The following is a 144,179-nucleotide window of genomic DNA, read 5'->3' on the forward strand; positions in this document are numbered from 1 at the left end:
ATGGCTACTAGGTACATCCTTTGTTAATATGCTAATTCTCCTTTGTTAGATACCGTACATTTGATTGTTCTGGATAAAGGATATGACCGGAACCATGACTACTCCGTTCCTTCATTATTAAGGGATTAGAGAGCGCAAAGCCGCTTGTTATGCTAATTATCTTCATTGTTTGTTACGGAAGAGGTTACTCACCTTAGGTAAAGGTTTAAACTCAGTCGCTACGTTATCGCGACGATTGATTGACTTTTATTGAATAAAACCGCTGTTCCAAAGGCGACTGGGTGTAAACCTTTACCTAAAGTGTCTAACTTGCGGGTAAAACAATGAAGAGAATTAGCATAACATTGAGCGGGCTTGCGCAGTTGAGCAGTCTCTCTAATCCCTTACGCAAACTAACCATGGTGTGGCGGGGGAGGAGGTGGATGGGGGGGGGGGCAGTGGCGTCGGCAGGCATTTTTAGGGGGTACAAGGGTGGGGAGGGGCGAAGTGAATTTCAGGGTGGTGAATCAACCCATTTTGCGCAAAATTGGAGCAAACGGTCTTTTTTATCTCAATTTCTGGTTCTTTATTGTGGGTTTATGTGAGTTGATTTATAACTTGGCTTCTTTAAACAAGATTTGTACATCAATTTATCTTTTAAATACAATTAAGCATGCTGCCAAATACCGATAGATATACTATGTAGGGTTAGTTATCTTTTAAGTGGTCAAACGCTCATCATAATACATGTAATATTATAATCACTATTTTAACTCAATTTCTGTTTGTGTATTGTACCAAACGAAAACCGAAGAGATTATGTGAGTTGATTTATAACTTGGCTTCTTTAACAAAGATTTGCTCATTAATTTATCTTTTTTAAATAGAATTCAGCAGAGGGCTTATTATACTGTCATTGGAAGTGGTCAGGCGCCCCCTCTCTCATAATAATAATAATTACTATCACTATTTGAACCAACTCGATATTATTAGTTCAGTTAATAAAACTTCAAGGGTCTTTTGGTGAAAGTGGTGCCGCTATCAATTTTTCCTTCCCTCTTCGCCTGTCCCTCATCTCCCGGTCCCTTTCTCACCCCACCCTCCCTTTCTTCTCTCTCCACACACAACTCCATGAAACACACACATACACCCTCTTTTCCTCTAGGCTGAGGGGGAGGCTGACCATAACTTGACTGAAGTTACCAACTACAATGGCAGAGTCCGCAGAGGGGCAAAGTGAATTTCAGGAGGGGGATCAACCCATTTGGCGGGGGGGCTGACCAAACCACCGTCAGTCCGAATTTTTATGGTCCGGGTTAGAGTTAGGTTTAGGGTTAGGTTTAGCGTTAGTGTTAGGGTTAGGGTTAGAAACCCTAAAAATTCGGACTGACAGTGGTTTGGACTGACGGTGTGTAGGCTTACCCAAAAACTTAAGCTTTGAGGAACATTTGAGAAAAATGCGGACATCTGTGGAGATGAGAGGAGAGGAGAGGAAAGGCGAAAAAAAAAGAAATCGAGGACAGGATAGGAGCAGGGCGATTATTTTTCGTACATCATAATTAGGCCTATATATTTGTAACGCATGTGGTAAAATCAGTTGATTTGTCAGAGTTTTGCTTTATTCCGTGTTTGATTATCAAAAACGGAAATAATTTTCAAATATGATGTACGAAAAAAATAATCGCGAGCGGGGGAGGGAAAGCCCCGGCCGGAGATGAGAGAAGGGGGAAAAGGGTGGAATTAGATTTAGATGACCAATTTCATCAAAAGACCCTATTTTATATTTTTTTAAAAACTTGCCCCGATTCCATCAATAAAATAATTATTATGAGCAATGAGGACGCTTGACCAATTCAAACACCATGAGTGTCTATCAAACCTTGAAACCTGACAGATATAGTGGACAGCACCCACCCAGCTCTATAATAGAGGCCTAGCATGTGACGTATCATCCCGTAAATATGGCGGACTACTCAAATGCATTCAACAAAAGCATGATTGCAATCTACCGTGACAGTTCACTCACACACATAACCCTGCACTACCATGACTACGATCAAATAGGTTGATGACAACATTTGATTGAATGGATTGCACTCCGCCATAACTACGGTGAAGGACACCGGCTCAAATCCTTTGTTTGGAGCCAATCGATAATTTCATGCAGGGCCTCTATTGATGTATGAGGCACAACTTTCAGGGTCACATTTATAAAGACTTAACGGTGGGATTTATTGATTGATATCAGCCTGTATTCGTGGTGCGTCACGCACGTGAATCTACTTCAAATTTTACAGCTGATTGACTTTTAACCGTAAGTCTATTCATCAATATCTACGGTACATATGCATACGGGAGCCGCAACAACGCTAATAGAGGCCTTGCATGTGACGTATCATCCCGTAAATATGGCGGACTATTCAAATGCATTCAACAAAAGCATGATTGCAATCTACCGTGACAGTTCGTCTCACACACATAACCCTGCACTACGATCAAATAGGTTGATGACAACATTTGATTGAATGGACTGCACTCCGCCATAACTACGGTGAAGGACACCGGCTCAAATCCTTTGTTTGGAGCCAATCGATAATTTCATGCAGGGCCTCTATAAGGTAATCACAGTTTACAGAATGGTCGACTGCAAATCCGTCGGATAACGCCTTTTCAATGGGAAATGAACTTTGCTGCTTAGATGATCACGATGAGGTTAGCATTTATTCCTCTTACCTTGACAGTTGCGAGCGAGGGTCGTTTAGAACGTTCCAATGAGTGCAATAGGGCCCCAACTTTATGCTAAAGTGAACATGATAATGCGATTGATTTTCTTACACATAACAATTCGGCCAATTCAGAAAGAAATCTTGTTTATCGTGTAGGGTCTACCAAGGAGGTTAGATATAGAAAGGAGAGAAAATAGATTAGGGAACAACCCAAAAGTTCGATGAAGCCCTATTTAAAATAAACGAAAGTCCTTTCGTTAGAAGGCTAACCCTCCCTCCCTCTAACGTAAGTGTCAAATATCGAAAATTCCAACCCGTATTCATTGGGCACAGGGTCGTCGCTATGGTCGATAGGGTTGTGGAGGGGTGCGACATTGCTATAGGATAGACCTATTGATCACGTTTAAGGGTAGACGAGGTATTGTTGGTCGAAGCAACCTAAAAATCGATTTTCATTACCTAGATCAATATATTATTGAAAAATAACACCTTCATGTTTTGCAAAAGTTCATTCTACAAATCGTATTCGCTACTTGCACGGTTCCGCCATTATGCACTATGTGCGGGGAGAGCCTCGAACTGGCAGCATACATGAAAGGAAGAATTATGTAACCTTACACAGAACGTTATGACTAGTTCAATTCCCATTCATGTATGTTGCCAGTTCGAGGCTCTCCCCGCACATAGTGCATAATGGCGGAACCGTGCAAGTAGCGAATACTTTGCAAACTTGCTTAATTTATTGTTGTTAATGAGTTATGTACGTTTTACAAAAGTGTTGTTGTTTCAGCCCTCTTTACAATGTAACTCAAGAACCGCAGCACATATAAAAATATATCTGTGATGTTTTAATTCTTCTACACGCTCGCTATGAATTGAGCAATGCAGTTTTTGCCAAAGCTCACTACCATTCGTAAGATGCTGTGAACTACCAAATCACAACAGTTTAAAATAATTAATAACCTTAAGAAACAATAATTCTATTTTATTTTGAAATATTTTTCTTCATAAAAAATAAGACTTGCTGGATTTTCAAATAAAAAAGAATCAAATTGCGGTAGGCCTACAGCTGCTTTAAAAATGAACTTACAAGTTGCCGGTTGCGATTAGTGCACTCTATATTTATTTGAAATCATTTTGAAGCAACCACTGTAAAATGTCAATACCGTACTTCAGAAAACATGGAAAATACTAAAATTTTACAATTATATAATTATTAAATCCTTAAAAAAGATCAACTTTGACCGATGTTTTAACTGCTTCTTTACAAACGTAATCGGACTTTTTTGACCCATCTCTCCTTAACGAAAGGACTCATTTATAGGACTTCATCTAACTTTTGATTTGTTCCCTTAAGTAATGCTTTCTTCTTTTGATGCCGATTTGAGTTTTCGCCAAGCTATTCATCGAGAGGTGCCTTTTGTTCGGGACAAAGGGCTTCCGCCATTAAATCGGTTAGGCCTACTGACCTGACAGCGCATTAACGCTATAATAGGCAGGCTACTGTCAATAAGTGATCAAATGAAAGTCACGTGAAAGCGCCTACACGAACGAGAGGTACCATTTGTTCTAATACCACCCAAGGGTGTGCTTGAGTTGTCGCATACACACAAAAGCACACTTTACCGTCGATGTAGAATTATTTACCACCCATCTTAATTTAGGCGCCTCATTAAAATAAATTCAATAGAGTTGCTATTCGATTACCCGTAACAACGTGTCATTGCTGCCAGGTATATAGGTCTATCTGTGTCACGTTCTATAATTAACTACTTGCTACTCTTAAAACTTTCTAAGCCTTATTTATAGGCGCGTTATTCGCGCTATTTTGAATTCTCCAAGTACACTTGCAGGAGTGAAACGGATCTAGTGGTATTGTGCTATTCTTAAAATGGTTTAGGGCTTAGCGCGTTATTAAGACATTTTCCATGCATTTATAATATGTGATAGATGCAGAGGTAAACATTAGTTAATGTTTGCATAATTATTGAGTTTAACAAACTGTAATTTTTTCGCAATTTTTTTTCCATTATTTTTTTTTTCAAATTAACTGTGAATGATCCTAGCACTTCAGAATAAGTACAGTGGTTCTCCAAAGTCGCCGAAAACTTTTTTAATTAAATGTTTATTTATTGTTTTAGACGTCATTTTCTGCGACCTCAAATATTTTCTGGGCCGTTCCCGCGGTTTTTGGAGAATCACGAAGTTATTGATGGAGTTAAATAACTTGATGTGATATAACGCTATTTTTGTAGTGCAGAAATTTAAACAAAAAGTTCAATAAAGGTCGACTCAGGCCCGTACGCAGGATTTTTTTTGGGGGGGGGGGGTTGCGGATTTTGAAAAAGTTGACTTTTTTTTCCAGGGGGCGATTTTGTGAAAAGTGGACTTTTTCCCCAAAATTTGGACCCTTTTTGACCAAAAAAGCGTTAAAAACCTGATTTTTTTGTAACTTTGGGGACTTTTTGTATACTATTGCCAATTTGGGTGGAGGTGCGTCCGCACCCCCCTGCGTACGGGCTTGTCTTAAAACTTTCTAAGCCTTATTTATAGCGGGTTATTAGCGCTATTTTGAATTAATAAATTGCGTTTTCATCAAATAACTTTTATGTTGTAGCTTAGATTTTTGAATACGTAAGAGAAAGTGGTTTTTCGTGGTATATTACCATGTTTATTAAAAAAAAAACACGAAAACAAAATTATTGATGTTATTCTTTTGTTTTTCATGTGAAATGAAGATGCACTGCTGATCTGTGCGTGCATAGAAAACGTTCAACACGTTCAACGGTTTTAGTGACGTCACATGGTGTTTTTGTTCGCAGATGTAAACAGACTAGAATCGCACCTGACGGGAGCATTTACACGTTGAAGATAATAGACCGTCTTACTGATGAAAATGTACTAGGGCACCGTATCGCCCTGCACAAAAACATTATCTACTTCATTGAATCAAAAGAAAATATGGATACACGACCCTCCCGACCACAGAAAGTGATTTATTGCTTTAGCGTTCCATTTACCTCAATTTACCCTATTATTTGAGGCAATAATATGAAAAACTGGACCATCCCACGAACCACTTACCCCACTCTAGTTTGCCACATATTTGTCTAAAGAGCTTTTTTCGTTTAAATGTATATTCAAGAAAGAGATTTCATAGAAAACTTTTCATAGTATTAGATAGGCCCACATATTATAGACCCTCGCCGTAAGTTGAGAGTGCCGCCATGTTTGATTTTGCAGTTGCAGATTCGAATCAGTGCATTTACGCGGGTAAGTCGCCAGCGTACGGATACATTGTCCTTCTTCCTTGTGTGTATACACCACACCGCGCGATTCGAATCTGCCACTGAGAAATCCAACATGGTGTTATATTACTTTCAACTTAAAGGAGTATATTTTCGTGATCCTAGCATCCTCTTTTTATGACATTTTTCAGTACATATCCATTTGTGGGGCTCCCCAAGTCCATACAGTCAGACCAAGGATCAAACTTTACTTCTGTAGTATTTCAGCAGGTCATGTATCAATTAGGTATAGAGCAGTATACCTCAAGTGCTTCATACTGCAGTTACTGTCCGTTTTCCTATACACAATACACAGTGCTCTCACCATTGACGCGTGACCCCTACAAATGATGTATGTTGGGAGAATGGACACTTGCCTAGTTAACATCACTGTGTGAAAAATAACCAGCCAATATTTTATTTATTCTCCAAAACTTCTAGCAAATATATTTCTCTAACATGACCTAAAATTACAGCTAGGTTAGATGTTCAGAAATGGTCGTACTTTTGTAAAATATGAGTGAGGGCAAGGCATAGCTAGCCAACTCCCCGTGCATGTTATTTGAATGGAGATTTGACCGAAAATATTGGTATCGGACCGCTCACTTCTGAAGGATGCCACAAAAAAACCGGTAAAAGCTACATTTAAATTATTCTAAATAGGTTCTAGAAAATAAAGTTTTGTAACATGTCCTAAATTTTTAGCTAATTAGAGGGTCGTACTTTTGTGTTTTAGGAAGGACATGTAAACGACAGATAACACCAAAAATATGAAGAAATTATTTCTAAACCGTGTTAAGTCAAAAATCATTATGTTGCTCATTTTCAAGAATGCTGGTTTACAAAAAGCACGACATTGTCTGATTTCGTGAACAAAGCCACACATAACATTGTTTCCTTTCGTTTCCTTTATAATCGGTTACCCAACTGAAGCTATGAATACCAGCTTTATTGCGATATCGCACATGAAAACAGTCACTTGTGCACAACCAGAGAAGATCCGATTTAATCAGTTGAGCTGTTTCAATGAGTGTTATCTTGGTTTAATAGCTTTTAATGGGGTTAAGTCCTGCAAAGGTCGAGATGAATTCTACTGTAGACATGACTGCATCATGTACCATCCAGAATCACAAGGTGCACTAGAAAGGTTCCACCAAACATTGAAAAACATGATCAGGACATACTGTTTGGAATTTCAGAGGGACTGGGATGAGGGAGTACACTTGTTGTTGTTTGCTGCTAGGGAAGCTGTTCAGGAAACTTTAGGATTTAGTCCTTTTGAGTTAGTGTTTGGACACACAGTGCGCGGGCGCCGGGCCCTTAAAGTTGTTGAAAGAAAACTGGCTCAATGAGAAATCAGATATCAATTTATTGGATTATGTTTCTAATTTTAAGCATAGGCTTAACAGAGTAACTGATATCGCCAAAGAAAACTTGAAACAGGGCCAGGCCAAAATGAAACAATGGTATGATAAACATGCCAAAGAGAGAGAGTGTTCAAACCAGGTGACAAAGTTCTATATAGTACTGTTTCCAATTCCAGGACACCCATTACAAGCCAGATATCATGGCCCATGTGAGGTAGAGTCAAAAGTGGGTGAAGTAGATTATATTATCAAGATTCCTGGTAGACGCAAGAGCAGGCAGTTATGCCACATAAATATGCTCAAAGAGTATGTTGAAAGAAGTGACAGTGGCAGGGGTGTCTATTCTTCCAGAAAATTGAAATTATTCCCTCACCCTACCGCGCTGTGTCACATACGTCCCCAGATTCTTCCCCAACTGAGATCCCACAAAATGGACCCAAAAGGGAAAATTTTAGGCTAGTTGCTATCTACATGTACTTTTCCTTATTTTCTTGTACCCTCCCTCCCTTGTCTGAGTGTTGTCAGACCCAGAAACTTCATTATACAACTGTTAAATTAATGGTTCAGAGGGAAGACAGGCTGGCAAACACCTCTAGGCTCTTTATTATTTTCAGAGCTAACTGTGATTTATTATTCATACATACTCACGATATAACGACGTTTCTGATTGGATTTGCGCTCTTTTTTGCTGGTCATAAATACCGTTTATGACCAGTACGCAGGGCATAAACAAGCTGCGTCACGCAGCGTTGGAACCTATGGTTGGAACCCAATTAACACGATCCACGATTTGCTAGTGTTGCGTATACGCGCATGTCACCGCGCCCATCTCACGCGGGCGCAAAAGATGACGCGTATCACGCGTTGACTCTCGGCCGTTGACCTCAAGAGCCGAGCTGCTCCTGCAAGTAGGCCTACTCATTTTCTTCCAATTTATGAAGGAAAACGGTATGGAAATGTTATTTAAACTTGTAAACCCTTATTATTTTCATCTGTATTGAATTGCTAAGAATGTTGGGTATGTATGAACAGGGTTCATTCATAGATTTCAGGCATGATCGCTGTTTATGCCCTCGGCTCACGCCTCGGGCATAAACAGCGATCATGCCCTCAATCCTATGAATGAACCCCTAATTTACAGGGTGGGAGAGTTCAGCTTTTTTTGTTTTGATTTTCAGCTTTTTTGTACCAGTAGGCCTACACATGCTCTGTACAAAAGTATAGGATCTTCCCAAATTGTAGCTTTTTGCTAGGTCACATACATGTTTTTAGCTTTTTGCCAACTGTTTTCAGCGTTTTCAGCTCTTTTATATATATGTAGTGACTCACATGCCCCTGATTATATTATAAAGCCTTAGAATTAAAATTCTTCTGTAGCAGAGTTCGGAGATTGCCACTGAACTATTGCATCTAGGCCTAGGGAAAGGATAATCAACTTGGACAATAGAGCTGTTAACTAATTGATGGTTCTGTCTTCCCTTAGAATCCCAAATGCTTCCCTAGATAGGCAGATGTCCAAACTAAAAAGAAAATGGATTTTGTATGTTATATGCAAATTACCTGTAGTATGACCACTAGTCACTATTGCCAATGCCCAGGCAGGGAAGAATTGCTGACCCAACTTTTCCCTGTTTATAATTATTTTTGGGATGGGAATGGGTAAAAGCCAAGGGACCACTACATGTATGGTAATGCTACATGTATATGTACCCATCATAACTCTTCCCTAAATACACTTGATGAATTCACCTACCCTGTAGAGCAGTCACTGCCAGCCAGTGACCATCTATTTCATTCCAAAAATAGCCATAAAACATAATAATACATGTTCCAGTTATACATTTTCCCCCAAATTTGTTAATTTTATTTTTAATCTTCCTTGAATCTTGTTGACTTTCTTCTGTTTTTCCCCTCTATTTTTTTTTCTTTTTCAAAATGCAAAATTCTTCCCCCAAAGGGGTAAAATTATTCCCTCCCCTTTGGGGGCGATTAACGGAAGAATAGACGCCCCTGGACAGTGGCATTCCAAAACCTGTGTGTACAGTAAAACATGCTGATAATGTAGACAAACATGCCGATGTAGACAAAATCGCCAATGTAGACAAGAGTAGGCTAAAGATGACAATTCTGATGTGCTCACTAATTTGGACTCAAAGTTAGGTCATCTTTCTCTGCACATGTGGTGGAACATCTCAAAAATGAGATCAATTACATGCTAGACAATGATATCATAGAACCAAGTAGTAGTGAGTGGAGTTCACCATGCATTCTTGTTCCCAAGCCTGATGGTTCATACCGATTAGTGGCAGATATGAGAGCTGCAAATGTTCATTCAAAGACAGACTCGTACCCAATTCCAAGAATTGATGATTGCATAGACAAAATTGGGAATGCAAAATTTGTTAGCAAATTTGATCTTTTGAAAGGGTACTGGCAGGTTCCACTCACAGACCGTGACAAAGAGATTTCTGCTTTTGGTACACCATTTGGTCTTTACCAATACAAAGTCATGCCATTCGATTTGAAAAATGCACCAGCAACATTTCAGAGAATGGTAATTGTGGCAGACATAGAGGGATGTGAAGCGTATGGATGATTTGATTGTTTACAGTCAAACTTGGGAACAACACATGGAACAACTCCATCAATTGTTTAAGAAGCTGTCTGAAGTAATTGACAGTCAATCTGGTAAAAAGTGAGTTTTGCCATGCCACAGTCACATACTTGGGATATGTTATAGGTCAAGGTCAGGTGAAACCTATCAAAGCCAAAGTTGAAGCAATTGAGCAATACCCCACACCTGTAAACAAGAAAGCACTGATTTGTTGAAGAAAGATGCAAAATTCATTTGGTCAGAACAGTGTGAAAATGCTTTTCACAAAGTCAAATCAATACTCATGAGTTCACCAGTACTTACTGCACCTGATTTTCAGAAGCAGTTCAAGTTGACTGTTGATGCCAGTGACATAGGCTGTGGAGGTGTTGTGATGCAAGAGGGTGAAGATCAAATTGACCACCCCATTTGTAACTTTTCAAGGAAATTCAACAAGCACCAGAGAAATTTCTCCACAATTGAGGAGTGTCTAGCTTTGCTATTAGCACTGCTACATTTTGATGTGTATTTGGGTACCACAGTATACCCTGTGCTTGTTTTCACAGATCACAATTCCCTCACCTTCATCAACAGGATGAAGAACAAAAACCAAAGACTGGTGAGGTGGAGTTTGACCTTGCAAGAGTACAATCTGGACATCAAACATATTAAGGAAAAGACAATGTAATGGCTGATGCCTTGTCCAGAATTGCATAAAAAACTGACAAACAAAAATTCCTTTAAAAGGGGGAACTTGTGTGACAAGTAGTCACTGTGTGTGTTGAGTTAAGCACTCAAAGTTAATATTATGTTGAAAAGAAAAAAAACATTTAAGAAAGTTTTCATTACATTCAAATCTTTTAAGGGGGAGGATGTGATGTGCCCTGAGTAATTTAATTTGATGATTTATCTTTGTTTAAAAAGTTACATGAGTGATGACATTTTGGGGGAATTCCCCCCTCAAATTGAGCAAAACAAGTTGAATCATATCTAATTTGGAATATTTGGAAACTCCCCTGAGGTTGTAAAGTGATGTAACGGGGTTTCCCCTCAGGAAGTGATGTAATGGGATTTCCCCTCAGGAAGTGATGTAATGAGAAAGGTTAATGCCCGGGGGGGCCACTGTAGTGGTGAAGGGGGGTATCAGGCGCGTCCGTAAATTCACGTAAAAAGGGTATTTTTTCAGACTGGGGCACGTTACGTGCGTAACGTGAATAGGGTATCAAATTCATGTAAAATTCGTGTAAAAGGGTATGTTTTTGGAGCTCTTACGTACTTAGGGTAGTTTTGCCATGTTTGGAATTTTGTGCTTTCTCCTGCATTCTTGAAAAGTGAAAGAAAAATCTGCGGTCTTTTCTCCCTACTTCAATGCTACACCCCAAAAGCCAGCCTTCAGCTCTCCGCGATGACAGATCCCTACTGGCTCAGCTAGCATACTAAACACGAGGTCCCCGGACAAGGTCACAACCTGGCCAGAACATACAACCAATCAGCATGCGTTATGCCTTTTTCTTAACTGTGGAGTCAATATGAGGAAAAATATAAGAGACTTTCCAATTGGCTGAACCACTTTTAAACTCATCAATATTCATGATAGTCTTGATAAGCTTCCTGCCCAATGCAACCACGAACTTTGTAAACAAGCTGTGTGAACGAACTTTTGACATGCGTTACATTTTACCGGGGTATTTACAAACACGCCGATTGAATAATTTGGAACTATTTGCTGGCTTTCCTTTAATATAAATCAATGAGTTTCAGGATTGGTTGGATTTACCACTAAATCCAGCATGATAATTAATGCTCCAGGATGTTTTAAATGGAGACGAAATTAGGAAATAGACCAAGCGAGACTGGCCATGTTTGTCTTCCAACTTCATAATGTATGGTTTGCAATCGCCATGGTCGTCATTCATTGCATTTGGGTTGGACTTGCAGTTCAAAATTCTTGGAAATGTGGAGAATTGGGTACATCCCAATCCCAAAAAATAAATTCTAATATTTCAATCCAAAGGGTTGGACCTGTGATCCAAAAATGGGAAATTATTGGCACAAAATCTTGAGAATATTGGACATACTGCATGACCTGTGAGGTAAGCTTTAACATGTTTCTTGACTTGAACCAGACTCTGGCATGCAGAGCCGCCGGCACATCGACAAAAAGCTCCTGAAGGCAGCAACTTCTTATTTAGGATTAAAAGTACCTGTTTCTGTGTGTTTACTTGTTTAGGGGTAATAATTGCATAAATTACTTGTTTAGGGTTGGGTGAAAGACAACTACTTGTTTAGGGTAGCAAATCGTGCTACTTATACTTGTTTAGGGGTGAAAATTTCAGTCTCAGAAATACTTGTTTAGGGTGCTTTATGAGAGTCCATGGACGCGCCTGATACCCCCCTTCACCACTACAGTGGCCCCCCCGGGGGTTAATGTTATAATTAAGGCTTGGGAATTCCCACAATCACATTTGGCTATTAATATTTGGGGATTTCCAACTGCTTGGTATATAATAAGAAAATGTAAACACAATTGTCACAGTTTATAGTGTTGATCTGGGCTAGCTAGCTAATATGCTTACAGTCCAATTCCTTCAAAGAAAGGAAATTGCAAACCAGAACTATTTTATGTAGTCAAAGTACTACTATTTGCCAGTGTTGTCGGAGAAGATCTAGAATACGTCAAAGAACGTACTTCTTCCAGGAAAGTAAAATATATTCTTCTGTCGACTTGCTGAAGTCTGGTGTTTTGATTCAACGCAACTGTCAATATAAGTGGGGACAACTGCATCGCAGTCCTGCTTCCTGAAGATATTGTGTGAAAGGTGGAAATGATGGAAAAGTTTAGATGGCAGCGCAAGGAGATAGCGCAAGGAGAAAGCAACGCCATATTTGTGTGAGGATTTTAAGCGCAAGGATATTTATCAATGCAAGTGTACAAAGGACTTCGCTGTTTTTCGCAGGGCAAGAGAATAAGGATATACATCAGCCGTCCAGAACATTATAAGAACTCTTTATGATCACCAAGAAGAAGAATGCTGGCTAAGTACTAAATAGTTAAAGAGTGATTATATTTGATTATTGTATATGTGCATTTGTTGTCATATATTATACCAAACAAAACTTGCTTTCAATTAAAGACTTAGATTTTGTTAGCTTAAACAAACAGTGTATTTGTGTTGTGCATTCGTGTGAGTTCGGGTAAGGTGATTTTGGCCTTGAGTCAAGTACGACTCGTAACAATTAAAACAAGACGGAAACAGTATTGTGAGAACCTATATACTCGTTACTATGATAACGATCCAGATATCCTGATGAGTCAGTGAGGTTGAAGAAGTCATAAAGAAACTCGGGAATGGCAAATCACCTGGAACTAATAATATACAGGCAGAATTGCTCAAGTAGAGTGGTGTGGAAGGAGTTACCACCATTCACAGACTGTGTAATAAGATCTGGAGAAGCAAGCAATGGCCAGAATATTGGAAAACGGCCATGTTTCTTCCTTTTCCTAAGAAAGGTGAAACGAGAGAATGTGCCAACAGTCGTACAATATCTGTCATCTCCTACACCAGCAAGGTATTGCTTCATATCATTGCTAAACGAATTCGTAACCATCTAGAAAGAGAGATACCACCAGAGCAGGAAGGTTTCAGGAAAGGAAGAGGAACACGAAATCAAATCGGCAACCTGAGGATCCTGGAGAAAACATGGAGTTCCAACAAGCTCTGTTTCTCTGCTTCATAGAATACTTCAAGGCCGTTGATTGCGTCCAGCATGGAAAGTTATGGTGCATCATGAAGGAAATGGGATTCTCTGCACATGTGGTGGACTTGATAAAATCTTTGTACCAAGGTCAGAGTGACAGCCACAGCAAGAACTGTGTGTGGAGATTCAGACTGGTTTACAATTGGCCAATGCGCACGTCAGGGATGTATTTTATCACCCGATCTTTTTAACATCTATGCAGAGTATATTATGAGATTTGCACTTGATGGACACTACGGAATGGTATCAATCGGGAGGTAGAGGAATACAGAACCTTAGGTACGCTGATGACACCACCCTCATTGCAGAACAGCAACTGAAGTTCAAGACAGGGTAAAGGAAGTTAGTGCGGAGTATGGACTGTGTTACGAGTCGTTAATCTGACTCAAGGCCAAAACACCTTTTCCCAAAGTCACTTCAGAATGCACAACAAAACACACTGATTAATTAAGTTAACAATGTATAAGTCTTGTAATCAAAAGAAAAGTATGGTTTAACAATAGTTAAGTGAGTCAACATAAAATACATATAATCTATCATACAGATACACTCATTTAGCAAAGTTACTTATCCGGTAGCCTTCGTCTTGAGTTGATTGTAAAGTTCTTGTTTTCAATGTTTTTGATGTGTATCCTGATTCACTTGTCCTGCGAAGATCACTGATCAGCGAAGTCCACTGAAGACTTGTATTTATAAAGCAATGCGTAAAATCCTTTGCGTATAAAATCCTCGCCCAGAAATGGTGCTGCTTTCTCCACACTTAACTCATTGCGCCGTTCTCTGTCTCCAAAATGGTGCTCTTTCCACCTTTCACACAATTCCTTCAGGAAGCAGGTCTGCGTTGCGGTTGTCTCCCGGATTCCACTTATATTGACAGATGTGTGGTTTCATAAATCAGACTTCAGCAAGTCGACAGAAGAATGTTGTTATGTGCCCCCAAAACATTCCATAATATTCATTAAAAATTATGTATTTTGTCATCAAACATTAATTTTCACTTGTTTTGAGTGATCAAGAAATTCATATCTAGCAATGTGTAGAAGTTTCTGGATCATAATGGAATTGAATAGAATATGATTACCACAGTAGTAAGTGCTGCTGGCGTTATGCCAAGAATCATGATTGGTTTGTGTTGAGGTAATGCTCTATATGATGTGTACTGATTAATGATTATGATTGGCTTGTGGTGATCCAATGTGATATTTTTAGAAATGCTGTAATTTACCAGAAATGGTTCGGATTTTTCTGGAATGCTAGAAAATTATATATAAGGCCTGGAGAGTAATTGATTAGGAGAAGCTGGAGGAAGTTTGGCCAGTATTGGTACAAAGTTACCATAATTGAAGTCTTCAAACTTCAGTTCGCGGTTCTTGTGTTGGAGAGAATTAAATACGCCAAAGGCGGTAGTAGAGCCAATAGTGCTTGATTGTGCTGTCGACTCAAAGAAGCGGAAGACTGAAATATCTCCTTCATCGAACTGTGGTATTTTGCTGGACTAACATAGTATGTCAAGTGTAGCAGAAAGCTTGCTCAAGAGATCTCCCAGAGAGGAATATACGGTCAACATAGAAGACCATTTGGACTGAGATTCTGGTAAACCAGTGGTTTACTTTGGATAGACCGGATCTTGGATCAAGAACTGAGACCATCCACGGAATCTCATCAAAAAGTCAGCCAATCAAGATCTCCAGGCTTGGTTAGGGAACAAACCAAAATATCGATGACCTCCTGGGCGAAAATACTCAATTACGTTTTTGTAAAATAAGCATCGGTCTGATGAAGAATATGTCAATATATATTTGTTTGTTTTTCTGCATCAAAATGTTGATTTAAAAAAAAACCCAAAAAAACACATTGTAAACCGTTATATACTAATAAAAACATTGCAATAATCAAGATTTTGACATGATTTGTATCAGTTTATTAACATTTATATTATGCAAACATTTTAAAAGCGTGTCATCATTCATGGTGTACCCGCGGGTACCGAAATTTCGCAAACTGGACCCAACTAACTCGGATAAAAAATAGCAAGTAATTGTTGTAATATTGTTTAAGGATTTGATTGATAGCCATACTGCACTAATTAATAAATAATCATAAGTGTTCTATGTAATAAACAGTGTGTTTACGTGTTTGGTGTTGCGTGAACTCGAAGCAGCTGATTTTGGCCTGGGTCATTTTAGTGAACATAACAATGTAATTTCCTTTCTTGGAAGAGGTACGCACTTTGACGTAAACTAGATCTTCTCCGACAACACTGACAGGTAGTAGTACATTGACTACATAAAATATTTCTGGTTTGAAATTTCCTTTCTTTGAAGGAAATGGACTGTAAGCACATTAGCTAGCCCAGAACAACACTATAAACTGTACTGAATTGTCTTTACATTTGCTTATATACCAAGCACGGGGAAATCCCATTATTTTAATAGCCAGTTGCTATTTCATAACACATGATGCAATCTTGGAAATTCCCAAGCCTTAATTATAACATTAACCTTTCTCATTACATCACTTCCTAGGGGTTTCCCCCAACATGATGTCACTTTCACTTTACAGTCTCAGGGGATTTGCCAACTATCCAAAGTTAGAAATTAGTCAATTTGTTGTTGATCAAGTTGGTGCCGAGGGGGAATTCCCAGACATGTCATCACTCATGAGTGACAACTTATAATTGTTCAGGGTCAAGTCGAAGGATTTCCCTTGGTGGAGCCATTGAATTACCGTTTAACCGGTAACTCCGCACGTGAAGCCACGTAGTTACCGGTTAAACTCTCCCCTGGTGAAGCCATTGAGTTACCGCTTAACAGTGGGGGCTACCGGTTAAAGCCCGGGGGTTAAAGGGCAGTGAAGGATAACTTAAGGTAGAGGTAGAGCCATGAGAATATTAAATGAGATGTCTCAACTTGCAGATAAATCTGCATGACTTTCCAGTTCTTACCAATAAATAAATAATTATATACATCGCATAAATGTTATTAATTTAAACCGAAAAATGGTGGTCATATTTGTCAAATGTTTGTAGTCTTCAGCCAGAAAAAACACAGACAAAATCATCGATGCTGATGCTTGCGTGGAATGTTGATTGTTGACAGTTTGGTCCAATGTACGTGTGTTTTATATGGTGTGTACTCTTGACGTACAAGGCTTCTTTATTTCGATGTCATCATTTTGACAAACTCTGCAAGAAACAAAGTACATTAAAATGAAATCAATGACAGAAAGAATTCAATAAACAAAAAGCAATGCTGACAATCAATTAGTCATTCAATTGGAGTTTAATATTAGACATGAGATGACACAGTTCCAGGTGAGCGAAAAATAGTATAGTGTTGAAATTAAACCTCTTCTATTATTTATCTACCACTACGTATGAATATCCACTAGCTCGTATATCATACATACATTAGTTATTATAGTAGGCCCGGATTTATCCCTTTCTGGCACTTTGAAAGCACGGCTTGTGCTGGTAAAAGCTGCCATCGTCTTAATATTGTGTAATAATTTGGGAAAGGTTTAGTTGGGAGGACATTTTTGGCAGGCAAACAAAAAGCAATATTTGGTAGGTCTAGTGAAAAGGCACACACCACCATTTTGGGGTACATGAAGCAAAATTGAAAGGACTTTTTGGCACATCTTAAACTGGAGGAGTGATTTTTGTGGCATACCGCAGGAGGCATAAAACATACTAACCTTCGTAGTTAACCTGACCGTCTCCATCAATATCAGCTTCTCTGATCATTTCATCGACCTCTTCATCCGTCAGTTTCTCACCCAAATTTGTCATCACGTGTCTCAGTTCGGCAGCACTGAAATCAACAATTATAGTTTATAATAATAAGCCATAAATAGCTTATTTATTGGTCGAGCTGTGAGTTTTGCTCATTTTAAAACCAATGTATTTTGTATTTGGGTAAGAAATCCATCTAATTTTGTCATTCTGTTCTAAATTGAAATTTGTTTGCAAGAAATCATTATAATAAAGCTGCAGCAAGCTGAAGTGTTGTCTGAAAATTTGACTTCATTCATATATACGTGAGGTTCATAAGTGCAGATTGTCCATTGAAATGTGTGTGATATTGACCATATAAAATAGAGGTTGCGATTTCACACTTGGACACCAACGGCGTATTTCCTCCCCATAGGGATTTTCATTCAAGATGTTTTAAAATGCAGTTAGCCTGGACCCTCAGCTATCATAATCTGCCTGCTGATTGCCATTAATCTGGTGGTGGGTACGTTCGTATCTAGGGGTTAATTAAAGGTCATCACAAAGGTCAAATTTCAAACTTGCTCAAATTTCTCTCACCTCAGGGTCGTTTGTTTTGGCCACACAGGGGTTAGAACTAATCTTGCTCCAAATAAAGAATAGTTTGCACTACCATTGGCCCTTTTGACCATGACCTATTTCGCGATGTTTGCATCCAACCCAAGATCATCAGATCACGCAGGGGTTACAACACACAGTTCAATGAAATAACAGCTAAACATTTACATTCGGTCATTTTTGCCAAGAACAGTGAAGAAGTAGAATAAATTGTCGCAGGAAGTTATTAGCGCCCCAAACACAACCAATCTAGAAGCAAAATTCAGTGCCACTTATCCAGGGCCTCTTCGTCAGACTTCCCTGCGGAGTATTCGAGAGGATAACCACCAAATAAGTAGAAGTTTCCTAGTAGCATCACATCCTAGATGGTGAGAACCATTCTTTATTTGATTTGTTCTTATATGACGAACAATTTGAGACCACTTTTCTTTTTAAGGTTAGCAACAACTTTACACTTAACAATTGTTGCGATTTGGTAGTTCACAGCATCTTGCGAATGGTAGTGAGCTTTGGCAAAAATTGCATTGCTCAATTCATAGCGAGCATGTAGAAGAATCTAAATATCACAGATATACTTTTGTAGGTCCTGTGGTTCTTGAGTCATGTTGTAAAAAGGGCTGAAACAACAACACTTTTGTAAAACGTAGATAACTCATTAGCAGTAATAAATTAAGCAAGTTTTCAAAGTATACGATTTGTAGAATGAACTTTTGCAAAAGATCAAAGTGTTATTTTTCAATAATATATTGATTTAGATAATGAAAATCGAATTTTCGGTTGCTTCGACCAACAATACCTTATCTACCCTTAATTGAAGCACTTTTAGTTTCATACGGTTTTACCCCTGTGTTGTCAACAAAAAATGCCCCCCCCCCCGACTTTGATGTGAAAGGCAATTCCCTAGACTTTAGGGGTAATTATAGGGACGGTTTATAGTAAACTTGTATACGTCAGTATGCTGAAATCACGACAAAACTGATGTTTGGTTTTTATCTCATAACATTTCGTATAGGTGGGTGTCTTACCTGATGAAACCATTGCCATCTTTGTCGAACACTCTGAAAGCTTCACGAATCTCTTCTTCTGTATCAGTGTCTTTCATTTTTCTTGCCATCATTGTGAGGAATTCTGGAAAGTCTATTTCACCATTTCCTGCGTATATCAAGAAAACAAAAACAAAAAAAAACCTTGATTCGTTCGCTATACTATATGCGCATGACATGTCCTGCACAAGTCATGGTATGCAGCTTAAACTCTTGAAATTACGTTAATAGCTTAATGACACCGAGTTGAAAAAGAAGCATGTCTTTAGATTTGCGGCTTAAACTCTTGAAATTACGGTAAAAGCTTGATTTCTCTCTACCCCATGATACTGAGTTGTAAAAGAAGCAATATTTTAGACTTACCATCAGCGTCTACTTCATTAATCATATCTTGCAATTCAGCCTCTGTTGGATTCTGTCCCAATGATCTCATGACTGTACCCAATTACTTTTGTTGTGATTGTACCATCCCCATCTTTGTCGAATAATGAGAAAGCTTCTTTGAATTCTGGATAACAATGAAATGATAATAAAGAACAACATATATTTAACATTTTTGTTGTTAGGGCCGGATTTACCATAGGGCCAGATGGGCCCGGGTCCAGTGCCCCCAAATTTTTGGGGCCCCAAAAATTGCCATGTGCAGTGTGCATCTTCCATTTTAGCCGAAAATTGAATTTTTTTCAAATGCTTCGCGCGCAATTGTCCTACTAAAATCTAAAAATTTTGCCACTTGAGTGCACATGCCTTCCTCGCGGTGCGTTTGGGGTCTCCAAAATTTGACCTGGCCCAGGGCTCCCTAAATGGTAAATCTGGTCCTGTGTACAGTACCGGTAGCGTGTGGATAAGGGAAGATCATGGGCGTACTAGGGCCACCGAGCAGGGGGAGGGGGACACAATCTTCAAATGGTCCAAATGTTTCCTTAGGCAACAAAATGTTGTAGATCGTGCATGCTATTCTTTTTCCTTGATTGCTATTAGAAGACGAAGAATGTGAGACTATTTCCATCAAAATCGGAGAAAATTTTCGACTTGTTTGCTCATAACTTAGAAACAATAAGTCGAATATATGTCAAACTATATATTTTCTGAAGGATAACTCCGGGGGGCACTCAACTTTAGAAGTGCGGTGCCTACCGGCGTCGTGAAGAAGGGGCATATCGGGTACAAAGCGTTATTTTAAAAAAGGGGGTCATTGTGTACAAACAAAATAAAAAAGGGGGTGATTGGGTATAATATTTTGAAAAAAGGGGGTCATTAGATATAAGATTTCAAAAGAAGGGTCATCGGGTAGAAAATTTTGAAAAAAATGAGCAAAATTTAGAAAATTTTGGCATAATTTTGAAAAAATTAAGCACAATTTGAAAGTTTCGGCATTATTTTTTGGCATTTTGATGATGCTATTCTAGAAAATCTAGAAAAAATGGGGTCATTGGGTAGCCGCAACCAAAAAAAAAGGGGTCACTGGGTAGCCACAACTAAAAAAGGGGGTCATCGGGTATGACTTTTAAAAAGGGGGGTCATCGGGTATAGTCGACTTCAAAAGAGGGGGCTTATTGACAGGCACATACCGTCACTTCCTAAGTTGAGTGCCCCCCCCCCCGGGGATGAGATAACTCCACAGGTAGAGGAATAATTTGGAATTCGAGCAAGTTTAAAATTATTGGATTCTAATGGCTAAGCTAAACGTTGGCTAACGCACGTTATCCACGAAGAGAGTATAGATGCCATTATTATGACGTGTATTACCTTGGGCTCAATTGTGACGACTGCAAAATGGATTTGGCAAATACTGCAACATATTAAATCACAGATTCTGTGTTGAGAATCTCTGATTAAATAATGAAATTAAAAAACAAACACACATTTGTACAGTACAATTAGGGGCTGTGCAATAATGTGTACCTCGTGGTGGTGAATTCGCAAAGTGGTATGCCAAATATCGCTTGCCCCCCCCCCCCCCCTGACCGTGCCAAAAAATCGTTGCCCCTCCCCTTTTGACGTGCCAACCCCCCTCCCCTTTACTGACGTGACAAAAAATCTTTGCCCCTCCTCTTTACACACTAAGATTTTTGGGAACCCGAATTTAAAACCTTAAATTGTCTTATCATATAATGCGAGCGCAGCGAACAGGAAATTTTGCATATTTGAATGTGTTCCTAATGATTTCCTACACCTTTTTAGGGCGTAATATAGAAACGGTGCCCAAAATATATGTGCCAACAATCGCTTGCCCCCTCCCTTTCGACCTGCCAAAAAATGTTCCCCCCCCCTTTGGCCTGCCAAAAATGTTCCCCCCCCTCCTTTATAATTCACCACCCCGGGGTACACATAATTCGTCGCTGTTTTGGCATATTTTTGCAGTATGCAGTTTTGAGAAAATCGCATTTATAGTTTTTCAAATTTTTGAAGACCCACTGGAGACCACCAAAGTAACAAATGTTTATTATTATCAAAGAATATAATCAATAATATAGTTGTCTTTGTTCTCAAGATAATACAAACTTTTTATTCATTCACTAATTAGAAGTAATTAATCTACAAACATATGCACAATTGACAACCTATGTATTAATATATGATACGCCATGTGATACGACAGTATGCCAAAACAGCAGGCAACTGTAGTTACACGGTGGTCTACGGCGACGTATCATGATACGACTATGATACGACCATGGTACGACTGTGTGCCAAAACACAGAATAAAAAACATGTCGTATCATACTAATTAGTGCCATATCTCATTAACTAATTACATTTAGGTCTCAAAACTTTGTGAATTATAGAGTTTCATTCATAGATTTTGAAACTTTATATAACTCATTTTGCCCAAAAATCGTCATACGACAGTATGCCAAAACAGCGACGAATTATTGCACCACCCCTTATATTCTCATTTATCTCACCTGCAATTTGTTCTTCTGTCAATTGATCAGCCTGTGTTTAACAAACAAACACAAATATATACATCATTGATAACATGCTCAAACATTGATCGGATAAGGGATCGGATAGCAACGTTTGCACAGTATATTTTGCATTAAGCATTTTGTGAAATTAAATAATTTAATATCAGTGTCAGCGGCAGTTTATTAAATTTATAACTGTGATACCACCTTTTATTTCAAAATGGCTGCCATATTGTATGCTATGAAATACCGGTAGTTTACACCGTTCATATTCCTAAAAATGTGTACCCATCACTAGATTTGGATAAAATGATTCCCACTACCATACTCATATTTGTAATATAGTAATTTATTGTTTATATCATTGTGACATGAACAATAAAGGCAACTGCTGATTTGTAAATGACAGTAATTTTCAATATTTTTAGAAAGCTTGAGTTTGAAACACCTTGAAAAACATTACTAAACTTGGCTTAATAATAGGCCTATACTTCATAATTAAAATTTTAGGAATATGAATGGTTTAAACTATTTCATAGCATACTTCTGATACAGTATATGAAGGAATAACAATATGGCAGCCATATTTGAAATAAATGGTGGATGCTACTTGTGCATGCCCGCAAATTTCAGGAAAAACTAAGTTTGAGAAAGTGCAAAAAAATGCCTTAAAAATGGCCGCCGCTACCATGGCAACCGGTGATGACGCGACCTTGAAAATAGTTCGAAACAATTTCTTTTGTTGATATATAAAAGTTGACCAATCGCATCTTTTCCAAAATTTATTTTTTATTTATTTATCTTTACTTTAGAATATCACTTTTGAGTATTGTCTTCCCCGGGTTGTCTTCCCCTTATGGGTTTTACAATCACTCCCCATACATGCCCTTCATGTACTAGGTAAATCATTATGGATGGATACCTCACAGAATATCAGTGTAGGGTGTGCCGTCGGGCATGTGCATCTGATAGACCTATATAATTTCTTGTTAAAAACACTTACCATGATGTTTGAGTGATTAGATCCCGATCCGAACTTGCCCGAAAATGTGATGTACACCTACATGTACTGCATGTGATGTGAATAACCCAAAAGTATTTTGCACTCTGCAATGTTTACACCCCAAGCGAACCTCTTCCGAGCTATGAAATGGCGATAATGCAGTACGCTACACGGGTCATAAACCAGAGTCCACTTTAAAAGTTCCGGTATGATAGACGTAAATAATGATCTTTTTATGTTCATCATACATCATATCGACCTGAGGTATCTATCTATAAATATACGTCTAGCCCTCTTCTTTTGTTCCATTATCTATTGTATTTCTTTTGTTCAAAGTCTGGTCAACTGTCGATTATATCAAGTAATGTGGACAGGTCAAGATAATGTGGACAGGTCAAGATAATGTGGACAGGTCAAGATAATGTGGACAGGTCAAGATAATGTGGACAGGTCAAGATAATGTGGACAGGTCAAGATAATCTGGACAGGTCAAGATAATCTTGGCCAGGTTAATAAATTTTGAACAAGAGAAGTACATGTTCATATTTAGAAACACTGGCCACATTATTTGTTTTTTTTGGACATTTCAACAAACTTAAAATGCATCAAATTACATTATGAAGTGATCAAACTAGAGAGGGCTCTAATTTTGACTTTTACATATTTTACACGATCAGCATAAATTATTATGCAAGTTTACGCATATTATATTTAAATGAAGATGGTTTTAACCATACTTGTGTGTATTGAATGACACCAAGAACACCTCTATTGAATAATGCAAATTAGTTTGTATTATGTCTCTTAAAGCCTGTATAATTAGGTCGGGGATATGTCAATCTATCTTTGTCCCGGGCCTTTGCCCCCCCCTTTCCCAACTAACGCAAAGTCCGACAAAGTAGGTAAAAAAACAGAGCCATGAGGTCTTACAAATTAAGTTTTTTAAGGATATTTTGCACCTAAAATGTAGTACATTACAGGCCACAAAGACTAGATGTAGAAAAACTAGGAAGTAACTGCAACAATCAGTTTTTTTATGGAGATTGTCAACAATAGCTACAATATGATGCTTGCTAAACGTTCGGCTTCAGTTTTTAACCGTTTCCGACGTACCAAATCTGTATTCGCTATTGGACTTATTGCTTTCATCCCTCGGATCCTGGGAACCTTGGAGCTAGCAGCCGTTTCACCATGGAAGTCCATATGCCTCTGTTTGTGACCATACTCCTTGCATTGTAGATTGATGTAATCCCAAGTTCTTGGCAGCTGCTTTTTATGTTGTCAAGCCAGCGCTTTGGGGGTCTACCTCTAGGCCTGTGTCCAGGTATTCTACCTTCAAGGGCATGTTTAGGGTATCTGTCCTTTGGCATCCGTACGATGTGTCCAAAGTACTCAGTGATGTTTGGCTTTGATTTTGTCTAGTATTGTGACCTGGCTGCTTGTTGCCTCTCTTATTGATGTGTTCCATAGCCTGTCTCATCTGACGACTCCCATTATCCATCTTGAACAAGACATCTCGAACACCAACAATCTCTTCTCGTCTCTTTTCTTGAGCGTCCAAGCTTCTGCCCCATATGTTGCTATTGACAAGATTAGCACCTGGTAGAGTTCCATTTTTGTGTCAATACTAATTTCTTTTGACTTCCATATTGTGGTTAACTTCCGCATGCTTCCCATTGTCAGTCCAATCCTCCGTTTGATGTCTTCCGTACTGATTGAATTATCTGTGATAACTCCTTCCAGGTAGGTGAAGGTTTGGACTTGCTTCAGTTTGTCACTTTCTAAGAAGATGGTTATTGGGTGGCTGAGTTTGTTGATGATCTGTAACCATTCGCTATAACCAAGCTAAATTATCTAAACAACCAATAAATTGCATTTTCATCAAATAACTTTTATGTTGTAGCTTAGATTTTTGAATATGTAAGAGAAAGTGTTTTTTTTTCGTGGTATATTACCATGTTTATAAAAAAACCATGAAAACAAAATTATTGATGTTATTCTTTTGTTTTTCATGTGAAATGAAGATGCTGCTGCTCGGTGCGTGCATAGAAAACGTTCAACATGTTCAACGGTTTTAGTGACGTCACATGGTGTTTTTGTTCGCAGATGTAAACAGACTAGAATCGCACCTGACGGGAGCATTTACACGTTGAAGATAATAGACCGTTTTACTGACGAAAATGTACTAGGGCACCGTAGCGCCCTGCACAAAAACATATTATCTACTTCATTGAATCAAAAGAAAATCATATATGGATACCAGACCCTCCCGACCACAGAAAGTGAATTATTGCTTAAGCGTTCCATTTACCCCAATTTACCCTATTATTTGAGGCAATAATATGAAAAACTGGACCATCCCACGAACCATTTACCCCACTCTAGTTTGCCACATATTTGTCTAGAGCTTTTTTCGTTTAAATGTATATTCAAGAAAGAGATTTCATAGAAAACTTTTCATAGTATTAGATAGGCCCACATATTATAGGCCTTATGGTGTCTCGCCTCAAGTTGAGAGTGCCCCCATGTTGGATTTTGCAGTGGCAGATTCGAATCAGTGCATTTACGCGGTTACGTCGCCAGCGTAGGGACACATTGTCCTTCTTCCTTGTGTGTATATATACGCCACACGGGATTAGTTAAAGGGGCATTTCGTGATCCACAGCCTCATATCCCCCCACTTTTTTCAAAAAAAGTTGAGATTTTTAATATCACTGGAAACCTCTGGCTACATAATGTTTATGTACAAAATATTTCTTGCAGATTAATTTGTTTTGCAAAGATATCGTGAATTTGAATTTCGTTCTGGTGCACCAGAACGAAATTACAACGTATTCGCTACTTGCACGGTTCCGCCATTATGCACTATGTGCGGGGAGAGCCTCGAACTGGCAGCATACATGAAAGGAAGAATTATGTAACCTTACACAGAACGTTATGACTAGTTCAATTCCCATTCATGTATGCTGCCAGTTCGAGGCTCTCCCCGCACATAGTGCATAATGGCGGAACCGTGCAAGTAGCGAATGGAGCAGTGTAATACACATAATCATGCATAACTCGCAAATGCAAAATCGGAATCAACTGAAATTTTGGGAATAAGCTTTTTTCGTGGATATGTACTGACAAATGTCATAAAAAGAGGATGCTAGGATCACGAAATCCTCCTTTAATGCGCGCGATTCGAATCTGCCACTGAGGAATCCAACATGGTGTTACTTTCAACTTTCAAGACGAGACCGACTATAATAGCGTATCTTGTAAACCGTAAATGATTCAAGCATTACGTTATACGCAAAAACATGGATTATTCTGTCACTCTTGATCTGCAACACCAGCCACTGTAATAAACACTTAACATTAAAAAACGGCTTTTATTGACTGTTATCATGCACTTTTATATTACTACAATGAAATAAATAAACACAATTATTCTGCCAAGAATAATTTCCCATCATATAGTAAATTCTAAAATGATTCACCCCGAAATCTGTATGCACCCATTAGTTCTTAACGAGTATTACACATTATATTTGAAATCACGTGGTTCTAATCAAATTCAAACGAGATCACGATATCCGCATAAGCTCGACCGGATTTCATTTTACGTAAGTTAAAAACATTCTTTAATTTAAAGATCCGGTTTTAAACGAGTCAAGTGAACTTCAAAGGTGAGAATCTTTGAAAGCATTATAGATAACCATTCGACGTTAAAGCCAATAATTTAATAATAATTACCAGAGCTTTTGTGATTTTGTAAGCAAATTATATTACTTGCAATCTTTTGAGGCATGAAGTTCTACTCTTTTAATGTTTCTCTCAGGTTTTCTCCTCTCATTAATACTAAATATCCGTTTTGGCTTCAATTACTGTTGTCGAACACTAAGAATATAATGAAAAAATAACGTTTAATCCCTAGAAATACAAAAATGAAAAACGCTAGATGGAACTCCGCACATGAAGCCATGGATTCAACACTAACACGGTAATCTGCACGTGAAGCCACGGAGTTACCAATTAAACGGTAACCACACTGGTGGAGCCATTGAATTACCGTTTAACATGTAACTCCGCACTTTAGGCCACGGAGTTACCAGTTAACCGGTAACCACACTGGTGGAGCCATTGAATTACCGTTTAACATGTAACTCCGCACGTGAGGCCACGGAGTTACCAATTAAACGGTAACCACACTGGTGGAGTCATTGAATTACCGTTTAACGTGTAACTCCGCACGTGAGGCCACGGAGTTACCGGTTAAACTCCCCACTGGTGAAGCCATTATTTTGAGTTTTCTCTCAACAGTGGGGGTTACCGGTTAAAGGGCAGTGACAGATATCTCCAAACGTAGAGCCACGAGTTACCGATAGTTTCATGGTAGGATATTAAATGGGATGTCTCAACTTGTAGATATCCACATGACTTTCCAGTTCTTACCAATAAATAAATAATTACATCGCATAAATGTTTATTCAAACCGAAAATGGTGGTCTCAAATTTTTCAAATGTTTGTGGTCATATTTGTCAAATGTTTGTAGTCTTCAGCCAGAAAAAACACAGGCAAAATCATCGATGCTGATGTTTGCATGGAATGTTGATTGTTGACAGTTTGGTCCAATGTACGTGTGTTTTATATGGTGTGTACTCTTGACGTACAAGGCTTCTTTATTTCGATGTCATCATTTTGACAAACTCTGCAAGAAACAAAGTACATTAAAATGAATCAGTGACGGAAAGAAGTGAATAAACTTAAACGAATTACATAGGCTTAGGAAACGGGGGGGCTTGGGGGCTCAGCCCCTCAATAATTTTGGTGCAGGGGTTGGAATACATTTCAGCCCCCCCTCAATAATCAAAGGTGAAGTTAAATTGGTGTGTGTGACCTATATTTTGCAAAATTTTCTTACTCTCCTCCAGGATGGCCCACCAAATTTTTTTCAAGTTTCAGCCCCCCAATGTTGAAAAGGAGGGGGGGGGGGGAATTTTTGGAAGGTCTAGGGAAAAGGCCATTTTGGGGCAGTTTTAAATACTAATATACCCATTCAACAGACGGAAAAGTGTTAAAACAAACAAAAGGGAAAGGACTTTTTGGCACACATCGAAAGGCGAAGGAAGGATGTGTGGTTGTCATACCGCAGGAGGCATAAAACATACTAACCTTCGTAGTTAACCTGGCCGTCTCCATCAATATCAGCTTCTCTGATCATTTCATCGACCTCTTCATCCGTCAGTTTCTCACCCAAATTGGTCATCACGTGTCTCAGTTCAGCAGCACTGAAATCAACAATTGTAGTTTATAATAATAAGCCATAAATAGCTTACTTACATTTGTATTGGTCGAGCTATGAGTTTTAAAATCCAATATTTTTAAGACATTTTAAATGCATTTTGTATTTGGGTAAAAAATCTCTAATTTTATCATTATTATGGTATATATTGACATTTGTTTGCAAGAAATCATTATAAGAAAGCTGTAGCGATGTCTGAAAATTTGACTTCATTCGTATACGTGAGGTTCATACGACATCATTCAAGAACTCACCCCGATTTGACTGACACGAGCGTGAAAAAAATATTTGAGGGTGAAAATAACAATAAAACATAATGCTTATAGGTCATTTCTGGGGTAAAATTGTCTGTAGTTTCTAATTTTACCACTTAAAACCTTGTATCTAGTATAGTTTTTGAGAAAAATATTGATTTTGGGTCATTTTTGTCCGAAAAACACCGTGGCAAAATTTTGGAGCCTTCATTTAGAATCACTGATTATACCCATTTAACCTTTAATGATGATCCATTTATCACTTTTATTCATTAATTTGGGGTAGTAATTTTCAGTCAAAACCATTATTTTTCATATTTATCATTTATTTTTCTTGTAATGAATAAATTTGATCAGAAGGTACTACAAAGAAGATTTACCCCTCATTCTATTCAGCATTTAATAAGCTAAATGCTGATAATAATTTTGTATTTATTATTGTTTATAAATATTCAGAAAAATCACAAAATGTAACCCCTACCCCTTAATTTTCAAAGGCGTGAAAAAAATACATGCGTTCGTTAAAAAAATCCAAGCTTTTTTAATAATCAACCTATGGACTTGATGTGCCTAAGATACTTGGCTATAACAAGTTTGAGTTATTGGTGCTCACTTCTATATCAAAAAAGCCTGGATTTTTTTAACAATCTGATATGCCCATTTTAGAGCCCTGGACACACTTTTTCGTATAGGAAATTGCCATAGGAATTTTGGATTTTGAAAACGAAAGCACTGTAGGTATTTTTGACTTCAGATTCAGATTCTGCACAAAATTTCACTATAGAAAAAGTGTATTTTATTGTTTTAGCAATAACTTTACTTTTTGGCAAATTTGTCAGTCAAACCGGGGCGCGGGGTGACATTTCGAACCTTGTCATACGTGCAGATTGTCCAATGAAATGTGTGTGATATTGGTCGTTTAAAAAAAAGAGGTTGCGATTTCTCATTTTGGACACGAACGGCGTATATAAAACGCGCAGTGGACGTTGAAATTGAGAAATTGTACGGCGGTCACGCGGTTTATTCGACGTGACTACCCCCCCCCCCCCACACACACACACAAAACATGTTTTGGCCGCACGGGGGTTAGAAACTCAACTTGCCCCAAATAAAGAATAGTTTGCACTATCATTGCCCCTATTGGCCATGACCTATTTTGCGATGTTCCTAGGTTGCACAACACCCTAGATGGTGAAAACTATTCTTTATTTGAATTGCTATTATATGACGAACAATTTGTTTTTAAATTGGACACTTATCGTTTCAGACCACTGTGTGGTCAACAAATAATCGACACCACCCCCACTGACATGAAAGGCACTTCCCTTGAGGGATTAATATAGGTAATAGGTTCCAGAGAGAAGAGCAGGGAAGCCCCAGCAAAGAAAGTTACAAAACCAAGACAGAAAAAGAGCGAAAGAAAAGAAATAGTGGGAACAAGCAAAAACAGAGCAAGCAAGTAAGAAAGATACCCTGGGAAAGATAAAAATAATATAGTTCGAAGAAAGAAGCAAAGAACACAGAATAAAGAAAACCGAAAGTAAGAAAGAAAAGACATATGAGGAAGTGAAAAAAGGAAGAATAAAGAAATTTTAAATTTCCAATGAATGAAAGACAAGGAATGGAAAAATAAAAGAGGTATGAAAACCAAGTGAAATGAAGCGAAAGTTGCTTTGTGCAAAATGGTATCGTATACTATTTTGTCCATTCAAAGAAAGATGTACATCAAAGCTGTCCACTTTCTGCACTATTGTTTATATTATCTATTGAAGTTTTGGCCTGTAAAATAAGATATTAAGAAATGGTATAAAACTTCCGGGGATTCTCTGGCAAGAACAGTCTTGTGTTTTAACTATTAGTTATTTTATTATTTTACTTATTAGTTATTTTGACAGAGTAATATAACATAATAACATCAGAAATTCAAACTTGCAATTTAATTACGTTTAACAAATATTTTCAAATAAAAATTCCCGAATTGTTTTTGTCGGCCGAAGGGGGGGGGGGGGCACAGGGGAAGCAATTTTTGGCACACCTTTACGGGTCACCTTTTGAATAACACGCTCTAAAACGGCTTAGAAAAATACTACAGAAAATTTCATGCTCAGGAAGCTCGCATCTAGACAATTTAAAAGTTTACACAAATTTGGCATGTGTAAAGAGGGAACGTGCAATTTTTTTTTTCAGGCCGAGAGGGGGGAAGCAATTTTTGGCATGCCGAGAGAGAGGAAGCAATTTTTGGCACGCCGTTTGGGAATTTATCCACCCCGGCTCATAATTATTGTACAGCTCCAAAATGATGGCGAATCAAGAACTTCATAATTGTAGTGCAATATGGTCTGTTTTGTAATGTTTGTAATATAGGTAATCAAGTTTGGGAATTTTTGAGGAAATCAGAAAGCGTACTTGTGTCACAAGTTGTCTTGATATGCCGGCTTTATTTATTCATCCACAACGACAGTAGGGCAATATGCTATGTCCAGTTTAATATACCTCGTTTTGTGTAATTAGGCATACCTTTAAATATACAACCCAAAATTTTCAACATTTCAGGATTACGTTTCTGGCAGGGAGGGAGAAGGTCAGCCGTGAAACGAAATTAGTTACGTCACATGACGTCATCGATCTTTTGGTTTGTTCCCTTACCTGATGAAACCATTACCATCTTTGTCGAACACTCTGAAAGCTTCACGAATCTCTTCTTCTGAATCAGTTTCTTTCATTTTTCTTGCCATCATTGTGAGGAATTCTGGAAAGTCTATTGTACCATTTCCTGTGTATATAAAAAAAAAATCGACATTTGATTCGTTTGCTATATAATATGCGCATGAAAATTCCTGCCACGCGGCTTAAACTCTTTAACTTACGGTAATAGCTTAATGAGAGCGAGTTAAAAAAAAAAGAAGCCTTTAGACTTGCGGCTTAAACTCTTGTAATTACAGTAAAAGATTGAGGATACTGAAGTGAAAAAAATTTAAGCAAGCCTTTAGACTTACCGTCGGCGTCTACTTCATTAATCATATCTTGCAATTCAGCCTCTGTTGGATTCTGTCCCAATGATCTCATGACTGTACCCAATTCTTTTGTTGTGATTTGCACCATCCCCATCTTTGTCGAATAGTGAGAAAGCTTCTTTGAATTCTGTAAAACAATGAAAATTATATATTAAAAAAATGTGATTATTTAATAATTGGTGTGTGTGGTTGGGCTAGATCATGGACGTAGTAAGGCCACCGAGCAGGTGGATGGGACAAAATTTCCAAATCGCCCTGCTACTCAAATGTCTTTACCAGGATATAAACACCTCAAAAGAAATAAGTCCCCCTCTGAACATGTCGTCATAACATCGTAAGGTTGAATTTTGTACCAACAAAACTAACTTTGAAATAATTATATGACTGTTTACTAAGTGCTGTGTAAAAATTAGAGATTTCCATGACTTCAGGGCTGAATGAGCCTAAATTGAAGGCAAAATGGAAATCTCTCTTTTCAAACAGCACTTAGTAAACAGTCATATAATTATTTCAAAGTTAGTTTTGTTGGTACAAAACGAAACCTTACGATGTTATGACGACATGTTCAGAGGGGGACTTATTTCTTTTGAGGTGTTTATATTATATGCGCGTAGCCTAATGAAAATGCACATTACAACTTATGATCAATTTTGTCCTGGTATTTCGAGCTGGAGGAAAACTGAAGTAGTCCTATACTGTATATACAGATTAGCCGAAATGAATGGGGGAACTTGCCAGCTACAAAGCAAACAATAACGGATCAACCTGGGTAAACAAACAAACAAACAAACACACAAACAAACAATAAAGTTCAAATTTTGATAACATGGTGAACGATGCCGGATTTGGTTAAATAATGAGATTAAAAAAACCAGACATTTGTAGGCACTACAGTACAAATAATATTCTAATAATATTCTATCTCACCTGCAACTTGTTCTTCTGTTAGTTGATCAGCCTGTGTTTGACAAAAAAATACAACATTTCAATTATTGGTTTTTACCATCTTGAAATATAGGCCTATATATAGGTTAAGATATTTTTAAAGAAAAACTGAAAATGTGATACGTGCACACTGCACATGGGCATTTAAACGCCGGGGTTAAATTTTAACATGCAGCAATATCTTCTATGCAAATAAGCGTAGTTTTAAATCTTAAATGGCAATATTTGCCGACATGTTTGGTATACATGGACCCATCCCATTTTGAAATGCCTCGACATGTAGTCGGGGATGTACTATTGAAGAGGTGACCCACCGTTGGATCAACTTTATATGAAGAGCTCAACCGTGTAAAATAATAATAACAAGAAATGTCCTTAAAAAAGACAACGCAGTGATTAAATGAAAAGCTATGAAACATGCTGGATTTGCCTCGGTTCTGGAGTCCACTACGGATTTTAGGTTGGATCAACTTTATGTGAATAGCTCAACTGTGTAAAAACTACCCACAACAGTTTGCAGTGTGTATGTGCTCATCCTATATTGCATTCCACGATTGGGTTTATTATCAAAAGTCAACAGAAAATTTTAAGTAGGGTACCTGCAGGTAATATGGGACCATTAAGGACGTTTAGCTTATGTGCATAAAAACTATAGAAGATATGCCCAAAAGAGATTGTTATGATGAACAACCTGTCCTTTAAGATTAATAAAACAGGCAATGTTATCTTGTTTTTATGTTTGTTTGGACGCTATGACGTCAAAATGACGTCATCGTCAAGTGTCCCATATTACCTGCATGTGCAGGTAATATGGGACACTGTGTTATCTCTATGGTGAAAATCAAAAAGTTCAGAAAATCACTCTTTTGTTCTAAAAACATTTTTGTTACATGATTTTGAATGTTAAATGCAAATTTCTACAAGAAAATTCAATTTTCTAAATAGTTTTGCTTTTCGCATTGACAATGCACACAATTTCCTATGTGTCCCATATTACCTGCACCCATTCAGTTGAAAATCAGAGAAAATAATCATTTATAAAAGGAAAGTGCCACTTGTCAGTGGAATTTTACCTGCTGATAAGCTTAACCCATCACCTAAAGATCCTAAAAAATGACAAATGCCACCTCAGTACCAGAGTTTTTGGATACACAATCATAAAATGTGACGTCATTGATTTTATATCAGGCCAAAAAAAACGACATAATTTTTTGGGCAATTTCACTCTTTTTGGCATTGATTTCCAAGAGTTTGATACACAGACTCCAAAACTGCATTTCTAGAAGCACAATTGATGTCTCTAAACACTTAACAAATCAACTTAAAGTGTTTACCTTCTCTAAGCTAGTTTTTGTTAAAATGAAAACAGGTGTCCCATATTACCTGCTGTCCCATATTACCTGCACCTACCCTACTAGTAATTTGGCGACCTTTGTTTCAATATGAAATAGTTGCAGGTGATAATGTGATCGAAGGTCGTGTACAATGACGTTGAATGCGCTTAATTCTTCCCGCAATTAAATTATTTTGTTATTCTACCAAACAAGTATCCCAATATAGACTTGCTATAAGTCCTCAGGCTTTGACTAAAATCGATCCATTTTTCTATCACTTTGAACATCTTTATCTCAATGTTCGATGGTGGGAAATTAGACTTGAGAAAGAAAATTAACCTAGCTTTTGAATTGGATGAATTTGAATTTTTTCCACGCTTCGCGCGTTTTTGTTCAATATTAACTATTTTAGGTCGAGCTGGTTATGTATTTGTTCGCATTTGTTCGTGAAAAGATGCGATTCACCCTAAGCACTGCATAGGCACATCTCCGATAAAGTGTTCAAACTGCCAAATCTGTCCAGGAAATGTCTCAAGTCATAATCATATTCAGACTTGTTTCGTCAGAAAAAAAATGACTTTTATTAATTTAACTTAGGATTTAACATGCCTAGAAAGTATAAAACAATAAAGCTAACCGGGTTTTTTTTGTTTGTTTTATTTTTTTAATTTTGACCATCTTCTCCAAAGATATTTGAAATTTGGGCGAAAGTCAGGCTTTTTTATGATTTTATTAAAAATTGAGCATTTTTTGACCATTTTTGGTGCAAATTTCTCACAGTTGGTCAAAATTCCAAAAAACAACAACAAAAAACCGGATGCATATTTTATCTAGTTTTTAAAAATTAATAAAAAAAAAACATTTGGCACAATAATTTTTTGTTACGTTGAACGAAAAGAAGTGGGCCAAAAAGCCGTTATGAGCATTTTGGCCCAAATTTGACCTCACAGATCAAGTCTTTGCCATTCTAAATATGCATTTCAGGCAGGCCTATACTTTTATTATACATTAGACCAACAATTTAGCAGTTATAAGGCCAACAATTTAGCAGTTAACTTATAAGGCCCAAAAGATTCCATAATTCCAGGGTTAAGGGACCGTTCACAAACGTTTGTTAGGGGGGCCTGATGCAAAAAAAAATCATCGCATACATTTTCGGGGCCCCCTTTTAAGATCTCAAAAATTTCAGGGCCCCTCTTTTTGATATGAAAATTATGGGTCAACCCCATAGAAAGGCATATAAACTCAATTTTCCCCAGGAAAATTTTTGGGCATTTTTTCAGCCCCCCAGGAGGGTCAAAAATTTTAAGGCCCTCCCCTTTTGCATCAGGCCCCCCCTAACAAGTGTTTGTGAACGGTACCTAAGACCAACCTTAAGCGTTTTCGTACTGTTTTCCTAAGCCAGAGCGTTTTATTTAAAATGTGCCCCATGTGAGCAAAAAGCAAAAAATTGCTCCCCCCCTCTTGGCAGGGGTAGTAGCGCGAGCACAAAAAATCAAGGGGTCCAATTTAATTTTTCTGGACCCTGCAAAACCAACATTTATGGGGTCCAATGAGAATTTAAGTCCTGAGTCAATCGGTCCAAAATTCTTAACTTTGGTACTTGTCACCACAGATATTGGATCACATATTCAAATATTCCAGTGAAATATTAGTGTCGTTGGCCTGTGGCAATTCGGAAGATTCGCCGATCTTTTTAATTTTTTAAATTTTTAATCGACGATTCTTGTACTGATTTACGCCTCCGTGCATCATAAAATTAAGGAGTCCATACAGTTTCTATCGGACCCTTTGGTCACTCTTAACTTGTGATTTAAGAAGTCAAAAATGGTCAATATCAAAAAAATAAGGAGTCCCTGGACGCGCAGATTCCTTATATATGCGACCCCGGCTTGTCAAAAATTGCCACCCCCCCCTTTTGGCTCAGGCCAAAAATGTCTTGCTCCCCTCCCCATTTTACCCTTCCACCAGGGCTCATAATTATTGCACAGCCTCTAGTATTAAAACGGTAATTGCCCTGACTTCAAGTTCGATGTCGTTATGAAATTGAAATCCTGTACTGGTAGCTACTGATATCCTGGATATACTTTGTTTGTTGACATGGTAACCAATGAAGGTCAATCACATTTCCTGTATCATTTAACATTGGCCACCCTGAACATAGCATCAAACTGAAAAATATGTGCAGGGTGTCCCTGAAAGAACTGTATTGTCGGAAACTTAATCGTTTGGGTATTTAAACGCCACAACTATTAAAACATGACTAAATAATTGGTGTGGTTCAGGAATAAATCAGGTATCAAATACTAATTGACCACACCGTTCGTGAAATATAAGAATTTTACGAAACTTCCTCATTTTCAAACCTTCAATATCATTACCAATCGATGATCTTGATCTGTATTCGGAGCGCTAATCAATGCGCATGAGGCGTCTTTGTCATTGGTAGATTTGACTCCGTGGAACGTGCTGAAAATGAGCTAGTTAAAATTCTTTTATTTCACGGGGCGTTCAATTGGCAAAATTAAAAAAGTATATGATAGCTGATCTATATTCCTCAAACACATCGGTTAAAGTTATGTTTAGTTTATGCGTTAAAATACATGACAATTCAGTTCCCGACGATACAGTTCAGGGACACCTGTAAATAGCCCGGATAAATAGACAGAATATCGGACCTACTTTTAATACAATTAGGCCTACGTTTGTTTTATGCTAAATGATTTGTTTGAGTAGGCCTTTTACCGAAAGAAATTAAACGGGGAATTTAATCGCGATCGAATACCAAGTATTCCAATATCTGTGATTTCAGTCTTTCCGAAGTTGAGCTTTGGCCCTGTCACAAGGCCGTTTATATTTCATCTGCAGGCTTTTTCTCATAGCTTTTTCTTTTCTATTTATCTTTTTTTTCCTTGTCACTCAAGAAAACATAATACGCCTACAGTATGCAGTACAGGATGTTTCAACATGGTGTCACTGAAATTTGGGTAGTGTTTTTATTGAGGCACCCTGTATTATAATATGTCACTGTTAACCCTTTCAGTCTACCATCATTTGTCATTAAATGTTTTTTATTTCTTTCTGAAGTCAAACATGTGTCAAGTAGCATTTTTATGTGAAAATCCAGGCCTACTGGATACATCTCAAAATGTTACAATTATTTATTTTAAAAAATCGACAAGAAGAAAATGGATATCACCACAATGCGACATTTTGGTCGTTACCGTATCTTCGACAAGAAAGAGAAAGAGATCTGTTTATTTTAAATATTTTTGTTTGGATTGTAATATTTTTTGATGACCCCACACAAAATAACGCAAAAAAACAACGCAAAAAACATTAACAGACTGAACAAAAACACACCGAAATAAACCAAAAAATAAAATTAAATTAAATAAACAGCGTACATATTTAGGGCCGAAATCTAGTAAATTTTGCATATTAAAATATAATGTGATTCAAACAATGGGTGATTACAATCACCATTCATACCATATTGTATTTTAATACAATAAAAAACAATAAAGTTAAAAAAATCTTTATAAATACAAAGACAGTAATGTGTATGACCTTGTCTATTGCAGATACATGTTAGTGTTACGTAACTCTACGGTCATAAAATCACGATGGGTGACTGTACAAAAAATCAGTGTAGGTCTATACATAGGCCTAGATTTAAAATCTATGGTCTATATTATAAGGCCTATAAATGTACGCTCGCGCTCGGGCATGTCATGATCTGAGTGATAGGCCTATATAATTTTCTTGTTAAAAACACTTACCATGATGTTTGAGTGATTAGATCCCGATCCGAACTTGCCCGAAAATGTGATGTACGCCCCGGGTGTACGCCTACTTCATGTGATGTGAATAACCCAAAAGTATTCTGCACTCTGCAATATGTTTACACCCCAAGCGAACCTCTGCCGAGCTATGAAATGGCGATAAAAATGTTTGTTGTGTGAACTATTTGCAGCTTGGAGCAGTACACAATACTTATCAACACACAGGATACATTTAATAATAAGAATCTTTGAGCTTGCTGCATAAAGGAGGAGTCACAGGTCATCCGTAAAAGTTTCAGTCAATCATCAACAGGTTGTTGAAACAATCTCAACTCTATGGCTAAGTTCTTTGACTAGACTGTTTCATTACAGCGCAGTTTGGACAGAGTTTCTTTGTTGGACTACGATAAAATCACAGGTCCAATCTCAATGGTCCCTCCCACAAAGGAAGTCAATACATAATACATTGTAGGCTATACATATTCCATTTTTCCCCTTTATAAATTTCATTGTAGGGGCCTACTAGTAGGGGACCGGGAGCAAGCGAAAATCCGTAGATTTTCGATGATTAGAAGATGCCACCTATCTAGATATGTTCTACACATGTCTAAGAACAGGAAAATCTTTGTTGCCAATTTTGGAGATGCTGCAGAGGGCGGCCATCTTGGATTTCAAAATGGCCGCCATTTTCACTATATTTTGCCTTATATCTCAGCTATTGAGCAACATACAAGGTTCAAAATGGTGGCAATACCCATGTTTGTGATACCAAGGATTCCATAAAAGCCATTAACTTAGTTGTAAGTAGTTTAGTTTGGCGGCCATCTTGAATTTCAAAATGGCCGACATGTTAAACATACTTTCACCTATATCTCGGCTTGTGAGTAACATAGAAGGCTAAAAATGGTGGCAATACCCATGTTTGTGATACCAAGGATTCCATAAAAGCCATTAACTTAGATGTAAGTAGTTTAGTTTGGCGACGGCCATCTTGAGTTTCAAAATGGCCGAAATGTTAAACATATATTCACCTAAATCTCGGTTTGTGAGCAACATAGAAGGCTAAAATGGTGGCAATACCCATGTTTATGATATTGGGGGGTTCAAAATCACCATCCCATAAGCTGTAACAATGGTCCTTTCGCTGCCACCGTGAATTTTAAAATGTAGCCCGGGTGAGAGTCATTTCAAATACCAGTTCAATGTCCTACACATCTATGAATAACATAAGAGTCGTAATTTAATTGATGGCATCTAGATTATATGGATTTACATAGAGTTGTTGCAAGTTGCTACCTCTGCTAGGCTTGTTACATCATCACCACTGTCCTCCTCATTGTCACAGTCACTTAATGTATGAGAATGAGCATTGTCACAATGTCACATAGTTATTTCTCTTCACAGCATGTGCAGTCTGTGCAAAACAGTCCATTCATTTGACACTTGCATAGGTCACTGGTACACCTGGAATTGACGGCATCTGGAGCTGGAAGCAAATGTTTCATCACTGGTTGCTTCAGAAACAGTATATGTCACACAAAGACAATGCAATAATGATGTCGTGGTTGGCATCCAAAGTATCTAAGACCTTACTGCCTTTGTCGGCAAACATCCCAGTAATGTCGGCTCTAGACAATTAAGGCAAGCAACACAGGAAGACTTTCTGCATTTGATGGCCCGAAGCATTGTATCTTGGTCCTAGTTTTATGTTTCTATGGCTCACCCCCGTGTCTGTTGCAAGGTTTGGATAGCGCCTTACAGCCAGAACCAAGACGTCTGTGTCTGGAAAGAAGATCTTCAATGAGGTAGCACCATTGTTGGTGGCCTCAATGCCATGCAGCATGCCCGGGGCAGCATGAGCTTGGTGTCTGCCTTCCCCTGTAAACTACTTAGGTTAACTATCCTGTGTGAGTGTTCTTCTTTATTGTGCCACATAACTACATCATGCTTTCTGTTAATAGCAGCATGCTGCAGAATCTTCTCTGCTAAACTCTGTCAACTCATATTTCGTCTTAACATGTGCAAGTACCTTTGGCATACCTTCGGTTAATTGCAATTGATGTTGATCTGTTATGTGATAAGCCACAGCTTTGTTTCCAGCTAGCGGCCATTCACATGTTGAAAGTTTAAGGGAAATGTCACCAAAGTCATAGCGATCAAAGACCATACTAGGTACGTGCACCGTGTACGTATTAAAGTATTGTACTTCTCTCAGAAACGTTCAATAAAGTGACAGGTCAATATTCTGAACATGTTTCACCCACTCTGGTTTGTCCAGTGCCTGTAGATCAGCCATACCAATTACCATCGACTAGTGTTACATGTTGGCAACTGTCAGGTATAACAGCTGCAGGACTGGTATTCCTAACTTCATCCAAGTTATTTACATGAACAGTAGAAGATGTGTCATTACTGGGTCCCCAGGCAAGGAAGGAACAGGCAAAGTATTAGATGATCTATCCATAGCCTCCATCCTAGATAGAGGTGTCTGAAGGTAGTGATTCAAGGAGGGGCATCAAGTCAATCTTGGAGAAAGTGATGAAAAGTGATCCATCTGGTGCAAAGAGAGCTCTGGGTACTACATATAACTCATCTCTCGAGCTTTGGATATCACTAAAAGCTGTGCAAATAATGCGCTGTCTTCTCTCAGCTCTATCAATTTACTTCCATCCTTGCCTTTCACTGCAATAGTACTTGATGACCACGTGTGGAGTTGCACTATCATCATGGGTATTCGCAAATTAAATTTGTTGCTTGCTATCGTTTCAGACACAAATGTAGCGAACTTTGTTCTTGTCCTTTTTCGTTTCTGGGAAAACTATAACACTTACAATGAAGTGCACCTAGTCTTTGATCGCTATATGACTCCAGACATCTTGATCCAGACACAGACGTCTTATAACTGGCTGTAAGACGTTATCCAAATCTTGTGCAGCTGACACAAGTGTGATAACTCTGAGTGAGCCATAGAAACATAAAATTAGGACCAATATGTTTTAGGGCTATCAAAAGCAGCAGATCTTCCTGGGTTTGTCTGGAGCCGAAATTACTAGGAAGTTTACCGTCAAAGGCAATAAAACATGCTGGAAGGTCTTAGATAATTTGGATGCCAACCATGAGATCATTATAGCGTTTTCCCAACTTGGTGTGACAGACACTATTTCTGAAGCCACCAGTGACACCACATTTACCTCTAACTCCAGATGCCGTCAAATGCAGGTATGGTCAGACTCGGTGTACCAGTGAACTATGCAAGTGTAAAATAAATGGTCTGTTTTGCACAGTTTCTGTACATGCCGTAAGTAGAAATAACTATGCTCCTTCTCATACAGAAAGTGGTCGTGACGATGAAGAGGACAGAGATGATGATGTTTAACAAGCCTAGCAGGACTTGCAACAACTTTATGTAAATCCATATAATCTAGATTCCACCAGTTTAAAATTACTACTCTGTATGTTATTCATAGATGTGTATGACACTGGTGTTTAAAATGGCTCTCACCAGCACGGTCATTTTAAAATTCATGGTGGCAGCGAATGAACCATCGTTACATATTATGGGATGGTGATTTTGCAACCGCCATTATCATTATCATAAACATGGGTATTGCCACCATTTTTAGCCTTCTATATTGCTCACAAGCCGAGATATAGGTGAAAGTATGTTTAACATGTCGGCCATTTTGAAATTCAAGATGGCCGCTGCCAAACTAAACTACTTACAGCTAAGTTAATGGCTTTTATGGAATCCTTGGTATCATAAACATGGGTATTGCCACCATTTTTAGCCTTCTATGTTGCTCACAAGCTGATATATAGGTGAATATATGTTTAACATTTCGGCCATTTTGAAACTCAAGATGGCCGCCGCCAAACTAAACTACTTATATCTAAGTTAATGGCTTTTATGGAATCCTTGGTTTTGGGTTTTGCCACCATTTTTAGCCTTCTATGTTACTCACACGCCGAGATATAGGTGAAAGTATGTTTAACATGTCAGCCATTTTGAAATTCAAGATGGCCGCCAAACTAAACCACTTACAACTAAGTTAATGGCTTTTATGGAATCCTTGGTATCACAAACATGGGTATTGCCACCATTTTTAACCTTGTATGTTGCTCACAAGCTGAGATATAGGACAAAATATAGTGAAAATGGCCGCCATTTTGAAATCCAAGATGGCCGCCCTCTGCAGCATTTCCAAAATTGGCAACAAACATTTTCCTGTTCCTAGACATGTGTAGAACATATCCAGATAGGTGGCATCTTCTAATCATCGAAAATCTACGGACTCCTAGTTCAGGACCTTTGCCACCGGACTATACATTTCATTTCATTTGCGCATTGCGACTGACTATCGTTCCTTGAAAACTTTTTTTTTTGTTGGAAAAAATAGGAAAACGTTTATATAATGCACACAAAAAAGCAAAGATTTTTGGGACGTCGGCGAAATGTGGGGGGGGGGGAGAGGCAAAGATTCTTTGGGCCGCGCCAACGTGGCGCGGGGTCATGACGGCCGAAGGGAATACATTTTTGCGGATTTTTGTAGTCCATTTTGAGAATTCACCTCCCAACCTACCTAATTATTGCACAGGTAGGCCCCCCTAGCCCCTAAATTTAAACAGGTCTAAGATATACCACACCAGAGAAATTGATCTGTAGGCCTTCAACTTTAAATAAAAATACCGAAGTCTACCATGTTATTTTTAGCAAGGATGCTACTTGTTGAGTCATTCGTTGGAACACGAAATGCTTGCTGGGATATCCTTGCAGTTCTAAAGGCTGCATTGCAGTATAAAATGAACCTATCAGAATTCATTGAGATTTCCGAGACACGGGTCATAAACCAGAGTCCACTTTAAAAGTGCCGGCATACAGACGAAAAGATGATCTTTTTAATATGATTATTTATTTATTTATTTATTTATTTATTTATTTATTTATTTATTTATTTATTTATTTATTTATTTATTTATTTATTTAATTAATTAATTATTTGGTTATTCTTTATTTGGTTTGATTGATTAATTGTTTGATTGCTGATTTGATTGAACTGATTGAATGTGTTGATTGATTGATTCATCCATTGATTTATTTGATTGATTTATCGATTAATTTACCTATTTATTTATTTATTTATTTATTTATTTATTTATTTATTTATTTATTTATTTATTTATTTATTTATTTATTTATTTATTTATTTATTTATTTATTTATTTATTTATTTATTTATTTATGTTAATTAATTAATTTATTTATTTATTTAAGGGAACGAAAAAACAATTCAACCGCCCTTCGGCTCGGCGGCGAAAAATCCGCCTGACCCAAACTCCCATAACCCCCTTGGGAATCAAATGGTGCGTCCCTAATCCTATTTTGAGAGTGTCACTTTTTTATCGAGTTTCGAGTTTCAAGTTTCGAGTTTCAAGTAGGAGTTTAAAGTATCGAGTCTATAGTTTCAAATATCGAGTTTCAAGTATCAAGTTTCGAGTTCGAGTTTCGCTAAGTTTCTTTCTCTCTTTGGTGATTCTTTCTTTCTTTCTTTCCTCCTTCCTTTCTTCCTTTAATAATTGATGATTCTCTTTTCTTCATTTAATCCTTTTACTCTTTCTTTCTTTCTTTCTTTCTATATCTTTCTTTTCTTCTTTCTTTCTTTCTTTCTTTCTTTCTTTATTTCGTTCTTTTTCATTATTTCTTTCTTTCTTTTTCTTTCGTTCTTTCACAATGTTAAACTTGAAATTTGAACATCGAGTAAAAACTCGAAATTTGATATCGAGTTTAAACTCGGAATTTGAATATCGAGTAAAAACTCGAAATTTGAATATCGAGTTTAAACTCGGAATTTGAATATCGAGGTTAACTCGAAATTTGAACATCGAGTTTAAACTCAAAATTTAAATATCGAGTTGAGCTGATGTTATTTGAGTTTCAATGTGCTCAGCTCGCATGTTATATTCTTTCTTACTTCTTTAGCCTAATACATACCTTTCTTTCTTTTTTCTTTCTTTCTTTCCTTATTTACATTCTTTCATTTAATTCTTTCTTTTTTCCCTCTCAGAAATGCATCAGCATCCGTGCCGACGCCTTAGATCAATGTCAAATATAAATATTACGATCTAACTTGCTAAGGCTGCAACACCACTTGCTTAAAACCAGGTGGTATGCGCCGTGCATTCTCTAAATTCAGTAAATTTCGATCGTCAACCGTGTAATTGAATGGGATTTATTTTTGAAATTTTAAAACGCTTGAAATATCACAAACAAATAGGCCTATGTTAATAAATAATATAAATACAAGCTAAAACCGTTGGGGTTCGATAATGAACCCCACAAAACTAACCGAGTATAATGTAAAAGGCCGAGCGGTTTTGCCGGCTCTCTCCGACCGATGCCACTCGCCGCCTGCTTAAAACAAGAAAATGTTTAAGAAAATGTTTAACTAGTAACAAACGCACGGCGCATGCGCGAGCCGGGAAATTCAGTTTTGGTTTTGAAACGTAAACAAAGCCGAATATCAAAACAACTCCATGCAGAAAATCACTTCTTTTTGTAAAACTAAGCAAAATTACAACAATTACTTCAGGGAATATAAACACCGAAGTCATATCTACCACATATGTCAAAAAGAAGTTGAAAATTCATTAGATAAGCGAAAAAGGGTCGAATTTTCGGTCAAAAAAAATTTAGAAAAAAATCATATTTTTTGGCCTAAAACTTGCCATAACAAAATTCCTGTACACCACCAATTTCACGATTTTTGTCCTCAAAATTAACTGAGTAATCCTCATAGTGTTTTCAAGTCAATTCCCCGGGAGACGGAGAAACGGACATATAGAAAAAAAGATATTTAATTTTATTTAATTAAATCCACAACTTGACACCTGAGTCGGCGGGCGTTGCAAACGTGTCATATACGGTGAGTATGTGTGTACATAATGTAGGGACCGAACCTACAGCAAGCTTGAACTTCCCGGCTCGCGCATGCGCCCTGCGTTTGTTACTAGTTAAGAAAATGTTAGTCATACGCCCCCAACTTTACACGAACGGGAGAAGAATAAAAGGTATCTTCTCGACTGTATATTGGATATTGATAAAAACAATAAGATACAAAACAAGAATTCCTGAAAAAAATTGGTGTCAGTTCCAATTTACAATGTAACTATTATTTTAATGTAATGTTAAAGAGAAGTTTTGCACTGCAGAACAGAATATTTAGTGGTAGTTCATTTTCTCATTAAATAGGCCTATATTTTATACACTTACATAGGCCTGCGTGTTTAGACGCAACGTCAGCCTTCTATTCTTCAATTTTTTTCACAGGAGGAAGATGGCTAATTTCATCATTCGATATCAGCAAAGTATCAGGCCCTTGCAACTCCTATACCAGCGCAATACAAAAAGATTTTTGTTTAACTAACACTGGATGTTTTTATAAAAATATTGTATGTGATGAAGAAGGGGGCTGTGGTTTATTTGTGTAAAAGTCAAAATAGGATTCGGAGTGGGTCAGGACTCTGTTTTGTCATCTTCCTTCTGTGGGTCTTTGAACCTGCTCATTGTCTGGTGTTTTTTGTTTTTTTGTTTTGGGTTTTATTTTATTTTTATTTTTTTTATTTTTTTGTAATTTTGATTTTGAAATGGAGCCTTCATCTTTGGTTCGAGTTGTATTTTTTCCTGAATGTATTTTAATGCTTTCTCTCCCCACCAGCTCAAGTACTGATAAAATACAAAAAACTGAAAAAGAAAAAAAAAAAAAAGATGTGGACACCGTCGGTTCCCCCCGTGTATTATCCGCCGGTGCCATTATCACGTGACTGTAGAAAAATGCTGCTGCCACCAGATATAGGCTAAGTAAAACAGCGTATTACTATCAAGACTTATGTTTGATAGCTGTCCTTAGATCGATGCGTCAAATTTCCAGTCCATTATGTCGATATTATCAAGACAGAGATTGTGTCTGACGTCATCTGTCAAAGTCGTTGATGATGACTTGCTAAACCCGGCGGTAAATTATTTTAAGCTTATTGTTAATTTTGCACCTTCTAACATACAAACCATCTCAAAAGTTAGGTCTTTATAGTAGGAAACTTTCTTGGGCGAAGGCACCATGTCAACAATGCCTAGAAAAGTTGCTTTTTGCCTTGTAAAAGTACGTAATTTTTCGCCACTTCCTGCCAGCAGCATGGAAGCAGGTCGATTCGGCCAATACAATTCGTCCACAGTTGACTTGGCCATATGCCAATTCATGCATTTGGCCCCAAGCTTAGTCAGCCACAAACCAATTCGATATTAACCAAAAGGGATAAACGATTTAATATGTTAATGAATATATGTGACCGTCCATCAGGAAACAGCTGTAAATATATCATAAGCTTTAAAAAGAAAATCAACATTTCATATAGACATTCCACAGTTCACACAAGAAATGAATGGAGATGGGGGGATGGGTGAGGTCATTAACATTTTAATAATGCCTAAATATTAGATGTAATTTTTTATTAGACTTTTCTTTATTTGTAACTTAAACTGGTTTACTGATTTTGCCATCTATATATATTTATCAGTAATATTCCATTTCCTAGGAGACTTCAAGGGGGGTGGAGGTGGAGGAAGTTTGGGTCGGGGCAAGTTTTTTTTTTTCGCCGCCAAAGGCAGCAAGTTTTTTTTTTTAATTTTCGTGCATAATTTGTACAGTTAGGTGGGGAAAGTTTTTTTTTTTTGCTCATGTAGTGGGGGAAGTTTTTTTTTTCAAAAACTTCCTTCCCCCTCCCTTGAAGTCTAATGGTGCGTCCCTATATATACAGATTTAGTGTAAAAACAACGGTTATGGAGAAAATCAGGAAATAGTTAAATTTGGCCAACTTTTTTGTACATCAATATACAGGGTTCGAATTGGCATGTGGGCGATTTGGTTTGGGGCTGAATTGACGAATAGTTTCGATATCGATATTGATATTTTTACAGAGCACGTGATATTTCGATATGATGATTCGAATTGTCACGTGATCGTCAAACCTGTACTAAAGGTGTCAGTTCTGCAGGAACTGACACAAAAAATTAAAAATTGATGTATTATGAAGACCGAATCAATGTCGATTCGCTTCAAACAAAATGTAAATTGATCAGTATTATGCCTACTTTGCCCTGCTCATTAATCTGTTTTTAAACCTTTTTCCTTCTTTAATAGTGTGTTTAGATTTGAGGTGAAAATGTGTTTTTTGTGATTGTTCTCAAAAATATGTATCAGGCTATATCTGTGTATGTAATATTGAATTTGTGATGAATTTCCATTCAAAAAATGTCATTTCGGTAAATTCTTTGGGCAAAAGTGCCTAAAGTACCCACTTTAGGGAAAATTGGGCAGTTTTAACGAAATATTGGTATACACAACATTAACAATAGGTACTTGAGGGGTGTAGAGAAGCGGTGTGGCACATCCCGGTACAAAAGTTTTCGAAGACCCCCCCCTGTTCTATAGTCAAAACAAAATGCAGGGAATAATATGTGACGTCAAGCCCAGACCACCACATATCACCCATACAACCCAATACAATATGTATCCATGGAGATATAATCAGTGGTACCCCATAGGTTGAATTTTGTATAGGCCTACATAGAAAACGGCTAATCGTACATGTATAGCCTACAACGTTATTTCAAATAAAAATTCCTTTAAAAAAGGAATGGGGCGCCCAAATTATGTGAGCTTGGACGTGATATGGTGAATTCCATGGCATGGTGTTTAGATTTGGTCCCGGGGATTTGGTATCATAATGATTTTTTCTAGGGAAGAGTAGAAGATGATCAAATGCAAGACAAATGTGTTTGATTGGGGAAGGTGTATCACAGGACCGTTTTGGATGAAATAAATTGAATTGGAATGAAGCTGTCGTGTCAATTTGCGATTATGTGGGGTGGGGGAGTTAAATTTTGGGGCATATTGTAGTGATGATATTGCTTTGGATATTGAATATTGTTGAATTTCGTTATGCAGGGGGTATATGATGGATAGTATAGAAGAGGATCTACCCTATGTTGACCAAAAGAAAAGTTTTTATGAATGTATAACGTCTGTGATACATATACATCATAACGTCTGTGATACATATACATCATCTACTTGCTAATACACTGAAAATCTAATAGAGATGAAGGATAAAAGACAATTACAGAACATTCATTCTTCAAAAGTAGCTATATGGGTATACAATGTTTACAAGATAAGAACGTTAATGTTTTGTACATGAACGTAACATCTTTGATACATAGTTGTTAACACACTGAAAATCTGACTAGAGATTTACAATTTGATGATATCCAAAAGAATACTTACTAACTTAGCATTGAAGAATTAAAATAATTACAGAACTTTCATTTGTTAACATACACGTAGCAATGATTAACAATGTTGAAAATACAAACGTAACGTTTTGTTCATAAACATAACATCCTCGACACATCTAGGATCCGCATAATTTGTTGATTAATGTCATAAACAGTCACAAAAGATTTATGGTCTGATCATTTTATCATTTTAAGGGGGACCCGATATTGCATTGGGAAGAACCAGGCTTTTCAATTACTATCAAAACTGCTGGGTACCAAACTTTTTGATACAGCTTGTATAGTAATTTGTTCTAATTTCCATGCAAAAGGAGCCAGTTGTTTCATCCTTAAAACAAATAGGCTACACCATAATTTCCAATTACCCCATGCAGATAGATAAGACCTTGGTAAGATAAGCGTGTTAATTGTTATGTCACTATCACTATCTTGATCTTGATAAGATGCCTGACTTTGAAACTTTGGGTACAAAAACTCATACTCTGCAAGTTAGGTCAAATTTTGCACTATGATTGTTTATTTGCGCTTATTGGACTATGCCATTCAGATTAGGCTATTGTAATCCAAAGTGTTGGTCACCGTCTATCGGGTTCTAAGAGGCGGTAAACTGGTTACAAAGGTCAAAGTGGTTACAAAGGTCTCGATTTATTTGGTGTTTTTACAAATCCATTAATTTTGTCTTTTAAACAAAGAATATACGCACACCATTTTATCCTGTGCATAACAGAAAACAATAATAAAATAAAATCCAAGCATATTGTGGATTTATTTCTGAGCAAGGGCATAATTTTAGCAAAATAGCACAACAATTGCGGAGTAAATCTAGTAAGACTGAAATTAGAAGCTACTCACAAGTACATGCCAATATTGTGGGACGCCTCCGTAGAGGGCGCCCCAATAAACAGTCCACTGATGCCAATGCTGTGATTTAGTCACTCAATTGGGCTATACTATTGACGATATATAGCTCACCACAGCTTCTGTGGGTTTCGTTCTGGCTGAAGCACCAAATTTGGGCACATTTCGGGTGCTTTTCGGAAAAAAAAATTATATACTGATTGGTTACAAAAAGAAAAAAAAAGTATGTATATAGAGAAATTCAGCATCCGAAAGTCTAACAGTCACATCTGAGTACAAAAGTTTTCGAAGGAACCCCCGGGATCAGGCCGACAGTGTTTTTGCATCATTTTGGGCAATTCCGCGATCCGGGGCAACGTCGTTGCTATGTGGTATAGCAATGTGTAAATTTAGTAAATCCAAAATTGAGATGTATTCCAAAATCGAAACTATTCATACATTAAACATAAATTTTCAGTAACATACCGGTATTCGTTTTCAATGAGCCATTTAAAGTGATGAATTTAGGTATTTTTTTTCAATATAGACCACTGTTATCGAATTAATATTTACAGTGATATGACCTTTCAGTTTTCATTATTATTTTCTCGATATTTTTTAGAAAATATTTTATGTGTATGTATGACTGCTGTTAGCCAGGCTATCGCGGAAGTCGACTGACTAATTAGTTTTACGCCAATTGATCAAGCAGTTTTTTAATGCACCCAATTTTAAAAGAAGAGTGGGCATATGAATTTTAGGTTACTGAGCTCTTGCCGCGTTGCCACGGCTTGGCCCTTTAAATTTTAAGGCAACACTGTACTACGCACCGAAATTAGCTCGATGGACATAAAAAAACAAATGTCTAAAATGTGCTAAATGGGCAAACATTGGAGCGCCGGAATCTTCAATCATATATTATTATGGTAAGTTGGTTGATTTCAATATTAATTATTCGCTATGAACATGCATGAAAACCTAAAAATTGATCTAAAAGTGCTTTCCTTTTTTCTTTTAAACAATATCATTGATCTATTTTATGTTCTGTTGTTGCATTACAGGCAACCAGCAACCTTACGGAAGAACAAGTTACGGGTATGTTGTCTGGGGAAAGTGATGGCACCAAGCTTTTGTTGAAAGAGTTGAAATAAGACCATGTTCATCCTAAATAAGTTGAATTAAGATAATCTTAAATAAGTTGAATTAAGATCATCATAAATAAGTTGAATTAAGAATTTAAGATCATCCTAAATAAGTTGAATTAAGATCATCCTAAATAAGATGAAAATAAGATTAAGATCATCCTAAATAAGATGATATCCAATATAAAATTCATTTTGGTTTTGGTCAAGATGTTTCAGTAACAAATACATGTATCTGATTATATATATAAATGTTCTCAAAACATTTTTAAATGTTTTATATGAAATCAAAACCACTACAAAAACATTCAAAAAATGTTGTCAAAATATTATTTCAAAATATTTGTTGGCAAACAACATAATTTGTTAACGCTTTTATTAGCAACATTATATTAAAATGTTTTGCATCACGCTTTCAAAAAAAAAATTCTGAATGCTATTAAAACGTTTTACACCATTTATATTATAGGGCCTAAACGTAGACAACGTTAGAAAACGTTATAAAATTATGTTCGCTGGGTAACTGACGACCGGCGTCAGCAATGATGTTTCTTTGTCAGATATTGCTTTATCACTGTTTATGGCAACGTTACTGAGTGTTGTAGATTGTAGATGTAACTTAGCATTACTATATATAAAAGCTTATAAACTACTTCAGACAGTTCGTGCCTTTGAAAAGGCACTTAATGACTTGTCGACTTAGGCATACATAAATGTTCCCCGTATTGTTTGTGATTCAGTTTTGTCAACATACACTTTTACATTTTGTAAATATCTCTCTGGTCCTTACCCCGGGTCCTTACGGGGATGGTGCGTATTTTGTTTATTTATTTATTATGCGTAATGTAATTTCAGTATTCTTTCTGTAGAATAATTTAGGTAAAACCATGGAAACGTCGCCAATGGTCAACAAAGGGGCAAGTCCATCACAACATCATAGGACTTCTTCTGATGAAGATGTGTGTGTCAAATATCGAAAATTCAATCAACTGGGCCCTTTTTGAGCTCGCGCTATCCTTGGCTGTATTCCTTACCCGGATCCTATATTTGGCTCATAAATGACGCTCATAAATTGCCTGCTAACAACTTATATTTTCACCTTCTCAGAATTCAAAGAAGCCTTTTGTCTTTTTGATAAAAATGGAGACGGACTTATCACAGCAAACGACATAGGACTAGTGATGAGATCTCTGGGACAGAATCCCACTGAAGCAGAATTACAGGACATGTTTATTGGAGTCGATTCAGCGGCTCTCAATGGTAAGCTAAGGGGCTATCATTTTCTTCGGAGGGGCAGGGGGGAATAATACTGGGGTCATACATTTGGGAAAGAAAAAATAGGAGGGGCCATGAAATTGTTGATGACCAAAATGTAGTGAGTCACAAGGTGACCAAAGATAGTGTGTTTATTTTATTCAAATTTCATTTCAAATACAATTTTAGCATTTTTACTAAGGTGTATCGGTGGTGGTGGTGGTGATGGTGGAAGGGCGGGGTCATAAAATTTTTGTTGCCGAAATAGGGGGCGAGATAGGCGAGGTCTGCTTGTTTTATGTAGACAAGGGGCAGTCTTCAGTGAACAGCTCTTTTAAGAGCCACCAAACCTTTAAATTTAGCAGATAGGCGAGGTCTGCTTGTTTTCTGTAGACAAGGGACAGTCTTCAGTGAACAGCTCTTTTCAGAGCCACCAAACCTTTAAAATTCCCAGATATGCGAGGTCTGCGTGTTTCTGTAGACAAGGGGCAGTCTTCAGTGAACGGCTCTTTTCAGAGCCCCAACCTTTGAAATTAGCAGATATGCGAGATCTGCTTGTTCTCTGTTGACAAGGGGCAGTCTTCAGTGAACGGCTCTTTTCAGACCCCCAACCTTTGAAATTAGCAGATAGGCGAGATCTGCTTGTTCTCTGTTGACAAGGGGCAGTCTTCAGTGAACGGCTCTTTTCAGAGCCATCAGTAAGCAAGGGGCGGTCTACATGTCTCATTCTTAGGTACTTTATCCTGAAGAAGTCCGAGCTACTCCTGACGAAAGCTTGACAGTTCTAAACTTGTCCGACGGCGTAACCCGCTAAAAACACACACTAAGTAATAGTGTGTCAAACGCTCACAAAATATAAACATAAATAATTATCCAATTAATTATATGTAAATATTAACTTAAATTGTTTTTCTAAATAAGAGTGTAGTCTAATTTGAACCAAATTAAACTCTAAATTATAATGTAACTATATTGATAACGGTCAAACTGTTATTTGTCTCAGCAATATTATTATCTAAACGCTCTTATTTTTCCAAGGCAAAGGAATCAACTTTGACGAGTTTCTGTTAATGATGTCACGCAAGATGCAAACGTCCGATACAGAAGAGGAATTAAAAGAAGCATTCCGAGTATTTGATAAAGACGGTGACGGTTTCATTAGGTATGCATACATTAATACAGTATTGTAATCCACAAGTTGTATTGATATAGCAGTGTAGAAATTAGTGGAAATATTAAAGAAAATAAATGTAGGAATTGAATCCATTAGTCTCCGGCAATCACAGCATCATGCCTTTATGTTAGAAAAAATAATTATCAAGCACGAATTATATGGTTTTATTTAAAACTAACCATTAAAAACCTAATAAAAACAGCCGTTTCTCATATTCAAAATTCCCGAGCTCCGACCAATGCCGGTGCAATGGGCTATTCCAGATAATAAAAGACCCCCCCCCCCCCTTATAGAGGGCAAATGATTTTTTTGAAAAAAAATCTGGAATTCCAAACTTGTTTTGGAAAAAATATCTGGAATTCCTGACCAAATCTCCGCAAAAAGTATGGAATTCCCAGCACATTCCACCAAAACCCTATAGAGGGCAAACTATTTTTTTGAAAAAAAGTCTGGAATTCCAAATTCATTTTGGAAAAAATATCTGGAATTTCAGACCCAATCTCCACAAAAAGTATGGAATTCCAGGCACATTCCATCAGAACCCTATAGAGGGCAAACTATTTTTTTGAAAAAAAGTCTGGAATTCCAAATTCATTTTGGAAGAAATATCTGGAATTTCAGACCCAATCTCCGCAAAAAAGTATGGAATTCAGGCATATTCCACCAGAACCCTATAGAGGGCAAACTTTTTTGGGGAAAAAGTCTGGAATTCCAAAGTAATTTTTAAAGTAATTTATTTTAATTTTAATTTTAATATGTTTATTGCACATAAGAAACAAATAAACAAACAGCAACAAGATGTGTTGTGCAAAAAAGGCATTAAGGCCCACGGTTGGACTTTTTAATACACATCAGGGAAGTATAGGCCTACAATTTTCATGCGAGACCAACACATTTGCAAATAAGAAATAGGTTATGTTCAAATTGACAAATTTCCTAAACCAGAAATTTACTATTCATGCATCAAACATACCGTACTATATATTTGAAATTGTGTCCTATCAACTTATATAAAACGAGCAGGATTTTTCACTGTTTTACTAGTAAACGATTAGGGACCGTTCATTATTTCTACCGGAGGGGGGGCCGGGAGCAGAGAGAAAGTCACTGCCGAAAACTATATGACCCCCCCTTCTCCGATAATAAAAACCATATGACCCCCCCCCCCCCTCCGAGCTACATGAAAATCATATGACCCCCCCCCACCAACCAAAATAGAAAGTATTGGATCAGCTGCCTCAACGCATCACATCACTGCCACATCAGGCTGAAAAATAATGCCTTTAGTGTGTTTGCCACCCGGTACCAATTTTTCATAAAAAGCACCTAAATTTTATACCCTAATTGCAGTATTGGTCAAATATTGGTCAAAAACCAAATATTGGTCTTTACTGAATAGCCACCCATCAATATACCAAAATCGCTGAAAAGGACCCCAAAATCGTGGCACATCCTCATATACCTTCAACTTGGTAGAACCCCACAGGGTATTTTAACTTGTTTTATTTATTTTTCTAAAATATTGTTTATTTCACATGCATGTACACAGTTTTTGGTTCAAACTGCCACCCTGTGCTCCAGCTAGTACATGTACTTCAATACCACAGGTCCCTGAACAAACCACAGTGATATTATCCAGTACAGTTTTTTTGCACCAAGAACAATCTTTCAAGTGGCAGGTTTGGAAACTTGGGGTCAAAATTATTATAATTCATTAGTTTTAGGTAATTAGGCTAAAATGGCTGTAAAACGAATTTATTTCATTTTTTAAGTTGTAATTTAATTCAATCATACAGAATATAAAACAATCCAGCTGATTTATTAATTTTCAATCTCTTAAATTGTAAGTATGCATCAACTTCTCATACATGTTAAACTGATGAAATATGGTGCGAAAGTGGAATAAATGTGCGCGAAGCGCGCAGAAATTTGCACTTTTGGGGTTAAAATGGGCAAATATGTGGTCAGAAACCTATATTCAGGGGTCAACATTGGGGGGTTGTATGGAGCATCCCCCCTGGCAAAATATTGGGGGGGATCTACGCCTATGGTGATGTATCGATCGGACTCAAGTCCACTTTTTGCCGGACTCGGACACAAACAGACTCGGTTCGGCTCAAACTTGGACACAGAAAGTCCAATTAGATCCATGTAAAATGTGAAATGATTATCTAAAAATGTCAAAATAGATCTCAAATTTGATTCAAAATTTGTTGTCATAATATCCAACATATCCACAAAATTATTTAGATTTATCTGTCAATTCCCAGAATCATTACTGTTATCGTTAATGAAATAATTGATAATTATACATATTTTAATTAATATTTTGACTATATAAAAATATCTAAAATTTCTTTCATGGAACTCTCTAATTCATTAAACTCTTGAAAGAGAGAAAACATGCACACAGACATGTACACCCCATCCATAGGGCTAGGGTGGCTGTGGTTTGTGTGTGTTCACTACTCAGTGGCAGTCACTGCACATTTGTCCGGAACATTTGTCCATCACACAACCATAATATAATTTCTAAAAGGGTGAATTTCTATTAGTATTATTATGATGACGACGACGACGACGACGATGATGTTACTTTTCTATAATGTATTTGAATACATTGCCCAAGTTTACTGTCATGGTAAGTCTTTTAACTAGGGTATGGAAATGACACCTGTGTGGGGTGGGGTTTGATAGTGGAGCGGTTTGGGGTAGTGAAGTTGTCTCTTTTCATTGTAAATGTTTAACCCAATGACCCATTTTTTCAAAATGTTATAATAAATTACTTACTTTTGGTGCAAATATATGTCAATTCACACTGGCAGGTGAAAAACAGGTGAGGCCTGACTTAAGTCAGGACTAGGACCAAAGTGTCGGCCGACATGCAAAGCGCAAATCTAATGGTCAGGGTCCAGGGGCAATGTACCAGATGGGGGTCCAGGGGGCGAAGCCCCCGGAAGCTCCAGGATTTTTGAGATGCAAAACCATCTGACCCCCCCTTTCAATAACTAAAAAACCATCTGACCCCTCCTTTTTGCCTGACAAAACCCATCTGACCCCCCATGTATTCTCCCGGCCCCCCCCCTCCGGTGGAAATAATGAACGGTCCCTTAAAGCGAATGATTGATTTTGCCACTTGTTGCATTTATTTTAATAGTATTAAAGACTACTCTAGTATTTTAATCATGTAAATAATTCAAATACATTGTACATACAGAAGGCATATGTTTAAGACTCATATTATTCACTGTTATCTTATCAAAAACACTATAGAATGTGTTTAATATACTCCAACCAGGCCAGTGAGCCTTTGTTAATGGCAGTACATACAAGAATGCCTGAATGCTGCAAACGCCATTAGCCTCTTGCCCCTAGCTCGCCCTATTTGACCTTTGTAATATTAAGAGGTAGGTTTGAATTCACTGTGGTAATAGCTCTATACTTGCCATATTTGCTCTGGTATTACAGTATAACCAAAATACGTACATATGTATTTACTGAATGGAATATTTTAAATAAACTTGAACATGAATAAAAGTGTCATAACAAATACTCATATTTTATAAATGAAATAATTAGGCCTTACGTATTTGATAAGTAAAATATAAATATACAAATCTACAAAGAACATAGTGATATAATACTATAAATATTACTACATGGTACATTCAGTGAATTAGAAATACATGCATGTACTTCTATATATTCTATACTTCTAAAATATTAGACCCAAGTCTAAGAAAGTAGTTACGTACGTCGTTATAAAATATTTGTGTACATTATATAACACTTTTCAATTAATATTTAGCAAATTAGCACATGAAAGTATGAGTAATGAGTTGCTTTTTAATGAAAATTGTTTATGTTAATTTAATACTTTATAGTGTTGTTGTTGTGTTGTGACTGACTTCCTGCAAAGTGTCATTTGCTGTTTAGTTTTCGTTGTTTTGGTAATCTTGGTAGGCCTATTATGAGTGTAGGCCTAAAGGTGGCCTATAAACTTTCTTATTTGCAGACATATTCAAATTAGGATATAAATGCATTTCAGACTCAAATTTTACGGCCGACAATTTAGGCCTACATGTTTAATATTTATCTCAATAGAATTTTTTAGTATAACAGAATGTGGTTCTTACATTATGCAGACTGGCAGACTGTGGCAGATTGGCAGACTGGATTGTTGCATTATATGCAGGAAGGATCACTTTATTTGGGCAGTTTTTGACCATCTCTTCAAAAGTAACAAGGTTAACATACCGGCATGAGCTGTCATGATAGTATTAAAAAGACAAAGATGCAATCAGATTTTGGAAAATCATGTGCATAGTTTTTGTTTGAAAAAATAATTTTTAGAGCTTTTGGACCTTCTAAATGGCCTGAATAGCCCCTGAAAATTTGGTTCATTTTCCAACAAACAAACTAAAATTACCATAATATTGTGTAATTGAACTGGAAGTTGAGCTTGAGCCTGTAAAAGTTAATGAAGGCCAGGGCCATACATACACAGATTTATTGGGGGGGTGCAAGAATTCCAAAAAGAATTATCCCACTTTTGGACCTTTTTATTGGAAAAATAGCAAAAACCGGACCCTTTTGGGGTGGTGCTGCCGCTCCCCTATACGGACTTGACGAAGGCCAAAGATATAATTTAAAACTTAATGTGTGATTTGCACCACAGCGACGCCTTCAATCAGGGGCGCAGCCCTTTACTGTGGAGGGGCAAATCTAAATTTTGTCCCCATTTGTCCATTTTTATCCCATTTTTAGTCATTTTAATGACACTTTACTCTTTGCCGTCCCCATTTTTTCTGTTGCCACCATACCCCCGGCCCCGGCTCTATTTGCATTGACGATAATTATAAGCGCTGGAATGAAATAGCAATTTTCTCTGTAAAAAGTGCTTTACCTCATTTGTTAATTTTTGGCTTGAAATTAAATGGGGACATAATGTGATCAGTGAAAACTAACATTTTGTGGAAAACAAATAAGAATCTATTCTTTGTTGAAATCGCACATTATTGCTTTAAAAATGTAGTTTATTTTTAACACTGTATGTATCCCAGAAAGTGAAAATATGACCATAACTTTTGAATACATTATCCTGTTTTGCCAAATAAATCATAGCCCAATCCCCTACCAATTCTAAGAATTGCATTTATTTTGTATAAAAATTCCGTATATATGGGTTCCTTACTAGTTCCATTTTTTTCATTGATAATATCACCATTCTTTTCCAAAGTGATTCCAGATACATTGGCATGATTGGTGTAACAAAAATTGTTTTCTGTAACCCATTCATTCATAAACTGTTCTTTTTGTTTCAAAATATAAAATTTGATATAGCTTGTTTGAAACAAGCAAAATGAAATTAATAACAATTAATGAGTAATGTGTAGGTCTAAATTTATAATATACATTAGCCATTTTCCCCCATAAATTACAATATCAATCAAAATTAACCAGGCCTCAGAGTGCTGTATAAACATAATATTTTGTATTTTTAAACATTACCTATTTTATAAACACCAGTTTTATTTTTTAAATAAATATAATAAATAAATAAATAAATAAATAAATAAATAAATAAATAAATAAATAAATAAATAAATAAATAAATAATCGTGCCCATTGTACTAAATAAAATGGATGCATGGGAAAATTATAAAATCAACAAAAAATGGTACCCGACAATCTACAGCTTTATAGAAAATATAGCGGTATTAAAGCGATCTAATTTTTTTAAGAATTTAGTGTTTTTCACCGGTTTCTGCCTGCAAGTGGAAATTGAAAACTTGTTGAGTCTAACAATATTAGAAGTGTTTAATTTTAAATCCTGATTTTTCATTTATATTGTCGCATTGTCAAATATTGAATAAAAGTTAATTTAAGACATAATAACCCTTTAACTGGATTTAACTGGCAATAAAAGTCCAATTTTAATATTTGCCAATATTTTTATAAGGGCCAAAAACAGTCCTTTCTGAAAGGTGAAAACAGACGGAGTTGGGACTGGGGGTTGAAAAATAGATCTTGCGATTTTACACACATTTTACTAAAAACTCAAATAAATATTAGAATGGCTAAAAATTTAAAAGCAAGCCGAGTACAAACTTCCAATTTGTTTCAGAGATTACGTCGACGTCACATGCATTTAAAAAATAATATCCATGAAAAAATATTGCATGTTATGCATATCTTGATGTATAATTTGGTGTAAAATGCATTATTTTTGTGATTTTGTTCAATTCAGAAAAGTCCATCAGCTGAACGTGGTACCTATAGCATTTTGATTTTGTACATAAATATAGTCATTTCTTTTTATATATGGTCAATTCCAGCGAAAGAGGGACAAAATTCTCTCTATGTTAACTTTCCACTTTAATAAACATGATAAAGGAAATTACGTTATTGATGGAGCATATCATGTCACGTCCAATGTGCTCTCTTTGAGCATATAGGCCTTTACTAGCAAGTCATACCACGGAAATGATGAATTGGCGTTACCCACGAATTCAAAGATAAAGCACCATATCACCATATGTAAAACGATTGAGTTCCACCAAAGTTTGTGAACTCTAGAGGCCATTAAGTCAATTTGGCTAATAATTTTGTTACCCGCGTATCAAAAATAAAATGATAGTTCTGAAAAATGTTAAGTGAATATGCCATAAATGACTATATCATGAAACGTAGTTTCGTACTATAATTCTGAGGTAAAAGTGATTATTTTATACAAATACATGTTACCCATAAAATTCCACAAAATCATATTTGATGTTACCCACGTATCAAATGTTATCCACGAGTCCAGCAAATACCGTATTGCCATAACTTAATTTAACATTTAATGACCTTGGACACTGAATTTAGTTTGACAAGCGCTTAAAATTGTAAATCGTATAAATACGTTCACCGCTTTAAAAAAATCTACGACGGTTTCAACTTTTGATACCCACGAATCCCGAATAGATGCTAACCTTGAAAAACAAGGAGAATATTTATTTAAAATCTAAATCAGCACATATTCAAGCCATGGGTATGCTATAATTTTTACAGTACTTGTAGTTTATGCACCTAAGAAACGCAAACCCCAAACGGTATAATAGCACTTATAGCTTTACCCACGAATTCGGCTTTACCCACGAATCCAAGGATTTACTCGTAAATGAGATGTTTCTTATTCATCTTAACATTTTGAAAACATGCGAAATAGGTTCCAAAACAGTTCTATTTATTAAGTAGCATCCTCTTGAAGGTATACTGAAGCTGTATCGTGAGGTTTTGATTGAGTATCCTAAATTACCATTGTTTGGGTGTAGGCCTATGCAATTGGTTAGAGAAACGGGAATCATTGAAACACAATGGAGGAATAACCACATGATGATTTCCAACCATCTGTAAAATTTTCTATTTTGCCGCTTACCAATACATACCTTCAAATTTGTGTTACCCACGAACATTTTGGCTACCCACGAATCCCTACTTAAATTATAGTTAATAATGTCTTGATAATGTTTTAGTTCTGAGGAACCATCAAACACGATTTAATAGAATATTGCTGCATGAAAATATGGAATGATTTTACTTAAAATAATAATATAAAACTGTTTGCATTGTCTATTTGAATTTCGCAACTTCATTATTCTCAAAATTTGTATACCCAAAATGCCATAATGATCAATTCTAAATATTCCATGTAGTTTGTATTTTGATTAAAATATATTTTAGTGCCATTGTAGCCTGAATTATTGACATATATGGAAAAGTAATTTTTATTTTTATTAAAAAATTAATAGGAATTTGCTAATTTTCAGACGCTGTTACCCCACGAATCCATCCGAGATCCTCATCCTGCGATGAGATACAAAATCTAACTTTATATTTCTATAAAGCATTTATTTTAATCTTTCGAAATAATGCAGTAATGTTAAATGACAGCCACTTTGGAAAGAGCTCGAAGAATTGACACAATCTTACCTGTACACCTGGTTCTTTCTTAAAATTGGTAATAACCAAAATATTTCTTTGTAGATATATGTAATAAAATTCTAGTTTACGTTCAAAGTCTTCACCGATTTCTAGTGTATATGGGTCACACGTAAAATATTGAAAGATATTAAAGAAAGTGAAATTTTATGGCGTACAACAGGTGAAAAAGGCTTAAATTCGTGGGTAAAATGCACATGCGCATTTAATACTTTATTTGGTCTAGCAAGAAAAGTTAATTTTCAATCCGATGGCACTTCCACCTGATGATTCACTAGATATGATCTTCTCATTTGATAAGTCTAGAATTGAAATGGAAAACATTTTTAAAATGGCCCCAGAGAGAATTCTGTCCCGCTTTAGCTGGAATTGACCATATATATCAAAAGCATCATGTACATTGTATTCTACAAAGAAAGGTTTAATATTAAGGGTAGGCCCCTACCTAATGTTTTTGCGTAGAGTGAGTGTAGAGGGCCGTGAGGATTCACTTCATACATAATAAAAATAAGTATTTAAAGAAATCGAAGACGTTTTGGAGTAAACATTTTAGTCTTCTTCTTAGCGTGTCCACATTTTAGTGTAATATGAATGACTGATGTAATTTTAAACAAACAACAAACCTTCTATGAATTGTAAATTTAACCTAAGTACATCCAAAATGGTTCAAAAACATGTACCATGCATCTTTTTTAAATGTGGTCCCCCTAAAAACCCCATGACTGTTTTCTCCTTTTTGTATTTTGCTACTAACCTATAAGGTCGCCATTTATCAGAACCAGTACCGATTAAATTTTTAGAAATCCATTTAGAGGGGAACATTTGGCATGTTTGGCATGACAAAAAACTGTTTTGTTATCACGTCCTTCTAGTTTCAGCTGTAGTTTTTATATAAAGAGAGTAGTTATATCCAATTCCATTATTGATCAAATTTTGCTCATTGGAATCGCTTACCAAGAAGACGCAGCATCTATACATTACTGAGTTTGGCGAATTGGTAAGGCTAAAAACCTTTACGGTTTACATTATTTTTAAGATTTTTTTTACGTTAAGGGAAGGGTATGAACGTTTGGACAGTATTTATTGTGGGACATTAGAACACATCAGACATATCGAATTGCATTTTGAATACGAAGAATGGCCTTCTGATATCAAATAATTTTGATTTTTTGAAATTCGCAATCTAATACACATTTTATGGCAAATCATTAAAATTGATATTTTTGATATTTAACAGTACTCGAAGTAAACTTTATAAATCTGATGATTTCTACCTAAAGTGTATGTAGGTGGGATGAAAAGCCGACGATCAATTGAAAATTTTGACCTTTCGTATTGAAGATATGGATTTTTTTCCCCAAAACACCCAAAAAAATAGGTCTTTTGGGAAAAATCCATATCTTCAATATGAAAGGTCAAAATTTTCAATTGATCGTCGGCTTTTCCTCCCAGTTACATACACTTTAAGACTACTAGTATATCATTAAATTTATAAAATTTACTTCGTGGACTGTTATATCTCCAAATGTGAAAAATATCAAATTTTAATAATTTGTCATAAAATTTGTATTATATCGTGAATTTCATAAAATGAAAATTATTTGATATCAGAAAGACATTCTTCGTATTCAGAATGCAATTCGATAGGTCTGATGTGCTCTCATGTCCCACAATAAATGCTGTTGAAACGCTCATTCCAGTTCCCTTAAGGGGGTCAAATTAAGTTAACTAGGCGGTTACCCTACCCGTATTTCGCGGTTTTCGGCTATCATGGTTATAGGCTTTTGCAGATCTCAAAATCAGGGTGTGTCCTTTGGCTGGGATCACTTTCCTCGCAGCTGCATGAGCAATTGCAGCTTTTTGCAAAAATTTGACCTGACTTTCGCCCTCAATTTGAAATTTGACTTGACCTTTGACCACGGATGACCTAACAAACACAAACCTGAGCTTCCTTGGCCAAAGTTACACCCATCCACAAAGTTTGAGCTCCATTATAATGAGCAATTTGAAATTTCTACCTTTTTTGACCTATGACCTCTTAACCGTAGGTCTGACAAAAAGGTCACCGTGGAACGGCAACAAATTGTGTAATACAAATTTGCACAAAATGCTACTTAGAGCAAGTAGGCTACAAATATAATTAAATACTTCTGGAAAGGGGGCTATAGCTAGGCCTATGCCATATTTGAGACTAATTCAGCAGTTTTTGATGATTTCTTCGGAAATATACAGATTTGTAACGCCAAATTTCAATATGTTTATGAGAAAAATATGATCTTTCATCTGATACCAAAATCAGCATTTTGATGAGGTAAAGGGGGGCCGATGATGAGATTGTCAATCAGGTTAGCCACCTTTAAGATGGACAGCGTCAGAAACCCTTCCTAGCAGGTATACTAGTACTAATTTCGGCGTTTTCGGTAATTTGAATAACAAAATTGACAGAAATCGTACATTATGGCTGAATGTTCAATAAAATTCTTGAATTTGATTTCTTTCTAGTATTTCTCAAAATTACAAAGTGGAATGTGTAAGGCAAAGTAAAAATAAAAATATGTTTCTAGTCCGGGTTTTTAAAAATTAGGAGGATGAGGGGCTTTTTATTTTCTATTTTTTATTGGAAAACGACGCTAACCTGTATTTGGCACCATATTTTGGGTATTCGACACACAGATTGATATCTGAGAAAAAGGAGGAGGCATTTTTTATTTTATTGTTTTGAGAGGTAGACACCTCTAGTGATCATAAAACTCTTCTTAAATGATGTATTATGCATTTACAAAGCCGTAAAATAAGTTTCAACTTCTGAAACATCTTTTTCAACAAGTTATAACTGAAAGTTTACCAAATAAAAAGATATTTGAAAAATCTTCAAAAAAGGAGGAGGGCGCGGACGAGAAACATGTATTTGTTTTACTCGGCCTAAAAGAGTTTTAAAACTCTCATATTAAACTTAAAGTGTCCAACACGTAGAGGGCACGGTGGCTCAGTGGTTACGGCCTTGGACTCATAATCTGAGAGCTTGCTTGACGTGCGTGGGTTCGAGTCCCCGTCCCGCCACTGTGTTGCGCCCTTGGGCAAGGCGCTTTGTCACGCTTGCCTCACCCCACCCAGGTGCAATGGGAAGCTGTTAGGGGTAGTCACAGTCGTTGTACTGATGAACCCTGTGCCATTTGTAGGCAGCAAACGTGGTTCCGACATATTCTAATAACGGCGGAATAAATGTAAAGCGCTTTGAGGCTGTTTACGGCATAAAGCACTATATAAATATCTACATTTATTTTTATTTTTTTATGATGATAAAACACCCATGTACGAAATAAATGGGTATATTTGGGTATTGCAGTACTAAATTATGAGCCTTGGGCGAGGGTATTAAATAAAAAAAGGGGGGCGCAGGATTTTGTTTTTACCAGCTGAAAGGGGGGGGGGCAATCAATTATTGGCTAGCTAGGGGCAATTTTGGCACACATAGGCCATCTTTTAAATAAAACGCTCTAAAAACGCAGTACGGAAACGCTTAAATTGGCAAATTTTCCTACTCCCTGCGCTCTTGACCATTTACGGTTTTGTAAATTGGGATTCCAAAGGTTTCTTGGCAGGCCGGGGAAAGGGTTGGCAGTCCAACGCCCTCTATAGATTTAGAGTATGACTTTGAAGGCGTTTCATGGGGGAAGACAGTCTGGAAGTCCAGTTATTAAGAGTGCGATATTGGGGGGGTGTCTGGAATTCCAACGCGTCGTTCGGGGAAAAGGTCTGGAATTCCGATGCCCTCTATAGTTTGGAGTACATGGCTTTGGAGTTTTGGGGGAAAATCTTGAATTCCATAAATTAAGAATAAAAAAGTCTGGAATTCCGACGCGTTGGGAAAAAAAGGAGTAAAAAAAGTCTGGAATTCTGATGCCGCTGGGGGAATAAAAGTCTGGAATTCCGACGCGTTGGGGGGAAAGCCTGGAATTCCGACGCCCTCTATAGGTTTGGATTATATGATGTGAAGAAATTTGGGTGAAAAAAGTCTGGAATTCCAGACCAGAATACATACAAAAAGAGTATGGAATTCCAGTGCCCTCTATAGGGGGGGATTGATTATTATCTGGAACAGCCCAATGACATCATAGTTATTTGTGCTCAATTGATCGCCAGCCTTCATATACTGGGACGTCATTGCACTTTCGGCGCCCGGGGATTTTGAATATCGCGTGACGGTGTTGAGAGACGGATTAGATGTTTTTATTCGTTTTTATGGTCAATATGATTTTCAGATTCTTGTTTCATTTATTCTGTGCTAAATAATCAGCTGTCACTTTTCTCCATGATTTCATCAAAAAACTTCGAAGCAAGGGCATTGAATTTCCCTGGAACAAGTTCCCGCAATATTTAAGTCTCTTTTGAGAGGTTATTTACCCCGGTTATTCACATAACGTGTTTGTTCATTTTTGTTATCGTTCTTTGCTGAAGTTCAAAAGAACTTCGCCACGTCCTAGCCAACCTTGGGGAAAATTTGTCAGAAGGAGAATGTTTGGAGATAATACATGAAATAGATGAAGACGGTGATGGCCAGGTCAGCTTCCCAGGTACGTACCGGATCGTATTATTATTCAAAGATAACGCTTTAGAGATTCGAATATGATAATTATCAACAATACATGACACCCTTTTCATGCCTTTGTCTATATTTAATGTTGACAGAATTCGTGAAGATGGTAACCAAGTCTTAAGTCATCCGAAGTCAATTTGAGCAAGAAACCCAATCGATATTCTGAAGTTGCTGTTCCAGTTGAAGTACATAAACTTCATTTTTTTCCAGAATCTGTGATTTCGCAAACAGCAGCAAACTCTCTAGTTACGATGAAAATACGCTTGAAAATCAACTTTTCCCCAGTCTCTGCGCTCAGTCTTACTATGACCTACTCGATGCTCCAATAAAATGAAGTCACCCGGGCGTTATAAAATAATAGGCCTACAGTCCATAAACATTACAAAATTCAATATTGATTTTTAAAGACCAAAGCAAAGTGCCATCCTTGCATGTTTGGTATACTTTAAAAGGGTATGTAATAAGGATTTCAAATTTGGAATATCTCGGAAAGTCGTTTTGTCAACTTGATGCTTTATGAGAGCATAAACCAGAGAAGATGAGAAAAGATTAGGCTATAGTTCGCCCTCCATTACCTTTGTATCAGAAATTTACTCTGGTCTAAATGATGGCGCACATCCAGATTTATAACCACTACAACCCCGGGACCACAGCAGGGCTAAATAAAATAAACAGAATCGTGAGTCATTGTGAGAACCACCCTCTGCTGATCAATGTACGAAGTATTTTTGTACGGTTCATCGATCAATCTGAAAAAAGCAACCTTTGCTTTTTGCACAGAGTATATGCTACAAGGTCAAAATTTATTTTTGCCGTGCAAAGTTTACTAAAATACTGTACAAATAATATGCTTGAATAAACGCAACTATCCACACACGATTATACACGTAGTGTACTAACAATATTCTAACAGGCGACAAGAAATTGACTCTCACTTTAAGCTACTTTATACAGACAAGAACAGGTTTTGAGAGAAATTGCATTTTAATTATTAACATCTTCTAACATACCAAAATGGTAAGTCATGTGATAAGTTACAATAAATTATTATTTGCAACTCATATGCCGAGAATTTATTTTTATAACGTCGAACATGCAGAACAGGTCAAGTGCATGGGTTTGTTTAAAGTAAGGCCTATACCAGTAGCCACATTATGGGTACATAGACTGACTCTAATTTTAACAATCGATGCAAATGGGCTAATGATTTATTTCAAAGTAGAGTATTCAAAGGTTTTAACTTTGAAGAATATATAAATTGACTTCATATGATTCAAATCATAATTCATTTGACTAATAAGCGTTTTCGGATAGCGACGTTTTCACTCACTGGGACTTGAGAGCATTATCAGACATATCGAATTGCATTTTGAATACGAGGAATGTTCTTCTGATATGAAATAATTTTGAATTATTTTTGAAACTCGCGATAAATACATAAATGGCAAATGATTAAAAATTTATATTTTTTAAATTTAACAGTTCTTGAAGTAAATTGTATAAATCTAATGATATGTATTTAAAGTGTATGGCTGATTTGAAAAGCCTTCCATCATATGGAAATTTGACCATCGTATTGAAGATACAGTGTGTCCCAGAATGATCTATACCGTGTTTGAAACAAAAATATTAAAAACGTGTAGTCAACAGCGTATCTTATTTTGATAAGTGGAAATTATACAATACTTATTTTGTGACTTTCATGGAAATAGCGTGATTCGTTTTGGCGTGACATTGATATTACTGAAAATGGACGAAACATTGAATTGTGTAATTATGCACCATAAACACATGATGCTTTTTAATATCACTATAACATTTTAATAATTTGCCATAAAATTGTATTAGGCCTATATCGCGAATTAAAAAAAGTGGTTATTTGAAATCAGGAGTACACTCTTCGTATTCAGAATGCAATTCGATGTGTCTGATGTGCTCTCTCAAAATATACTGTGCAAACGTTGTTATATCCGATTCCTATCTTTCATCTGCATTGGGTTTGTAATGTTACGATTACCATAGTAGATCGTAGTAGTTAACAACTTTGGCCATTGATTTTAAAATGGGTACACCCTATATAGTTTAATTTGAAATCTAAATCTATTGGATTTGGATTTATAATACAATATAAGTATATTATCCAAGCCAAATTACAAATCTCCCACCACTAATTGCAACAGAATCCATTTCACATGCGTCCATCTCCCGGTCCATCTCCATGAAGCTCACACAAAAACATGTCAAAAGTACCGGAAAATTCAAGTATAGTGGAACAGTACCTAATTTGCATAAATCCAACGTGGCCGCTTGTACATGTACCATGTGAACGGGGATGAAATTTCTCCGATGTACATTTCTTTGAGTTATAGGGTAAAAGGTCAAATGTAAAATCTTAATTCCACAAAGGACAAAAATTGAAAAATTTTCTGATTTGATAACAAAAATGATCTCATATTGCTGCGTTTGCAAAAACATTTAAAAAAAGAATAGTCTCGGGCACAGGGTTTGTTACCTTGGTAACATGCCAAAGAAGATAAAATTCCGACCATTAAGCGCTGTTGACCTTGTGTCCTTGACCTATTTTGTGATGTTACCTATCATCCAGAACAATGCAACTTTTCTCATTTTTATTCATTTTGCCAAAGGAGCAATTTGAGATCAATTGGATTAAAATTGGAGCATATTTCAATTGTGAACCCCAAAATTTGACCTTTGACATTTTTTACTAAAACTCAAGAACTGTATATCGGAGACTGGTCAAACTATACTTTTTCTGAATCCTTATGATAAGAGCAATACATTGGTTCAAAGAAAAAAAAACATTTGTATGTTAACAAGATTTCAATAACTTTGAAATTTCTCCCCTGCATATTAAGCGGCCATTTTGGATTTATGCAAATTAGGCACTGTTCCACTTCGGGGATTTTCGTGGACTTTTGATGTGTTATTTAATATGCCTTTTTGCAATTAGCGGTGAGTTAACTCCTTATTTTTCTTAATTTGACTGGGCCAGGAATAAAGTGCAATATGCGGTCTACCAATCGTTCAGCTGGCCCGACATGGTTTTCCTATCAGTTCACCTGTTTAAGTTTACATCAGACTGAGATTCGTAAAATAATCCCATGGTCACAAGATGAAATAAGCCTCCCCCTAGACTCTAAAGTCTCAGAGTCTATGGTCCCCCACGACCTTATAGTTAAAATAGTAGGCTACTTGATCCCATTTTAAAATTCTGAACACAGAGGCCTATGCATTTATATGAATGACGAAGTGGATTTTTCACTGTTTTATGCCCCAAAACCACTTATATTTATATATAGAAAAACATTTAAAGCGATGCTCCTGATTTGAGTTTCACACATACAAAATACATGTTTATGGTTTGATGAGGAATATAGCCACTTCTTGAAGTTTCTTGCATAAACAATAGCTTAAATTGCACTTAGTAGGCGTTTTGTATGCATTAACATGCACGTGTTTGAGACGTTTTCATTCTTATTTAAAGGCACATTCAGTGATTCCAGCATAAAGTGTAACAAACTCAAAATTGCTTATTTACTGTCTAAAAGTGGAGGACAAGTCATTCAAATTGTCATTAGCCATTAAGCAAATTGGCTTTATTTCTGAGTATGTGGATATTTTTGAATGAGTGATCTATCAAAAAAATTGTTAGATCATCCCCGTCAACCCTTTTTAATGAGTGCCTACGCGGACCCAGTAGCCCGTCCTTTAACGGTAAAACGCATGATATTTCCATTCTTGTGCTCATTAACTATGGAGAAAAAAAAAAATTTAGCCCACACTAACACTTTACCATGACATTTGGTGTTATTGATGTTTCCTAATGATATCTGTATTTCAGTCTAAGAAGGCAAGAAAGTCAGGAGGAGGACAAATCTCAGAGGACCAAATGTCAGGTTTGTCTATTTAATCATTATGCATGTTGTATTCTAGAATAATAAACACAGCCAAATTAAAAAGTCTCCAGTAGTTCCGCCCCAATTTAATCAGAGTCTGATGAGTTTTTGTATAATAATTTTCTATACACTTTCCTTCGAAGGTTGATACCAAATTTGATATCAAAAGTTTATTCATTGTGAGCACAGGAGCCGTTGTTTGGAAATTCGTGCAATTTCAAAAATGACAAACTACGAATTGACCACGCAAAAGCCAATGCATTGTATCAGCTTATTATGTGGCCTGAAGCAACCCGTATATACAGGAATCATTCGCCACTTGCACGGTTCCGCCATTATGCACTATGTGCGGGGAGAGCCTCGAACTGGCAGCATACATGAATGGGAATTGAACCAGTCATATAACATTCTGTGTAAGGTTACGTAATTCTTCCTTTCATGTATGCTGCCAGTTCGAGGCTCTCCCGCATATAGTGCATAATGGCGGAACTGTGCAAGTGGCGAATTGTACACTTGCCTGCGCACAATTGAAAGAGCGGGGTATTTGATTTGTCTTTTGACATGCATGGGTAAACCTTTAACCTGCCGGCCTATTCAGGCGACGTAATTCTTGGCACTCACGCTAGTTTTTTAAATTGCACGAATTTCCAAACAAAGGTTCCTCTGCTCACGATGATTAAACTTTTGATATCAAATTTGGTATCAACCTTCGAAGGAAAGTGTATAGAAAATTGTTATAAAAATGATTTTGCCATAAAATCATCAGACTCTGAGTAAATGGGGATGGAGCTACTGGAGACTTTTTAATTTGGCTGTGTTTATATCCGCTTACAGTAAACACCACTTTATCGTTCTGATTTAATGCAGACTTTCCTGACGTTGGACTTCCGCGCATATATAATATCATACTGTTAGAACACGGGATACAATTTTTAACTAACACGGATTACCAGTTGGATTGTTTAAATTATAATCAACAAGTTTAAAATTGTTAACCCACGTTATCAGAAGATTAAACTGGTTGGTTATACACATTTAACCAACAATGATTGCGTGGTTTAACCTTGTAATCCGTGTTAGTTACAATTTTTGACATTGTGTTCTAACAGTGTAACCGGTTAAATGCCACCTGTATAATTATTTCAATTATTCAACATTTTGAATGTGTCAGGCAGGAAGTATTTATTTATTTAAATAAATTATTTTATTTGTACAACCATTGAGATGTGAGTGTTAACATTTTATAGTTTATAGTTGTAGTTGTAGTTTATAGTTGTAGTTATAGTTGTAGTTGTAGTTATAGTTGGAATTATAGTTGAGTTTATAGTTGTAGTTGGAATTATAGTTGAGTTTATAGTTGTAGTTGTAATTATAGTTGAGTTTATAGTTGTAGTTGGAATTATAGGTGAGTTTATAGTTGTAGTTGGAATTATAGTTGAGTTTTATAGTTGGCTAGATAACTAAAGACATTCTCTGTACCATTGTTAAAATTATGCCATAGCTTCCCATAATGCATTGTTGAAACTATATGCTATACCTATACTCTGTAGCGGAATGTCTTCCCATAATGCATTGCTGTAGATTGTATTGGAATGCTTTCCCATAATGCATTGTTGGAATTCTTGCCCATAATGCATTTTTAAAACCATGTTATTGTCATGTTAAATAGGCCTAGGCCTACATGCATCAACTGTACCTTATATTCCCATACAAAGTATTGATGAAATACCATAGCTTCCCATAATGCATTGTTAATACTATGCTATACCTGTAGTCAAATGCCTTCCGTAATGCATTCCATACCCTGTACTGGAATGTTTTCCCATAATGCATTGTTGAAACTATATGCTACATGTATACCTATACTCATAATGCATTGCTGTAGATTGTATTTGAATGCTTTCCCATAATGCATTGTTGGAACTCTTGCCCATAATGCATTGTTGGAACTCTTGCCCATAATGCATTTTTAAAACCATGTTATTGTCATGTTAAATACATGTACACTATGTATTCTTCCCAGAATGCATCAGCTGTACCTTATATTCCCATACAAAATATTGATGAAATTATGCCATAGCTTCCCATAATGCATTGTTGATACTATGCTATACCTGTAGTCAAATGCCATAGCTTCCCATAATGCCATAGCTTCCCATAAAATTATGAAATTATTTCATTCCCATGAAATTATGCCATAGCTTCCCATAATGCATTGTTGATACTATGCTATACCTGTAGTCAAATGCCTTCCATATTGCATTCCGTACCCTGTACTGGAATGCTTTCCCATAATGCATCGTTGAAACTATGATAGGCCTATAGTTTCCCAAAATGCATTGTTGAAACTATATGCTATACCCATACTCTGTAGCGGAATGTCTTCCCAATAAATGCATTGCTGTTGATTGTATTGGAATGCTTTCCCATAATGCATTGTTGGAACTCTTGCCCATAATGCATTTTTTAAACCATGTTATTGTCATGTTAAATAGGCCTACATGTACACTATGTATTCTTCCCAGAATGCATCACCTGTACCTTATATTCCCATACAAAGGATTGATGAAATTATGCCATAGCTTCCCATAATGCATTGTTGATACTATGCTATACCGGTAGTCAAATGCCTTCCATAAATGCATTCCGTACTCTGTACTGGAATGCCTTCCCATAATGCCTTTTTGTCAAGGTAAACAAAGATACTAAACTGGGGTCCTGGGAGTTCTTCATGCTTGGAGTTGAGACACACAGTGAGGGGTCAATGTGTTGATGGTTAAGCAGGAAATTAAAGCCTCTGGATGGTCAAATCATGGCCAAGCTCATATCACTTCATGACTTAATTAATTTTTATAGCATGATCCTTCATCAATTCAAAGACCCAGAAGAACAGAGGCATACCAGCATCAGCAGTAATGGGGAGTGGAGAGGCTGGTCCCGGGGGGCACTCAACACAAATGACCATACGGGTATGCTCCCCGGAGAGACCCCCCTTTTTGGATTTCGCAGCTCCGAAAGACCCCTATATTTGACCAAAATAGAACTCCGAAAGACCCTTGATTTTGATAATTTCAGCTCTGAAAGGTTTTTTTCTGGCGATTTTCAACCAGAAAGCCAAGGTAGACCCTTGATTTGGACTGTTCGCAGCTCCAAAGGTCCCTGTTTTACTTGTTCGCAGCTCCAAAAGACCCCCTTTTATCGGTACGAAGTCAGCTCCCAAAGACCCACCGCCTAAAAATTTCGGGGGAGCATACCCACCAAAATTTTTGATGCCCCCCGGGGCTGGTCGATATTACCTCGGCTCAAAATACTGGGACAAAATTGACCAAAAGTATTCTCAGTGAATATCAACAATATTTTAGTAGAGGGACAGCAGGAAAATTTGGAAATTTTTCACCTCTTGGCCCCTTCTTAATTCTCACACTCCTGTAGAAGAGTTTATACCCTGTCTTTTGAAGGTGGCTCAATCAGCCCTCATATACCCCTAATCATGAGCTGTAGGGATTTGGCACTTTAAAAGAGGGGGCAGTACAGAAATGTGTGCAAAATGTCATGCTTGCTATGCTCGCAAAACTATTTATGGACCGTTCACAAACACTTGTAATGGGGGGGCTGATGCAAAAAAAATGGGCACCATTATGTACATGTATCATTGGCCCCTGGGTTAACCCCTGAACTACACCACTGAACACTAATTAAACTAATAGAGTGCAATTTGCACTAATTATGCATGCGCGTATTTTGGGGGGGCTTTGGGGCGCCAGCCCCGGGGTCAAAGTAGGGGCGGCAAAAACGAAGGGGCGGCGGAAGAGGAAGCGGCCGCAAAAACGTAGGGGGCGGCAAAATGAATTAGCAAAGAAAAAAGGGCGCCAAAAATTAAAAATTGAAAAAGCAAAAAAAAATTTGAAAAAGGTCCCTTTTGGGACGCTAGCGCCTAAAATCGTTTTTTTTTTTTTTTTGCTCTTCACTTTTCAAACGACCGTGAAAAAATTGGGTCAACCTTTTCGGGCTGTTAAGGAAGGGGCGGCAAAATTGTTTCTTCTTCAGCCCCCCGGGGTTGGGGCGGCCAAGGTACGCCACTGTTATGTTATGCTAAATGATACTAAATGGTACAATTATTGTTTTTAAGTACCGCATTGTTACACCACCAATATCTGTGGTTACACCCACCCCACTATCATGACTATTTTTACAGTATAGGCATGGTAGGTGATCAGATCTATACCAAGTCACATCACAGATCCTGGAATTTATTTCCAGGGTCTGTTTTCACAACTACTAATCATGCGAATAGTCTCCCACAGTGAAAACATTTAATATATGGCCATAAGGGACGCACCATTTGATACTCAGGGGGGGGGTAGGAAGTTAGGGTCGGTGGAAGAAAAAAATTTTCGCCGCCGAAGGCGGCGCTGTTTGTTTTTTCGCCGCCAAAGGCGGCAAGTTTTTTTTTTTAATTTCATGCATTACTTTTTGTTTGGTGGGGGAAGGTTTTTTTGTTTTTTTTTAGTGTTGGTGGGGAAAGTTTTTTTTTTTTGCTCATGTAGTGGGTGAAGTTTTTTTTTTGAAAAACTTCCTACCCCCACCCTGAGAATCTAATGGTGCGTCCCTAAAACTAATTCCCCTTTGTTGTGCCCTCAAGTAATTTACCCAGGTCTTCCAGAAAAAAAAGAGTATCTGATGTTGGAGTATAGTCTAAGAAGATTTGAATCTATAGACCTATATTTTGAATTGGGTAGTTGTAAATTTAGTAACGTATCGAAACGTATGGAAATGGATGGAAAAGGATGGAAATGGATGGAAACGGATGAGAAAAGGATAGGAACGGATCGAAAAGGATGAAAATGGATCGTAATGAATCAAAATATGACTCGAACATCTCGAAATGAGTACAATAAGAGCTAAAATTCATGAAAATGTGATTTCTTATCCTGTGTCTTCATTTGTTTTCTTGTCTTTCCTATTTTTGCATTTCTTTCTTTCTTGCTTTTTCTTTTCATGCAAATAAAATTCAAATACTAGTAATGGAAGGAAGAAAGAACAATTAGGCCTCGATTTTCTTTTAATTAATTAATCAATTAACGCAAGAAGGAAATTAATTAATTAATCAAGAAGGAAATTAAATAATCAATTAACGCAAGAAGGAAAGAAAGAAAGTACAATTCTTCTTTAATTCTAAAATTTGATATCATATCTATATAGACCAATTTGGTGAATGAATTGTGGAAAAATACACAATTTTTATCAAGAAAATTTTCACCAAAATTTTTTTATGATGCAGTCCAGGATTGTTATTTTCTATAGTACCAGTAGTACTTAGCTGATGTACTACTTCAAAAAAGAATTTTAAAAGATTTATATTTAAATAAAGACAATAATTATCTTGAAAAGTTTGCAACTGGTGTATGCATGGACATTTATTTACACAAATTATGTTGAAAATTTGTTTTATGTAGTAATATTACATTATGGCCTTGACCTATTGAGATCTGCCAATGTTTCATCACAAATATCTGTGGTTTCATGCTGCTGTGGCGGCTTTGTATATTAAACTGGCCACATTGTCCTATGATTTGAGCATTTTGATCGACGGTGAAACCCATTTTGACGCTTTTAGCTCTTATTGTACTCCGGGGGGGGTCTTCGAAAAATTGTGTACGGGGTGTGCCACGCAGACTTTCGGATGCTGACTTTCTCTATAAACAGGGATTATTCTCGACATGGACTTTAAAAAATCCACTTTTTTTCTTAAATTAAAAAAAGGGGAGAAAATGGAGAAAAAAATACATCTGCAAATTGCAACAGATTTTGATGATTTGGCTACTATAGGTCTAGAGTTCTGGCTATAAGACATAAGGTTCGGGTTTGAAATTATGATTTAGGGTTAGGGTTTAGATTTAGGGTTATGTCATAGAGTTAGAGTGTAGGGTTATGATTTAGGTTAGGGTTTAGATTTAGGGCTCAATGCTCTAGAGTTAGGATTACACCCCCCCCCCTGTATAAAACATTGTTCCATGCATCTCACAGGTACATGTATGCATGCATGGCTGCATATTGCCTGGCTATTATAGGGCTATATAAACAATGACATGTATCTGTGTGTTGACACTGCACGAAAAGGTGTGAAGTGGCTAGAGTTCATGTTGGCTATTACATAACAAAGCTAATACTGATATAATGGGAAAGTCAATGACTTTGAAATTTTGTGGCAAATTTGCACTCATTTTTAAATAATTGTCACTCTGACTGTGTGTGGTTTTTGTGGTAAATCCACAGGCCTTTTGCCAATGACTGGTACGTCAATGTTTTCCGAGTCGTAACATTATGCGGCATGTTGAACCGTAAAATTGTGCGTATTTTCTACAGAATGACGAAGCACCTTTAAACGAGTCGTAACATTACGCGGCATGTTGAACCGTAAAATTGTTCATATTTTCTACAGAATGACGCAGCACCTTTAAACGAGTCGTAACATTACGCGGCGTGTTGGGCCGTAAAATTGCGCGTATTTTCTACAGAATGACGCAGCACCTTTAAAAGAGTCGTAACATTACGCGGCATGTTGAACCGTAAAATTGTGCGTATTTTCTACAGAATGACGCAGCACCTTTGAACGAGTCGCAACATTACGCGGCATGTTGAGCCGTAAAATTGTGCGTGTTTTCTACAGAATGACGCAGCACCTTTTTTGAGTCGCAAACATTACGCGCGGCATGGGTAAATTTAGGGGGGAACACGAAATTTTTTTGTGATCTTGATGGGGGAACCTGAAATTTTTAGTTGAACCAGGAGGAGGGATTGTTAAATTTTAAATGGAGAAAATTGGGAAAACAAGGGGGAACGCGAAAATTTTGAGCGGACGCGAGGGGGGAACGCGAAATTTTTTGTCGATATTTTTGCTGAAACACCCATTCCCCCCCCTGCCGTAAATAACGATCGGTCCCTAAATAGCATTTATAAGGGGGGGGGGGGTCAGAAACCTATAAGCTTACCAAATATTTGTGTTCAGCCCTGTCATACCCCTACACGATCCTAGTTTATAATACTCACATGCCTATAGCAGACTTCCAAATGTCCGTAAATCCATCATGAACATGGAATTTAACAGGCTTTTATAATGGTTATCCTATCTGATATCACGTCCATGTTCATACACTTTGTCATGGAGCTGAATTCGGCAGCCGCGACCTCCACAACCGTATCAAAATAAATTTTAATTTTCCAACTGAAAAATATTATGTCAGTCTGATTGCAAATAATTATAATCATGCATTATATTTGAAAGCAAAACAAAATCACCAAAATGCAGATTGTGCTTCAATTCAATGAGTTTAAATTCTGCACTATACGAGTTGCACAATTTTGCATTTCCGGTGTGGAAGCTTGCCCATTTCACCCCCCTTCACTTGCTTTTAATACGCTACGCACACCATTAAATTCTTTAGAGTACGGTAATTGCAAAGATTTGTGCCAAGTCTACATATTTTACAATAAGCAATGAACTTTTTAGACTGCGACAAGCCTGTTTTAGGCTGATTACATATCTGTCCTTTAAAAATATAAACTTTTTTTTCATTTTTATATGATCAAAATAAATTGCAATTTTTAGGTAATTTTTTTGTTTTGATTTCAAATCTGGACATTTTTGAGTCCGTGTTGAAAATAAATTCTGTTTATAGGCCTACCTACTTTTTGCTGTTTTTGCTACCCATCAGTATACCAATTTTCAAGAAAAAGCACCCAAAAAGCACCCAAATTTGCCATAATTGGGCGCTTTAATGGCATTTTGGGCGCATTGGTATCCACTGAAAACCCACCCATCGATATACCAAAATCGCTGAAAAGGTACCCCAAAACCGCACATCCCCGTATACCTTCAACCAGGAAGAACCCCCCGGGATTGTACTCATTTCGAGATGTTTGAGTCATATTCTGATTAATTACGACCCATTTTCATCCTTTTTCACCCGTTCATATCCTTTTCCCATCCATTTCCATCCATTTCCATCCATTTCCACCCTTTTCCATCCATTTCCATACGTTTCGATACGTTACTAAATTTACAACTACCCATTTTGAATTCAGGTTTAATACCTGATCATCATGAAAGATTTCTTACTTCTGTGATCTTATGTAGCATAAGTGAAATATTCAACCCTAACTCTAACCCTACAACTACTATAAAGTAACTATAAACTCAACTATAACTCTAGACTCAACTATAACTCTCTAATTATAACTCTCAATCCAGCTACAATTCTAACTACAACTATAAATGCAACTATAATCCAACTACAATTATAAATGATTATAAAAATGTGATTACAACTATAACTACAATGTCAATGATAAAAATACATTTACTCTTGAGATGTTTGATGAAATCTGAACTGGTTGGGATGAACTCAACCCAGACAAAAAACAAGGAAGCATTTTAATAATGTTTTTCTTTCAAAGCACTGCAGATAAATAATGCATTTTATTTCCACATTTATTTTGATCTCATGTTTTACTCATATCGAATGTAGTACCCCTGCTTGTAATTAATAGAAAGAGTACTCCCCATTCCAGAAAAATACAGCACTAATTTTTTGGGATTAAAAAATATTATCAAGTTCTGCCAAATGAAACATAACTCAATCCTAATCCTATAGTTAGTCCTAACTGGCAATAAAAGAAAAAAATCACTATTTTACTAACTTCTTGAAAAAAGAGACAAAAGCACGCATTTTCGGCATATTTTCTGACAATCGAGTCACTAAAATCAAAGACTTGGAACAAGTCTAAGCATTCAAAATCTTGAGTATATGCTGAAATTTTGCTATAATTTTCACTTTTTTGTGTTTCTTTAATTAAATTATCGGTTATCAGAATGAAACACATCTTTTCCAAAAATTAACTGCATAAACTGAAATTAGTCTTGGTACAAGTCCTTGGGCTTGATTGTCACAGCATACGGAAAACACCCTAAAAACGCATGTTTTTGGCCCTTATTTGACCAAATTTTAAAATTTGACTTTTCTTGCCAGTTAGGACTAACTAAAGGATTAGGAATTAGCTATGTTTCATTTGGCAAAACAGGATAATATTTTTTTAATCCAAAAAATTAGTGCTATATTTTTCTGGAATGGGGAGTAGATACTGCGTCTTTACTTGCATCATGAGCATGGGAGGACTTTACTTATTTATATTGTTTTCGGACACTTTCAATTAATCTTAGAATGTAAGGAAGCGTTTGCCCTTTATGACACTGATGGAGATGGTAACCTCATGGTTGATGAAGTTGGTGTGGTATTGAGATCACTGGGCAAAACACCCACAGAAGCTGAACTCAGAGATATGACGAGAGGAAGAGGTAATACATATTTTCATTTGATTTTCTTAAATTACAACCGTCCCGCACGCCATATGTACTAGTACGTACTGTGTTATGAACATCGTGCATACATTCGACTGATATTTCCATCGTAATGATTAAACGATGTTTCCTGCGCTTTATTCAAAATCTCGGATTTTGACAAAACTACAGTATGTTTACCTAAAATTATTGATATTGTGATGTGCCCTGAGTAATTTGATTTAATTTAATTATTTAACTTTGTTTACAAGCTGAAAGTATGTGATGAGATGGGAAAGCCCCTTGTACGTGCAAGATAATGGTGTGGAAAGTCATTTTTGGAATTCCCCCAAATTATTGTAAACAAAGTCAGAGCTATGTTTGGAACTTGGAAAGCCCCAGTTCATTATTGCACCATCAGGAAAACCCCCCAGGAAGTGATGTAATGTGAAAGGTGAATGTGTATAATTAATCTTGGGAAATCCCAAGATTGCAGCAATGTTGTGAAAATGTGATTGAAGTAATGGTTTTATTTATAGATGATGGGTTTTTTGCATGAGTACTGATATAAAAAGCTTGAGGCTTTTGTTAGGACAGAATATCGTGGGAGTTTGTAAACTCCACATGTGTGTGATGGTCTTCGTGCTTCAAAAAAGAAGTACATTTTAACCAGTTTATATAGCCAATAATTGAGCTAATTTTAATACAGCAACGAAGAAGACAGCGAGCACACAAAAGTGCTCTTCCTCATCAAAGGATTAAAAGTTCTTCTGTCAAATTGCTGGAGTTTGCTGGGTTTGTGAAGGCCACGCATCTGTCAAAAAACAGCGGAGCTGTGTTAAAGAAACCTGTTCCCTGGAAAAGAGTGGTTGGTGAAAGAAACACCATTTTTGGAGAAAGCAGCGCAAGGAGATATATTTGTGGAGATAGCAGCGCAAAGGAGATTGGAGGAAGCATCATCATTTTCGTATGAGGATTTTATGTGCAAGGATTTATAAATGCAAGTGTACGATGGAATTCGCTGATTTTCGCAGAACAAGTGAATAAGGATATATTACATCAGTCGTCCAGAACATTGCAAGAACTCTAGGATCACCAACAAGAAGACAGCTGGTTAAGTACTGATATAGTAAAACTGTCATTGTGTGATTTTATTGTATATGCGATATTGTTATTATATGTACCAATCATACTCTGTTTTCAATAAATTAAAGACTTAAGTTTTGTTAGCTTAAATAAACAGTGTATTTGTGTTGTGCATTCGTGTGAGTTCGGGTAAAAGGTGATTTTGGCCTTGAGTCAAGTGCGACTCGTAACAAAAATTGGGGGCTCGTCCGGGGAAATACACTGTAAAAAAAGTTAACATTAATTTACTGAGTCTTAAAAGTGAAAGTACAGTATGGCAGAGTTCAAAGCAGAAGAGTTTCTTGAAACTATAAATTGGGAGAAGTTTGATGAGTTGAAGAAGCCTGATTTATTAGCATTTGCTAAACATTATGACTTGAAAGTAAAGCAAGCTACAAGAAAGCAAATAATCAAAAATGCCTTGATTGATGTTTTGGTCGGGGAAGATATTTTTGATGAATCCTATTTGGAAGAGAAACGTGCAGTAGAAACTGAAATTGGAGGGGATTCGGCATTTAAATTGAAAGAGCTGGAAATTCAATTAGAAATGAAGAAAATGGAAATGGACCAAAAGAAAATAGAAATGGAAAAAAAGAAAAACTGGAAATGATCAAGTTAGAGAATGAAAATAAAGAAAAACAACAGAAACTAGAAATGGAAGAAAAAGCACGCCAAGAAAAGATGGCGCTTGAGCACCACAAATTAGAAACAGAAGAAAAGGAAAAAGTAGCAAAATTAGAACTTGAAAAACAAAAATTGGATATGGAAGAAAAGGAAAAACTAGCTAAGATTCAAATGGAAGCACATTTGAAAGAAAAAGAAATTGAGTTTGAACAAGAGAAGTTAGCAAAACTAGGTGACAAATACTCATCAAGTTTCTCCTCAAAGTCAAAGTCAGGGTTTGATGTTACAAAGTATGTAAAGCTTGTGCCTAAATTCAAAGAGAAAGAAGTTGACGAGTACTTTCAACATTTTGAAAAGGTAGCTACAAATTTGAAATGGCCTCCAGAGCATTGGACCCTACTGTTACAAAAGTAGTTTTGTGGGGAAGGCCAGGAAACTTACTCAGCTCTACCAATAGAGAAGTGTAATAATTATGAAGAAGTCAAACAGGCAGTTCTTAAGGCCTATGAGCTGGTGCCTGAAGCATACAGACAAAAGTTCAGAGATTCAAGAAAGCAAGCAGATCAAACCCATGTAGAATTTGCTAGAGTAAAAGAACAAATGTTTGACAGATGGCTTGGGTCAAAAGAAGTCAAAGATGATTTCGGCCAACTTAAGCAATTAGTTCTTATAGAAGAGTTCAAGAAATGTGTCCACGTTGACATAAAAACTCATTTGGATGAAAGCGCTAGCAAAATTAAGACGCTAAATGAAGCGGCGACAATGGCGGACGACTATGGCTTAACTCACAAATTGAATGGGAGTAAATTTAGTCATAACAGAAGTTATTCAAACAGGTTCAGCCATAACCAACCTAGAGCAAATCAGGGTGATACACAAGAAGGGAGACCTCAGTCTAATTCACAGCATAGTGCTGGTGGTAGAGGGACCCCAGGGAGTTCAGGTAACAGAGCAAAATTTGGGACTGAATTTAAAGCCAAAGTAACTTGTACTCATTGTAAGAGACCAGGGCATACAATGACCCAGTGTTATTTCTTAAAAGGCAGACAAGACGCACAAAAACAGCAGCAAACTGCTAGTAATTCTGTGGGATGTGCAGTGTCACTTGAGTCAAAGAAACAAGTCAGTCAAATCAAGAAACAAGAATGCCCACAAAAGGGAAGTGAGACAGACAAGGTGTGTGAAGAATTTGAACCATTTGTGTTAGAGGGAGTGGTATCACTTGGTGATAATGGTAGTCCAAAGCCCATTAAGATTGTGCGAGATACATGTTGTGCACGGTCTATGATTCTGGAAGGAACTTTGCCCTTTAATGAGGATAGTTCAGCTGGTAATGCTTTGATCCAGGGTATTGGGATGGAAATACTTAATGTACCTCTCCACAAAGTTAACTTGACATCTGACTTGGTTTCTGGTCCTGTAACCATAGGAGTTAGACATGAATTACCAGTCAAGGGAGTGTCCATGTTGCTAGGAAATGACTTGGCAGGGGGGAAGGTTTTTCCTGACCCAATAGTCACAGAATAAGCCCTGTATACAGGATGATAATAGTGAGGAAGAGGAGATATTTCCTGCATGTGCAGTGACACGGGCAATGAGTAAAAGAGCCTCATTAGAAACAATTGAGGACAACCAAATTGATGACTTAGGCTACAATTTGGAAGACACATTTGTGTCAAAGTTGAATGAGAAAGAAGATAAACTTCCTTCTCATGGGGATAAAAATACCCCTAAAAATGACACAGCCTCTGAGCATGAACAAATTGGGGAAACCATGAAAGACCCATTAAGTCATGACAAGCTGATTCTGGAGCAACAAAATGACCCAGAACTCAAAGAGATCAATCAAAGGGCATTGACCCTAGAAGAAGCAGAACAAAATTCTGTCTGTTTTTACAAACAAGATGGTGTGCTAATGAGAAAATGGCGCCCTCTTGATGTTCCTGCCGATGAAGAGTGGAAGGTAGTGCACCAAATTGTGGTACCAAAAGTATACCACACTGAAGTAATTAACATAGCACATGATAGTCCCATGGCAGGGCATTTGGGTGTTAAGAAAACTCATGAAAGAATTCTGAGACATTTCTGGTGGCCCACTCTCAGAAAAGATGTTTCTGAATATTGCAAAACATGTCACATATGCCAAGTAGTAGGGAAGCCAAATCAGAAAATACCTCCTGCTCCATTAAAGCCAATTCCAGCCTTTGATGAACCATTTAGTAGGGTTATTATTGATTGTGTAGGCCCCTACCAAAGACTAAGTCAGGTAATCAATACCTTCTGACAATTATGTGCGCGTCAACACGCTTTCCTGAAGCCATACCCTTGAGAAATATTAAAGCAGTGACTATAGTGAAAGCTTTAACCAAGTTCTTCACATTTGTGGGGCTCCCCAAGTCCATACAGTCAGATCAAGGATCAAACTTTACATCTGGAGTATTTCAGCAGGTCATGTATCAATTAGGTATAGAACAGTATACCTCAAGTGCTTACCATCCAGAATCACAAGGTGCACTAGAAAGGTTCCACCAAACTTTGAAAAACATGATCAGAACATACTGTTTGGAATTTCAGAGGGACTGGGATGAGGGAGTACACTTGTTGTTGTTTGCTGCTAGGGAAGCTGTTCAGGAAACTTTAGGATTTAGTCCTTTTGAGTTAGTGTTTGGACACACAGTGCGCGGGCCCTTAAAGTTGTTGAAAGAAAAGTGGCTCAATGAGAAATCAGATATCAATTTGTTGGATTATGTCTCCAATTTTAAGCATAGGCTTAACAGAGTAACTGATATCGCCAAAGAAAACTTGAGACAGGGTCAGGCCAAAATGAAGCAATGGTATGATAAACATGCCAAAGAGAGAGTGTTCAAACCAGGTGACAAAGTTCTAGTACTGTTTCCAATTCCAGGACACCCATACAAGCCAGATATCATGGCCCATGTGAAGTAGAGTCAAAAGTGGGTGAAGTAGATTATATTATCAAGACTCCTGGTAGACGCAAGAGCAGGCAGTTATGCCACATAAATATGCTAAAAGAGTATGTTGAAAGAAGTGACAGTGGCATTTCAAAACCTGTGTGTACAGTAAAACATGCTGATAATGTAGACAAACATGCCGATGTAGACAGAATCGCCAATGTAGACAAGAGTAAAGATGACAATTCTGATGTCACATTTGACCAGGATAAAGAGCTAGAGCACAAGGAGTATAATGTAAAATTGAACAATTCTGATGTGCTCACTAATTTGGACTCAAAGTTAGGTCATCTTTCTCAAGATCAACAAAGTCAAATTGCAAATTTGATTCACAAATTTGACAATATATTTCCTGATACGCCAAGTAGAACAAATGCTGCATTTCATGATGTAGATGTTGGTGATACAAAACCAATCAAGCAGCATCCTTACAGAGTCAATCCATTGAAAATGGAACATCTCAAAAATGAGATTAATTATATGCTAGACAATGATATCATAGAACCAAGTAGTAGTGAGTGGAGTTCACCATGCATTCTTGTTCCCAAGCCTGATGGTTCATACCGATTAGTGGCAGATATGAGAGCTGCAAATGTTCATTCAAAGACAGACTCGTATCCAATTCCAAGAATTGATGATTGCATAGACAAAATTGGAAATGCAAAATTTGTTAGCAAATTTGATCTTTTGAAAGGGTACTGGCAGGTTCCACTCACAGACCGTGCCAAAGAGATTTCTGCTTTTTGTACACCGTTTGGTCTTTACCAATACAAAGTCATGCCATTTGGGTTGAAAAATGCACCCGCAACCTTTCAGAGAATGGTAAATCAAATTGTGGCAGACATAGAGGGATGTGAAGCGTATGTAGATGATTTGATTGTTTACAGTCAAACTTGGGAACAACACATGGAACAACTCCATCAATTGTTTAAGAAGCTGTCTGAAGTACAGTTGACAGTCAATCTGGTAAAAGTGAGTTTTGCCATGCCACAGTCACATACTTGGGATATGTTGTAGGTCAAGGTCAGGTGAAACCTATCAAAGCCAAAGTTGAAGCAATTGAGCAATACCCCACACCTGTAAACAAGAAGGCACTCATGAGATTTCTAGGAATGGTTGGCTATTATAGAAAGTTTTGCCCAAACTTTTCAGAGATAGCAAGTCCTTTGACTGATTTGTTGAAGAAAGATGCAAAATTCATTTGGTCAGAACAGTGTGAAAATGCTTTTCACAAAGTCAAATCGATACTCATGAGTTCACCAGTGCTTACTGCACCTGATTTTCAGAAGCAGTTCAAGTTGACTGTTGATGCCAGTGACATAGGCTGTGGAGGTGTTGTGATGCAAGAGGGTGAAGATCAAATAGATCACCCCATTTGTTACTTTTCAAGGAAGTTCAACAAGCACCAGAGAAATTACTCCACAATTGAGAAGGAGTGTCTAGCATTGCTATTAGCATTGCTACATTTTGATGTGTATTTGGGTACCACAGTATACCCTGTGCTTGTTTTCACAGATCACAATACCCTCACCTTCATCAACAGGATGAAGAACAAAAACCAAAGACTGGTGAGGTGGAGTTTGACCTTGCAAGAGTACAATCTGGATATGAAGTATATTAAGGAAAAAGACAATGTAATGGCTGATGCCCTGTCCAGAATTGCATAAAAACTGACAAACAAACATTTCCTTTTAAAGGGAAGTTGTGTGTGACAAGTAGTCACTGTGTATGATGAGTTAAATACTCAAAGTTGATAATATGTTGAAGTTGATGTAAAAGAAGAAAACATTTAAGAAAGTTTTCATTACATTCGAACTTTCTTCTTTTAAGGGGGGGGTGTGATGTGCCCTGAGTAATTTGATTTAATTTAATTATTTAACTTTGTTTACAAGCTGAAAGTATGTGATGAGATGGGAAAGCCCTTGTACGTGCAAGATAATGGTGTGGAAAGTCATTTTGGAATTCCCCCAAATATTGTAAACAAAGTCAGAGCTATGTTTGGAACTTGGAAAGCCCCAGTTCATTATTGCACCATCAGGAAAACCCCCCAGGAAGTGATGTAATGTGAAAGGTGAATGTGTATAATTAATCTTGGGAAATCCCAAGATTGCAGCAATGTTGTGAAAATGTGATTGAAGTAATGGTTTTATTTATAGATGATGGGTTTTTTGCATGAGTACTGATATAAAAAGCTTGAGGCTTTTGTTAGGACAGAATATCGTGGGAGTTTGTAAACTCCACATGTGTGTGATGGTCTTCGTGCTTCAAAAAAGGAGTACATTTTAACCAGTTTATATAGCCAATAATTGAGCTAATTTTAATACAGCAACGAAGAAGACAGCGAGCACACAAAAGTGCTCTTCCTCATCAAAGGATTAAAAGTTCTTCTGTCAAATTGCTGGAGTTTGCTGGGTTTGTGAAGGCCACGCATCTGTCAAAAACAGCGGAGCTGTGTTAAAGAAACCTGTTCCCTGGAAAAAGAGTGGTTGGTGAAAGAAACACCATTTTTGGAGAAAGCAGCGCAAGGAGATATATTTGTGGAGATAGCAGCGCAAAGGAGATTGGAGGAAGCATCATCATTTTCGTATGAGGATTTTATGTGCAAGGATTTATAAATGCAAGTGTACGATGGAATTCGCTGATTTTCGCAGAACAAGTGAATAAGGATATATTACATCAGTCGTCCAGAACATTGCAAGAACTCTAGGATCACCAACAAGAAGACAGCTGGTTAAGTACTGATATAGTAAAACTGTCATTGTGTGATTTTATTGTATATGCGATATTGTTATTATATGTACCAATCATACTCTGTTTTCAATAAATTAAAGACTTAAGTTTTGTTAGCTTAAATAAACAGTGTATTTGTGTTGTGCATTCGTGTGAGTTCGGGTAAAAGGTGATTTTGGCCTTGAGTCAAGTGCGACTCGTAACAATATTTACAGGGTATATTAGTTTAATAAAGTACATTACAACCGTATAAAAAACAGGATTAAAAAATATTGAGGGTGTCCTCCTCAGCAAATGTTACAATTAAATTATGGCTTTAAAAATGAATTGGAATTCGTGAGCATAACAGCGATACATGTTAGCTGTAGCAGAGCCTGTGGATTGTGCAGTTATTATAGACTGTAGAAATCAAACTGTTTTTGTGCTTTATGTTGCAGTTTGCGTCATATACTTCAGACCAGAGACTTCAGACGAAGTAATATGTTTTTTGAGGTATTGGTTGTCAAACTATCTATTTGAAAAAAGATGACAAAGTATTGTATATTTACATGTGAAATAGAATCGGTCACATCCTGTCTTATCTATTTTGCAGGTAAAATTGATTTCTCAGAATTCTGTAATTTGTTTGCAAACTCGGTTGCTGACACGGAATCTGAAGAGGAGATACGAGATGCATTCCGTGTGTTTGACAAGGACGGCAATGGATTGATCAGGTAGCTTGTTTTTCTATTTCATCTTAAAAGGTTTCTCCCTAGCCATGTTCTCTCTGCCGCAAATTGCATACCTCGTATAAACGTGTTAAACAAACGTGGTTGCAGTTGATCCGCGGTGGATCTCTTAAAAACCTTTTAACCATTCATACCCCCTGCAAATCAAAATTCATTCGTGCATGAATGGCCGGGGAATACGTACAAACCTGGGTGGCGTAGAAGCCTTAATTGCTCTTAAGAAATGTAAGAGTTACAACAGCTTCAGGATGATTGCCCTGCTTTCAACATGTTCAAAAAGCTTCAACAGATAAAACCACTTTAAACTTTATTGACTCTGGTTGCTTAAAATACTCACCCTTCTAACATAAGTTTAAAAGCTTTAAACTTGGCCAGTTGATTTTAAACACCTTAAAACCCTCAACCAAAAAAAAAACAACAAAACGCAATATAAAGAACACATTATACTGAAGCTTGAAGAGGTTCATTAGGTTTGAGAAACTCATAATATACATTTCATCTTGTCAAAACCAAAAGTTATTTACTGACCTGACAGTTTCGACCATCTTGGACATGATCATCGTGATGTTTTTCTCTCCACCAGCGCCCAGAAGTGGGTCGTATCTTTTTTACATTTGAGTAAAATATAAAGCAAATATGAGGGGGTCAGGTGGGAGCCCTCCTTGATTTGGTATGGATTGACCCTGCAGGCCTTGCGGGAATTTTAAATTGTGTTCCATCACCCGTGTGACAAAAGGATGATGACAGTTTTAATGCAATACAATATAAGATTGATTATGAAACAGCACTTTCCATCCAATTGGGCAGTTACAACACCAGTTTGGTGCGAGAATGGCCCCAGTAATAGCGGAATGAATTCTGACCATCACTTGACTCGTCTGATTAGTGTATACTTTTATTGTTTAAAAAATAATAGTTAAGTTAGTTTAAACGGTTAATCCATTATATGGTTTAAATACAGTAAGCCAAAAAATTAAGGTACCAGTTGTGTTCACCCCTGTATCCTAAATAAAGACAAATATGTCAAAATTAAAACAAGTCGCCAATGCCTGTACTATTTAGCGCTGATTTAAAATCTTATTTGTTGAAATTTGTTGAGAAATAAAGAAACGGTGACCTAAAACCTAATGAAGGAACGAAATCAAAAGTTGCACTTTTGTGCTCTAATCAATGAAAACACAACCATGACAAGTTTTAATGTGCTTATCAATGGAAACACGGCGCTTGTTATCTTGTTCGCGAGCGATTTGTCAGTGGGGCAGACATCAATAGCAATCATTAATCCCCCTTGTGTGGTTGATATCCGGATAGCTTCTAGTTTTACCGATTAACACCGATGCAGTTTGAAGCAACCTGTTATGCCTGTTGACTGGGGATGTGATCAGGAGATTGTCCCGGGAGTATCAGCATCTCATTGAATGAGACGTTTTATAAACTATTTAGCCGATTACCCGATTATTGAGGTTTTCCTAAGACACGACAGAGAATATCTCATTTCAGATTTGGTGGAAGATTGCTATTTTAGTTTTGCTGTGCAACGGACTACAGCTACCTGTTCGGGAAAATAACATCAATACCCACTGTAGATTTGCTGCTAAGCTCCCAAATTTGGTACAATTGTGCACATTGTGATAAATTGTGACGTGTCATGTCAAAAGGAGACACTTTTGGGCAGGTTATCAATTTTGAGGTTTTTACATATCTTAAATATAGAGATATTTTGCTCCACAACGCCGTTTTCCCCAATGAAATCGGACATTCCCAAGCGAAGATATTGAGTTCGTAAGTTATCATATTATAAAATTGGAAATCGAGATATCGGCCTTTAAAAATAATATTGACAATGTTGAGAATAGGAATTACCTTGAAAAATGTCTCAAAAAATACAAGATGCCAGTTATTTTCCGGTCTGAAACTATTAGACAATATTGTTAACATTAATAACATCACAAATTCGCAACAAACCCAAGTTGTGAAAAAATCACCCCGGGCAGATTTTTGGCTATTTCTCCATTTGCGATCCTGCCCAAAAGTGTATCCTTTTGACATGACACGTCACAATTTTCCGTGAGATACCTGTTAAATTGTATATATATACACTGCTTTCTCTAATATGTTTGTAATAACTTTGGAACCTGTTGGAGTTAACATCATAAATATCACTTGCTCAGGTAGCTAACAAACAAGTTTGGCAGCAACTCCAGTAAAGAATTTGTTGAAATGATTAGCAACTTCTTTGTTCTCAAAACACTTTTTACCATCAATATTGAAAACCATATTGGTAGAGTCTTTTGTTTTGTTTTACTACCCAAGCTCTTTGAGATTTTCAAGAGCTTTTTAGAATCATTTTGATAATACTGATTATACTGATGATGAAGCACCAACTGAAGATCAAATTTGACTTTTAATCTTTAGCATATGCCTAGACTTTGGAACACTTTTGTCGCAGACTCAGAGTGTCATTAGAAGGGCTGTGCAGAGGTACAGGGAGACTGGCGAGTACCAAAGGGGAGTCACCCAAGGGCCACAACCCTTGCCCAATACCGTAAGCTGAGAGTTTGTACCCTCAGGAACCAGTTCCACACAGCGGTCCAACTATATATGTACATGCCTTCCACAATGCACACACAATGCCATAAAGTGTGCAAGTTTGTAAACGCCTTCAGCATGTTCAGAGCTGGACTTAACTTTGTCAATGCGCATACGGACTGGCAGCTCAGACACCATGGACACTGTATTCATGTCCTCTTTCTTTATAGTACAGGTTTTGTGTCTCGAATAATGATAGACGTGTCCGAGTCTGGAGACAGAGAGGGCGGCGTTTGGAGAAGGAGAACATAGTGGAACATATTAATTTTGGCGGTGGATTAGTAAATGGTCTAGGGTAGGAATCAGCATTGAGGGCCGTTCAGATTTCATAATTTTTCCGTAGGGCCACAGGGTGGGATTAACATGATTAAAGCACAGCGCTACCCCCAATAAATCCTTATTCTCAATGTTATACCTTACGCTCGTGCATATCCATGCAGTGGGTGCAAACTAACTAAAACTCGATGCTTATGGATGACGACAATGCCCATCTGCACAGAGCTAGGGTGGTGAACAACTTCTCTGGGGAGGAAGGCACTCAGCGAATGGAGTGACCAACCACAATATCTGGACCTGAACCCCATTGATCATTTGTGGAATCAGCTTCAGCGCACTGTTCGAAGTCAGCCACGCCCTCGGACAGTGAAAAATCTTACAAAAGCCAATTGTCTGGTTACAAACTTGCACTCTTGTAGCATTGTGGAGGGCATCACGCAGTTGAACCGCTATGTGGAACCGGTTCCCGAGGGTGTGACTTTTCAGGTTACGGTCCTGGGCTCTGAAACGCATAAATGACCAATTGTAACAGATCATATCGTTTGGTGCTTAACCAATCATAAAGGTGTGCTGCAGCTTTCAATCTGACATCAAGGTCAATGAGAATCACATAGGGTTAAGGGTTCTAAGGGCAAAAGTCTGACTGACCCTTTAATTGTTAGATAATGTACAAATTTATCAGTAAGATTTATCACGTATTACATAAACCCAGCTTGGTCTTCGATTTTAACAGTAAAATATGGCGATAACTATAATTATAGAGCGTGAATATATTTGCAACGTTTCTTTTCACAACCATCGAGTCTATAGTAAATCTGGGACCGCCTATATTTAAACGGATCTTTTCCGGGCCACCAGTCAGTATCAAGTGATAAATGGGCTGCCCACTTGAATGGCTCTTTTTAGAGCCACCGATTTTTCTGAAGGCAATGAGCAACGAATACAATTTGAATGTCATCGGGAATGTAGCACAGCCCATTGTGATATTCTGAATGCAACATGTGGCTTATGCATTAATAACCAGTTTTGTCCTGTGTCCTGAATGAAAGCTTGACATGTAGATTACATGTTTGGGCACCGGCAGTTATCGCTGATGTGTAACCAATATCATGAATATGGTGCTATCCGTATGGTGTGCAGTAGTACGGCTGTTAAGCTGAATCATTGTGCACTTTATCGTAGATAGCACAAACTATACATTTTTGAGATCCTTGTGATCAGACGAAAAGTTTGGTGTATCTGTAGACAAGATTGGAACATTTTCAAATGTTTACTCCTGTGTGACCTTTGGTGACCTCTAACGGTCACTAGGGGTCAAATCCAAAATGCCGCCACATCTTAACTTTGGGCCATGTAATTTATGTGTGGAAACTCCTGTGCTTTTTACAATGTGCACAATTGTACCAAATGTGGGAGCTCAGTAGCTAATCTACAGTGGGTATTGATGTCATTTTCCCGAACAGGTAGCTGCAGTCCTTTGCACAGCAAAACTAAAATAGCAATCTTCCACCAAATCTGAAATGAGATATTCTCTGTCGTGTCTTAGGAAAACCTCAATAATCGGGTAATCGGCTAAATAGTTTATAAAACGTCTCATTCAATGAGATGCTGATACTCCCAGGACAATCTCCTGATCACATCCCCAGTCAACAGGCATAACAGGTTGCTTCAAACTGCATCGGTGTTAATCGGTAAAACTAGAAGCTATCCGGATATCAACCACACAAGGGGGATTAATGCTATTGATGCCTGCCTCATTCAAATCCAACAGGGATGGGGGATGGTAATGAAATTGCAAAATAACACGACATTTGGAAGGCTGGCATAGGAAGTTAACTAACATTAATCTATATATGAGATTCAACGAGATACTACGAGTTAGATGTCGGTAAATGCAATTTTGACAAGAGATTCGCAAGAGATTTTTGGCACACATTCATGCGGTACCTTTTCAATAAAACGCTCTTTGCTTTTTCTGGTTTTTATTAACGACTTGCCAGAGTGTGTCACATCAACCACGCGCCTATTTGCAGATGACTCTCTGCTCTACCGAGTCATCAAAAGTCCCGACGATGCCAGATTGTTACAAGAAGATCTAAACTGTCTCCAGACATGGGAAAAGCAGTGGGGGATGTCATTCAATCCTGATAAATGCGAAGTCCTGCGTATTACCAACAAGCGATCTCCCATTTACACCACTTATTCGCTACATGGCCAACATCTAGCCTTAACAACCAATTCCAAGTACCTGGGAGTAACCATCAGCTCTGACTTATCCTGGAATGCTCACATCAACACCATAACCAAAAAGGCAAACCAGACACTTGGTTTCCTGCGGCGAAATGTCAGCAAATGTCCTCCTGACATTAAGACCAAGTGCTACGAGAGCTTTGTCCGCCCAATTCTCGAGTATTCATCATCTGCCTGGGCACCCCACACGCAACGTAATATCCAGAGTCTAGAAGCTGTACAGAGACGGGCAGCACGATTTGTCACTAGTGATTATCGCCGTACCAGTAGCGTCACTGACATGCTTCAGTCACTGCAGTGGGATACACTACACCAACGGAGGATGAGATCGCAGGTGGTGATGTGTTACAAAATTGTAGCAGCCATTGTGGATATTCCAGCTGCTGACTACCTTACCATCAGAAGTGGCAGGAACATTGACTCACTGAGAGGCCACAATCATAAGTTCATCCAACCGCGTGCAAGAGTTTTAGCTTTCCAGTACTCGTTCTTTCCATATACCATCAAGCTATGGAATGATCTTCCTCCATCCATCATTACAGCACCGTCCGTAGAAGCATTTCGGCACGGACTTGCTAGCATCCAGCTTCCATAATTGCTGATGCTATTTTTACTCGCACGAAGCACTGTATATAGCAAACTCTCTTCACGTTCACAGCACTTTTGTTCGCCTCGCCATGTTATTATTCAAGGTGCAGCAATACTCATTTTTGAGGGATGCACTGTATCAGATGAAGATGAAGATGAAGTCATAATCCCGTTCTCAATAAGAGCGGTATATTTTAGTCGCCTATCACTACCAGATGCAGGTTTTTCTATATTAAGTCATTGAATATTAGTAAATAGTTGCATTTGAAGGATTGTAGGTTAAATAATTCAAATATTTTGCTAGGCAAATCCAATGTAAATGTAAACCACAGATATTGGAACACATGTAACTCACTACTTTAGCTTTCGCCATCAAGTCTGACGGCTTGATCGCAAGTGACTTGGTTCACTACTTTTCCCGCGAAACGGCTTGTTGACATTTCCCGTAAGTAATGTGTTTGAGCCTCTGTCGAGAATATACTTTTTTTTTGGCCTTTCCTATTCGATGACATGATTTTCTTCAGCGTTATGGTCAGTAATGGCTGATTTGTGTTGTTCAGAAGTTGATTCTTTTCTGTTTGCTCTTGTGAACTTCCTTACAGCTATTGTTTCAGAGGCTTTCTTGTGTTCTTTAAGCCGTGTCCCAAACTGTCTTCCCGTCTCCCCTAACTACGTAAGACTTACCGCACAGTGACATCGCCCCGATATCTTCATAGTAGAAATCGCCATGGTAGGTTGAATCCACAGCCACACATGGCTATTTTATTCGGACCTTATGAGATGCATATTATTAGCGAAGTGACCTGACTAAGGCTATGACAATAGATGGGGTAATTGATTTCTCGCTGTGTCAGCAAGCTTGTATACGACATTGCGGTCAATGGTTAATATACTGTCTCCACTTGAGTGAGTGCCGCTATAGCCTGCTGCGCGCTGTAGTCCATAGGCCTACAGGACCAACGCAATATAAAATTGAGAGTTTTGGTCAAATTTTTGAGTTCAAAGCGCACGGCCAATTTTCAAAGCGCACGCTAACGACTATAATATCTGTTCAACACGTATTTATAAGTGTATGAGACCACATCTGGTTTCTTGAGAAAAATTCATTTACGGGAGATATTCATCATTTTCTAACCCAATATCCGAAGATTTTCGTCTGATATCAAAATCGTGCATAGCAATTCACGTGTATCGATCCCGTGTATTCATTTTAATGTCTCTGCTGCACCAAATAATTATTAGCCAGGCGATGTCGGTGTGTACCGCATCCTTTACCCGGGATATTATAGACAAAGTCACTTGTCTGCCCTATTTCCTTCTTGTTACAAAAACATGATCACTTACGGGAAGTGTCAACAAGCCCTTTCGCGGAACTAGCAGTGTGCCAAGTCACTTGTGATCAAGCCGTCAGACCTGACGGCGAAAGCTAAAGTAGTGAGTTACTGTTTCATTGGCTTTGCCTAGCAAAATGTTTGAATTAATTAATCATTGAATATTTATGAACGCGTACGTTTTCAAGATTTTGTACGCGCTGGACTTTGAACGTTGCATTTAAAGGGGTACGGAAAGTGCGTGAACACGTAAATATACGCGTGACTTGTGCGTTAAAGGAAACCCCGATCTCATGCACATGCACTTAACCGTGATTACTACAATATTAAATTGAAGTGTAACTATAAATGACGTTGATAGTCACATAATAGAGAGACTGCGATGTTCCAAACGCAGCACGTGGAACGTACGTTAATACGGTGTTAAATATTGCTAGTCTCGGTTCCAAACTGGATTGTGCTCATTCGTCACGAAGGAGAACAAGTCAGCTGGGATAAAGGCTATAATATTTGATCTAATCTAATCTAGGTCGATAGAGGGCATAGTGATTGAAAAAATAACAGTAAGCTGGGTCTCTGCCTAATTCAAACAGACCGCTTTTGATTTTGACTAAAAGTTTGACATGCTGATTAAACTTAATTGTTTTTTTGTGCTCCCAAAATATTATAGTTGCCCAAAAACATATATTTTGGTAGATTAAAGATCACTACATCCATACATCATGACTTTACTTTCAAAATGAGACTTTTTCGTCCTGAAAATTGGGCGCGTTGCATGGACTTAGACATGAGGTAAAATCAGCTTATTTCAACGTAGCATCTGCGTTTTATTCTACGTTGGAATCCAAAATTGGAAATCGCAATGTCATTTTTTGTACGCAAAGTATCACACACATTTCAATGGGCAATCTCTGCGTATGAATATTACGTTTAAATTTTGTTAATTTTTAACACATCGCTGTACCTTTATTATAATGATTTGTTACAAACAAAAAAGATCATAATAATAATTAGACTTTCCTTCGTATGTTCATTATCTTTGACTGTCTTTAACATATTGTGAAATGGACAAATATTGTGCATTTTCAACGATGTATCTACGTCGATTTCGCACGTGGAATATATTCAAAAATAGCTAAATACGTGACCTCGCTTCGATACAGGAGAGTGGTTTTGAATAGATCTACGTTTGGAAATCGCAATGTCTCTTATGTTGAAGATTGCCATTGTGTAATTAGTCATTTTGTCATACGTATTTCATTGTAATACATTTAATGAAATTGGACATCAAAGGTTTGCTAATATATATTTAATATAAACATTTCTCTGCACATTGAGAGAAAAAAACCACTGGTCTTTACACAAAGTGCCGAATCAATGTTGCATTCATGTATAGACTATAACATTGTTCAGATTAGATTGCATCAATAGTGTTTTGTCGATTTCTGGGTTATTACAGCGCAGCTGAACTCAGGCATGTCATGACAAATCTGGGTGAAAAACTTACAGAAGAAGAGGTTGATGAAATGATACGAGAAGCTGATATATCGGGAGATGGCCAAGTTAATTACGAAGGTATGTATGCACTCTAAAAAATAAGCTTTTATTAAAAAGAAAACCGTAATAGTCGTATGTAAAACCACGTAAATTATTGCAATGATCGGACAAACTATAAAACGAAAGTCTGTTTATTATTCAATTCAATTTTCAATTCAACTTTATTCCCATTATCAAAAGGTTGACAAAACATTTTTTGAATACATTACTACAAAGAGAGATTAAACGGAAAAAAATATTAAGGGAATGGTCGAAAAACCAGCATTGACCACTCCCAGTTATAAGACCAAAAGGCAAAACAAGAGACTATCACACAAAATAAAACTATAGCTCCAAGAAGTAAGATAAAGTGCAATTTACATTTTCTCCAATGATTTGCTTTCTTATATTTTATATTTCTTGTTCGATTGTTGCTGTTTGTGTGATAGCTTTGAATATCACAACGTCTTATAAAATTGCATTAATTTAAAGTTATTAAATGTGCTTAGTAATTGATTAAGAAATTTTTTTTTTTAATACATTAATTCTAATTTGTAGATATCAAATACGTATAAAATAATGTGTTTATGAAAAATGGTCCAGAATGTCTTCGATGGTGAGTATTTGATATAGTCCCGGGGGAGGGGCACCTCAATATGAAATGGATATAGGTGTAGGGCTGTGTGATTTTTGGCATTCGGTGAGAGCAAAATGTAAAAAATATGGGGTCACTGGGTGAGAACATGGCCTTTTTTTTTAGTAAATAGAACCTTTGGGTGAGAGTCGAAACAGCGCTACAAAAACCACGAACATCGAATTTCTAGTTTTAAATGGCTTCAAATTTCTTTGTTTTTTCAAAATAAGTAACAAAATCAGTGATAAATGAAAGTTGCTGTTCAAATTGAAAAATAAGGGTCTTTGGGTGACAGATCAAATGGAAAAATAAGGTATCTCCGGGTGACAGAGCATGTGTTCGTAAACAAATATGGGGTCTTTGGGTGACAGCGACGCTGAAAAAGGAGGGGGGACTTAATAGCCCTGCATACGCGTCACCTCCAAAGTGGGAGTGCCCCCTCCCCCATGGGCAATGATGGGGTGCGAGGAACAGAATGAGCGGTATTAAATTTTCTTGAAATAGCTGTCTGTCCAATTACACTTTTTACCGCGATCATTTTACAAGTCTGTCTTGCATATCATAATATAAAGCTAAAGGCATTATTGTGTCTAACATATTGCGGCTCATGTTTAAAATCCCGTTTAAATAATGCATCCGCGGGATATCCGTGCAATCATTGTAATACGATCGTACATGTAGCTATCTCGGGAAACGCGATTCCCCAATGTAAGCTAATGTACCCTCATTTAACCTATATTTTGTATAAACATGATAAAAGCGAGTACAGTATAATTAATAATCTTGTAGATTGATACAAGTTTTTTGGAAGCTTGTCATTCATGTGACGACTCACAAAATGAATGTTGATGTTGTAGATAGTCCCGGTAGATACTTTTTTAGTAGTCTGTATCCGTGCAATCATTGTAATACGATCGTAGATAATAGATATGTGGATACTAACTGAGGAAGCGCGATTCCCAATGGACTCTCATTTAACCTAAATTTTGTATTAAAGCGAGTATAATAATCTTGTAGCCTATATCGATGTGTATATTGGGTTTGATAGTTCAAAAAAATAGTTTTCAATTTTTAACAAGGCGCTATGAGTATTGATCGTATTCCGTCAGCCTACTACGATAATTGCCTAGTTGTCATTTTTGGTAATTTTGAGAACAAAGTACAAAATATGGTTCAAGCATACATTCAACCATCTTTGCACAAGAACAAATAATAATGATACAAATAATCCGACTAGTGGTTAACTTGTCATAGTTATGAGCTATGACCATGAGCTATGTTTGAGCAGGGATATGAGACAATGAGACAAAGAACTATATCGGGGGGGCACTCCAACTTTGGAGGTGACGCGTATGTAGGGCTGTTAAGACCCCCTTTTCAGCGTCGCTGTCACCCAAAGACCCCATATTTTTTTACGAACACATGCTTTATCACCCGAAGACCCCCTATTTTTCCATTTAATCTATCACCCAAGGACCCTTACAAGTTCAATTTGAACAGCAACTTTCATTTATCATTGATTTTGTTACATATTTTGAAAAAACAAAGAAATTTGAAGCCATTTAAAACTAGAAATTCGATGTTCGAGGTTTCTGTAGCGCTGTTTCGACTCTCACCCAAAGGTTCTATTTACTTAAAAATGACCCCATATTGTTTACATTTTGCTCTCACCGAATGCCAAAAATCATGCTCTCACTCAACATGCCCAATGACCCCATATTTTTTACATGTTGCTTTCACCGAATTCCCCTTGCTGCGAAAGTGCCAGCCCTACACCTATATCCATTTGTATGTTGGATTAACAAATAAACGTTGGCAATACTTGCTTTAAGGGTAGATGAGGTATTGCTGGTCGAAGCAACCTAAAAATCGATTTTCATTTAATCTAGATCAATATATTATTGAAACTTAACACCTTGATGTTTTGCAAAAGTCGTATACTTTGCAAACTTGCTTAATTTATTGTTGTTAATGAGTTATGTACGTTTTACAAAAGTGTTGTTGTTTCAGCCCTCTTTACAACGTAACTCAAGAACCGCAGCACCTATAAAAGTATCTCTGTGATATTTTTAATTCTTCTACACGCTCGCTATGAATTGAGCAATGCAGTTTTTGCTAAAGCTCACTGCCATTCGTAAGATGCTGTGAACTACCAAATCACAACAGTTTAAAATAATTGATAACCTTAACTCCTCTATCTGTATGATGACAGGAAATATCACTTGCAATGATGGATATCATTATAAATAGGCCTAGGCATATCTAAATTAATATTAGGATATATATAAAAGAAGTCATATTCGGTCACAATCGTAGCTCGGATGATTGAATCCTTATATGCTATACACTGTTTTTTCCTGTAATTTTATGGAAATTTGTTTGGGGAACTGTTACGTAACTAAAATATTCTGGAGAAATGCATAACTTTCCATAATAATAATATGTGCGATTCTTCATATTCATGTCCTTTGATCTACACACCCGGCAGATAAAGACTCAGATCATCTAATGATGAATCTTTTCTTAAGTTCCTAACGGTGCTGCTAAATGTTTGTATTCGCAGAAATGTATTCTGACGGTAGATCATCGTAGTTGTTTTTAACGGCGCAGTTCCAGCAATTTGAAAGCCGAAAAATTCCAACTAACAGTGCGAATGGTGCGCCATTTGAAAGCAAACATACTGGAATAAAAACGTTGATTTTCAGATTATTATCATTATTGCATTTGTTCATTTACTTTTGTTGTTTTCAGAGTTCGTAAGAATGATAGTATCATAATGACAACTGTATCCAACTACATCATACAATACGGTATACTGGTGAACGCATATTATATAACTCATGGATTTACTCTGTATGTATGGTCATGTGAATTTTAATATAAATGATGCAACAAAGACGCAGACTATCTACCGGGACTATCTACCGATACTATCTACCGAGACTATCTACCGGGACTATCTACCGAGACTATCTACAACATTAAGTTTAAGCAGCATGTTAAGTCAAAATATTAGTCTAAATCAAAAGCGTGCTCTTTGAATTAGGCGGAGACTGGGTAATTACCTACAGATACCATTATTTTTTCAATCACTATGCCCTCTATCGACCTAGATCCGCCTAGATCAGATATTATAGTCTTTATTCCAGCCGCTTTGTTCTCCTTTGTGACGAATGAGCACAATCCAGTTTGGAACCGAGACTAGCAATATTTAACACCGTATTAACGTACATAAAAACGTACGGTCCACGTGCTGCGTATGGAACATCGCAATCTCTCTAATTACATATTTCGGTAGTATACGGACTAGCTACGTGCATAATGCAATGACGTTGTTTTTAAAATGATGGCTTTAAAAGTGCATTTTTTTGACTTAAGTGACAACAACTCCAAACCCATGAAATTTCTTCATAGAAATTGGCCCTAATATTTTGTTTCTTGCAACCAAGTTAACTCTCAGTTCGAAACTCCGAGAAGTAAAATTACCGTGATTTTTTTGGAAACCCTGCGATATACCGTTAATAAGACAGAAGAGTAACGGAACTTTATGATCACATTTGCCATTTTGCGTGCGATCACTATAATTTTGATTTCCAGTTTTGGCATCCTTACTCTTCTATGATAAAACTACTGAAGTGGTTCCATAACGGGTCGAAGTTCATAATCAGATAATAGGGCCAACATTTCAAATTTGTTGTAATATAACTCTTATTGTTCCACTCATGGATCAAAAAAACCAATTGTCATATTGCACTAAGATGCTTAGTGTAGAAAAGTTATAGAGTCAAGTAGTAATGTCAAATATCTCATGCACAGGAATAACATTTTTAAAATGCAGCGATTCAATCGTAACTCGTCTCAAATTACTCCTATCGGCAAAAGGAAATTTAATAGGACAATCTGAATCATTTGTTTGAGAAATGTATTACCTCAGAATCGGATGGGTCAACGGTTCTACCTGCACATTCCTATTGGACTTTGGCTGCATTAACTCTGAAGGGGATGGAATTGCAAATTGCCCAAAAAATGTGAATTAAGTATAAGTTTGAGATGTTCATATGCATGGGAGTAATTTGCGACCAGTTTCGATGCAACAAGACCATTTTGACTTATGTGAATGACATATTATATGACATATTCGACATTATAACCCCTGAAATTAGTACCGTATAGAACAGTAACTATGACAATTCATTTTTCTATTCCTAGCGGTGAGAGGTACAATTTTGAAATACATTACAACATGTACATGTACATGATATGATATTTTTGAGTTTTGGCCCCATTATGACCTTCGACCCCTCGTGAGAAGTGTAGGGGACATGTAATAAAAAGGGAATCAATTCTGGTTGATTATTTGAGGTGTAAGGATGCCAAAAACATTGGTTGCACTTATGTAGCAAACTAACATAAACACACCCCGCATATACCTAGATACTAGAGTGTGACACTAAATGGGTTCTAGTGATTTATAACTTCATAGGATTGATTATTCATCACATTTCGCCAATAGGTTGAGATGTTTATTAAAATATAATACGCAGATTTGATATCCAAAACAAAAAATCCAACTATGCAGTTTTCTCTGGACTTCTAAGTTTTAAAGCAAAAAATCAAAGGGAAAATGTAAGTAAAAATTATGTTAAAATTTGTATTAAATCTAGAAAAGATATATGCATGTGGCATGGATTGTGTGATGTGTCAATTCTGTCCTAATGTCTAAAACTGTAAACCTGGTACGCTAACCTGGTGCCCCGACTAATCTGGTATTATAGTCACAGTTTACAAGTGATCTTAAACTAGTGAGAAAAAGTGATGGCGCCCTCTGTTGTTATTTAATTGACATCAGTGCGTATTTTGAAACGTTGTGAATAAATATTTGACAATATAGAATAAAACTAGTAATTTGATAGGTTAAAATCTGAAGTGAGGTATGGGGAAGGTTGTGGAGACATCGGCCGTAAGAAACCCCAATATTGCTCAAAAACAATATTGTTCAAGGCTCTCCGCAGTACTACAAAGTGTTAAAAAATCACCTTTTACCCAAATTCACACGAATGCACAACACAAATACACTGTTTGATTAAGCTAATAAAATCTAAGTCTTTAATTGAAAGCCAGTTATGGTACAATATATGACAACAAATGCACATACATAATAATCAAATATAATCACTCTTTATCTATTTAGTACTTAGCCAGCATTCTTCTTCTTGGTGATCATAAAGTTCTTGCAATGTTCTGGACGACTGCTGTAATATATCCTTATTCATTTGTCCTGCGAAAATCAGCTAAGTCCTTTGTACACTTGCATTGATAAATCCTTGCGTATAAAATCCTTATACGAAAATGGTGTTCTCCAAACACATGTATAACTCCTTGCGCAGTTCTCCTATACTAAACTCCTTGCGCCGTTCTCCTATGCTAAACTCCTTGCGCAGTTCTCCAAATTTAACTCCTTGCGCTGCTTTCTCCAAACTTGGTGCTATTTCCACCTTTCTCACAATATCTTCAGGAAGCAGGACTGCGATGCAGTTGTCCCCACTTATTTTGACAGTTGCGTTGAATCAAAACACCAGACTTCAGCAAGTCGACAGAAGAATATATATTCCTTTCTTGGAAGAATAACATTCTTTGACGTATTCTAGATCTTCTCCGACAACACTGGTAAATAGTAGTACTTTGACTACATAAAATATTTCTGGTTTGCAATTTCCTTTCTTTGAAGGAATTGGACTGTAAGCATATTAGCTAGCTAGCCCAGATCAACACTATCAACTGTGACAATAATTGTGTACATTTTCTTATATAGCAAGCCTGGGAAAAAACCCATTCTATTATGGGCCATTTACTGCCTTCACACTATGCTCAATCTGGGAAATTCCCAAGTCTTACTTATAACATTAACCTTTCTCATTACATCACTTCACTATCACTTTCCCTTTACAACCTCAGGGGGTTTCCAAATATTCCAAATTAGATATGATTCAACTTGTTTTGCTCAATTTGAGAGGGGAATTCCCCCAAAATGTCATCACTCATGTAACTTTGTAAACAAAGATAAATCATCAAATTAAATTACTGAGGGCACATCACACCCTCCCCTTAAAAGAAGAAAGTTTGAATGTAATGAAAACTTTCTTAATTGTTTCCTTTTTTAAACATCAACTTCAACATAATATTAACTTTGAGTGCTTAACTCAACATACACAGTGACTACTTGTCACTCAAGTTCCTTTCTAAAGGAATTTTTGTTTGTCAGTTTTTATGCAATTCTGGACAAGGCATCAGCCATTACATTGTCTTTTCCCTTAATATGTTTGATGTCCAGATTGTACTCTTGCAAGGTCAAACTCCACCTCACCAGTATTTGGTTTTTGTTCTTCATCCTGTTGATGAAGCTGAGGGGATTGTGATCTGTGAAAACAAGCACAGGGTATACTGTGGTACCCAAATACACATCAAAATGTAGCAATGCGAATAGCAATGCTAGACACTCCTTCTCAATTGTGGAGTAATTTCTCTGGTGCTTGTTGAATTTCCTTGAAAAGTAACATATAGGGTGGTCAATTTGATCTTCACCATCTTGCATCACAACACCTCCACAGCCTATGTCACTGGCATCAACAGTCAACTTGAACTGCTTCTGAAAATCAGGTGCAGTAAGTACTGGTGAAATCATGAGTATTGATTTGACTTTGTGAAAAGCATTTTCACACTGTTCTGACCAAATGAATTTTGCATCTTTCTTCAACAAATCAGTCAAAGGACTTGCTATCTCTGAAAAGTTTGGACAGAACTTTCTATAATAGCCAACCATTCCTAGAAATCTCATGAGTGCCTTCTTGTTTACAGGTGTGGGGTATTGCTCAATTGCTTCAACTTTGGCTTTGATAGGTTTCACCTGACCTTGACCTACAACATATCCCAAGTATGTGACCGTGGCATGGCAAAACTCACTTTCTACCAGATTGACTGTCAACTGTACTTCAGACAGCTTCTTAAACAATTGATGGAGTTGTTCCATGTGTTCTTCTCAAGTTTGACTGTAAACAATCAAGTCATCTACATACGCTTCACATCCCTCTATGTCTGCCACAATTTGATTTACCATTCTCTGAAATGTTGCTGGTGCATTTTCAAACCGAATGGCATGACTTTGTATTGGTAAAGACCAAATGGTGTACAAAAAGCAGAAATCTCTTTGGCACGGTCTGTGAGTGGAACCTGCCAGTACCCTTTCAATAGATCAAATTTGCTAACAAATTTTGCATTCCCAATTTTGTCTATGCAATCATCAATTCTTGGAATTGGGTACGAGTCTGTCTTTGAATGAACATTTGCAGCTCTCATGTCTGCGACCAATCGGTATGAACCATCAGGCTTGGGAACAAGAATGCATGGTGAACTCCACTCACTACTACTTGGTTCTATGATATCATTGTCTAGCATATAATTGATCTCATTTTTGAGATGTTCCATTTTCAATGGATTGACTCTGTAAGGATGCTGCTTGATTGGTTTTGTATCACCAACATCTACATCATGAAATGCAGCATTTGTTCTACTTGGCGTATCAGGAAATATATTGTCAAATTTGTGAATCAAATTTGCAATTTGACTTTGTTGATGTTGAGAAAGATGACCTAACTTTGAGTCCAAATTAGTGAGCACATCAGAATTGTTCAATTTTACATTATACTCTTTGTGCTCCAGCTCTTTATCCTGGTCAAATGTGACATCAGAATTGTCATCTTTACTCTTGTCTACATTGGCGATTTTGTCTACATCGGCATGTTTGTCTACATTATCAGCATGTTTTACTGTACACACAGGTTTTAGAATGCCACTGTCACTTCTTTCAACATACTCTTTGAGCATATTTATGTGGCATAACTGCCTGCTCTTGCGTCTACCAGGAGTCTTGATAATATAATCTACTTCACCCACTTTTGACTCTACTTCACATGGGCCATGATATCTGGCTTGCAATGGGTGTCCTGGAATTGGAAACAGTACTAGAACTTTGTCACCTGGTTTGAACACTCTTTCTCTGGCATGTTGATCATACCATTGTTTCATTTTGGCCTGACCCTGTTTCAAGTTTTCTTTGGCGATATCAGTTGCTCTGTTAAGCCTATGCTTAAAATTGGATTCATAATCCAATAAATTGATATCTGATTTTTCATTGAGCCACTTTTCTTTCAACAACTTTAAGGGCCCGCGCACTGTGTGTCCAAACACTAACTCAAAAGGACTAAATCCTAAAGTTTCCTGAACAGCTTCCCTAGCAGCAAACAATAACAAGTGTACTCCCTCATCCCAGTCCTTCTGAAATTCCAAACAATATGTCCTGATCATGTTTTTCAATGTTTGGTGGAACCTTTCTAGTGCACCTTGTGATTCTGGATGGTAAGCACTTGAGGTATACTGTTCTATACCTAATTGATACATGACCTGCTGAAATACTCCAGAAGTAAAGTTTGATCCTTGATCTGACTGTATGGACTTGGGGAGCCCCACAAATGTGAAGAACTTAGTTAAAGCTTTCACTATAGTCACTGCTTTAATATTTCTCAAGGGTATGGCTTCAGGAAAGCGTGTTGACTCGCACATAATTGTCAGAAGGTACTGATTACCTGTTAGTCTTTGGTAGGGGGCCTACACAATCAATAATAACCCTACTAAATGCATCTTGTTTGGCTTTTAAGGTCCGACACGTGGTCACTGTATGTCCTGGTTTCTTACAGAAATTGCAAAATAATTGGGATTTAAATTCAGTCCCACCTGTTGGTCTGGTACCTGAACTCCATGGGGTCCCTCTACCACCAGCACTATGCTGTGAATTAGACCAGGATCTGTGATTGGACTGAGATCTCCCTTCTTGTGTACCACCCTGATTTGCTCTAGGTTGGTTTTGGCTGAACCTGTTTGAATAACTTCTGTTATGACTAAATCTACTCGCATTCAACTTGTGCGTTAAGCCATAATCGTCAGCCATCGTCGCCGCGTCACTTAGCGTTTTAATTTTGCTAGCACTTTCATCCAAATGGGTTTTAATGTCAACATGGACACATTTCTTGAACTCTTCTATAAGAACCAATTGCTTAAGTTGGCCGAAATCATCTTTGACTTCTTTTGAACCAAGCCACCTGTCAAACATTTGTTCCTTTACTCTAGCAAATTCTACATGGGTTTGATCTGCGTGCTTTCTTGAATCTCTGAACTTTTGTCTGTATGCTTCAGGCACCAGTTCATAGGCCTTAAGGACCGCTTGTTTGACTTCTTCATAATCATTACACTTCTCTATTGGTAGAGCTGAGTAAGTTTCCCTGGCCTTCCACACAAAACTACTTTGTAACAGTAGGGTCCAATGTTCTGGAGGCCATTTCAAATTTATAGCTACCTTTTCAAAATGTTGGAAATACTCGTCAACATCTTTCTCTTTGAATTTAGGCACAAGCTTTACAAACTTTGTAACATCGAACCCTGACTTTGAGGAGAAACTTGATGAGTAGCCTATTTGTCACCTAGCTTTGCCAACTTCTCTTGTTCAAACTTGTACTTTTCCTCAATTTCCCTTTCTTTCAAATGTGCTTCCAAATTGAGCTTTGCTTGCCTGTCCTTTTCTTCCATTTTTAACTTTTGTTTTTCAAGTTCCAATTTTGCTATCTTTTCCTTTTCTTCTGTTTCAAATTTTTGGTGCTCAAGCGCCATCTTTTCTTGGCGTGCTTTGTCTTCCATTGCTAGTTTTTGTTTTTCAATGTCTAGACGTTCTTGTTTCTCTTTATTTTCCATATCTAATCTTTCTTGCTTTTCTTTATTTTGCATATCTAGCTTTTGCATGTCCAACTGCAATTGCATTTTCATTTTTTCCATTTCCACCTGAACTTCTAGTTCTTTCAACTTAACTGCATCCCCGATTTCAGTTTTGACCTCTTTTCTCTTGTCCAAAATGGATTTCTCAAAATACTCTTCATCAACCAAAACTTCAACACAAATACACTGTTTGATTAAGCTAATAAAATCTAAGTCTTTAATTGAAAGCCAGTTATGATTGGTACAATATATGACAACAAATGCACATACATAATAATCAAATATAATCACTCTTTATCTATTTAGTACTTAGCCAGCATTCTTCTTCTTGGTGATCATAAAGTTCTTGCAATGTTCTGGACGACTGCTGTAATATATCCTTATTCATTTGTCCTGCGAAAATCAGCTAAGTCCTTTGTACACTTGCATTGATAAATCCTTGCGTATAAAATCCTTATACGAAAATGGTGTTCTCCAAACACATTTATAACTCCTTGCGCAGTTCTCCTATACTAAACTCCTTGCGCCGTTCTCCTATGCTAAACTCCTTGCGCAGTTCTCCAAATTTAACTCCTTGCGCTGCTTTCTCCAAACTTGGTGCTATTTCCACCTTTCTCACAATATCTTCAGGAAGCAGGACTGCGATGCAGTTGTCCCCACTTATTTTGACAGTTGCGTTGAATCAAAACACCAGACTTCAGCAAGTCGACAGAAGAATATATATTCCTTTCTTGGAAGAATAACATTCTTTGACGTATTCTAGATCTTCTCCGACAACACTGGTAAATAGTAGTACTTTGACTACATAAAATATTTCTGGTTTGCAATTTCCTTTCTTTGAAGGAATTGGACTGTAAGCATATTAGCTAGCTAGCCCAGATCAACACTATCAACTGTGACAATAATTGTGTACATTTTCTTATATAGCAAGCCTGGGAAAAAACCCATTCTATTATGGGCCATTTACTGCCTTCACACTATGCTCAATCTGGGAAATTCCCAAGTCTTACTTATAACATTAACCTTTCTCATTACATCACTTCCTTAGGGGAATTCCATTACATCACTTTCCCTTTACAACCTCAGGGGGTTTCCAAATATTCCAAATTAGATATGATTCAACTTGTTTTGTTCAATTTGAGAGGGGAATTCCCCCAAAATGTCATCACTCATGTAACTTTGTAAACAAAGATAAATCATCAAATTAAATTACTGAGGGCACATCACAAAAGAAACAATATTTAATTGCGTAAAAACAATACAATAGCAATCAAGCTTGAACTATAAATTAGGGGGCATGGCCTACTTAATGAGGGAGATTAGGGGATTAGATGCATTCATCTTGCTTTCTTGCCCTGCGGTGTCATTATAGTGTAACTGCATTAGTTGCAAGTTCTCAATATGGTAGTCTCCGGTTTCAGCCCTGCCGGCCTTGATGTTGATACTGGGCCCCTAGCCTGTCAGGGCTTAAAAACTTCAAAACTGAAAGCGTGACAGGGCTGAGGCCGAATACTTCCATAGTGAGGACTTGCAACTAACAGAGTTCCAATATGTAATGGCCCCGCAGGGCAAGAAAGCAAGAGTAACCTTAATGTACCGTTGACCAACAGAGGGCGTCAATATAGTATGACTGGTTCAATTCCCATTCATGTATGCTGCCAGTTCGAGGCTCTCCCCGCACATAGTGCATAATGGCGGAACCGTGCAAGTGGCGAATAGGTTGGGTACACGTACGTATGCGAATTTAAGGTTGAATTTATTAAAATAGTTAGGGCACCCACCTTTGCACAGTATTTTGTTGTGGGGCCTAAGAGAAAATCAGACATACCAAATTGTATTCTAGATACGAGGAATATCCTTCTAATATCAAATAATTTTGATTTTATTTTAATTCGCTATGTAATACCAATTTTATGGCAAATGTTTTTGCTACTGCGCGGCAACGCAGTCCCCACTTACGCTTATTACATTAATTCACATAGCACATCATTACACATTACGCAACGCAACATTATCGTAAGCAGGGCGTAACGGCCGGCTAAAGGTCAAATAATATTGTTAACGTACGCGACCTTTGCAAAAATTACCGTCGCACTCTTGGGAATGCTTTATCTATCTTTCCCGCGGAGAACTTGAATTCGAAATGTATCGTATTATGTGTAGCCAATCATCTCAAGCAATTTATATTAAATTGGATTATATTAAATTGGATTGAAGATATCTTTACAATTCGCTACTTGATAGCTCTTGATTTCCATTTTGACCACTCTTATAATTAGAATTCATGATTTTCACCTTTGACAGACTTCGAATTTATTTTCGTTCCTAAAGATTTACAACTCGGATATTTTCTGTCTTAACGCATCAAACATTCTAATTTTAGCCAGACAAGTAATTTCAACCTTAATCTATATATCAAGATCAATTTACAAATAAATTGGATTTCAGATATCTTTACAATTCTCAGGTGGTGGCGGATGCGATATCGCCATTTTTTGACGTCGCCATTGGATTAACACATAATCATGAAATCTTCACAAACAATTCTCAATTTGTTACGTGGTGTCAAAGCAAAATTACCTTACTTTAAAACTGTTGAGGTACGACAATGTACCCACTGCCACTGTAAGTATGTTGCTTTTCAAAAAGTTAATGGGGCTGTCAATCTTGTATTTTCACAGCTTCGCGTGTCGCGTGTTCTCTACTTGATTTCCATTTTGTCCACTCTTATCGTTAGAATTCATGATTTTCACGTTTACCAGACTTACCAGTCTTAACGTATCAGACATTCTAGTTCTTAGCCAGACAAGTAATTTCAACCTCTATCTATTAATCTTTGTCCCAAATAGTGAGATGAGAACACGATAAATGGCTAAAATCATGATTATGAAACAAGCAGCAGGGAAACAAGATTAATCAACATAATTAGCGCCCTCAATTTCTAAATAAATGTGTGAATAAATATCAAATAACATGAATTTGATAACTATTACCCAAGACTAAAGTTGAAAATTAAACGTTGTTTTGCTTTTCAAATTAAATAATGTTACAACCCAACAGCCTAAATTCGAGCATATTTTAGAGATTTCCAGTCAAATAATCATGAGCATGTTTACATTTTATGCATGGAAATGTGACTAATTGTGACTTCAAGTTTAACCCAAATTATTTCTGTAATGGTAGGTAGTAAAGTTTATTTTATTTCATATCGCAGCCCTAAGGCTGAATTACATGTAAACTTACAATTTTAAAACACATCAAAATATATGATATTATATACAACAATCAAAATTACAATATTGCACATGACACATTTCAATACACAATTTATCACACATCAGTATCAAATAAGTTATGTAAATAAAAAATTAAAAAAGGGATAAAATTTCATAAAAATCAACAGTGGCATATAGGGGCTGAATGAATTAAGTTAGTAGGACAGCCCTGGGCAGGTAATATGAAAAAACCTAACTATTCAATAAACTAATAAAATATGGAATTGGACTACCCTGGAAGCGCGAGGTTCTGGTAAAAAGCTGGGACAATTTGTTAGCATTGCGTAGGTTGCGACCATGGACCCTGCCCCTGACAGGGGTAGTAAATCATTTGTTCTAGGATTATTGGAGAGCCCTTCGGCAAACCTTAGACAATGATCCACCCTCCTGTCACAGAGAGAGTCCAGGTCACAATCCTGCAGTGCTTCAGAATAAGATGTAAAATTCCTGCCCAGGACTATCCTGCAAGCTCTTCTTTGCAGCTGTTCAAGTGATTTGGACTGGCCAGCAGTTAAAGATGAGTGCCATGCTGTGTCACAATATTCTAAAAGAGGCCTTATATACCCTCTATAAACTGTTATCAGTTCTTGATGGTTAAAACCAAACCAAACATGTACAGCCTGCGGTTGGCCTTTTTAGTAATTTCCATGATGTTTTTGTCCCATTTAAGATTATTTTGCACCCAGATGCCAAGGATTTTTGCATCATTAACATATTCAAGGGGTGTGTTATTAATCCCCAAGGCTGATGGATGAGGCACATCTCTTTTAAAACACACCTGGAGGGCCTGACACTTGCTGGGATTCAAACACAGTTTATTGTCACTGGTCCATTGCGAAAATTCATCTAAAACCTCTTGGAGCTTGCCAGACGTAGAATGAGTGTGATTCTCAGCAAGTGTCAGGTCATCCACATATTTCCAACACTTTGTATTTGGGGCAATATTAGTGGCCGCATCATTAATTATGGCTTGAAATCCCAGAGGACCAACTTTTGTTCCCTGTGGGAGCCCCCCTTTCAAAACTTTAAAATCTGAGAGTGACTGATTGTATTTAACACATTGCACACGCTCGTTGATGAAATCACACAACCATGGTACGATGGCCCCCTGACCCCTAAATGAATAAACTTCTCAATCATGAGAGTGTGGTCAACCATATCGAACGCTTTTGAGAAGTCAGTGAGGACCACCGTTACCAATGTTGTTGATAACATCAGCACCTGTATGTAGGAAATGTAAAAGACTAACGAGGTAGTGGGCAGTAGACACCCCCTTCACATTACCAAATTGCCGAGTGTCTATTTTCTCTGAAACATCCTCAAGCACCCAGTTGGTAATAAAACTCTCACTGACTTTGGCAAAACAATCCGTCAGGGAGACAGGGCGTAATTTGTCTTCCCTAGGTGGGTGTGTCTTAGGGATGGGAACAACCACAGCTCTTTTCCACTGTTTCGGAACTACACCTTCAGTAAACGAGCAATTGAGCAAGTCAGTAAGAGGGGTACTTAATTCATAAGAAAATTCTTTGACTAATTTAGGGGATATTCCATCAGGACCACATGCCTTTGATGGCTTGATTTTTTGAAGTTCAGCATATACATCCCATGCGTGTAAAGTGGGTGGCGGTGTAGGAGCAGGAAGATAGGCCTCGAGCTTAGTGATATCGAGAGGGCACAAATGATCTGAAACAGAAACAAATCTGTTATTGATAGCATTGGCAATACCTACATGATCACCATCTTCCACACCAGGGATGGGTATGTTGACTTCAGATTTATTATTATTAGTCATGAGTTTGACCTGCTGGTGCCATTTGCGGGGGTCAGTCTTTTGCAAATGACGGACACGATTTGCATAATAATTAGTCTTTGCTTTGAAAATCTCCCGCTGAACACGATTACGTAACCGACGCCATTCTGTAGTTCGTTGCGGTGTGAAGGCTCTTTGTCGTAGCTCAATTAATTTTGTTATTTTGGAATTCACCCATGGTTTGTTGTTGCTATGTATTTTAATAGTCTTCATTGGAAAGAGTGACTCGACCGCATTGTCTAGATAGCCATAAAGTGAATCAGCCTTGTCTTGAGTGCCTCGGGCATTGGTGACATTATCCCAGGTTTGACTCTGAACCCAACTACCGAACTCTCTAATTTGAGAGTCTTTCATGGGACGAACCTTTTTAGTGACGGTTTTAGTTTTATCTTGGCGATACATCTTATTCGGCTTCCAGACAATGCATGTGTGATCACTCTTACCAATGGGACTCACATCAAGAGGGTTTTCAAAATAAGAACTAATGTTGGTCATAATTAAATCTAAAATTGCATCACCACGGGTGGGAAAGGTAACTAATTGCTTCAAGTCATGCATGATGCAGTCATGTCTACAGTAGAATTCATCTCGACCTTTGCAGGACTTAACCCCATTAAAAGCTATTAAACCAAGATAACACTCATTGAAACAGCTCAACTGATTAAATCGGATCTTCTCTGGTTGTGCACAAGTGACTGTTTTCATGTGCGATATCGCAATAAATTGGTATTCATAGCTTCAGTTGGGTAACCGATTATAAAGGAAACGAAAGGAAACAATGTTATGTGTGGCTTTGTTCACGAAATCAGACAATGTCGTGCTTTTTGTAAACCAGCATTCTTGAAAATGAGCAACATAATGATTTTGACTTAACACGGTTTGGAAATAATTTCTTCATATTTTGGTGTTATCTGTCGTTTACATATCCTTCCTAAAACACCAAAGTACGAGTATTTCCAAACATCTAAATTAGCTAAAAATTTAGGACATGTTACAAAACTATATTGTCTAGAATTTTAGAAGAGTACTTTTAATATTGGCCGGTTATTTTTCACACAGCGACGTTAACTAGGCAATGTACTATTACCTATAACATTAACTAAAACACCAAAGTACGAATATTTCCAAACATCTAAATTAGCTAAAAATTTAGGACATGTTAAAAACTATATTTTCTAGAACTTTAGAAGAGTACTTTTAATATTGGCCGGTTATTTTCACACAGCGACGTTAACTAGTCATATCCCCATACTGTTAACGTATGGCTATTTGTAAAGGTCACGCGTCAATGGGAAAGAGCACTGTGTATTGTGTATAGGAAAACGGACAGTAACTGCAGTATGGAGCATGCAAAACATTGTTGACATTCATTCTATTGAAATCCCCAAGCACAACGAATCCTATGTCTGGATGCTTTGTCTTCAAGTAGTCCATTGATTCCCCGATTGATTCATTCAGATGGCATTGAAGTAGATCTTGGTAGGGGGAGTCGGTAAGAATGTAAACACAGCAAACTGCAATTAGAGACACAGATCTAGGTGTACGTTTTGGTCGTAACATAACCCAAAGGCATTCAAGCTCATCAGGGATTTGGATGTCATTTATCACCTGAGCAGAAATATCCGATCGAACATATATTCCGACACCACCCCCTCTAATGTGCTCGCGACAGTTTGAAAACAGTTGATAACCATCAATCTTCGTCTTACTGTCTGGCATGTCAGGGTGGAACCAGGTTTCACTGACCGCTGCAATGTCAATGGAATGGTGGTGAAGCAGAATCTGAAACTCATCAGATTTGTTGCCCAAAGACTGTGCATTGGTTAGTAAGAATGCCGGGAAGTCAAAACAGCTCTGCTGATACTGTGTATCGGTACCTTGGACACTCGCAGGGTTATCTCTATCTGCTCTGGGAATGGGTGTTAAAGTTCTAGACCACGAACAGTGTTGTTGGTCTACTGAGTCATTAAATGCACGATGGGGATTTATATGCACTGGGATATTCTTACGCATGTGAGATCCAGCTCTGCGACCTCTAACATGCCTTTTGATGCCAAGATCCAACAGTTTACATTTTAGATCAGTAGTAATGACATGGCACGTACATATGCCCCATTAGAGATGCCTCGTAGCCCCTATACCTATTTAGAGATGTTGGAAAAAATAACGATTAAAACAATAGCATATCCACATCATGAATAATGCCGCCTGCGGATGGAAACAGGTTCAGGTTGAAATAAAAAGGTGATATTCTCACGAAATTGTCATTATCATGAATACGTGAAAGTTGCACATTGCCGGATACGGATACCTCACATTTCCACAACATTTGCAAAATATTCAGGGATCTAGAATGAGCGTTTATTGCGTTTCGACAGTATTTATTGTGGGACATGAGAGCACCTCAGACCTATCGAATTGCATTCTGAATACGAAGCATGTCTTTCTAATATTAAATAATTTTCATTTTTGAAATTCACGATATAATACAAATTTTATGACAAATTATTAAAATTTGATATTTTCAAATTTTGATATATAACAATCCTCAAAATAAATTTTTTAAATCTAATGATATATTCTTAAAGTGTATGTAGCTGGGAGGAAAAGCCGACGATCAATTGAAAATTTTGACCTTTTATATTGAAGATATGGATTTTTTCCCCAAAAGACCTATTTTTTTTGGTGTTTTGGGGAAAAAAATCCATATCTTCAATACGAAAGGTCAACATTTTCAATTGATCGTCGGCTTTTCATCCCACCTACATACACTTTCAGTATAAATCATCAGATTTATAAAGTTTACTTCAAGTACTGTTAAATATCAAAAATATCAATTTTTAATGATTTGCCATAAAATGTGTATTACATTGCGAATTTCAAAAATCAAAATTATTTGATATCAGAAGGACATTCTTCGTATTCAGAATGCAATTCGATATGTCTGATGTGCTCTAATGTCCCACAATAAATACTGTCCAAACGTTCATACCCTTTCCTTAACAAGCGGAATAAAGTACAATGTGACATTTACCTGATATTGATAACGATTTTCAATCAATAGCAAAAGTAACTTGAGCTGCTGTGACTCAAGAGCCACAAATATCAGGTGAGGCTTCCGATTTGATGACCTCTGCATGATCTCTGCCCTCAACCATTACAAATACTTAAATTGCTCACAATTAGATGTTTTTTCTGACCAATTACGGTATATTTGAAGACTAGTTTGAAAAAAAAAGACTATCAACTAGACTAAAATGCAACTGCAAGCAACATATTACTTTTAAACCACTGGCTCCTCTGACCTATTTTTATATTAAAGGTAATTTAGACAAATGACCCGACATTAGAAAAAGTTCAAGGACATCTCCCATTCACCGTGTGTAGTGAATTGCACATATCCACTCCTTTCGAAAGCCGTATCTTGCTAAACAAATGTATTTAGGCCAAAATATCACAATTAATATTGATTTGAATAAATTATGTTATCTTCATATAGGCCTAGAGGTTATCCACTTCACTCATGTGTGACTTCTAACAAAAGGCGCTTGTTCCCGTAGTATTCCTCATTCAAACCAATTCAATGCATGACCTCGGAGTTACCTGCATGACTTTGGCGGGCTATGGTGATTTAAGGCCCGATGCCGATAATGCCATTGACAATACATGGTACCATGCGTTCAGCGCTGATATATACAGAAAGCTGTGTGCTACCATTAATACTACAATAGCTTACAGTCCATTCATAAAAAATATCAAGCTCATTCGTTAGTATGAACCATGAGCGTGTTTATAGTGAGCCAGATTATCCGGTATTTAGCGTATAAGTACATCTTATACGGTATTGGTCGCCACTATAAACAGACCAATAGCGCTATTTGCCGCACATATTATACGGAACTGATATCCTTCGATATCGATGGATATTGCAGTACATTCATTCCGTATACGGCCACTATAAACAGACAGGGAGCGTGTTTATAGTGGTGTACGGTATTTATACGGTATTCTTATACGCATATGGGATTAGAATGGAATGTGACTTATCCGTTATCTCGGCTGTTTATAGTGGCAACCAATAGCGCTATTCTGAATCCGAGGTGGTTGAACTCGGCGTGTTCGAGGTCACCGCAATGCAATGTGGGAGACACAAATATGATGCCAGTTTCAAATAGTTTGCCGTCGAAACGATACCGGTCATTTTTTTAAAACATTTTTGCCACTGTACCGTACCATATTTGTAGGTGATGTGTTATTACAGTGGCAAATTTGAGCTCGAAGAGTTAAATCACCCTGCTCCACTTCCTTGAATAACGGCATCGTTAATCCCTGTCTGTTTATAGTGGCCGTATCCGGAATGAATATACTGCAATATCCATCGATATCGAAGGATATCAGTTCCGTATAATATGTGCGGCAAATAGCGCTATTGGTCTGTTTATAGTGGCGACCAATACCGTATAAGATGTACTTATACGCTAAATACCGGATAATCTGGCTCACTATAAACAGACAGGGATTAACGATACCGTTATTCAAGGAAGTGGAGCAGGGTTATATAACTCTCCGAGCTCAAATTTGTCACTGTAATAACACATCACCTACAAAATGGTACGGTACTGTAGCAATTATGTTTAAAAAATAGGCCGGTATCGTTTCCACGGCAAACTATTTGAAACTGGCATCATATTTGTGTCTCCCACATTGCATTGCGGTGACCTCGAACACGCTGAGTTCAACCACCTCGGATTCAGAATAGCGCTATTGAGCTCTATTGATGGCCACTATAAACAGTCGAGATAACGGATAAGTCACATTCCATTCTAATCCCGTATGTGTATAAGAATACCGTATAAATACCGTACACCACTATAAACACGCTCCATGATAACGTATGTTTGAGCAGAGAAGATGCTTCCTTACATCTTCTCTGATTTGAGCCATACTTTGACATCATTCGGGTATTTTTCCTGTATGTACCATGCAAATTGATCATGCATGACTCATGGCCCTGCTTGGCGGATCGATATTGCATAGCATGTACACATTCAAACAAAGGATTTGAACCGATGTCCTTCACCGTAATCAGTAGCGCAGTACAGTCCATTCAATCAAAATGTTGTCATCAACCTATTTGGTGGTAGTGCATTTGTTATGTGTGTGAGACGCGTCACGGTAGATTGCAATCATGCTTTTGTTGAATGCATTTGAGTAGTCCTCCATATTTACGGTATGATGCGTCATATGCACAACCTCTATAACCGTGAATGCGCAGGCCATTATGTACATTCTCATTTACATACTCTCGTGGCAGTGTATGCGGTTCTCATGAATACTTGGCAAACATGCCAATGGTGCTCCAATAGAGAGTTCCCGTGTTTTGGGTTACCCGCCATCTTGGAGGGAAACCTAAACTCCGTTTACAATTTTCAGAATACCAACACTCGCGCAATAATTAGCAAATGTTATTTTGTAGAATGTAGCACCAATAGGGTCATTGACCAAATCAAAGGAATGAGGAATACGGGGGTGCGAATCACGTTATAAACACTATTGTAGTCCGATTATGAAGATTATCATTCATCCAGATATACCTGGATGAATGATAATCTTCATAATCGTATTTTCAACCAATTTGGTCGGGATAGCCTAAATTTGGTTCGGAAATTTGAGAAGACCTCGAGAAAACTAGCGGACAATAGAAACCATCTCCGTTTTAATCTACGTTGTTTACACTCTGAAACTACACCACGGAGTTTGTGGATTAAACCGCTTGTGAAAGGACATAAGGCTAGCAAAATCATAGCCAGAGCACAAAAAGATCTGCTCAACGAACGTGTTCGTCAAAATAACTTTACTATCAATATTTTGAGGACAGAAATAGACCGTATTTCGGAGGATTTACGTGTGAAATTAACAGCTGATATTTACGATGAAGTGATACAGTTCACCGCGCACGCGCAGTTAACCCAGCACCGGAAGTCAAAAGCCAGGCAGCAAAACAAGTTTGCAAGGTTGCAGAATTCGACGCGAGCTTCTCGAGCGGACTCGGAAAAGCGATGGATTACAACCGGATAAGGAACTGAAAGATAAATGGGTTAAAAATTTATCTAGTCGCCCGCTAACGGAGACCGAAAGGGATGTGTTAGCGAAAGGTTTGAACTTTTCTGTGGCACCGAATTGTATACCACATGTAGAACTGATCACAGCTACTGAATCAGCCATCAAACACAACAACTTGTGCACTTCGGACGCGGAAGAATTACGGACTAAGGTTTCAGCATGTCTGGTAAACGCGAAGACACCGAACTCGAACCTCAATAAACAGCAACGTGAGGCTAATAAAACGCTTGGACAAGACAAAGACATCACTATTTTGCCAGCGGATAAGGGTAGGTGCACTGTTGTGTTAGACAAGACTGATTACCATAGTAAAGTGTGTGAACTGTTGAATGATAGCAAGACATATGAACCACTGAAACGTGACCCAACCAGTGGTTATAGGAAGAAGGTTATTGACTCTCTCCAACAACTTGAGAAATCGGAAGTTATCGACCGTATCTTGTATCACAAACTGTACCCTGGTGAGTCGGTACCCAAATTTTATGGTCTACCTAAGATCCATAAACCCCATGCTCCATTGAGACCTATTGTTAGCAGTGTGGACTCGGTCACATATAATGTAGCTAAACACATCGCGTACATTATTGGACCGCTGGTTGGGAAATCACAACACCATATTATCAACTCCCAGGACTTCGTAAACAAAGTTCGCGATATTCGATTGGATGATAATGAGACTATTACCTCTTATGATGTGTCAGCGTTGTTCACCTGTGTACCACCGAAGGAAGCAATAGACTGTGTTAGAGAATTTATAAGGAAGGATAACACCTTGAATGAGCGCACGAAACTTAGTCCAGACCAAGTTTGTGAACTTCTGGAACTTTGTCTCAATACCACCTATTTCGTCTATGATGGAAAATTTTACAGACAACGCCATGGATGCGCAATGGGATCGCCAGTTTCACCGATTGTTGTAAACCTGTTTATGGAACAGTTTGAACGGTTGGCTCTTGCATCGTATACCGGCACACCCCCTACGCACTGGTTTCGATATGTCGACGACACGTGGGTGAAGATTCGCAAGGATCAAATAGCCCCCTTCTTTGATCACATAAACAGTGTCAACGGACATATTAAGTTCACGCAGGAAGAACTCAAGGAAGGCAAACTTGCCTTTTTGGACTGTTTAGTTACAGTGGAAAGTGATGGTCGCTTAGAAACATCTGTGTACAGAAAGGACACACACACAGATCAGTACTTGTTATTTGATTCCCACCATCCACTGATTCATAAGCTCGGAGTAATACGGACGCTATTTCATAGAGCGGACACGATTCCGTCAAGTGAGAACGCTAAGGAAAAGGAACGCGAACATCTTCAGAAAGCCTTGAATCTTTGCGGATATCGCGATTGGACTTTTCACAAGGCTCTCTCTCAAACCAAATCAGCTGATAAAGTGTCCACCGCACATGCGACGCAAGGTGACGGTGAACCTAAACGCGGCAGGAACGTGACTATACCTTACGTATCTGGACTGTCGGAGAAACTTCGCAGAATTTTTAAAGATCAAGGAATCCCAGTGTCGTTCAAACCAAAGAACACCTTGCGGCAAGCGCTGGTCCATCCCAAGGACAAACAACCACAGGACAAACAAAGCAACATTGTGTACGCAATTCAGTGCAAGGACAATGGATGCGACGACCTGTACATAGGGGAGACCAAACATACTCTAGCGAAACGCATGTACCAGCATAGGAGAGCTAGCACTGGTTGCGGAGACTCTGCGGTTTACTCGCACTTAGACAGCACTAATCATTCATTTGACAACAAGGACGTCAAGATATTAGATCGCGAAAGCAGATGGTTTGAGAGAGGAGTCAAGGAAGCGATTTATGTTAAACGGGAGGAGCCTTCACTTAATAAGGGAGGCGGGCTACGACACAACTTGGCAGGGGCCTATTGTTCAGCAATAAAGAAGATCCCTCAGAGGTTTGGCTCATCTTCGACCTGTGACGTAACATCCTCTTCACAGGTCAACGAACTTTTGCCGCTTTAACATCAGTTGGCCTGATGATGCATCCGAGATAGGATGTGAAATATTGCCACTCACAAAAACGTAAGTCCAGTAGATCCGATTATAATAATCATAACTATTGTAGTCCGTTCCGCTTGAAAACACGAGAACTCTCTATTGTATTGGCTGTGGATGGCGATATGTAAATTGGGTGATGATGTCACAGCTCATTATAGTTTGTCACTCGGTCTGTGGTAACCTGTTGTAATGAGAAGACCGTGGACCCAAACCAATTAAAATATATTCATTATTTTATTTTTTGTTATTTATTTTATTATAAGTGGGTAGCCTAATTACGAATATCATAATTGTGACCCCAGATGATCTCTAAATGACCGTTGCCTTTATCCAGTATACGAAATGCATTCTACTTTTAAATAGACATTTTCCAAAGCAATTTTTGTAACCAATGGTGATCATTTGGTAAGATAACCTCCGGATGACCTTTGACCCAAACCAATGTAAATAATGCATTATACTTAAGGGCGTACTACACCCATATATTGGTTTGATTGGTCTAAAAAATATTTTGTCATTTATAGCTAGGCGATATATGCACGGATCATGTGAAATTAAAAAAAAAAGAAAAAAAAAAAAAAAAAGGTGCTTTTAAACCATTGTATAGTAAGTCATTTTAGCCCTATATATTTTTTTGTTTACTGTAACCTAGTTACTCAGATGCGTGTTTCATAACAAATCATAATTTATTCTTTTCAACATGTTCAAGTAGGGTACATGAATAGAATACATTAAATCCTTTGTTATACTCTCTATAGAAAATCTAGTGGTACATGCAAAATATATAACACTGAATAAATTAAATAAACACTTACACAATAGATGCATATAGTCATTAGTCAAGTCAATACTATGTGTTGTTAGGAGAAGAAAAGGCTATTAGGTCACCGTATGTCAGGTTATAGGTCAATTGGTTCAGGTCAAATTTAAGCATCAATTTTGAATACACATGTGAGAGTCTGTGATATCAGAATGAGGAATAATTTTGATATTCTGTCTTAACTGGATATATATCGAGAGGTGCAAGGTGGATATACTAATATACCTTGGGATGTAAATGGTGAGTACAATTTAAAATGCCTAGTTGAGATGGATTTCACAAATAAATATAAAATAGTTACCAAAATCACAAAAGCTAAGCTTACGGAAAACTACCCAATATGGTGGTATAGGTGACAAGAAATACAATTTTTTTCAACATTGCTGCAGTATGGTTGTGGTAACCTGTTACCTATGGCTTAATTAAGTTTCAGTGAAATAATGTCGCAAGTTAAAAATACAAAATATAGCTCAACATTGAAAATAGAAGCATTTTAACAGGTTCGTTTTTTGATAGTTGTGGAGCACCAAGTTCATGAAGTCATAAAAGAAATCAGGGACCACTTATTCCCATTTTACATATCAACATTATTTCCCTAATGTGTTAGCAACACATATCCAAAATTTTAACGAAATCCGTTGATAGTAAGCTTTCCAAAATGAAGTGAATTTAAATCATCAGTGATGTACCACCTTTTGGCTTCTACTTTTAAAAGCATGTAAGCTACGTTGATACCGATGCCACCAATAAAACGAGAAGATTTGCCCTTCATTTTGCATACCACTTTGTCCAATTTTTTTTGTAATTTCTTCACAAAATGCAAAAAAATGCAAAAAAAAATCAATGGGTGTAGTACCCCCTTAAGCTATACACCGGTCAGATCCAGAAGAACGCAATATAAAAAGTAAGACGGATTAACTCTACCAGCCCATTGGTGCACAGCGATATTTCATCTATTGACCACGTACCAAATTATTATTTCTCTACTGGACTCGAACCCAAGACTGCATTGTACTTTATTTCAAGGTTGTACCAGAGCATGTTCAAGAGACAATACCAGACATTTATCATGAGGGCTACCATGCTGGTTTCATGAATGGGCTATTCCAGATGAATTCCGCACCCCCCCTATGGAAGACATTTGAAAAAAGTGCAATTCCGGTTGGAATATGGGAGAAGCTCAAATTCCAGCTGGCAATTTAAGCATAGATTCCAGCAGGAGGTATGGACATTTGGTACAATTCCGGCAGGTCTAAATTATGCATAAAGCAGATAACAAATCAATAAATACATGAGAAGTCATAAAGACCCTATGGAAGACATTGACGTTTTTATAAATTCCGGCTGGAAGATGGACAAAATAGCTCTAATTCCAGCAGCTCCTAATTTCTAGTACCAATGACCCTATGGAAGACATTGGCATTTATGTGAATTCCGGCTGGAATGGGTAAAAATGCTCCCATTCCAGATGGACCCTATGGAAGACATTTGCCTTACTTTCAAATCCGGCTGGAAAATGGGAAAAATGCTCAACTTCCAGTTTGACCCTCTGGAAGACATTCGCCTTCCTTTCAAATCCAGCTGGAAAATGGGAAAAATGCTCAAATTCCAGCTGGACCCTATGGAAGACATTTGTCTTCCAATCAAATCCGGCTGGAAAATGCTCAAATTCCAGCTGATTCGTTTGAAATTGTTTATATTTAGAACACCAGCATGATCAAACCTATGTAAGGCTTAAAGGGGTGTGCCATAACAGCACTTTTGGGAATTGTAATAGTGCAGTATGACATCAACACAATGGAAGGCAAAACACCTTTCTTGTTTTATTTGTTTTAACAATTACGTCATATTTTGTTTGAGTAATTCATTTATTTTGGTTTTTTTATAAGTACATATTTAAAAGCAAGAACTGACAGAAAATTAGGTATCAGATTTTTATATATTCACAGCCTGTGAAAACAATTACTTGTAGGCCTTCTACTCATGAACCACCAACAGTTGCAGGAGCATAGCATTTACGGTAAAAACTGAGCACAGTAAAAATCAAGCTCGGGCTCTGTCCTCGATGTCAGTAGGCCTACCATTGCTAGACTATTTTCTCAGGGTGTGTACAGAGAAATTGCTGGTATTCATAATGTTGAGAGCACAAGCTCAATTTATAGCCACACCTTAGAGGGACCCTGGTGGGGCTCCAGGGCCGCAAAAGCCCTGGCGGGACAGATTGACAAGTTTTATGCATCAGAATAACAGCTGATTTGACACTGTATGATTTACAAAAATTAGGATAGAATAACAGCTCTGATCTTTGACGAAGTTAGATGCTAGGTGTACCAGCCACAATTTGCACTTGGGCAATATTTAAAGTTGTCCGGGTTGACCCTTTCCCAGAATTACTTTTATATACATATGTATGTATACTGGGATGAAATAGAAAATTGTCAACTTCGCAACCAATTTCAATACTTATATAAAATGGGCAAAAATGAGGTTTTGGATTGAGCTGAAACAGGGTCTAGATAATTTATATGAACAACTATAATTGTTCATTGTTCATATCTGGAGATGGCACTCGCTAGATATACTGTAGAGTTCTGAAAGCTTGGCCCTCTGAAAAGGACTTCTCTAGGGAAAGATCAAACTTTAATACTCATGTTTACCGACCGAGAGTACCAAGTAATTGCAAATCGTAACAACTATTGTTTATCTGGTTCAAAATTATAGTTTTCACCCCAACTTCCTCCCTCGATCTCTCTCTCTCTCGCCCCTTCATACACCTCATCTCTCATCCTCTCTTCCTTATCACCTTTTCTTACCCTTCCCCATTTTTCTTTCCTTCCATCTTCACTGAGCTCTCCCCCCCCCTTCTCTCTCTCTCTCTCTCTCTCTCTCTCTTAAGGAATCACCAGGGGTATCCTACAAGGTGAATTATTTGCGTCAGATTCCAATATGATAAAATAACTGCTACATAATATTATCAATTTGGTACGATTACAACCTAAACATGCTAAAAGTGTTCATACTCTATTTCAAAAAATTAATCTACCAGATAGAGGGTGGGATGTTGATGCCACTATACTATAGTATACTTAGGCCCAAAAATTGTTTGGTGTAATTTTTACCTACAATCCCAGACAAAATTGTTGTAACACTTTGACATGGGATTTCAAATGTGCCCCCTTCAATGTTGCAACAGGTCTGTTGATTTGGTCATGAACCCCTAGAAAAACCAAATATTGATTGGTGGGCTAGAGGTAGGCAATGGCGTAGCTAGGGGTGGGCAGGGTGGGCGACTCGCCCCGGGGCACATCATCAATATTTGGTGTGTGTGTTCCCCCGGAATTTTGAGGTGGTCTTTGGAAGCTAATGGCGTACCAGAAAAGGGGCTCTTTCTTTAGGAGCTACGAGTGGTAAAAATGAAGGGTCTTTATTGGTTTCTGGTTGAAAATTGCATTGAAAAAAAAACCAGAAATGGGAGGAATGAGCAATTTAAGGGTCTTTTAGAGCTAAAATGATCAAAATCAAGGGTATATTTGGAAAAATGCGAGGGGTCTTTGGAAGCTGCACTGTCCAAAACCAGAGGTCTTTTCGGGGAGCACACCTGTATGGTAATTTGTGTTAAAGCTCATGGGTTTTAGGCGTATGAGGACATTTGTGAACATTTTGCCACATAAAAAACAAAAAGGCCTATTAAACTAACTTTGATTTTAGAATTATCTGAAAGTGAATCAAAAATGCAAATAAGACGAAACAATATTCCTGATTTAAAGTTCTCAATATGCATGTATACAGTTCATAGCATATGGCTACTTGGCCATTGTCGATATATACACTGTTTAACTTTTTACGCTTCACCTTCTGTTATACATTCTGCCATTTGCAACATTGAAATATTTTGTTCAATCAGCCAATGTGTAATGTTGTTAACTTGACAGAATTTCATCATACTAGTTCCCCTTTCTCTCATTCCTTCCTGAGTTCAAGTACATTCATTGAAATTACTCCCAGAAATTACTCCCCCTTCCCTTCCATAAGTTTCCCCTTCTCTGCTTCTCATGCCTTCTTCATATTCTTTAATTCCTTCCACTTTCTCAATTCCTCCTTTAATACTTCCCCTCAAACTACTTTCCCTTCCCAAAGATTCCTTTCCTTCTTCATTTTCTTCCCTTTCAATCCTCCCTTTCCTTGCTTACAAAATTGCTTCTGATTGCTTCCCCACAATAAATATGAAAGGTATTTTCTTCCTTTTGTTTTTTATTCAACTCCCCTCTTTCATTTTTATTAGTTGTTTCCTTTCTCTTGCCTTTCCTTCCCTCTTGACCCTTTCTTTCCTCGGTCTCTCTTCCTCTTCTATCATTTCTTTTCCCCCTTCTTTTCAGTGCCGGAGGGGGGGGGGGGTAACACAAATTATCATCATGATACAGTTAACAGAAAAACCTCAACCTACCTACCCTAATTTGTTTGAATGTTACACCAATGAAACAATTTCACATGCTTTAAGACCTCATTAATAATTTGGTACCAATGTAGGCCTACTTCAGTAACATTTTAGGCGTGAGAGACATTTTTATATAAATACAGCATGATTCGGTATGCAATGGAGTTTGTGGGTAAAATCATGTAGGTGCATACAACATGTACAATGGAATGTCTTGTTACAGGTAACACGCATACATGTATGCCATTATTATCCTGATGTGCCATAATGTGCACAAAACAAGTTGCAAGAGGATGGAAGATGAACCCAACTTGATCAATTTTGCGTATAGTTTAAAGAATTTTTGTCAAAAAGTAGTCCAATAACCTTTAAATTTGTTACCATTTTAAAATAAATAATAACCAGAATATAAATGTGAAAATCACACAATTCTATGAACTATTTTTTTTAGTAATGACGAGTTTTAAGGTTACCAATTTTTTGTGTACAGTAAAGAGGGCCGGCGAATTCACTTTATCATAATAAAACACAATTTCAACAAATCAAAGACGCCTTGGAGTAAAAATTGTAGCGTAATGATTTAATGAATGACTGACATAAATTGTCAAAACAAAAAATGGTTCAAAAGTCCTTCCATGCTTTTTTTTAATAGTCAAGACTGCTTTTACCAGTGCTTACTATGAACCAGCTAACTATTGTTATATTAATGCTATTTCAGGTATACATGTTCCAAACACTCACATTAAACATTTCCATAAAACTAAGAATAAGATCAGTATTTCTTTTCACAAATTGTAAGTTTTACTGTAAGATATGACCACTTTTAATTTTGAGCCAAACAACTGAGCTAGGTAAACCAAAGTAATTTGCAATTTACTTCCTTCCTTTGATGTGTTATGACCATCCCGTATGCCATTATACTTACATAATATACGTTCGACTAATTTTTTGATCGTGTGAATCAAACGATGAGACACATGCATGTTTTATTAAAGATATCGGATTTTGTCACAAATACAGTATTATTTTTGAAGGATATTAGTCCATTTTAATGTACATTACAATTGTGTAAAAATTTGAATTTTGACAAAACTTAAAGCTATATCCTCCTCAGCAACTTTGGCTTTAAAAGTTTATAAGTATAGAAATTTTAAAATGCATCTATTTTTAGAAAGTATAAATCTACCGAAGAATTACACTGTGAGATCGGATTTGTATCAAGGATTTCAAATTTGAGAAAATTACCAAAACACATGTTTTTACCTCAATTTTTGATGACAATAATGTTAAAGAAAAGTTAAGGGGGGCCTGATGCAAAAAAAATGTCAGGGCCCCGGCCCCCCTTTTTGACATGAAAATTATGGGTCAACCCCATAGAAAAGCATATAAACTTAATTTTTCCAGGAAAATTTGTGGTCATTTTTTCAGGCCCCCCCCCCTTAGGAGGATCACAAATTTTCAGGGCCCCCCCCCCCCCTTTTTGCATCAGGCCCTCCCCTAACAAGTGTTTGTGAACGGTTCTTTAGTGAAATCTTATTCAATTTTTGTAAATTTGCCACATTTTTCACGATTGAAAAAAAAAACGTTGACAGCACTAAATGAAAATTAATTTTGCCATCACTTCAGCAAAAAAAGATGCATCAGGTGTACTGCATAGTTTTTAGTTAGAAAGATATTTTGAAAAATGAGAGGAAATATTCCCTAGATGTTATGCGCATCAGGAGCATAGCTACATTGAGGCTATATAATAGGGAGGCTTGATATGGTGAATATCTCAAAAGATTATAAACAAAACCTTTCTGGAATTGAGTCTCCTCAAGATTAAGAAAAAAAACATAACATAACATAACTTGGGATTTTTTTTGTTATGATATGTACCAAAACAAAATTGCCAAACATTTCACATAAATTCACCAAATCTGTAGGCCTATTTACCTGGGGGTCACTCCCATTGTGCCCTGTACACCATCCGTGATAATCAACTTTTGAAAAGCACCCTAAACAAGGATTTAACCCTTGGCTAAAACAACACCCTAAACAGGGATTTCATTCCTATCATCAAATTTCATACCCTAAATTTCATTTCCGCATATTTAGAAATTGCAACTTTGCTACCCTTTTTTTCATTTTCATGTTTTTGACACCCTAAACGCGATATGCGCGTATCGTGCCTACCCATGAAAAACGACCCTTTTTACGCATTTTCATTTATCGCGGATGGTGTACAGGCCACAATGGGAGTGACCCCCCCCCCCCGGGCCTATTTAAAAGTTAGGTTCCTTGATGTCTTGTTTTTAAAGAATACTTTTTTATGTTTTTTGTGAATAATTACAAAGCTATGGCACTTTTACCTTATGCATGTCTGAGAGTCACAGCTGCCTTTTGGGGCTTCATTTTCAAAGATTTTCAACCTTTTTTCCCAACTATAATTTTGTACAAACATGTGAAATAACTTCTCAAGGAGGGAAAACCCCTGTATGTATGGATAAAAAGCAGTCATCTTTCCTTCTTGGACACTTGTACATTTTTGGTTTAATGACAAAAATAGTGATAATGGTCCAACAAATGGGCTTTGGGGCTTCACTAATATTTTGAACTTACAAATTTGCTAACTTCTGAGGGAGGGACACAAACACTACCCCATTAGAAAGTTATGGTTGGACAACAGCAACACATAATTCAGGTCTCAGGATCCAGCCATGATCCAGCCCAGCAGGTTCACATATCACTTGTCAATTAACTCCTTTACTTACATCATGACATAGTAGACATAAACATGGATTTTTTAATAGGTCAATCATGGACAGTATAATGTCCTGATGAGGTCACGGTAGTAGCACACAGGTTGTGCCCTTGAGTAAATGTGTGAACATGGCCTGGGATCTTGATGTGAAGTTTCGTAGTTTTCGTACTATAATACAATATGAACCAAATATACACTTTGTAACATTCATTTGTTATCATTGGTTATATTAAAGGCTGCAAATAATATGATAAGGATAATATTTTTATATTTTATATGTACTAGAGGACAATATAAAAATGAATACACCTGGACAGTATTAAAATGAGGCTCCAAGAAATGAAGTTGGACAGTGTAGAAGTTAAAATCTCGTAACCAAATGTTACGAGAATCATTTATAATATTGAGAATTTATATATCTGTGATTCTCGTCGAATTTGAGGTTCTGTAAACAATTCATTCTTGACGGTTAAAATTTCAATGAAAGTCTAAAAATGGACATTATTTTTGTTTTTAAAGTTATGATGAGAGTAGACTTCTCCGTAGTCCACTTGCCCATTTTGCATACTCTGGCTATTAAAACGCCGATTTGTATTAATTTGTGTGCAATTGATAGATTTTCACATCTGATATTTTCAGTCACCATACTCCCTCTGTTTGTTAGCTTCCTAGACTTCTCCGTAGTCCACTTGCCCATTTTGCATACTCTGGCTATTACATTTAAGCATAAAACGCTGATTTGTATTAATTTGTGTGCAATTGATAAGATTTTCAGATCTGATATTTTCAGTCACCGTACAGTCTGCCGCCTGGACAACCAATTCTTTAGAAATGCTTAGTCGCGCTAAAAGTCGATCGATACATGTAAAAATCAGCACAATTCAGAGATACACCTTTTTGCTATGAAATTAATTTTCTCGGTCAAATATAAAGCAATATTTTTTTTTCTTCAGTAATGTCAGTTAAAAACTTGGTGCTTGGATATACATTTTTTAAAATCCTGGTGTTAAAATTAAGCATCAAATTGTGTCTTTTAGTGTGATATTTTTGATTTTTATAGGCCTTGAATTCGCCTGCGAGCTTTTTACGGAATTCATGTTTTAGCGTCTCAAACTAACATAGTTTGCTAAAGAAAGATATTTCCCACCTCTGTAAAGCACATCGTGTGGGTCTATATGTTATAGTTTTGTCAGAATTTCCGTTTTTGTTTTACCCTATTTCCATTGATGCTCCGAAAATGTCAAACTAAGTAAAAGTAGGCAATGGTGAGTACTTTTATCTCGAGAGCAACCAGCAGAAATAGTCGATATTTCCTTTGTTGTTATCCAGGTCAATTTTTCATTGAAAGCAAATTGCCCGACCAGCGATTAAATCCCCAATTGGGTGTTCTGGTTAAACATGATCAGTAGGAGCGCTATAGGTCTGGGAATTTCTTTGCTATATTGAAGTTCTGGCAACACTATAGCCATGCCGGTATTCCTATTAAACCCAGGGATATCGATCCACAATGCTAGTACTAGCCTTTAGATTTCACGTGTTGATTTAGAATTTTTTTCAGCCGACAGTGAAAGATGGTGAAATCAAAACGGAAATTCTGACAAAACTATGATATATAGCTCACGGTGATGTGCTTTAGAAAGTTGGGGAAAATCCTTCATTAGCGAACTATATTACTTTGAAAAGCTAAAAGGTTGATCCAAGAAAAAGCTCGCGGGCCGAGCTGAAGCCTATAAAAATCGAATATCTTACACTAAATGACTGAATTTCAGGCCTAAGTTTAACACCAGGATTTAAAAAAAATCAGTTTCAAGCATTATAGTTTTTCCAGCCATTTACTGAAAAAATGAAAATTATTGCTTTTCATTTGGCTGAGAAAAAAATTTTACACTGAAAAGGTGTAACTCAAAATTTTGCTCATTTCAACACCAATTTCGATCGTTTGTATTGCCTCATTAAATGACTGAGTGAGCCTTGCAGAACAAAAGAATCGGTTGTGCAGGTAGCTGACTGCGTACTCCCTCTGTTTGTTAGCTTCCCAAGTGGACTCGGGCTTTCGCGATCAATAAACGGGTAGATTCCAAAATCAGAATTGTTCAATATTAAGGGCTGGGGTATGAACGTTTGGACAGTATTTATTTTGGGACATAAGAGCACATCAGACATATCGAATTGCATTCTGAATACGAAGAATGTCCTTCTGATATCAAATAATTTTGATTTTTGAAATTCGCAATTTAATACACATTTTATGGCAAATCATTAAAATTGATATTTTTGATATTTAACAGTACTCGAAGTAAACTTTATAAATCTGATGATTTATACTTAAAGTGTATGTAGGTGGGATAAAAAGCCGACGATCAATTGAAACTTTTGACCTTTCGTATTGAATATATGGAATTTTTTTCCAAAAACACCAAACAAAAAAGGTCTTTTGGGAAAAAATCCATATCTTCAATATGAAAGGTCAAAATTTTCAATTGACCGTCGGCTTTTCCTCCCAGCTACATACACTTTAAGAATATATCATTAGATTTATATAATTTACTTCGAGGACTGTAATATATCAAAAATTTGAAAAATATCAAATTTTTATAATTTGTCATAAAATTTGTATTATATTGTGATTTTTAAAAAATGAAAATTATTTGATATCAGAAAGACATGCTTCGTATTCAAAATGCAATTAGATAGATCTGAGGTGCTCTCATGTCCCACAAAAAATACTGTCGAAACGCAATAAACGCTCATTCTAGATCCCTTAAGTGAGCAATTATAATTATGCAAGATATGTTGCATTCAATATAACTTTTTTGTCACTGATTATCTAATTATATAAACTCTTTATCATGTTTATGACCATTTTTCTATTGAACACTTTAAATCTAGTAAACATCAGTATAATTTTGAGTTCAACGGAATGCGTTCATCATGATTAATAATAACATATTTTTTAAATCAAAATTCGACTATGGCATAGTCTATGACGAGAGGAGAATAAATAGAATTACAGTATGTCTTTGTTTCCCTTAAAAGTTGTGGCAAAGTATCAAACACTGAAGTCTTAAACGCTGAGAAATTTCTTATTATAATGAACAGCAGTTTCATCTATATAGAGTGATAACATGCAAATACATACATGTACAAGCAAATCTAAATTTAAGTATTTGCAATATGCATATTATTAATTATTAATTAATCTAAATCTAAAAACACAGTAGATCAACATCAATCCAGTCATGTTTGATAGTTTTTGGAACTAAAGCCCCTGGGCAGGGACAACTCAAACATATTTTGTGATGGTGTAAAATATTTGATGTAAAGACAAGTGAAGTAATTTCATTTCCCACATTTTATTTTTTGTTTAGTTAATATATAATCATAAAAGCAAGTGAGGAAAGTTTTTTTAAAAGGTACTTCATTTTTACCGGGTTTACTTTATTAAGTATATTGTGTGAAAATAGTTAATTGTGTAAAACATTTTATCAAAATATCAGAACATAGGCATACTTGAGTTGAACATTACACAAACTGTGCACAAACACTATGTACTTGAACATACTACCATGCCATCATAATTAAATTTGACATGTGCACTGTAATGTTTTGAAGTCATGATGCCAATTATGTCCTTGGTAAATTGGTCTAGAATAAATAGTATAGTAGTATCACTATGGACCACAGTGGCCTCATCCCAATGGCATAATTCAATAACCTCAATTAAACAATCATAGTCTAATAGTGGAAAATTTGACCTCAAGTTGTAGAGTATGAGTTTGTTATACTCAAATTTCAAAGGTCATTCAATGAATGTACAAATGTATTAGGGTTAAAGAACTGTGCCTTGATAGATACATGTATAAGCATGTTGTGGATCCTAGTGTATAAGGCAAAAAAAGTTGTTTGATTGTCCTCATCCTACCAACCCTAATTTGGAAAATCTGGAAAAAATTTTTTTATTTTATTTATTTTTTTAGTTTTACTACATAAAAGAATACGGACCCTTATTTAGAAATTCCAGAAATCTTTTTTTTTTTCAAATTTTGTGACATCCTAAAAAGTTTCTTCACACTTCTAAAGTGTTTTAGAACATGAGACGAGATGAGTGAAGTGGTATACATGGTTATACAGTTGAGAAATATCCCAACTTGAACTTACAGTTACAGGTCATTAGGTAAATATGTTTAAGGAAAGATATGGACAATCAAACATTTTTTTTCTGGCCTAAGCGACGAACAATTAGATATGGGGTGGGGTGGGGCTAGGGGAGTTTTTAGAAACAAACAATCTTGCTGTACCAGCTATAAGGGAAAAAAATCGCTGCACCAAGCAGAGGAAAAAAAATATTGCTTTAAAAGTTCCATGAGACTGGGGAAATTTTACCAAAAAGGTCAAAATATAAAAGTTTTCAAAAAGTCATTTTTAAGAAATCATGAAGAAACTGGGCCATTCAGTGAGAGATTATCATAAATTTTAAGTTGTCAAAAATTCTTTTTAAAAAGGGGGGTCTTTTGGTGACAGGAAAACAAAAAGGGGGTCATGATTGGATGAGAGGAAGTTCAGTAAAACAAATATGATGGTCATTGGGTGAGAGGAGTTGCAAAATGGGGGTAAAGGTGGCTGTACATCTCCATCACACATTTTTGGTGAGACTTTATTTTTGAAATAAATAGGAAACAATCAAAAACATTGATGACATTGTATTAAATTAACTATTTTTTTTTTTTTTTGGGGGGGGAGAAGTAAAAACACTTAATTTTAATGTTTGTAAAAATGTAAGCATTTTTACATTGTAAAATATAGTACATTGAAGTATTTCACAATAATGTATTGTACTACAATGATATGCACTGATAAAAAAATATTAAATTAAACAGCACTGAAAACTAAAGTATAAAAAACTAGTGGCACATCTAAATAGATGAACTCAGTAGCAAATAACTCGAAACAACAAGCTGGAGAGGTATATTCGTCTCAGCTCAGAGCAACTAAAAAAAACTTCAATAAAAAGAAGGCAAGTTCACTACCATAAAACTTTACAGCTAAGAATCGTCTGGTTTCAAATTGTCCGATCTCCAATAAATGATGAATGGTGGATTTTGTTCTCAACTTTTTGATATAAAAATATTTGATCATGGTGTTGAATTTCAAGTTTCTTTTTTTTTCATATTTCAGAAAGTTCCATGCATTTTGCTTTTTTACATGTAAATCTATTAGCAACAAAGAATGGGAATTAAGAAAAAATAATAAGGTCTAAAATCAGTAAACCAGTGAAAATCAGGTGCGGATCCAGGGGGGAGGGGAGGGGGCGCGCGCCCCCCGTAAAAATAGCAAAAGTAGGAAAGATGGGGCGCGCGCCCCCCGTAAAAACGAGAAAAGGAGAAAGGAGAGAAATTTAATTTATACACCAATCCGAGAAGCGTTTACTGTATTTGGCCCTCTATTGACGGCAACACAGATGTACCAGAGCGGGAGATTTAATTCGTAATTCAATACTCATGATTGTGTATTGAATATCACTGTTGTGTACAATTCCGGGTACAATACTATATAGCACAAAATAAATAATGGATGGAACCCCCGACCTCGGGACACCGCAGTTTTACATCGGGGACACCGCAGTAATGGCGAAGTCGGATAGGTGTATACAATAATATTGAAAACTTGTCCACGAATGTGAAATGAGCCGGCATGGTCATTTCACAAATTTTCCGCTCTTTAAAACTCAAATTTCACACAATAATAATGTCAAAATGGTCCACCAAATGGCTTCAATTAGGTCTTCATTTTGCAAAAGTTTCTCACTTCTGAGGGGGCACATCCCCCTCAGACACCCCCTGCGTCGCGCAAGCAATTAAATTTATACAATTATAATAATTGAAAACTTGTCCACGAATAGGAAATGAGCCGTTACATTATAATATTGAAAACTTGTCCACGAATAGGAAATAGCCGTTATGGTCATTTCACAAATTTTCCGCTCTTTCAAACTCAAATTTTACACAATAATAGTGTCAAAATGGTCCACCAAATGGCTTCAATTTGGTCTTAATTTTGCAAAAGTTTCTCACTTCTGAAGGGGGTACATCCCCCCTCAGACACCCCCCTGCGTCGCGCAAGCGCGACGCCATGACCGCTTCGCGGCCATATAGTTCGTCGCCCTCTAGAAATCTCATGTATTTTGCGCCCCGTATTTTTTTCTCTCTGGATCCGCGGCTGAAAATAAAAATGTTGCAAGCTCATTAGCTCATGAGCCTACACAAGGCTAGAATGATAGCCAGTTGAAAATCATAAGAGTGAATGAGAATATGTGGTGTGGTATAAAAGCATAGCTTCTGTACATGTAGAAGACACAAAACTCCAACAGTACTTGCTATGCATTTATAGTGGACCAACTGGTCAAGGTTATCATAGACTACTGGTAACATCAGACATGGTCTATGGGGTTATGTAATAGTGTGTCTCGGTTTACACCTCACCATGTTCACTGGTGTGGGTCGTTTCTATTTATAAATAATATTACAAAGTGTAAATTTATGTGGCATTATATTTTTGCAAATTTCTGTTCTTGAAACCAAAAGGCTTCTTCATTTTCAGAGTGCAAGCACATTTATAACTAGTTGTTGAAAATTACACTGAACAAATGGAACAAAAACATGTTTTGTGGGTTTGTTTTGTTTTGACTAGTTTTAAAATTTCTTTTAAAAATAATATTAAAAGTTAATTAATTATTAATTAAGTCATTAAACTTATTATGCCTTCATTTATTATTTTATAATTTAATTTTATAGGCATATGTATTATGTATTTTTATTTTTAAACATACTCAGCCCTATACCATCCCGGGTATACTATGCACCATATATACTGCGCTGATCAATGGTCTGCGACAGGATGTGTTTTTGTTATTTATGTGTTTATACAATGCCAGTGAAATTTCAGTATAAAAAATCCCAAGAAGCTAGCTAAATCAGCTTTTAGCTTTTTGGAACACATTCATGGGGCCCCTTTTAAATAAAATACTCTAAAAAGGCTTAGGAAAACAGTACGGAAATGCTTTAATATGCTAATTTTCCTGCTCTCTGCACTCGCAACATATATGTAGACCATAATAAGGTTTGCCAATTGGGATCCAAAAAATGTGGCATATGCAAAGGCGGGGGCAAAGATTTTTTGGCGGGCCGAGCGGAGGGGGCAAGCAATTTTTGGCAGGCCGAGTCCGAGAGGGGGGGGTCAAGCATTTTTTGGCAGGCCATTCAGAAATTTTATCGGGGGGGCTCATAATTATTGCACAGTCCCTTAATACTGCAACACCTAGTCATCTGATTTTGAAGTTACCCCCCGGTCAAAATCATAATCACGGTCCATTCAGCTCAGATGAATCTATTAAATCAAACTATAGTAATTTCAGTAGGTAAATTGTATCAATTTCGACTGGGTGCTGAGGTTTGAAAATATTTAGCTGTAAATTTCAGCCCTAATTTTTGATATCCAAATTCGAACATCAAAATTCCAGCAGATAAATCAATAAATTGTACAAATTCCGGTTTTGTCTTCCATAGGGGTTTTGCTAGGGTTGAATTCCGGCTGTCCATTTTGGATGTGTCTAAATTGTAGTATCAAAATTCCAGCAGGTAAATAAAAAAATTGTACCAATTCCAGCTGTGTCTTCCATACGGGTTTTGCTGAGGGGTGAATTCTGGCTGTCTATTTCACCCCTACTTTTGTATGTGTCTAAATTTATATATCAAAATTCCAGCAGGTAAATTTGTAAATTGTACAAATTCCGGTTGTGTCTTCCATGGGGTTTTGCTGAGGGGTGAATTCCGGCTGTTGATTTGACCCCTAATTCCAGAAGTGTCTTCCATAGGGGGGGTGCGGAATTCATCTGGAATAGCCCAATACTCGGATTTACTCTTTTGTTCATATTACTAACAGTGTATTCTTGTGATGAGTTTATAAAATTCGTTCAAAGAACTTTAGAGTTTAACTGATACCACAAGGTATATTTACATTCCATGCTATTATTCGGTACTTAACTGCAAACTGAAACTCGCTTCTATTAACCTCTACTTGTTCAAGTATGTCTGTGTACTGTAATACGTCCGAAAGCATGCCGAGGCGTGGAATATGTAGTAAAAGGCAGGTCCGATAAAATACGAAGAAATGTCCAAATTGATGGTTGAAGGCGGAAAAATCCGCTAAAAGGCGGAAGATACCATATGCATGCATGTGTGCATTGTACTTGTATACTTGTAAAAATTCTCAACAAAACTCGAAAAATATTGTAAAATTGGAATACAAAATGTCATCATCATAATTGGCCTTTGATGAAAATTGTAGAAAAATAGCCCTTCGGAAATTGCTTGAATCTATTCAAATATCAACCCATTTATTTTCTACAATACAGTATGTATTCTTGGGAATAAGAGAGTTGTAAAATGATCTTCTACATGAATGGTTTTGTTTTGAAAGTGGTTGTACGGATAGTTTTGCATAGTTTAGTTACTCGGGATGTTTCGGAAATGCCTCAAAATATCGCCGTCAAACATATCCGTATATCAAGAGATGGCGCTATTTTTTGGGTAGGGAAATATCGCTGTGTGGTGATAGTTTCATCATGCAGTTATTGTTAACTACATGTATGCACACAACACAGGGGCACTCACAATAGGCAATTGAACCCTACTGGTAGCGCTGTATCGTAGCTATTGGGGATGAACTAGTTAGTATCATATATCAAAAAGTATAAAAGCTATGATTTTAGTACTTTCTCTGTTTCAATTACTTATTCTTTTCCAAATATCTGAATCTTCAACCCGGTACAAGCTTTAAAAACGGGGGAATATACATTTTATTAAAAAGAAATCCTACCATCTATCCAAACTCGCCGTGTTATTCCAATGCACATTTTACTTCACCGGGCAGCCATTTTTTGATCGTATTTTGAAGATTGGTGTCATAAAACCGTCATAGGTACAAATTTAGTACTTTCTGTCAATCAATTATAGTCCTTATAATAACGGTCGTCCGCCTTGATGAGTAAATGACAGCAAACAGCTGCAAACCAGTGAAAAATATCCCAAAACTCGGTCAGTGGGGCTCCGTTCGTACATGTCAATAGAGTCATTATCGATTGGATTAGTCGTCCGTAGCGGACAATTCGGTCGCTCATTGGATCAATATTATCAGGTGGTAATAAATTTGCATTGGACAATAGATTACTATATAATGGTTTAGTACTGCATATATCAGTTTAATCTTCAATAAGCGGGTTTATGGCTGGAAAGGTCACGGTGAATTCGCCGTGGACGTAAGTGCACTATGTAGAGAAAGGAAACCCCATTGAAGTGGCGTCCAATATGCTCTGTTTCCTATCGTACATTGAGAACTACCATTAAAACAATGAAGTTTCAAAATTTTGCGTTGTTTTGCTCCACCGGCCCGGGTCCACCGGTTTTAATATAAGAAACAAATGCGTGTATAACAATGCCCGATAGGATATACATGTATTCAATTTCAGTGTGGGTTACCACAATTCACCACGTTTTTGGTGGTTTTGTTCACACCATCTAAATGAAACATATCTCGGGCGTTAAATTTTACTGGTGTAACTAAGTAGTAAATAATTAATTGTCTTTAGATTAATAAACAGGTTTGTATTTTAAACAACTTTGATATGATGTCATTTCAATCTCGCTAATTTTCTCGCAAAAATGTGTTATTTTCTCCATTATATTGTAACATTCGTTGACTATCTCCTTCCTCAAGATAAGATACATTCCGTTATAAAACTTGGATTTCGTTACTTGCAAAATATACCTGCTGAATATTGAATCTTCTTGCATCTTTAATTCCGCCGTAAATTTTCTTCGAAATAGCTAGAGAGATTTTGAAAAATATGATGAAAACTAAAAGAAGCATTCTTTCCTCAAGCTACATGCCGTTTCTGTCAAAGACAAATTTACGATGCAATTGAGTTCCATCTCCCGCAAGCCGTCCCACTTACACCGTAAAATATTGTCGTGTTAAAGGGACACTAAGCACCTAAAATGGTGTAACAGGTGTATTTAAGTTATTTTAGGGTTTTCTCATATTTATTGTTTGAAAGAAAGCGAATATTCGGTTCTCATTTTATGATTCATAGACGTGGACAAGATTTTGTGATATTTTCCAATGCTAATGCTCGTACGTGTAATTGCTTTTGTATTTTATTATTTTTAGGAGGCAATGTTGACAAATTTGTAGTTCACACATCACTTAGACATGTCCCAACCCTGCTAAAGAGCCGTTTGTTTTTTGAAGAAAAAATCATGTTAATTTTTTTTAAATAGCTCTTTAACTGTTTAGATTTACTTGAAATGAGGCAAAAAGGAAAAACTATATCAAAAACGACAAATTCGTTACCGGGAAACCCCCAAAATAGCCGCCGTTGCCATGGTTGCCATGGCAACGGTAGCGCGACATTTTTTTTTCAATCCGTGCAAAGTTTCATCCCAAGTTACACCGACTCATCAAATATGCAGCCTTTGGGAACTTCAGAAAAACCATTTTACGAGCTCACTTCCCCTTAAAAGATTAGGTCGGGGATTTGATTGCAAAATCCTTGTCTTCGAAGTTGGCTTCCCCAAACGTGTTGCCGCAGCTAGGCCAAGTATCATGCTCTGTCAGTGCCATGATTGGGACCAACATCATTCGGAGACTGCGGAACAGGCTCACCAATGTCAATTAATTATTCCATTTCATCATCATGTTGTTTGCGTATTTATTTATATAATAATTTATACTGCCGCTTCGGTGGCCCAAATATATTTGTTCAATATTGAATAAAAAAATTCGCATGTGGTAGAGGTGTATAGAGTAATGTTTAGTTTAGTTAGTTTCAAGCCATATTGTAATATATGCTGAGGAGGACGCCCTCAATATTTTTCAAAATACTGGTTTTTACACCATTGTAATGTACTTTATTAAACTAACATACCTTGCAAAAATTCAAACTTTAGTGCTGTAGTTTTGTCAAAATCCGAGATTTTAAATAAATCGCAGGAACCGTCGTTTAATTATTATGATGGAAATATTAGTCGAACGCGAACGCAATGTTCATAACACAGTACGTACATGGTGTGCGGGACGGTCATACACACATCAAAGTACCGAACCGTAGCACGACCAACGGAGTGACACGTATACATCGGCGCTGGTAGTAAATTTCGTTTACTATCTTTTGCTTTACCTCGGTTATTTGGCTCAAAATTAAAAGGGGACATATCTGACAGTAAAAGCTAACATTTTATGGAAAAGAAAATACTAATCTATTTTATGGAAATGTTACAATGTGGCTTTAATCCCGATTAAAGTCACACTCCATTCCTCCCTACGCCAAAAACAAAAAGGACAGCCCAACTGTCCCTAAAATGAACATTTATCGATAAATCAATCAAACTGATTTACCACACAGTTATGAATTTACTAACCTTTGAATTAATGTAATAGCAATTTTTAATCAGACCAGCACATAATCTATTGCCTCTTGGTGTTTTGGGCACTTCAACAACTTCGAATTGTGTCATTGGGGAAATTACAGAATTCACAAAAAGTGACAAGTGGCTATAGCCTCCCGAGACGCGTTTAAGTGATCACCAGTAACGTGATAATATAACTGTAACATAATAAAGCCCTAAGGAACTCCACTGTAGTGTTAGGTTACATCATGGTTAAATTACGTTTCTGCGACGCGCGATAATAGGATGATCTGTTGGGTATTTTTTATGATATTTTATTTCATTATTAAGAAGTTCTATTATTTAGAAACAATCCAAACTTTTATCTTAACAATTCCTTTATATTTAAATGCAAGGCAAAGCAACATATAAATTTTTAACAAATACAAATCATATCAATATCAGACGAAGCAGCAAATGAAAAAGACTAGAAGAAAATCTCATTATGTGCTTTTATAAAATGGTTGAAGCATGATTGAGTAAAAGTTCATAACAAAGGTATCTTTAGGGCACGGTGGCTCAGTGGTTACGACCTTGGACTCATAATCTGAGAGCTTGCTCAACATGCGTGGGTTCGATTCCCCGTCCTACTACCGTGTTGCGCCCTTGGGCAAGGCGCTTTGCCTCGCTTGCCTCACCCCACCCAGGTGCAATGGGAAGCTGTTAGGGGTAGTCACAGTCGTTGTACTGATGGACCCTGCGCCACTTGTAGGCTGCAAACGTGGTTCCGACATATTCTAATGACGGCGGAATAAATGTAAAGCGCTTTGAGGCTGTTTACGGCATAAAGCGCTATAGAAATATCTACATTTATTTTATTTTTACTAATTTGGACCTGCTGAATTGTTGCATGTACATGTGGTTGCATAGTTATGTGATAAAAAGGTCACATCAGGGACAACAATTTGAATTCTTGAATTTGGGGAATGAATTCGCGATATAATACAAATTGCATGGCAAATTATTAAAAATTGACATTTTTGACATTAACAGTCCTCCAAGTGAACTTAGAAAATCTACTGATATGTACTTAAAGTGTCTGTAGCTGAGATGAAAAGTCGACCATTATATGAAAATTTGACCTTTCGTTTTGAAGATGTACACTAATTTATGAAAATTTATGAAACTTCATGTGAAGCAACCACAAATGACCCCTGAAACCAAATGACCAAACGGCCAACGAGTGACCCTGACCTCATATTAACCCCTGACTCCAAAACGACATATGACCCAAAAATAACTATATAAGAATGATGGACGATAAATGACCTCTGAACCCAAAGTGACCCAGCGCAAACAAACTATACTTGAGGACCGAATTCAAAAAGACTAGTTTGCGTGTGACGTCAGAGCAAAGGCGCAGCGTGATTGGTTGCTGACTTATACAGTACGGGATTTTTGGTTTGGTTGACAGGATTTCATGCGCAAACTAGTCGTTTTAATTCGGTATTCAACTAAACCCAAACGCCATTGACTCAAAAAGACCCGAATGTCATCATACACTCCAAATAACCCCTGTTCACAAAGTGATCACATCATTAGCCTGCCTTTAAACTTTAAAATTGAACAAAAATGACCAATGACGCCAAAGCGAACCCCAAAAGATCCCTGATCCCAAATTTACCTCAAATGATACTTTATCAAAAAATGACTCCCTAAAATGACTCCCTACCCCAAGTGACCTCTGACATCAAATCCAAGAATGCCCATCGCGTGATACCATAATGGTCGGGAATGAATTCAGACCCCCGCATAAGATAATTACTGTCTTCAGTACCACTGACTCATCCTGACGCCTTAGTGACCCAAAATGACATTTCTTCACAAAGTGACCATAATTGGCATGTTTCCAAAGTTACCACAAACGACCCCTGACAACAAAGCGACCCCAAAGAGTCCCAAAATCACCCACAATGTCCACTGACTACATGAATTCAGATTTCCAAAAAGCACAATTACTGTTTTCAGGAGATAACAATAATAAATTACATAATTACTGTACTCAGTATATCCTAAATGACACCTAACCCCAAAGTAACTACAAAATGTCTCTTTAACCCGAAAGGAATGAATTCAGACCCCACTGACATAAGTACTATCCTCATTAGATAGTAATATATATTAAATAATATTATTGTCTTCAGTAGATAGTAATAAAACTATTGTTCACATTCTCAACAAAATCAAGTTACATAATGTCTGTTTCAGTAGATAATAATTAACATATTTTATAATTACTATCTTTATTAGAGAGTAATATGAAATTTAAATAAGTTCTGGTACAGGTCCAATAGAAATTTAACTACTCACTAGATATATTTCACTTCCTATCAGGAACCTTGTTCACTCTGCAATGACTGTAGTATTTCTAGATGTCGACAGTCCTTGCTGGCTGTGATGATGTTGTCACATTTGTAGGTCGCCGTTTTGAAATGATCTGGTCATAGATTCTGTCCAATTTGTATGCCCTCTCGTCCTTGTTCATAGTGTTTTTGCCTGCTCCTCAGCTCCTGATCCAGATGGCTTCTTTTAGCCAACGCGTGATTTTGTCTGTTATTAAAACGTTTTGACAAATTTGAGTATGCATAATGTCACAATGTCTTGCAATTTTTTTTCAAAATAATGAAAGAACATTTTGTGGAGCGTGCACGTTCAGTCGAAAATATACGTTTCCTACAACTTGAAATCAATTTGGGAGGTACATATATCAAAATTGAATAGCAAGGATGTAATTCTGCGATGCCTACAATTTGGTTTAAAAAAATCGGAAGGAGGAAAATCTATGAAATCACTGGTTACAAAAAAAAAAAAAAAAAAAGAGGACGAAGAAAATAGCGAGTGACAAAATCGATGACCTAATTCATACACTCCTAGACAGAATCTGATTAAGGCCATAAACATGATAAAAATAGCAATGCGAAAAGAGGTGAGTTTTAAGGAGATTCTTGAAAGTGGTAATATTTTCATGACCTCGGACAGTGGTGGGCAACCCGTTCCAAAGGCGTGGCCCGCTGTTGAAAAGGCGCGATCGCCAGCTTGTTTCTTGGAACGAGGCACCTCGAATTTGACAGCAGTGTCAGATCGAAGCGCATAAGATGTTTTGTGGGTCCGAGGTTGAAAATAAGAATTTGAATGTCTGGCGAAGACTCTTGAACTGTATCCTTTAGGCAACAGGCAACAAGCGCAGTGGAGAGAAGAGAAGAGGAGAGGCATGACTGCGACTCGGTTGCCTGACGATAAGGCGGGCAGATATATTTTGAAGGACCTGAAGACGGTTTAGGTTTTTTTTTTAATCAATAACATTGAAGAGTAAGTTACAGTTATCCAGTTTGGATAAAATGAGAGTCCGGACAATGTTATGACAAGTGTTGGTATCTAAGTATTTACGGATATGATTGAGATTTCGCACCTGCCAGTTTATGGTACTGGACAAATTATTGGTAGTGTGATCAGCCATTATCATGGAGTAATCAAAAACAGCACATAGGTTACGGATGCTAGGGGAAGAGGGAATTTCCTGATTTACAAGATGAAGGGTGAGATATAGCAGGGTCTTATAGTGGTGAGAAGATGAAGCAACAAAAAACTCATTCTAAGATTTCTGAGCATCCATGCCTGCAGATCATTAACGCACTGGTTCAACTTAAATAATGCATACCATGCATGTGTTGTTTATTGCACAAGTAGCATCGCTGTGACAATTCGGATATTCGTATATATCTCAATGTCGTCAGCGTAAATGTAGTAAAGTAGGTGATGACTCTCAATGATTTGACCAACTCTCCCGGTCTAGTACGTAAAAGCCTGGGGCCGATGACTCGCGGGCGATGACTGAGCCCTGGGGGCCCCATAAATGATGTTTTTAACGTAAGAAAAAACTCCATCTATGTGAATTGTACCAGTCATACCCTCAAGGTATGTCTTAAACCAGTTTTGCACCTTACCCTTGATACCGATATCACCAGCGAGCCGTTCCAGAAGGATACCGTGATTCCGGATACCGATCGTTACATTAAGGTAACTCAAGGTTTTAACATTAAGGTTAATTTAAAAATAAACAACCCGTCACCCTTAAGGTTATTCTTACTTTCTTGCCCTGCTGGGCCATTATATTGGGTCCCACTTGGAGTGTAGTCATATGGGAGTCACCGGGCTTGATGTTTTTTATTGATGCTGGGAAACATCAAGGCTGCAGGGCCGGCAGCCTCGAGGCCGGCGACTCTCATACGACGACTAAACACTCCAAAGTGGGACCGCAATAAAAGGGCCCTGCAGGGCACGATAGGAAAAGTAACCTTAAGGATGACGGGCTGTCTCTACTGGGTGACGGGCTGTCGATAACGAAAATGGGATTCTTCAGGCTCTGATTAATATTTCTATGAGCTAACATTTTCAAGGTAAATCCTACTATTTTTCGTTATCGACAGCCCGTCACCCAGTAGAGACAGCCCGTCCTCCTTAAGTTCATCATGGAAGATTAATCGCCCTTTACTTTCAGCCTGGAGCTGATCATCCATGTATTTTGGTAGTTTTGTGTTTTAGCTAGTCACTTCGAAGCTCTTGGATGTATGTTGGTGGAGGATTTTCGTGCTGTGTCGTCGCTTCTGTGGTTTTTATATATTGTTTCGACCCCCCCCCCCTTCCTATTACCCTGTGATTCAGGGGTGCGCTTACATAAAGGCGGGAGCTACGATCTACTACTACTATCAAGATTGTCAGTAATATTTTGAAAGGCCGATATCTTAATTTCCAATTTTATAATACCATAACTTACGAACTCAATATCTTCACTTAGGAATATCCGATCTCATTGGGGAAAACGGCGTTGTGGTGCAAAATATATCTATATTCAAGATATTTAAAACAATCAAAATTGATAACCTGCCCAAAAGTGTCTCTTTTTGATATAACACGTCACATATTGTGAAGAAGAAATCGGCAAGTTCGTGATTTTCGTAATCTCCTGAATTTCCCCAGACAACAGGCATATCTAGCAGATAACACATGATAGCTTAAAGTTCACAAGAGACCGTCTCGTATCGATGCTAATCTGCAAAAAGGTATTAGGATATTAACTACACAAGGGAGATTACCAAAATGCGATTTTGTGTCACTCAGAGTCGCAGCATAAGCGAAGAGGAGAATGAAATTGAAAAATAACATGACATGAAAAGACATAGGAGTACTGCTATGATAAATAGCACGTTGACTGGAATTAGAGACTTGATAAGGAAGATCAATGACTCAAATTAGTATATATGATATTCTACGCGACTAGACGAGATTGATGTCGATAAATTCAATTTTAAGGTGTAAAACTTCAAAACTTCATTTCCCGCCAAAACTCATACTTTGATATCTACCCACTATAATTGTAGTCGGATAAAGCTGGAAATATTTGTGTAAAATTTGGGTTACGTATAATCACTTATTTGCAGTTTGAACCTAAAATAACACTTGTTTTAACTCCTGTTAAAACCTGTATCGAAATCTGTATGATATTGATATCACTGATACAGCTTTCATAATTTCTATAATTCATCAACTTTTACAAAGAACGGGAGATATGTGTCACTTCATATGCTGGATGCATTACATAGCCGTATTTCAAGAAAATGTAGGCATAGTTTTGGCCTAGTTTTGTTATTTAATGAATTAATATCATATATAAAAGTCTTATTCGGGCAAACCAGAGGAAATGTTAGGAAGGGTGGGTGGAGCGTGGACTGAATTATTTATAGGTCTTGATTTGCTAGAAAGAAAGAAAGAAAGAAAGAAAGAAAGAAAGAAAGAAAGAAAGAAAGAAAGAAAGAAAGAAAGAAAGAAAGAAAGAAAGAAAGAAAGAAAGAAAGAAAGAAAGAAAGAAAGAAAGAAAGAAAGAAAGAAAGAAAGAAAGAAAGAAAGAAAGAAAGAAAGAAAGAAAGAAAGAAAGAAAGAAAGAAAGAAAGAAAGAAAGAAAGAAAGAAAGAAAGAAAGAAAGAAAGAAAGAAAGAAAGAAAGAAAGAAAGAAAGAAAGAAAGAAAG

The 144,179-nt window shown here is 37.1% G+C and overlaps 2 protein-coding genes and 2 pseudogenes across 2 annotated transcripts; 2 read left to right on the plus strand and 2 right to left on the minus strand.

Moving 5' to 3' along the window:
• Positions 1 to 15,769: 15,769 nt before the first annotated feature.
• On the minus strand, positions 15,770 to 37,909 carry LOC140154880 (calmodulin-like; annotated as a pseudogene).
• On the minus strand, positions 26,354 to 37,816 carry LOC140154881 (calmodulin-like; annotated as a pseudogene).
• An 11,746-nt stretch (positions 37,910 to 49,655) lies between the features above and the next one.
• LOC140154882 (neo-calmodulin-like) lies at positions 49,656 to 65,652 on the plus strand. The gene is made up of 6 exons (XM_072177532.1): positions 49,656 to 49,726; positions 49,865 to 49,899; positions 51,054 to 51,206; positions 52,239 to 52,362; positions 64,819 to 64,934; positions 65,050 to 65,652. Coding segments are annotated over exons 1-6 (459 nt in total). The 5' UTR covers positions 49,656 to 49,724; the 3' UTR covers positions 65,079 to 65,652.
• A 175-nt stretch (positions 65,653 to 65,827) lies between these two features.
• LOC140154883 (neo-calmodulin-like) lies at positions 65,828 to 100,266 on the plus strand. The gene is made up of 6 exons (XM_072177533.1): positions 65,828 to 65,974; positions 68,820 to 68,874; positions 78,095 to 78,229; positions 86,255 to 86,375; positions 94,884 to 94,999; positions 98,346 to 100,266. The coding sequence occupies exons 1-6, from the start codon at positions 65,972 to 65,974 to the stop codon at positions 98,369 to 98,371; spliced, it is 456 nt and encodes a 151-aa protein (XP_072033634.1). The 5' UTR covers positions 65,828 to 65,971; the 3' UTR covers positions 98,372 to 100,266.
• The last annotated feature ends 43,913 nt before the right edge of the window (positions 100,267 to 144,179 follow it).

Source organism: Amphiura filiformis, chromosome 6 (genome assembly GCF_039555335.1).
Source record: "Amphiura filiformis chromosome 6, Afil_fr2py, whole genome shotgun sequence".
NCBI classification, from domain to species: Eukaryota; Metazoa; Echinodermata; class Ophiuroidea; order Amphilepidida; family Amphiuridae; genus Amphiura; species Amphiura filiformis.

Coding starts and splice junctions, on each gene's coding strand:
- LOC140154882 (XM_072177532.1), top strand. Junction 49,900..51,053: donor TACGGAAGAACAAGTTACGG/GTATGTTGTCTG, acceptor TCACCTTCTCAG/AATTCAAAGAAGCCTTTTGT. Junction 64,935..65,049: donor TGGCCAGGTCAGCTTCCCAG/GTACGTACCGGA, acceptor TAATGTTGACAG/AATTCGTGAAGATGGTAACC.
- LOC140154883 (XM_072177533.1), top strand. Junction 68,875..78,094: donor CTCAGAGGACCAAATGTCAG/GTTTGTCTATTT, acceptor AATTAATCTTAG/AATGTAAGGAAGCGTTTGCC. Junction 86,376..94,883: donor GACGGCAATGGATTGATCAG/GTAGCTTGTTTT, acceptor GGGTTATTACAG/CGCAGCTGAACTCAGGCATG.